This window comes from Prinia subflava, chromosome 2 (genome assembly GCF_021018805.1).
Source record: "Prinia subflava isolate CZ2003 ecotype Zambia chromosome 2, Cam_Psub_1.2, whole genome shotgun sequence".
In the NCBI taxonomy this organism is placed as follows: domain Eukaryota; kingdom Metazoa; phylum Chordata; class Aves; order Passeriformes; family Cisticolidae; genus Prinia; species Prinia subflava.
In genome coordinates this window covers 81,374,029-81,518,207 of record NC_086248.1, presented here as the reverse complement: position 1 = coordinate 81,518,207, position 144,179 = coordinate 81,374,029, and the positions used below count along the sequence as shown (strand labels likewise).

General features: G+C 39.6%; 3 long non-coding RNA genes across 7 annotated transcripts in view; 2 read left to right on the top strand and 1 right to left on the bottom strand.

Moving 5' to 3' along the window:
- The window catches only part of LOC134547150 (uncharacterized), a 281,043-nt gene extending 264,384 nt beyond the window's left edge, over nt 1–16,659 (top strand). For all 4 annotated transcript variants that reach the window (XR_010079395.1, XR_010079394.1, XR_010079397.1 and 1 more), the window contains 2 exons: nt 10,341–10,459; nt 13,494–16,659. This is a non-coding gene — a long non-coding RNA (uncharacterized LOC134547150). The remainder of the gene's footprint in view (nt 1–10,340; nt 10,460–13,493) is intronic.
- A 35,572-nt stretch (nt 16,660–52,231) lies between these two features.
- LOC134547146 (uncharacterized) lies at nt 52,232–112,535 on the top strand. The gene is made up of 3 exons (XR_010079391.1): nt 52,232–53,929; nt 62,763–62,876; nt 111,199–112,535. It is a non-coding gene; the product is annotated as an uncharacterized LOC134547146 (long non-coding RNA).
- On the bottom strand, nt 86,422–142,874 carry LOC134547145 (uncharacterized). Of its 2 annotated transcripts, none has more exons than XR_010079390.1 (5): nt 142,742–142,874; nt 139,742–139,869; nt 127,766–128,180; nt 127,136–127,266; nt 86,422–87,241 (listed from the first exon to the last, which is right to left on the bottom strand). It is a non-coding gene; the product is annotated as an uncharacterized LOC134547145 (long non-coding RNA). The 2 variants fall into 2 exon arrangements; XR_010079389.1 differs by lacking the exon at nt 86,422–87,241 and adding an exon at nt 121,612–123,304.
- Nucleotides 142,875–144,179: the final 1,305 nt, after the last annotated feature.

The window sequence follows — 144,179 nt, the reverse complement described above, 5'->3', positions numbered from 1 at the left end:
GGTTTTCTGAGTTAAGAAAGTTACAGAGTATCTGAGCAATGCTTTTGGCTTTGCCAGCACTTTAGCTCTAGAAAGGGCTGCTGTGTTTCTCTTGTCCCATTGCACATTCTTAATTGATACCTGTAGCTGCTGGGTCAGCTGCAGCAGCACTTTGGGAAGCACAGAGATCCTGGTCCCCACCTGTTTAAATAAACGGGAGCCTCAGGAAGAGGAGTGCATTGGAATTTCCTTAGGCTCAAACTGGGCATAACAGCAAAAGCCAGGCTGAGAGCTAGAAACCTGCCCAAGCACTGGGAGGAGGAGGTGAGGGTGGTGTGTGTGGGTTTTCTTCTTTGCTCTGCAGACCTCGAGGCGCTTTGCAGAGATAAGGTGCTTTGTGATATGATGGGGAAATATTCCCAGGGAACCCATAGTTTCACAACCCCTCTCTGGTGAAGAAACTGGAAATGGAATGAATGGAAAGAATAATTTTGGTGAAAGTGTATGTATTTCTGGAATACACAAATCACATATTTATTTTGCTGATGGCCTGGGATGCTCCTTTAAGGTAGACTTTGAAATGTGACACCATACAGTAGCTATTTTGTACCAAGAGAAAAGTGCCTCTTTTCCCCTCATTCCTCCAGTTTTGTTTGCAGACCAGCTAAAATCCTAACATTCTTCCCACCTGGACCCTAAAATATTTCTCACTCTTCCCATGCCTGCATCCATCCCACTGCACAGGCAAATGTTGAGGTTGATTTGCCCTCTAAGAGACCCTTTAGGGCCAAAAGTTGTGCAACTCACCTGTTCATTTGGGTGTTTAAAAACTCTTGTGCCATTCAACATACTTATTTTTTCTTGCTGAACCTGTTGCCTCTGGGCCTGCACAGTACCTCAGGATCTTTCCCAGAAAAACATTGGGGAGGCTGTGGAGAGGACCAATCTCACCTCAGATTCCTGAAAAGCAGGCACTGGGTTTCTCTGATGTCAGCTCTAAGCTTCTCTCCCTGCTCAGCTAAGAGAAGAAATGGATTTTGTCAATAAAATCTGTTCAGGTATCTTTACTGGAGTTTAAAGGAATATACTGAGATCAGAGTGTTGACAAACTGGTGAATTCAGTAGCTTAGATTAAGCAGATGATTATATTAGACCATCATAAGGATTCATACTAGGCATAAAAATGCAGGTCTATAAAACTAGAAAAAAAAAAAGAAAGCTGACTTGTATGGGACAAAATGAGTATGTAATACATAAATACATAAATATATTTTATATATAGACATACACAGTGGTAGTTGTAATGCCTGTAGTGCAATAGAAAGCCTTAATTATGTGTGTGGGGTGATTTAGCAGACAAACTTTTTTTTTCCCTGAGAAGTAACTTTTAAGCCACTTCACATGGCTCAAAGACTGGGAATCGGTATCAGTGGGAAAGAGAAGAAATGAGAAATGTTTAGAAATCCCAGTGTTTCCAAACATAAATATTTCAATTTCTGGTTTGTTAAACCTGTTTTAATCCTTTTGGGTTCCTGGGGAGGAGTAAAACAGCCTAAAGGTAGGACTTATGATGTAAAAGAGTGGCTTATGATGTAAAAGAGTGTTTGCTCTGACCTTGCCAAACCTATGAACTGAAGAGAGGTGATGGCTCCAGAGCGCACAGTGCATGTTTTGCTTTTCTGATGTCTAGAAGATTCAATACATCTGAAATACAGCAAGAAAATTTCCTGCAGGGCAGTGGAGATGTCCTACTGACAAGAGGGAGCTGTATTCTTTTCTCATCACCTCATAAACAGTGGGGTTCTGACTGAGGATGTTAGGTAACGCTTGCCACATACGGAACTCAAAGCGGGTATTACTTTCATTGTGTAACCCTTTGAGATCTGAGGCACTGTTGTTTAACAAAGCATATTGTTTTTCCCTCTTGCTTTTACTGAGCTTTGATGCTGATTTTAGAACTTGACAGCTGTGTTTAGACTTGTCTTACAGCTCTTGTACAGAGTGGGGGAAATGGAGATGTTTGGGGCAGCGGGCAATGTGAACTGCATGCAGGGAATAGAGTCCAGACTTGCCTTGGGAAACTGTGGGATTGGTCCCCAATGGTGAACTTGAGGCACCCTCCTTTTGGGAGACCCCTTAGAGGTGAATGGGGTGCTGGTCCCTGGTGCCCCACCCAGAGCTGTGTGCCGCAGGGAGGGAGTCCTGGCCACTTGTCACCACTGATGAAAGGTGTGAGCTCCAGCTTGGCACCATGCTTCAGAGGGGTCCTGCCTTTGCTTGAGATTGGCATCCACAAGATCTTAACAGACCCCCAGGACTGCTTGATTTTTCCCTGTAATGCTCTTCATTTTTGCAGTGTTTAGTTATGAGTATTTTGTGTGGCAAAATAATTAGAATGAAAGAATAATTATTAGGAATAGTCTCTGAAAAGAAAAAGAATTTGTTACAGCTATTGTCATAAATGAAGAGAAAACAAACTTTTTGTCTTTACTCTCAAATGTCTAACATCAATTCTTGTAGGATTGCGTAAGTTCATCCTTTGTGGGATAAAGAAAAGTGTATAGTTTGTTTCTATTCAGTAGCAGAGTTTATAGGCCCATCTTTGAATAATTACGGATATCTTGTTCAATACCTGAAAATTGTGATATTTTCACAATATTTCATCCCAGAGATTGGACTGAAATAGCAAAAAAGAAAGGACATTCAAAACTAATAAAATAGAAGTCCGCACAACTTATTCAAGTTCTGAATATCTCGTCTCTCCTCTTTCATCTCCTCTCCTTTCTAATGTTGTAGAAGACCCAAGAGTCTTGTTTCTTCTCAACTTTTGTAAGGTACCATGCAGACAAGGGCTCTTAATGAATTGAGTGTCACAATATGGTTTGGTTTTCTTTTGAGAGAATGACATTTCAGTGGTTTGCTTAAGTCATAGCACTGAGGAGAGGATTCCTGAGATTCAGTAAGATTGTGTTGAAAGGAAGGTGCAAAACCCCAGGTACCCTTAGATATTTGTTTCTGTGGTGTTTAGGTACATTCTTGTTTCCAGGATGGAGTGAATCTTACGAGCACAGAGCCTGGGGCATCTTCTACAGTTTCTCTGTGGAAACACCACCTCCCCAGACCACGAGCTTGTCTGTTCTGTAAAAACACTCCTCCCACTCTGATATGGGATGTCCTTGACTTTGTTTTCTCACCTTCTTTCCAGAATTTCTTTGCCTTTGGCAGTTGATGGATGTGGCATGATGAGCAATCCTTGCTACCTATTGCACACACTTGAACACCCTTTGAATTAATTTTTAACTGAGTATCAGAAACAAGGATAACTTAATGGCTACAACTTTTAACCATTTCACAACTGATCAGTTTAGCGGGAGTGTAGAACCACTATACTTCTAAGCCAATATGTTTGTTATGGGTCAGTATCATTTGTATCCTGTATAAATGAAAATTAGAAGTTCAGAGGCTTTATTTGGGCACTGAGTACACCTTGCATTTATTTTCCAGGAACAAAATGTACTACAGGATTTTCACTTCTAACATAAGATGCTAAACCATATCCCTATAACTTACCCCCAGGTTTCAGTCATTTTAGGGAGGAAAAATCTAAAAAATCATAAAGTATTTTTTATCAATTTAGAACCAGACCAAAATTTCATCGCTTGCACAATTTTTCATTTTCAAAACTCTATGTTTGGTAGAAATTTCTGGAATGTGGAGTATTGTATTTAAAAATAAAACAAAACAATTCTTAATGGCCACTCTATCATTTAGCTAAACAAAATCCCATACCCACACCATTCTGGAAGCAGGCAGTAGTGAGGATGGAAGAAGTAGTGGAAAGAAAAGAAAGAATTAGGAGTAAAACTGTATATACAGTTGCCAGAATGAATCACTCTGGGGTTTGGAACAAAGCTGAAAATATAAATTAAACAAAATTGCCTTTATTCCATAAAATACTTAAAATGCTAGTGCAATAATTCAGAGGGTGCAGTGTTGAGTTCCCAAGAAAACTGTATGAAAGGCCAGGAAGCCAATTCTGCTTGGTTAGCCTTATACCAAGGATCAAAGCAGAAAGGTATCTCATTTCCATATATAACTTTGAAGTATTTTATAAAGAAATTCAGAAAATGTGCCTTAGAGTAGTTCTTACCAGGCTGCCTTGCATCAGAAGAATAAATAAAAACTAGAATGTCTCTTCACTGGAAGATGTACCAGTACTGCATTGTTCAAAACTTCTTCATCTGTCTCTAGTGATTCTTGGTTTGTGAAGACCAAGAAAGAGTCAGACAGGTTTTTTTATTGCCTTGGGATAATTTTTTTTCCTCTGCTCTCATAAACCTTCCATATGCTTCTACATCCATGTCTTGTTTTCAATTTTAGTGAAGGTTTTTATTTGGAGTCTCATAAAGTTCTAATTTATTGCAGCTTCTTTTTATAAAATGCAGAGGGGAGGAGGAGAGCATTGAGATAGCATGTGCAAGGCAGTCCCAAGGAATGCAATCGAGAATTTATAATGTTGGGCAGTTTATCAACCCCTGCTTCAGTTACTGGCAACTACCTTTCCTGACTCTCTAACCTATGAGCCTGTGTTCTCATGGTGTGCATGGAGGAAATGTCATATCAGTCTATTTAAGTAAGAAATCTCTTTTCTTACTTATGCAAACTGTCTGCCTTTGCAGAGAGTGAAGGGAAATCAGGTGAAAGAGACTCCCCTGTACATGAAGTGCTCCTACAGCTGTCAGTTCTCACTGTCTTTTTGGGGACTCATTTCCATCAGTGTGCACTATTCATTGACTACTCATAAGAAATAGGATAGGAGTGATATGTTCCTCTGGGAGTCATGGATGACAGCTGACCCTTTCCTAGGTTAGGAGCAGAGCATTTGCCTTTGAGGGAGCAGGAATACATCCAGGTTTACCTACTTGTGCTCTGTTCAGAATTGACTCAGGGCCAAACTGAAAAAAAAAGGAACAAAGTGTATTTCCCACCAGCAGAGCTGTTTTTCTTTGCTCCTCTCTGGTGTTAAGTTGACCAGTCTAAATGAAAACCTCATACTTCAAATAGTGAAGAATTGTGGTGCTAATGTGTTACCATGGTTCAAAGTTACTGCGAAATTTCAAGTCGTCTCTGGCCTCAGTGGAATGAACACAACATTTTTTGAGCAAGGAACTACACCACTTTCACATTGTGCTGAAAATATCTGTGAAAACAGCTGGCCAGAGTTGAGGTTATTGTGCAAGAGCACAACTGTACATGAAAGGTGTCATCAGGCAATCCAGTAGTTTAAGAATTTTGTGCAAATTACATATATACCTTTGCATATGTTGTATGTTTGATATATATGTAAACATACATGTATACATGTACACACATGCAGGTATTTTCTAACATGTTCTTCTTTGGGAATGTGAACCCCTTCCCATTCTGTACCTGTTGGGATATATCAGTAATACAACACTTGTGATATTTAAAAGTTTGGGGAGAAGACCCTCCTGGAAAATGTTCATAGGGGAGGGTCAGCCTAAGTACTGAAAGAGAAATTCAAATCCTATAGCACATTTGAAACCTATTCTTGCAGGGGCTGTAAGGAAATATGAGAGCTGCTCTGCTGGAGAGAAACTGCTGGGCACTGGACCCTTTTTATTCTCCTTTAAATAAAACATAGAATAGGCTTTTAACTGCCCTTTCTCCATAATAGCTACTTAACCCTGTTCACTAACATGAAGGGAAAAAAAGGAAAATTCCAAGAAAAATTCCTATTCAGAGTAAAAAATATAAATTAAACCAAAGTGCGCAATGCACACTCTTTTCTTTCCTTCCTGTTTTGTTTGGTGTTTTCTAACTCTGCTTTTTGGACAGCTGAATGGGGGCTGGGAAAGTGTTTACAATATTTTCACATGATTGAGATGGCAGAGTTCTTGCACTCTGTGAAAGGCCTTCTGTTTTCAGATGGCATTGAAAGTTTACCGTCTTTCCAGACAAAAGGAAGAGAGCCCGTTGCCAGCGGATGAGTAATGGGCATGGCCTCCGCACAATACCTCCTATCCAGCCCTAAATCTACATGGTGTTCTTAGGCTTCCCAGCTTCTCCAAAGCAACCTTTGTCTCTGCTCTGGGAGACCAAAACTGCTCGTTGGGCAAGCGGGGATGCAGCCAAGAGGGGAAGGCTCAGTGACAGCAGTTGCTCAGTGCTCACTGCCCAGTATCTGCCTCCTCACCGTGCCACTATAATAGTTGGGGACCCATCAACAATTGAGCATCCTCTATACAAATATGTTGCAGACCATCTGTATAGTTTTCAGTTCCAGAAGATTCCAGTAACTCACTAAGTTTTAATACCTTTTTTTTTTCTTCTTGTTAATCGGATGGGCTGCCCTGAGATAAGTGATTGAAGCAAAAGCCTGACATAATTTCTTCGGAGCTAAAACTGCACAGAAATTGCCAATTCCTGTATTTATTTTCTTACAAGAAACTTGAAGCAGGCATTTTCCACTGCTAACAATTTTTAGGTTCTATCAAGTCATCTTTTTTTTTATTTTTTTGGTCAGAAAAAATTTGGCTGAAAAAGATTGCTAACATAATCTTAGAAAATGTTTGAACAGGCAATTCTAAAGTTTTTCCAGAGACTTGTTGGTGTTATAGAGACCAGTAGGTAATCTTTTTCTTCTTTCTCTTACTAAGCTTCCTAGAGCTTGTCTATTTGGAATTTATCTAAATGTGTATATGTGTATGTAGGCTGCCTATGCGTGGGGCATGTATGTGGGTGTAAGCATGTCTCTCTGTGTACCTATCTAAAAGAAGCTGCATTTCACTATGCTGTAAAGGGCAAGAAGAAGAGCTTTCTAAGAATTAACTAAGCATTCATTAACTGCACTTAATTTTTACTCTGTTCTTGGCTAAGAAATGTCAGTATTAAGTTCTTACTCTTTCATGCTAATTTGTGTTGCATAGCGACTCATGTATTGTTGTCAGGAAAACAGAAGCAAAGACGTAAGAGACACAGGATTTCTTAAGGGTTGGTTGTAGCTGGTATCAGCAATTTACTGACTAACCTGTAGTAACCTGTAGTACTGACAGTCCTGGGTGCACAAGCAATGCATTAAGGTTATTAGCAAAACAATTTTCTAAATTACCTGAATGGAGCTTTCAAGGTAACTAAGTCTATTCTTTGGACTTTTTTTTCCTTTCTCCCCTGCCGCCACACCCCCCTTCCCCCCACCGCCCGCTTTTGTTTTTTTTCCAGGAGTTAACCATCTAAAGCAGCATTAAAATAATCTCGCTCAATTTCCTCTACTGAAAGACCAAGTCATCTGAAATTTGGACATTTTGCTGAAAAGGAGGGAAAAACCAGGTAGTTTTTGTTTTAAAGAGCATGACCATACACATTCTGCTCTGGTGCCTTTAAAGGGAACTTCCCCGTTTAAATGCCCTTGAGCAGAGAAATACCAACACCTCTTAATTGTTTAATATATTACAGCCTAAAACATTTACAGAAGTGCTTTCCAAGTATTTCACTGTTCCAGGTGCTTGGTCCTGCACCTCCTAAAATAATAGGCTATTTCCCCTCAGTTTTCCTGTGCTTGGTGCCACAATGAAACATATGCTCTGTATCAAGGGAAGGGGAAGTGAGGGAAGTAAGTGGGATGCCTGACACTGGTGCTGGTGCTTGCGGCATACACAGACCTCTCTGTCTTGCGTCACAGAGCTGCTAAAGAAAAAAACAACATGGCTTGTACTTGGCCTGTGAGGCCCAAGGAGAAAAATAGCATGTTGTGGAGCATTTGAATGTCACTCTGCACAAAGACCCCTTATCACTGTGTTCTCTGAGAAGCATCACAAAAAGAATAATAATTCTACTAATCAGGAGGGCTGGGCATACACCGGTGCACAGTACAGCTGTCTTGCAGCTGCCTTAGGGCCATGCTCCAAAATGTATTTATTCTTGCATGGAGGTGTCATGAAGCCAAAGTCTGATGTCTGTCACATGTAACCATGCTCCAGACTGAGGAAAAAAAAAGACTATTAGGAAAAAAAAAAGACCTATGCCTTATTTTGATCTAGTAAGGATAAGGTAAGCCATAGTTTTCTTTGCCTTTGCTTAAACAATTTGTTTTTTCAAATTAGCCAAAATGGACTGAAGCTTTTCCCCACTCAAGAAATAAAACTCTCTGTAAAAAAGGTTCTGTGGGGCTCTGCCCTGGCACATCAGGATTGGAGCTGGTCTGTCACTCTTACCAGCACATGGTGCCTCTGCCCACGAGCTGTGCAGTGCAGCCATGCCACGAGCACGGATAACCCCGACACATTGTCACTCGTGGGCACTGAGTGAAACTGGGCAGGCAAAGGGACTTAGTCGGGAAATGCATCCTCAGAAAGTTCCTTCTCCTTCTCGAAAATCCCCCCTACTGTGCAAATGCAGGCTGACCAGAATGGTATAAAGAGCTGGGGTCTCAAACTGTTCCAATAGTTCTGTGTGAGGGAGCAGCAGCTGGATGGTTTCCAGCGAGGAGCTGGAGCGAGAGAGGCTCTGTCTGGCCCGAGGGAGGAGATAATGTGAAGTTAAACAATTCTGTGAGAGTGGAGGACTGAATCTTTCCGTGGCTGCTGTTTCCATCAAGCACTTCCCAGCACAGTTGCCTGCCATCCCTTTGAACCCACGTCTCCCATGTGACAGAGCAGTGATCTGGCTGCTGAGCCACTAGACTAATATTGTTCTTTTAATCTCACAAAAATGTGTTATAAAAGAGTTGGATTCACATGAGAAATTAAGTATAAGATCTGTCCTCATAAAGACATTATACCATGAATGCTCTCTTTCTGCTGGCTGCAAGAATAGGTGGCTCAAGGGTGAAAGGGTAGCATTTACATTTAAATACACCTATTGGAATTGCACAAACAGAAGGCTAAAGCTACTGCTCCCTCTCTGAATGCTTTTAGAGTTTGCTGCTTTTTTTACATAGTAGCTCTTTTTTTTTTTTTTTTTTTTTTTTTTTTTTTTTTTTTACATAATCAAAAAGGGGAATTGAGATGCTTAAGATCCCATAAAATAAAGTAAAGGAGGTCTTTGTGCCAGCAAGATAAATGGATGAACCTTTTCAAAGTAATTATTTCACATTTTTCATCTGTATGTGCCACTAAGGAGGTGAAATCCAGATTTCAACCAGACCTTTCTCTGCTGTTACACTAACTGGTAGTGCGGGCTGTGTGGATGCTATTTACATTTCCCAGAGAAAATTAAATGCAATTTTTTTTTTTTTTAATCTGCCAAGCCCAGATGATTTACCCTGTGATAAAACAGAAAGCTCCTTAACACCTGGAGAAAACAGAAACTGAAACAGAGTGCAAAGGACGTTTGGTGCAAAGGTAGCCTGGCAGCCATGGTGCAAGCTCAGTGAAACCCTTGAAACACATCTGCTTGACCCAGGCCAAGGCTTATTCCCTTTCCTCTCCAGAATCTTTCTCCCTTCTGTACAGTGACAGAAGCTTATGGGCTGGAGTTGCAAAAACTCTGGGCTTGCCTTTGCTCTTTAGGATCCCTGATTGAAGAAAAAAGAAAAAACAAACAAACAAAAAACCCACAAACAAACAAACAAACAAACCCCAAGTGTATTTTCTTTGATTTCTTTCTTCTAATTTTTGATGGCTCTTTTATAATGATTTTCCATTACCCACACAAGGGCCAAAACCAAAGTGCATTAAAATTACAGTGTAGCTGGAAATCAGAAATCAGGAGCTCCATGCTAAACAATTTTTGCACACACTCTCTGACATGTATTAAATTACTCCAAAACATATAGCTGATAACACAAATCATTACCACAAATCATCATGTTCCAGGTACCTCTGAATATTTAAGAACTTGAAATCCAGATCTGGATGTGCCAGTTTCTGAATATGTAGTTAATAATTTTTCCATTGAATATGTACATAAAACTGCTATCTTATATATAACTTGGACAGTGAGGAATACTAAGTAATAATAATAAAAAAAAAGATCCAATGAAAAGAAATTCGGAATCTCTGCAGAGTGAAATGATCCCATCATCAAAATACATGCAAAGAAAGGAAGAGTGAAGGAATCCATAGCTCTCTGGTCATTATCCCTTCATGGGTCCTTGTTTGTACAGTATATCTGACTATTTTGTTTAGGTATTTTTAGTTTTGGCCTTTACAACACTGAGTGGCCGTATAGAACAAAACAGTGTGTCCCTTAGTCTCCCTAGTTTAGCAAGTCCTAGTCCTCCTAGTAAGTCCTCCTAACTTTTATGGTCTAAGAAAAGCTGAATATTTTTTTCCTGTATATTTTCTTGATTTTTAAAATAATTTTATGTCAACTACTCATCAGTTATCTTTTTTTCCAAGCCAAGGAATTGTCACCTATGCCACACATGCCTTCTTCATGTAGAGAAGCTTTTCTACATGTCAGATGATCCTTGTTGCACCCTGCTTTAGCTCTCCTCCTTCTGCTGTGCCCTTTGGAGGTGAGTGGTCAGAGATGTGCTCAGTATTCACTCTGAACATCCTTGTTATTCTTTCCCTCAAAGGGATTCTTGAAATGCTGTGTGATGTCTGACTGCTGGAGAGAATTGGGATGACATTCCTATGGAGTTTAAAGGTCCATTTTAAGGAAGAATTATCCTCATGGGCCACATTACCTGAATTCAGAGGATTTTATCTCCTCTGCAGGGCAGTTTAGACAACCTAAATTTCATACCTATGTTTTGAACTTACAGTGCAATGAATGTGCCTCAGTGTTCCTGAAGGACAAATCCCTTCCAGCAGTCAACACTCAACATTATGCACCTCAGCCCATTGAAAATTTAGGCAAAAAATTATCTTCTGAGTAATAAAATAGAAAGCAAAACCTGTATTCAAAAAATAGAGGGGATGGTAGATGTTCTGAGGTTCTGGCTCCTGGCCTCAGTTTCCTGTTTTCAATAGAAGTGTAGCATAAAATGCAAAGTTTTTTCCAAGAAAAAGAACCAAAATCAAGATACTACCACTATTTGAGAGGTAATTTCTCTTGTTTCTGGAGAAACCTTGTTGGGTTTCTCTTCCAGATCAAAGAAGGAAGCTTGTAGTTGCTTTTGGGTTTTCATATCATTAGACTGTGGTCAGAAGATGGTGCAAGTTGTTGTTTGAGGTTAGAATCAGATACCTCCATTCAAATTCAGGCAATATTATTGGATATGGGCTGAGAAGTTAATGCAAAAAGTTTACTATCATGAAATTATATCGAGCATAGCTCAGCTACAATCAAATATTTATTTCCAAGTTTGAGGCTCTCGTTTTACGCTCTGAATGAATAAAATACAGCCTGACCAAACAACAGGTTGTGAGACAAGTGCAAGCTCTCCTTAGAGGTTAACAACCTGATTTCTCCCTCACACCAGTTTTACGGTCATTTAGCTCCATTGACTTGGGTGGAACGAGTCCTGATTTACAACATTGCTCCAGTGCAGGTTTAAAGCTGTGCTACACAATAGCAGTGCTGGTGTCAGGTCTTTGGGAGCAAAGTGTCTTTGCATTGTGCTTGCCACTGTAGTATTGGTTCTGAGGCCATAAAGAAAAATCTTTATTAAATCTAGATCCATAGAGAACACATTTTACAAAAATTATTTTGATTTCTCATTTGTGGCATTATCATTTAATTTTCTGTTTGTGTTTGTTTGTTTTCTGGGTTTTTTGGCTTTATTTTTCTCCAGTGATTTGTCACATACGGAGGTAATCCTCGGGTTTCAGATCAGAAATATAGGCCAGAGGTTTACAAAGTCCATATTTGTGTGTAATTTTGGTTGGAATAGATACCATCAAACTGAAATTAAATGTAAATAACTGCTTTTAAATTTAAAAACAAAAACTCAGCAGCTGAAAGGATAGGATTAGTAATTTTAGGCATGACATAGAAATTAGTTTACCTCCTGTCATCTCTCCTAAGTGTGATTGTAAGTTTGCACACAATGGACTACCATTTCTTCCATTTAATGTGTACCACCATAGGAGGTCTCCTATGCTTTTTATCTTATATTGACTTCCTAGTGCAGAGCAGGCAGGAAAAAACATCTGAGTGAATGAACCTGATCAAGCAATGACAATCTGTGCTCTTAGCTTGACGCATGTTGAGACAAAATACTGTGGGAAAGCTGAGCAAGCTGAACACAATAAACTTGCTTCTCTGCTAGGTAAATACAACCTCGCCTGCTGGAGTTCTCCTTTAGGATCTTTAGCTCATGTAGGCTGAGGATATGGAAGAGCACATGTGCTTTATGTCTCTCTAGCGTACTGCTTAAATTGCCAGAGTTCACTTTTCCCAGTCCTCTGTCACTGGGAAGCTGTAGAATGATCTTCCTTGTGAGCCAGCCCTTGCCCTCTTCTCCAGGGCAATGGCCATGTTTTTTGGAGAAGAAATCAGGTCTCTTCTCTTCCCCTTAACACAATCTGAAGTGTGGTAGGAACATCAGGAGGGCAGGGCAGCATTAAAAAGAAGGATTTATTTCCTGAGAGATGGCATTGTTTCTCAGTTCCCAGCAGCAGAAACTTTAAACTAATGACCTTTCCAGAACATGTAAGCCAGCTGAGCCCAAGAGTCATGTTCGTTTTGATGATTTGATATTTTGTTATGATCATTTCTAGCAGGGACAATGTTTTGCAACATCATATTAATGATAATAATAAATAAAACCATACTCCCTCTTCTCCCCCAAAATCAACATCCACCATGGTTATTTACCCACTAGGTCTTGGGGGGTTTCCAAGCTTTTACAGTTGTCAGGGTCAGTGCAAGGCAGACTCTGCTGAGAGAACCGGTTACCTGTAGTGCCACTTCTGTGCTTCTCTTCCTCCCCCTCACCCAAATCCTGACTTTAGGGAGGGAGCAGATATTTTTTCTTATGTGCCTGGCTTGCTGGGAGAGCCACATAGCTGTGGTCTGCTTGCTCAACATTAGCTGTGCTGCCCAAGTGTGAAAGCAAGCATGGAGTGTAGATTCTCTCCGACTTCTGTGGGATCTGGAGCAGATCCATGAGGAATGCTACTGTTTTCAGCACTTCCCTTGCTCTGCCTAAGACCAGGCATACTGAGATATGAATGTTGTTACAGCTGTCACATACTATATACAAGCTTCATGTTGATGATTATTGCTTTAAACTAGAAGGTCTGGGTTTAGAAATGTTTTCTTCCATCTAGAATCTACCAGGTTGTGTTATACTTAAAGTAATGCTTTCTATTTTTATTGTTGTTAACAGTGTACCTGGAATTTACATAATATTACAGGTTGTTCTAATAAAAAAAAATCTGTTTATTTATTTATTTATTTAATTATTTATTCTGCAGACAGCTTTATAATAGTGGAGAACTAGCCCCAAATTAATTGAAACAAATTGGCTTATTTATTTTTCAATTGTTTGTGTCACTTTCTGTTTTGGTTTCTTTATTACTTCTAGTGGATCTGTTTTGACCCACTCCCTCGATTATAGTGCTTTTCTTTAAAACCTGATGAACTCTGTTGCATTTCAGAGAGCTGCATGGTCAACTCATGTCACTGCTGTCACCCTGCTGAATGCCATGTCACACTGCCAATGCTTGGAAGCACTGACTGCTGGCTTCTGCAAGACTGGAAGGAAAGGAAGACCTGGACACACTGACTGCATCTAAACTATTAAACAAAATTAGTCAGAGGATTTTCCTGGAGGCCAACTGGCATGAAAGAGCTTGAATCCACACAGCTAAACTCTCTTGCCCTCCAAATCACGGTGGCCACATCCAAAACATCTATTGGAGATGGTGTCTGACCTGGGTCAATACCCAAGCTGTACTTAGCATTGTCTGGAAGAGCAATAACAGGCTCACACCAAAACCATGCCAGGGACCAGTTTAGTAGTATGGATGGTTTCAGGCCCATGCCTTGCTGGTCTTGTTCAGTTTATTTAGTGTCAGAGGGAAACCTCAGAAATTCTGCCAGGAGTCAACAGGAAACGCCTCAGTGACCAGAAGCTGCTGAGAAGTATAATCATTAGGTTGTTCACCTTCTTCACATTTGGATTCTTTTTCTCGTTTTATTTTTTTTACCAAATAAGCACTGCAAATTTTTGAAATCTCACAGAGTAATAAAATTGGGTTGTTGCCTGCACAAAACTTGTTCGTTTTGAACTACCAAAATATTTTTCACACAAGCTGAGCCTCTGGAAAAGCTCTCCCCTGCTGAAGGATCTCCTACGGCTTTGAGGAAGTTGCTAAGAGCTTGTGTGACCAGCACCCTGTTTGGATGTAGGGGTAAAAAGCAATGAGGTGTTGAGACACAAACACACCAGGTGCTTGAGGTCACAGAAGCATGCTGAACTGATGTGAACATAAAACTCCCCTTGATTTCTGTGGTAACTTATTTCACATGTCTGGGAAGGCAATTTATTTTAAACCTTGCAAAAAGGACATGAGCACTTTGTTATATCAGAATCTTTTCAAAGTCAGCTCTGGTGCTGGGTTTGGGTAAGCCCCATATGTTCTTCCTACAGTGTGAGGTAGTTTGAAGAGCTTGGGCTCTGTGTTTCTAGAGCTAACTCTGTGCAATGGTACCCCAGTTATCCCATGGAACACTGTACTTCACAGTACTGTGTAATACTTCTCCCTGCAGCAATATAAATCAGAATCAGACAATCCATGCCTGAATCCTTTTCTCTATTCTGAAGATAAATGGCAGTGAAGGCTGAGTAGTTTTAAAAAGCTCATAGTACAAAATTATTGTATTAGGCCATGCTGTATTACTGAGATTACAGAAAATTACCTACGTGTATTGAATTAAACCATGATTTTCCAATGATCTCAGCAGCAGTAGCAGAACTGGGACAATTTAATCATTGTGCTATCGGTTTGGTAGGTAACTACTATCCTGAATTGCTGTTCAGAATGAAAAAAATGGTATTGTTTTATCCAGAAACTAACCCTTATTTAACTTCCAGCACCAGCCCTTACTTTTCTTAGACTTCAGGCCTATGTTTGAATTTCTGAAGCTGTCAGGTACTGATTTCAGCAACATTTAAAGCAATGCATATTTCGCCTCAGGTTTGCTACAGGATGAGTGTGTTCTTAATTAATGTAGTCATTTGATGTACAGCACCTCGCTGAACTATTAGAACCTGATTGTGTGCTTTTACCCAGTGTTCCTTTTTGGGTAAAAAGTCTGTTTCATAACTGACCTATTCATGGATCAGTCTCATAAAGGAGGTTGTAGAGCCCTACACATGCTAGTCATACCTGGCCCAGGCTGTGCAAATCTTATTTAATGGAAATGTTATGAAGCAAAGAGTAAAGTTGTTGCCCAGAATTATATACTCAGAAATTGGTATTTTTTTCCCTGAGCTGGATTTTGAAAAGCAGGAGGTATGGTAAAGCAGAGGAGGAACATTTATACCTTATCTAATTTTGCCTCCCTTTTCCTTCCCTTTTCTGTCTTGCCCCTCAGTTTTCAAGCACTCGCCCATGGGTGCTTGCATATGGCAGTGGCTGTGCTCAGACCTACTGAGATCAGTGCATCAGTTAAGGTTTGTAAGGCCATAATGTGTTTATTTTTGCAGTCTGATCTTGTGAGAAACTGAGGAGGTCTTGCATCTCCCTCCTACTGATAACGGTGCTGTTGAAAGAGCTCAGTGGATTCCAGGGCAAAGCCTTGGAGGCTGTGGGTTAGAGAGCTGCTAACTCTCTTTTGGAAGTACATGTAGATTCCTTTGGCCTTCATGAGGGAAATCCTGGCTCCCCACTAAAGAACAAGAAAATAAAACAACAAAAACTTAAGATACAAACCCCCAACACAATAGTTATAGTGGTCCAAATAAAACATAAAAACCCTAGTCTCAGCCCAAGCACTCAGTCTGGGGAGGCTTTGGAATTAGGGGCTTGAAGCTCGACCCAGGGATGAGTCCATGTTCTCTTTGGGGACGAAGGATGCAGGCTCTGGCCATGCTGAAGTGGGCTTTGGTGTGCTAGGACGTAGCCCAGTGGCCTGTGCTGGTAGTCCCTGCCTGCTGGCTCAATGCCCATTCACCATGCACAGGCTGTGAGCTGTTCTCTGCAGCCATCACCCCAGCCTTCATCTCAGGCTCTTTTTGACCCTCTTTGGCTGTTTTAAAGCTGGATCCTTTCAGCTTATATTCTCTGTCAAATAATTTGCTCTCCCCCTCGCCCTGCCCCCCCCCAGCCCCTCCTCTACTTCCACAACTGAACTCACTTTTCCAAACTCCCCACTCCACCATCTATCCACTCCATATGTTTATATTTTCCTACTGCTGAGGCACAGCATGCTGACCTGCCTGGACAGAGCTCCTTTATCACAGAGATAAACATGATGTCCCCCTCACATAGAGTTTCTATCATGTGTGACCTTTCATCTTGAACTGCCGTGACCTTTTTTTTATTAATGCTGTACTGTGCTGCTTGCAGAAGCCAGGAAAGAAAATCTTTTGTTTCTAGATAGAATACTGCTAAAGGACATGATACGGTCTTGTTTTTAATCCAGCTAATTAAAATCTGCATGTGCAGTGTAACTGAGAATGCAGCCTTCGCCCACCACTTTCCCACAGGCAGGGAATAAAGGCCTTTAGTGCAGCAGCAGCTAGCCACCCTTGGATAACAGAGAACAGAGACCACAATTCATCCCAGCTTTCCTTATCATATTCGCAGAGGGCTTTCCCCTCCCTCCCTCCCTCCCTCTCTCCCTCCCTCCCTCTCTCCCTCCCCCTCTCTCTCCATGGAATCACTTACTGTAGCTATGTGCCTCTATATATCACTGCAGAATGTAATCAAGTTAAAAATATGTTAGCTCGCATTTATCTATGCTCCACTGAGCTTCAAACATAATTCATTTTTGTAAAAAGAAAAAAAGGAAAGAAAGAAAGAGGGAGGGAAAGAGGGAAAAAGAGAAAGAAAAACAAAAAAGATAGAGAAAAAGAAAGAAACAGAAAAAGTGTCTATTTCTAATCAAGTGTCAACCCTACTCATTTTAAAAAAGTTTTGCCAAGAACTAACTGAAGATCACAGTTTAGCAGTTCACACTTTTGTACGTTCATTATGTTGGCTTTTTTGGATTTACTGGATGGTTGTGGTTATTACTAAAGCTGCCCTTTGTGTGTATGTGTGTGTGTCAGGGAGAGGGTGCCATGGAATTTTTTTCTTATGAAACATTTCCTTGGTTAGTTTTTCACTTGTTGGTTTTTGTTGGGTAACTGAAGTGGGGAGGGAGGAGGAAAAGGAGGGCAGCCTGGTGGGAAGGAGCAGTGAGGGCAGAATGGGAAGCACAAAAATTGAGCCCCCACCTGCTTTCTCTTTCTTCAAGTCACGTTTTATATGATGATGATGAGGTCATCAGGAAGTATAAAAATGTGCCAGGAGATTCAAAACTTGGAAGGAGATTGCACGAGACGAGTAGAAAATACATTTTGGTGCATGTGCAGGAGCCCTTCCCCCCGAGAGGCGCACAAACAGGCTTTCTGTGGCCATCCCCTGGTAACCCGCACAAAGAGCTGCCCAAACAGCTGTGCCTTTGGCTCAGCACCATCCGTGGGGCTCCCGCGGAAAAGGCCGAGTTTGGGGCATTAACTTCCACAACACAAATCCAGAGAAATATACTTACAGTCACTAGTGGAAGGGATTGTGAATCCTGAATAAAAATGTGCTGTGTTGGGAAATGATTTCCTTTATTTATCGTAACAAAAGATTCATATGTGCGTTGTACTCAGGGGATGATTAAAGATATATGAAAAAGTGATGTTTTGAACTCCAATAAAGCTTATTAGGTGACACCAGTCTGACTAAAGTATCTGACATCACATTTTAAAAATATCTAAATATTTTGAAAGCAGAGAACAGTATGATTAAAAGATGTCAAAGGTACCATGCTGCCTATGTATTAAAATATGCCATGTTGATCAAGAATAAGAGTGCTTTTCATCAAAATTTGGTTATCTTAAGTTGAACTCCATAAACAGGAATAGAGAACTGTACACTTTAATGCATTTACTGCTTATGGAAGGACAATACTAAATAAGAAATAACTATTACTATACTTGTATAATTCTATATTATATTATATTTCTGTATTATATTTATGTACCCTGGCATAAGTTTTTATGTATTATGGAATTAGTGTCTAATCAGTAGAACAGTGGTAGACAAGAAGAGATTAATCTGTATTTTACCAAGTTAATTTACCTGTTTATCATGTTTTGAGGAATGTATTACATAATTGTTCTTTAATAGTGGCACCTACTTTGACACACTGAAAAGATTGTTAATGCCAAGTCACATATTTGATACAAAATTAGTGTTTGCATATTACATAAGCAATATAAGATTTATGGAGCTTCATGTATTCCCTTTAAGTGGGCTAATCCTAATAAATATGGCATTTTTTTTTGTTGCTTAGCAGTCTTCCTTAGACAAAGTTAATTTGTATTTTGGGAGACAATTACAATTTTTGTGGGCAGAGCCAATGCTAAATTATGTCCTGTAATTCCATGTGACTAATAACATAAATTAGGGTGCTGATTATTATTTTTGTCACTAATAGCTGTTGTTATAGAGCACTTTTTAAAGAGAGTGCACATAACAAGAACTGAAAATGAACCCATTGCTATGTTTGTCACACATGGCAAGGAGCATGGCATAAATTCCCTCTAAAGTTACTGAAGGGTGCTGAACATCAGGGCATGCTAAAGGTCAGGCTTAATAATGGGGCATAAATCTCAGATCCCCAGAGTGAATCTAATGTATTGAAAATCAGGATGTCTTTACTAAGTCCCTAAATCACTTTATGTACTCAAAGCTACATTCACAAAGCTTAGCTTGTGATGGGACCCAGAAGTGTTTAGGAGGTTCTTGTCAATACACTTAATGAAAAGAGAATCCAAATGACATTCTGTAATCTCAGAGGTGGGACCTGAACCTGCACTTGTGATATCTGTGTCATCAGCAACCATTTACAGGAATTCCTTGTTGGTGATACCATAGAAAATAAGACTGTGACAAGAGGCCACACCTGAAATCTTGTATCAATTTTTTGATAGTTTTCAGTAATTTGTTTCAAAGTTTTCAAATTTTCATCGTTTAAACATCTACTTTTTTGCCATCTTTTTATTAATCTTGAGCACAATGGGTATATACTGTTCCTCAAGAACTGAGAAGATATTCTCCACTAAGTGAAATTCAGAATACTGAAGAAGCTGACATGTCATTGATGGCAGGTATTTAAAATATTCAGCTATGGCTGCAGAAAGATCCTTTTAAAAATGACCGTTCTTCTTTCCTATACTAACCTCATATCAAAGCAAGTACTTAAACCAGTGCCAAAAGAAATGAAAAGAATAATTATGATTAAATTCCTTCTGTCACTGCAAAGTCGCCTCACAATCCAATTCCCAGATTTCACTGCATCCCTTCTTAACAAAAGCTGGCTGGCCCAATTGTGCAAGAATATTTTATAAAGCTATGAAACCGAGGGCTGGTTAATCAGGCCCTTTCTGCAAATGATAAAGACCAAGGCAGAAATGCTGCAACCAAACTGATGATTCAGGGGGACAGTAGGAGGGAGCTGCTGAACTGCAAACAGAATGTGAGTCATCCTCTCCCTAACTCTTCAATGAAATAACGCAAACCAAAACAATAATATGATTACAAATTACTTTCTCTACCCTCAGATTGAAGGAAGAGAGTGGCAGCTCATCAGTTCTTGCTTAAATTACTAGGTAAGTTTGGTGGTGGATGGAATGGTGTAGCCACATAGCTCTGGAAAGAGAAGAGTGATGCTGACCAAATACTCATGCCAAAGTCAGGTTTTACCTACTAAGAATAATTCTGTGTGACTAAAAACCAGTTTCAAAGCTGGGATTTAGCCTTCTGCAGCAATGTAGTCAAAACCATAATCTTAATAAGCAATGGGGACAGCGCTTGTTAGTTATAAATAATTAATTACCAGCAACGGGAAGCCTGTGGTAGCAGCAGGAGCCCAAGGCTGGTGCCCTGCAGGTACCTGCAAATGGAATGGGATAGGCACACACTGTGTGTCCTCCCCTCACCAGACTGGAATGGGAGCTATGAGCTACTGAAACAGAACAGGAGAACTACTTGAAGGCGTTGTAAAGACTTCTCTCTACTCATTTATCCCTTGTTTGTCAGTAAGGTCCCAGGTGTCTTTCTGGAACATGATTATGTCCAGAAGGAGAAAGGTGAGCGTCCATTCAGTTCAGCATTAACTTGAAAATAGATCCTTAGAAGCTCCTCTTCTCTACCTGTGGTAAGAAGCCTTGAACTCCTTTAAAGAAAGAACAACTGAAATCCATTTTTTCCAAATTCAAGCCTGATGCTGTTCCCATACATATTGTTAGATCAATGTGCCTACCTACTCCAACATCAGGTTTTCATCTTTCCTTGCAAGAAATAAAGTCCTGAACTGTACCTTCTACCTAAAATCAGGAAGAAATTTTTGATAGGTAGAGCATCCAAAGTTCAGTTTTCTGAAACTGTGCCCACTGACAACTAGCCAGAGGTTGGCTCTCAATTTTTTTCACTTCCTATGAGGATGGCAATATTATGACATTTAATATGAATGCAATAATCCAAAGAAAAACAAAACATGTTTTGCACATTTTCTGGTACCAAGGGATTACCATTTACTGCTGCTGTTATTTAGAAATACTTAGATACATATATATAGTCTTTCTAATTTTCTCAAAAGAAATCAGAACAGGATTATATCTGAGCAAGCTAGCTGAACATTTACTATTGTGACTAAAATAATTCCTGGTTCATCTCACTTTTATCTCTTTGTATACTAAACATTAAATAATTACTCTCTGACAGAAAAGTACTATGCATGTGATGGCCCAACACTTCTACCTTGCTTCCAGTCACTGCAGGAGCATTGGGATAATTTCTCTGTTTGTACCAGATCAGGTTGGACATTGGTAGCAGCAGACCTTCTATTACCACTACTGCAGTTTTTGGGTTCCAAATAGCTGAAATGCGCTGAGTGCATCCCTGACAGCTTTAACCTATTAAAAAAAAAATGGAACATCTCTGAAAGTTTCAGTTCCAAATTTAGCCAGCATCAAATATGGCATAATCTGTTTTTCAGAGGCAAAGATGTGAATGCTTAGAAGAAAATACTCAAAACAAGCAGTTGAAGTTTACCTCTGACAACATCTTTGGGAAACACACTGAAACTCCCCACAGGAAAGAGGGATGCATAAAGCCTACAAGCTCTGTACCAGGTGGAAAAGTCATTCTGTGACAGCTAAGAGATGAAATGAAATAAAAGAGACCCAGTTCAACACACATGAACTTTCTGAATGAAGGCAACTGAAATGTCAAGAGAATAATCTGAGTGATCAGCAAGGTGGTGAGGCACACACCAAAAGTCAACTTCAGGTGTGCTTCCAATCAGCTGCTTGTTTTGAGAAAACATCATTTCAACCTTTTTTTTTTTTTTTTTGCACCTGCAGGCTGGTTATCTGGATTAGCTTGATAGTTAACATGTGCCCTGAGAGTTTGCTCTCTTTTTTCTGAGACTGTGTTGATGCCTGGACTTGGTGCTATGGCTTAAGGTACTGCATGCTTTGCTTATACATTACAACATTATATTCCCTTTTCCTTGGCTTTGCTTCCCAGAAATCTATCAACAAACCTGTAAATTTTTTTTGTTTGTTTTTTATTGTCTACCATTTTTTCTTCTGTCAAACTATATCGCCCATGTCTTGAAGGTCAGTAAACGTCCTTTATGTAAACCTGAAAATGCTCATCAAGATGCTTTGATCTCTGTTTAATGTCTTTCTCCGAATTGCTTTCTTTTAATTTCTAGCTTTAGTATTTTCCTCATCTTTTGTTTCAAATGCTTTTCTTTAGCTTGCAAGATTTTTGATTTCTACATTCTAACATTGTTCTCTCTTATATGTCCAAGTCCTCTAGACATTCTGATTCTTTGTAAAAGTCCTTGCTTAGATATGCTTTGTCAGAGACTCAGCTGCTCAAACCGTGTTTTTTCTATGAGGTCTTTTGTTTTGGTGATTACTATCCTAACAGACAGAATTCTTGACTCTTGCATTTGAATCTGGTAAATAATCTAAAAAAAAGTTAGGGGGCCTTGGTGTCACTTATGAGGTTGGGATTTTGTTTCTTTCTTTATTTATAAAAAAACCTTCAAAACATTATTGGTTTCTATAGTGAAGATGGAAATATTGCCATTGTTTTAAGAGTAGTGACTTTAGGGGGCAAATGTAAACTTTCTTAGTGTGATGAAACATAATGCATTCCTTTGAAATATGTTTCAAAACTGAGAAGTTTTATTAATCATGCTTTGAGCTTAATAGATGAGTTGACTTTTCATGTCTGACTTTGACTCGATTAGTTGTCAAAATACTATTAATATTAAATACTGTTTTAAATTTTGGGGGAAATTCTTTGTACGTTGCCTTGAAGAAGATCATAACATAAATTTAGGCAATTATAAACCCCCTCCTTCCATTTCTAAGCATTTACTCTTGGGACAAATCCTGCTGAAGTTGCTAGGAGTAAGGGACAATCTGGCCCATGATCTGGGAGAGTTGCTAATCTTATTCTTATCATAGCTGTGTCTTGCCTGGTATCCTGCTTTGTGTCTGTCAGGGTCACAATGGAAATACATTATCCTTTGTCAGTGTCTTGTGGTAGATGTAAATAAGTCTTAGAAAATTAGTGAGACAGTTTTCTCTGTAGAAACTCTGCTCATTTGACTCTGTGGCATCCTGAACATCCAGTAATTTTATTATTTTGCTTTTAATGACTATATCAAAGTAATGCCTTGAATAACCAGTAGAGACACTTCTAAATAAAGGTATGACTGTTCCCGCCAATCTTCTGAAATAGATTTTTTTGTACAACAACCGTTGTTTTCATGTAGTCTGAAATTTTAGTTTCCTCACAACTTGCATGTCTTGTGGGTCCAGTAATTTTTTTAAAGTTTCATATACTGGCAAGTCAAAATTTTGCACAGCTGCTCCTCTTCATTAAAAAACCAAACAAATGCCTCCCCACCCCAAAAAAGCCAACTCCCAAAAAAATCCCAAACATAAAACAAAACAATGAAACCCAAGAAGTTTTGGGATTAGTAATTCCCTGATGTTCTGAGCAAAGAAAACTGATGCAGGAAAATAATATAGCTCTCCAACAAAATGCCACAGATTTTATAATTGCTTTCTTTAGGGCTTTCTAACCTAATGCCATCACTGAGAGTTGTATGATTTTTTTACTGGTGGTCTTATTTTTTTTCCACCACCTCTCAGCTTGTGATAGACGCTTTAATTCATGCCCCAGCTTCCTGTTCCTGATACCCAGAACACATGTCAGAACAACTGGCCTAACTGGAAATTAAAAACAACAAACCTACCTAAAAAGCCAAAAAAAAAGGCACCCTAGAGAGATAAACTATAAAATAAAAAATAGAGAACTACAAGCACCATCCCAATATGAGGTTTAGGGTGTTAAAAAAGATTTTGGAGATTCTAGAGATTCAATTGCTGTGTAAATGAATCTGAGATTTTTGTTGTTGTTGTTGCTAATATAAATTTCTTTGGCTTGTAAAAGATTCAACAAACCCATGGCTGTTTCTCATTAGTGGTGGCTGTCACTAAAAAATGAATATGTTGCTGAGTGTTCAGTTTCTGGGAAACGTGGTTGAAACACGAGCAGCTCTCCCGATGCAGAGCTCAGAGTCAGATGTTTTCAGAGGGGATGTTCCCCATTAAGTAATGACAGAGAACCATACGGAACACATTACAAATCGAAATACTGATTGATGAAGTGCCTGTGGTCAGCTTTCTACAGAAATGAGAATTTTGAACGTATTATCACGTCAGCATGGAATTGATCTCATGTACAATCACATTTTGTTTTCATTTCTTTTTTGCTTTACAGTCTCACACGTGCTGTTCCAGATCACGTTTATAGCGAGCAGAACCTCAGACTAAAGGAAATAAAGCATCAAGTTTGAGCTCTGATGTTTCATTGATTTAGCCAATTTCACAGAAGCCAAATGTGTCTGAGTTTGTTCACACAGCTGGTGAGCTATAAAGGCTTTCTCCTTATAGCAAACTTCTCCTCTCCTTCCAAGAGCTGGGTGAAAGGACTCAGATTTTGCTGGAGCATGCGAAAGCATTCCACCTTGGGGAGGTGGAAGAGGGGTGACCTGGTGAGGCAGAGCAGCTCTTGTGTGATATTGCATTTCTCAGACTAAAAGCTCCTCTTTTTCCTCCCCAAAGTAGCTGCTTTCCTTCTTACACTTAGTTCCTTTGCAGAGGTTTAGCGAGGAAAGTCAACTGGTTGATGCTGACTTTTGGGCAAGATTGCTTGATGTGTTTGCATTCATGTTACTTATCAGTCTCACTGTAAGTTCAGGTTTGTTTCAGATACAGTGACCTCTTCTGTTTTACACAGAGAGCAAACAGGGCTGAGCGTATGAAACCTGTGTACATAAATCACAGTGAATGCAAGTCTGAGTCACAGCGTGTCTAAAGAAAAATATATAGTCAAATGATAAATTTAGAATCTTAGGTCAAAGAATCTTTTCTTTTTTTTCGCCAAACAATTCTTAAATGGTGCTTCAGTAAAAGCCTGAGCTGGAATAGACTTAGACACATTTTTAGCCCAGTATTATGACCCCTTGAGTATTTCTGAGATCCCAACACGAGATTATTGAAGTGGTAAGGGAGATCAGGTATGAGAGCCAAGTCTTGCTTGTGCCTTTGCTAATGAAAACTCATTCAAGTGACTGGAGTTGCTTGGTTTACATTTGCACAGCTGAGACCATGGCTTGGTCTAGGACCTAAAAGTTTGAACATAAGGGAAAAATAACAATCAAATGTCTGCTAATGCCTAGAAATGTGAACAGTGGACTGAATCTAAAATTAAAAACAAGGAGAGAGAAATATCAGTCATTCATGTAAAGCATGGGTAAAATTTAGGGTCTATTTTTTCATAATCATTGATTTCAGACAATTGGACCTGCTTATCTGGAATTGTTAGGAATGCAGAATCCTTTGCTGAGTTCTCTGAAAATGCGATCTTTGAGGCTTACAGCAAAAATTAAGTCTCCTAGCCCTATTAAATATATGTGAATAGTTTTTTTTTCCTAAGAATTAGCCATGGTAAGCTGTCTTTCAGGGATATGATTTCTGCCCTTCAGACTTCTAAAGATGTTCTTCAAAATGCAGAACAAATGTACCTTCCTGATAAGCAATTTGTTACTTTTCACTTTGTGTTTATCCATGTCAGAAATGTGCATTGGTATGTAAGCAAACAATAGTGTTTTAGTGCTTAATTATTTCAAAGGATAAATAAATGTGGGATGAGGAAATATTTACAAGCAACTGTCCAGGGATATCAGATTTCAAGATATCTGTAGCCTTCATAATTATTTCAATGTTCTTGTGTGTTAAAAACATAATGCAGATATCATAGTAATAGTAATGATGCATAATTAGCTGAGATTCTACTACTTTTCAGATATTTAAGTCAGGAAAATACTGGAAGTCTTTTTGACAGTGATGGTTAATCTTTGGCAACAGATTCAGACTTTTGGTGGGGCTAAGGGTTTCCTGGCAGGAGGAAGGTTGGGAGAGCTGCAACCATCATTCAGGCTGCCCTCCCCATGTACAATTTTCTTACCAAACACAAAGACCCTGCAGTCTTCATGGCTCTTCAGCCCAGCACTATAAGCTCTGCTCTCAGAAGTGTTGCAATTGTGTTTTTGGTACTGTCCAGGAATTACAAGTTTGAGCTTAGATGGGGCACAGATTAAGAAAGACTCACTGAGCTTTTATTTGGCATGAGGTTCAGATCTCATGAATTCTGCTAGTCTTGGAGGATCAAATATTCCAAAGTCCTCACTGAGACTGCTCCCCCAGCCCAAGATGAGCAATAGTCACAGTCCTCATCTGAACAGGGGAGCATCTTGGGTGAGATGAGTGAAAGGTTGATGGTGTTTCCTCAGACCTCGTGTGTATCTCAGGAGGACTGTCAGTCCCATAGTATGGTTTGGCCTGGGACAGATGATGGAGGTTTTGGTGCCAGAAAGATGAATTAGTACCGGACTGGGTGCACACATGCACGTTTCTGGCAGTGTAACCAGTAGATAGGTTTTTGTGACTTCTAGGCTTGTTCTGCTATGACAGGAAGCAAGGGTGTGGTTCCTGGCTCCCAAAGCTGCTCCAAGCAAGGGCTGAGCAGGCTTGCCCTGCAAAACCCTGGCTATGTGCCTGAGCTGCTCTCATGAGCTAGAACTAGCACTGACAGGAATGTGTGGTGAATAAACTTGGAGCTGGAGATTGAGGTCAGTCGTTAAGGTTATCTGCAGGCTTGGGCTGCCTTTTTTTCTTTCTAGCACTAGGCACCCTAAAATTGATAGACTACCTCAATGAACTTGAGGTTTTCCTGCAGATCAGATAAAATAAGGAAATTCCTCCTCCTCCTTCCACTGAAAGTTTCTAAGCTTCTCCTGGGACCCGAATCAGGGAATTAGGAATCTAGATATTATTGAATTAATCTGCTCCAGAACTTGGGTTTTGCCTCTATACATGAAGATAACAGCACAATTTCGTCTCAGATAAAAAATATTCAGACAGCATTACATGAATTGCTATAGCTGTAGTTACCGCTTTCCACAAGTACGTGTTACAGACAGTAACTGAAGTAACTAAAGACTTTCTCTCTTTCTCAGATGTGACCTGGTGCTTATATGTGGGCCTGGAAATGCTATTACCTGCCAAAACACTAGTGAAACTGGTGTGATACAGACGTCTAAATCTTCTGAGACTCTTGGTTTTATATAGATCTGGCACTAGTACAACCATTTAGGTTACTGGTATGTGTTTTTATTGAAAAACATCCCAGTACAACAACAATTATAGATATAAAGGCATCCTATGTTGTCTCTTCCCTGTACTGCTGTTTCCTTTCTAGATTGAAATAGGTGATACTGCTAAGAGTACCATTATAACTGCACCAATACTAAATGTTGTATTAACTATATCTGACATATTGTTGAAAGTTGTGACAGGCTCCTAAGTGCTAGTCTGTTCTGAAACTGAGATTTAAGGTCTAATTCCACAAAACTTTGCTTTCTTTTTAGATTGGGGCTTTTTGTCTCTCTGGCTTTCTTGGAAGATTTTTCTGTGGTTATATTTATGTTGCCAAATCAGATTCGGATTCAGACTTCGAGTAGGATTTTGGGTGTTATTATTTTTGTCTCATGATAATGATAATACAAGTATTAGGAATGTGAATTGTGAATGAAGAGTAAGGCTTGAAGTTTTTGAAGCAGAACTGTCACTCATCAGAAACAAGTCCATGCCAATGCTGCACTTCTTTATGAGACTTATTTTGAGCTTCCCTAGAATTTTTGAGGCAGACATCTGAGATCTAAACAGCAAGGCTGCCTAAAAAGTAAACAAATCCTTTTAGATGTGGTGAGCAGATCAGATTGGATATGAGTTCCAAGAATGTACCAAATTAAATCTATTTAATTTAGCAACAGAAATGTTGCTGCACAGTGATAGCACACACGTGACTGATCTCCAGTGTCGCAACACCATTAACCAGAGAGATTGGACACAGAGATAAATGTTCTTGGCCTTGCTGGGAATACCAGTAACAAGCCTAACCCCTGCCAGTTGTGGTGTTTTCCAGCTCATGTGTTAGTCATATACAGAAAAATTTATTCCCATCCAAGTCACATCGAGTAGAACCAAAATAACCACTACAGTTGCTGGATTTCTGTGGCCGCTCCAGGACTCGTCCTGTTAGAATATCACAGCTGGGTGATCACATCTGGCAATCAGAGAGCAACTTAGATCTACTGTTTCAACAGAAAAACTGGTTTGGACCTGGTCAGGATCATGTATTGATCTGCAGTTTCAGTCCTATTAGGTTATTGATTATGTAACATTAATCATTACTATTTTCCAGAGTGATGTGAGGTTTCCACCACGTTTTGTTTTTGTGGAGTGATGTGGGACACTATCCTCACCCCTCAAAAAAAATCCCCAGGCCTCTTTTTTTTTTTTGACCATCTCACCTGTTTGGTGCAAAACTATCTTTGCTAGAAGAATCAGCAGGTACTGCAAAACCAATCATGCATTGTACAGTTTTGCTTCTTTTTGCCCCTCTCATTTTTTTTTCTGAATTGTCTGATTGCTGAAAAGCATCAAATACAAAAGGAGAGCATAAAGCAAAGGTAAGACTTTTCATTTGCTTGGGGCCACCCAGCTCCCAAGAGATCTGAAACAAGAGGGCCCTTCTAAATCCCAGAGAAAGAGCATGTTTTTCTGTAAATGCTCTCACATTCTCTCTTGCTCTCACTTGCTTGAAAGCATACATCTGACACAAATTAATCTGCAGGGTTTTTAGTCATTTCCCATCCGCTGCTGGGGCAAATTAGACTTGCTGATGTTGTTTTGGCCTAACCCTGAAGCAGCATGAAAGGAATGGCCCAGAGGGAGAGCGAGCATGTTCTCCTTGGCTCTTCTTCCATGTACTCTCCAGTCTGTTCAACAAAAAAAATAGTTCAATTGGCCTGAAAGGCACTGAAAACCCCTCTGTAGTACCTTAAAGAACCAAAATTACTTAATTAATGTGGAGACCATTATGTGAGGTTACCATATGAATGAGTAAGTGGACTGCCGAGTTACAGAGCAGGAAAGAGGAAAGGATATCTGAGGTCAGACTTGTCAGGGTAAAGGAATCCTGAACAATGAGGGCATTGGTTTAAGATTTGAGGAAGAATTTGAAAAAGAGCCCTGAGAGTGAAATTAAATGAAGCATGGGAGAGTATTAGTGGAGATTAGCAATGCAGTGAAGGAACCCAGAGCAGACTGCCAATCGCCCCTAAGCACAGGCAGCTTTAACTGGGCTGATGCAGACAGGAATTAGGCAGTACTGGAGCCCGGCTGAAAACTGTTTTCTTGAGCAATGAGTTTCTCTTCCACACCCCCTTTCTTTCACTGACTTCTGAAAGTGAACATGCCCCTGCCTCAGCTGCATGTGGGTTTTTCGCCAGGCAGACTTATGACAGAAGCAGATAAAGCAGAGTCAAGACTTGAAAAGCATTTGGGCACTCTCAGTGTAAATGTGAGATTCACTTAGCAGCACAGGATTGCCATTGCAAACGTGCTGCTTCAAACCAAGAGAGGACAAAGCCTAATGAAACTAACAAAATTAATGCCTGTGCTTATAGCTGTAGTCTGGGAGACATACTTGCTCACATATAGATACTGGTTTAGTGAAAACTACATTATTTTTCTGAAACATGAGTGCTTACAGTGTTTTTCACAGCTCTTGGAGGCCATTTCAAGATTTTTCTCCCTAGAGCTTTTCTTATTAGTTATAGTATCAGGAAAGTAGTATCTATGATAAAAAAGGTATCCAATAATGAGATGAAGGTGGCAATGTTTAGTAAGATGTTAACTGCAGCACCTATTTTATTGGCCTTGGTTTCATTTGATGTCTTTTTGAAACAGTACTTGCATATTCTGGAACAAAAATCCTGACTGCTGCGTATGAGTTAGTAGTGCTTTTCCTGTCAGCTGCAAGAAGAATTCTTGCTAAAAGCAAGGGGAAAGTGAATCATCTCTCTGAATATATTTTTATTGTTTGCTTTTACGGAAGACAATGGAGAAGATCTTGAGTAACATTTGCAAAACCATCCAGAGAATCCCAAAGTAATGCTGCCAGAGCTTGTAGGAAGCCAGGGATCATATTTAGAACATGTTTTTCAGGTATAACTAATGCCCCCAATTGACTGCATGGTTTGGAAGGACCTAAGAACTTTGGAGAACAGTAGTTCAGTGCTTTGGTGTTAAATCCTGTGGTACTGTGGTAACCAATATCTGCCTGAATAGCTGGAAGAAGTTCTATATTGTGGGGGTAGCAAGGCACTGAGCAGACTGCTCAGAGAAGCTGTGGGTGCCTCATCCCTGCAAATGTTCGGAGCCAGGCTGGATGGGGTTTTGAGAAACCTGGTCTAGAGGAAGCTGTCCCTGCCCATGGCAGGGGGGTTGGATCTGGATGGTCTTTAAGGTCCCTTCCAACCCAAACTGTGATCTTATGATTGTATGGATCATATTAATGCCCATCTTTAGAAAGCTGCACTGTATCTTTAGCAATAAGTACTCTAGGTAATCTTGTGTTTTGCAAGTCTTCAATGCTGGGGCTTAGACTTCCAGAGCAGCTCCTATATTCTCTTGGGGCATCAAGGGAACATGTGTGCCTAAAGTGCCTATGGATAATTGACTGAAATGCTTATGTTTCCTCCTGAAGAGTAATTTCTAAAACTTCAGTGGTTTGTGTCCCTAAAATATCTAGGTGCTTCTGGGAAAGGGGGTGAAGGGGGACTCTGATTGCCAGCAATCATAATAGTTTTCAAGTGACACTGAAACTGCTGTCTGGCTGATGTTCTAAACTGAACTGAATTAGTGGAATCCACACAAATGTTGCTTCATTGCATAAACAGCATTTCAGAAGCAGATTGGATGACATTTTCATGTTCCCCTTTGCAGCAATTGTTTTATTTCTTTGCAGAAGAATAATTTAAGTAATTGGAATTTTCCTGCAGGATAGGAAAAAATTACCCGCTTTCCATCCCTTTCTTTTTTATTTTCCCATCTATTATTTTAATTGAAACCAAAATTGTTTGAAATATTAAGTACCATTAGAGGCCTCCCATAACTAGAGCTGTGTGGGAAATACTTTTCTAACGTGCTCAGCTTCTATGTTTTCCTAAACATTCCTGTTCTGCTCTGAGACAAAACCAAGCCCCTTTAAAGGCAGGAGTACTCATGGTTGTGTTGCTACATGGGTGTTAGCATTATGAGAGTGGTATGTAACACCCCAGAAGTTTCAGCTTCAAAATACCTCATTTTCTTCCCAGCCAAAGAAAAGGTTGCTAATAAATAGTTCCACGATTTCATTCTCTCTCCAGATCTTGAACAGGCATACTAGCAGGGCACTGCTCTTCAGCTGAGTGCTCTGCAGGTCAATGTGCAGGCCATGAGAAGTCTGAAGTTGGTAGGAATCAATCCAGAGCGTCACCTCACACGTACTTAACCTGCCTGCCTTCAAAACACACCATGCAGCCTGGCTGAGCGAGGATGGAATTCCCCTTGGGAAGCAATTTGGGAGACTTGGGACTCATCTGCTCTAGAGCTGTGATGCAGGACTCCATGGGAGTTTTTCAGGCTCGGCCTGACTGGTATGACCCCCTGCTCCAGAGGAGTTGTGTGTGAGGTGCTGTGAGCTGTGAGCTCCGGCAGTCAGCTGCAGGTGCAGCTGCGAGGGAGAACTACCTGTGGAGCCACAGGGGAGGCCATCCATGGTGGCATGTGAATTTGGACACAGCAGAAAGCTGCCAGCAAGTCCTCCAGAAAAAAAAACAAACCCTGGCCAAATCTGTTGTGTGTGTCTGCATTGGGTTTGGGGGTTTTTTTGGTGGGCTTTTTTTGATTGGTTTTGCTGTTGTTTTTTTTTTTTGGTTGTGGTTGTTAGGAGTTTTCTTGGCTTTGGGTTTTTTTGATAAAAAAGAAAATCACACACATATAAATGAGAAACAAAGAAAAAGTTAAAGTGGTTTTGCTTAACTCTAGAGCTAAACAAGCTGGCAGAGGAATTGCACACCCTCTAAACAGTCTGCATTGCTTGTGCTAACAATAACATGTGTGATGCTCCTGCTAATTCTGACTGGACCATGGTGTTACTCAATATGTTGTCCTGTACTGTAGCACTGATGGCTCACTGTGCAGCCTATGCAGAGCTAAGAGCCAAGTGTGAGTTTCTGTGAACATAATGTATGCCAAATTTTGCCAGTTGTTAATCTAATCAGTACTGGAGGACATGTTTAGCTAAGAATACTTTTTCTATGAAATATGTTGCAGGCAATGTATTCCTTACCAATAAACTGCTGGTGTTTCTCCACTCCCTTCTGAATAACACGCAGTAACTTTTTATTGAAAGATTTTTGTGTTATTTCAAACAGACTTTAACCCTGAAATTGCTTCTTCATGAAATGTAATTAAAGCAATGTGATTTCATTTTAAGAGTTTTTTCTCTGTCCTGGCCAGTTCATAGAAATTATAAATCCTTTGCCTTAGAGTCCACATAGGAGAGACTTGGTTTGCTTAAACTTTCAAGTCTTTTTCATGTGTGAACCACATATATATAAACTTTCAGTAATTCATAAATGAAGCTGATAATAAGCTGAAAATAAAGGCAGGGAGGCTGGTAGTTTCATACACTCTAAGAGTTTTCAAAGGTTTGGAGGGTGGGTTTATTATTTTTAAAAAATGAAAACAGTCAAAATCAAGAAAAAAATGAGGGACACATGAGGAAAAAACCTACATAGTTTTAATTTAAAGCATTCTGAATTACTAATCCATCATTAAGATTCCTTTTAATGGCTGATGCTCCTTCTAATTGGCTAAATTACTTAAGGAAGTATTTCAGTGCAATCATTAACATAGAGAGCCTGATTGTTTATGCCTTTTGATCATTGATGGCTATCAGGGAAGCCACTGGATTTTAATATTCTGGAGAAGGATGTGTAGAGTTCTGCCTGCCATCCATGCTTCTTGCTTGTAATACTATATGTCTAGGATCCTTAAGTTGCATAGAGATATCATCTTATTTCCTCTCATCAAAAGTTTTCATAATAAATGCCCTTTTTGTACTATCTGTTACATGGTATCCAGTGAGCTCCTTGGGAATCAAGTAACTTAGAAGGAAAGGAGAGACAACATGTTCTTTTTGTAGGTTGTGGGGACTATATATGTTGTGCCTTGGAGATAAATACCGGCTTTGGGATTTTTTAATCATGTATCAGACTTCCTCTGGTTCAATGTGAATTGTTGTAGGGGCTAAACCATCTGCCATCTGGATTTCGTCTCTTCATATTTGACCCAGGTTAACAAGATCTACCAGAGTGGTGCTAGAGGTATTTACACAGAGAAATCTATGTGCTGGTTTGGGTCTGGCAATTTTATTGGCATGTTCTTGAAAATTGACAAGGAATCCTTTCAGGTGGAGCTTTCCTATAACATTTCTACTGTTTCTTGCCTTGAGATGTTGTGGCCTTACTGGGTTTTGCTTTGGGCTCTTTCAAATCAGCCCAGAGGCAAGATGCATGCTGTGAAGAATGAAAAATTATAAGCTGGTTAGTCTGATGACATACTTTCAGTACCCAAAATAGTCCATGGTATTTGTCACGGGCTAAATTCATTCTTAGCGTCAGTGGGTGCTCTGATAGTGCATGGTCCTCAGTGACACCTGGTAATAGAAATCAAAGGGTGAGGAGCTGTTGACTCCCTCAAAAGCAGGAAGGCCCTGCAGACAGATCAACAAATTAGAGGACTGGGCAATCACCAACCTTGTGAAGTTCAACAAGGGAAAGTGTTAGATTCTGCACCTGGGATGGGACAGCCCTGGATGTGCAGACTGGGGAATGTGATGCTGGAGAGCAGGACCATGGAAAGGGACCTGGGGCTCCTGGTTGACGACAAGTGGAATCTGAGCCAGCAGTGCCCTGGCAGCCAGGAGGACAGCTGTGTCCTGGGGGGCACCAGGCACAGCATGGCAGCCAGGCAAAGGAGGGGATTGTCCTGCCCTGCTCTGAGATGGGGGGCCTCACCTCTAGTGCTGGGGGTAATTCTGGGATCCACAATATAAGAAGGATATTAAACTATTAGGGAGTGTCCACAGGAGGGCAACCAAGATGATGAAGGGCCTTGAGTGGAAGCTATATGAGAAGTGGCTGAAGTCTGTTCAGCCTGGAGGAGACTGAGGACAGACCTCACTGCAGTTACAACTTCCTTGTGAGGGGAGGAGGAGGGGCAGGCACTGATCTCTTCCCTGTGTTCCCCAGTGACAGGACCCCAGGGAATGGCCTGAACTTGTGTCAGGGGAGTTTTGGGTTGGCTATCAGGAAAAGGTTCTGTCCTCAGAGGGTGTTTGGGCACTGGAAGAGGCTCCACAGGGAAGTGGTCACAGCACCAGCCTGGCAGCGTTCAAGTGTTTGGACAATGCACATGGTGTGAATCTTGGCCATGTGCAGTGCACGGCCAGGAGTCAAACTCCATGATCTTTGAGGGCCCTTTTCAACTCATCTTATACTATGATCCTGTGAAATTCCTTGGAAACCATAATTTTACTGTCAGGAATCTGTAACTGTATCTTTTCTGGACTGAAACCAGCAAGAACTCTATATTTAAGAGATGAAGCTGAATGAAGCAGAAATTTAGATCTAGAGAGGAACTGTACTGGTTGTAGAGTCCTGCGGCTGCCTTGGGCAGTAGCCAACAGTAAAGCTGATTTTTAAAGTCTGTCAAATCTAGTGTCAAAACCCTCTTTGTTGGGTAGGTAGATAGAGGTATTTTATGCTAATCTGCTTCAGAGTAAAGCTAGAAAGCAGTTTTTAAAACCATAGTTGTTTCTGAATTCAAAACTGTTTCATGAATTGTAGGCTCACACTGTGTGCACAGGTAGGCTCCATTATTTTGAACTTTCAAAATGTTGATGAGAGCACACCCACGGAAGTTGAGCTGAGTGAATAATGACACAGTGAATTATTACGATACATTTTGCTTAGGTTCAGGATCTTTTAAAGAAAATTTGTTTGGAAGGGGGACTATTTTACACTGATGAGTAACTTCCAAGCCCTGGAAATATGAGCTGTGCTGTCTAGCTGCTCTCTGCCTGTGTGCTCACACGCTGCTCCGGCATGCAGGCCAGAGGATGCAAATGAAACCTTTGGTTCCGGAAAGCCACATCTGCCACTCTCTCCCATGTCCTGCTTCCTGCTAGCATGTCTGCCAGTAAAACTCAACCCTGTGGGCATTTGCAAACACCAGTCATAAAAACAGGCCAGGCACAGCAACAGCTAAGGCTTAAGAAAAAAATAGCAAGAGTCACAGAAAATAGGTGGGCTTTGTTCCCCCCACACCTCCCTCTCAGCTGTTCTCTTAGGAGCATTTTGCTGTGAAGGAAAATAGTTATCATGAGTGCTGTTAAAGTTTGCTGAATGTTTGATTTAGACAAAGCTTGCATACTCAATTCCTGATTTTTACTCATGCAGATTCAACAGTGTCTTTTGGAAAACCCTTTCCTAAAGGTCTTTGAATCATTGTAACTTAGTTGCTTCAAAAAGTTCAGCTGCAGTCGCTCATTTCCAGTCATGGCCATTGCAACTTAGACTGTAAGGGAAAAGAAACCTGAGGAGGGTGGTTGTTTCAGAATGAAAGGTGTGATGGCTGCCCACATAGCTATTTAGTCAGAGGTCTTGTTTAACACCATCCTGAGTTACAGGAATTCTGCGTTTAGCACTCTGTTATGCTGTGTACCCCTTTCCTCCAGCATTTATTTGGAAAGCCTCTGTCAGCAATCACAGAGAGAAGAGACAGTTTCATGAGGTGAGTGGGAGGTTATCCCTAATTAGAGCTGTGTTTTACCAGCATTTTATTTCAAACCCTTCTGCTCATGTGCGTGATTCACTCAGTATGCTATGTGATTATCTACCTGACTTGTGAACTTCTGTGGTGAAGAGGAAATTCCTAGCTTGGGGAAGCAGCTATGGTAACAATTCATATAAATTTCTGATGTTCATCAGAACAAAAGATAATGTTTAACTTGCTGCCTGCTCAGGCCTCCAATTCTGTAATGTGCAGAAAAGTAGATACACTGCTCACTTATCAGAGAGGGATTAGAGTTGAGCATCTTAAGCATTTGACAATTCTCTCAAGACTCAGATGCATCAGTTACCATTAGTATAGGAAGTAAGAGGTTTTTTTCACATAGCTACAAATCTCTGCCGCACATTAAAAACATGTTTGTGGGCCTGAAAGTTTTCTTTTGAGTGTGCCACCTGGCCTAAAAGGTTTCTTTCTGACAGTACAAACCCTGCCTCAGAAATGTCAGGGGTTATCACTTATTTCCAAATTCTCCCTTCAGAGCAGACTGCATGTCTCTGTGTTTCAGCAGTGGAAAGCCACAGTTTTGAGTGGGATCCATAATTAACAGCTCTGCAGCTAAGTCTCAAACAGTTTTCTCTGCAAGGAGACCCAAAGTGTCATTAGTTCACTCTTGATGCCTGTGCTCGAATTAAAGGTTGCTATTAATTCAGATCCAGACCAAACATGGTTATCTCACCCTCAGCAATAAAGTTCAAACAGTTACAGCTCTCCATTACTTTACTGGGTAACCTCATCCATAAATTTCCTGTTTATCATTCGTCTGAAAACTCTTTGAGGAAGAAGTGAAACAGAGTTCTCCAGAGTAAACTCTGATCTTCTACGCAGTCTGAAGAATCACAGCTCCAAATGGTCAACATGGCTTGCCTTTTTGGTGGCCTGACTTAAAGAGCATATACCTGCCCACTTTATTTCTAAAAATAGGCTAGACTGCGAGTTATTTGAAAGAAACATTAATGTTCTGAAAACACAGAGAGTGTCCTTCCTATAAGGGGTTGTCCTAAAGCAGCAGACCTAGCATCTTAAAAGGCAATATGGGAATTTAATAGGTGTATTTATTTAATTAAAGGAAATTATTTGCCTAAATTGCAACTCTCTGGTGGATAGAGCTGTAGGCATTACACAGGATTTTCTGCCTGATGGCTGTTTTCAGTAGCTGTTGAACTACATTGTGTTCTCTTTTCAGTGTAGGAGTTTTCTATTTAAAAAAAAAATGGACAGAAGTTATATTCTGTCCTGTTATATTTATTTCCATTTTAAAACTTTATTGAATTTTCATAGTCTCATAGGAATTTTCATGGTGATTTACACTGCTCTATATTCTCTAAACAGTAGTTGGCATTGGTCCCCATCTTTCTTTTTTGCTCTGAGCACCTGATATGTGATGCCTTTTCAGCTGGCTTGGTACTGCCTTAGCAAATACTTCCTAAACATTTTCTGTCACTAGATTTAACACCATCAGTGTTGCACCTGGTGAGGATCACTTTTGAGGCTTTGAATACCTGGCTATTTTGCTCTCACTGTTTACTGGACCAGTTTTGTAACATTGGTCTCAGAAACTTTTTTGTAACCATCAGCTCCTTTTCAGACGTTTTTGAGTGCTCCCAGTGATGAGCTGGCACAAACAGTCATGCTGTGTGATGGAAAATCAGTCCAGAGGTGCATTTGACAAGCTGGTATTTTAAAATGCTCTCCTTTTCCCCTGTCCCACTGCCCGGTCACATCTGTTTGACCATATCCTTGTAATCCAATGAAACTGATAGAGTAAATGTTTGCAATGAATAATTCAAATCCCTCTGAGTTCCCAGCTCTTTACTTTCCCCACATGTGATTTAAAGAAATGAGTTTACCCCATGGTATTGTTTAGCCATCCAGATACACCAATCTTGAGCTGCAAAGGTTATGTTTTGGGAGGAAGGTAATTGTTGAAAGTACATATTAATCTTTTCAGTGGGCATCCTTATTTCCCTTGGTATGAAGACATTAAATTTGAGCTTGTATTTTGAGTTATGTAGGAGACTTAAAAATTACCAAAAATAAAATTCTGAGTCAGTCAGTATCAGGATCTTTTCAAACAATTCCCAGGTAAAATTTTTCTCATGCTCTGTGCTCCTCTGCTGTGGCTTTTCTATTGAGTGTAACAAGAATATTTTCCTTGAATGTAATAAGAATAGGTTGATAGTGGCATTTCATTTTGCACTGCATTTCCATATCTCAAAATCTGCTATTAGCTGCTGCCCCTAAAAGATATGCAGAATTCCCTGCCTCCTTTTCAGTCTATTTCCACACTCCTAGACATGCTTTATCACTAAAACCTTTCTGTTTACGGGTTCAAGACATACAACACAGTGCACAAATTGCTACCCACAGAATAAATTCAGGTATGAACATTGTTTGATTAACTCCAAGAGTTCCAAATTACATATTGTACTAATTGCATATAAAGAGGCTAATTGCATGGCCTGAGTTGCCTGCTGCTGCTTGTGCAAGTCTGCAAAGCACAGAACCTCCTTTATCTGTGCCATGATTCTCCAGCCTGCTGAGGTTTGATGATTCAGAAGCAACTTTTCCAAAGGTCAGTACAGGTCACTGAAGTATCCTTGGAGATTTGAGTTGCAGCTTTCTTACATCCTGACTCAGCCAGGTTTCTGATTCTTGGTTCAGACTCATGACCTTCCTTTGTTTTCCTGATTAGACCAAGGAAGTTGCAAAATACTGTTGGGAAGTATATGTCAGAGAAGCATGTTTTCCATACAATTTTATTGCAGTCAGTGAGATTCTCAGTGCTAGGACACTTCATTAGATGTCGGATAACAACTTTTAAGCCCTCATTTGTGACATTGTTACAAAAGTAATGTAGTGATATTAGGGAAAAAAAACATGAAAGTATTTCCAAGAGTGAAGCTGAAAAAATAATGTACCAGGCATTTCAGGTGATAGTTATCCCTTTCATTTTCTAACTAGGACTTAGGCAGATTGCTGTCTGAAATCTGAGAATCACATTTGGAGTGATACAACAAACAACAGCAGGAATGTCCAGATCAAAGTACAAAAGCAAAACTACATCTTTTTTGCATATCTTCTTGATCTTAACACCACTGAATCTAAACATCTTCATATTATCTAAAACAAACATGTTTTTCCAAAATTAACCCCCAAGATGAAAAGATTGTGGAGATGAATTGCAGAAAGTTCTTGCATGGTACTGTCATTCTAATCCTGTATTTTGCAGTCCTTGAGCATCTCATCTGTCTTGTAACTCATGGGGATATTGTACTAGACAGGGGAGATTTAAAGCAAGGATAATTACATGGACTAATGTGCATTTCCTTCAAAAGAGTAGTGGCACTTTCTGAAGAAACTAAGCAGCATTGAAAGAGGTAATAATTTGGAGAGTCACACACAAAGGAGGCAGGAGTATTCAGCTTTGAGTTAACCTTCCTAGGTTAACTCAAAATGCATGTACGTGTCATGGTGTGACTCTTGGGCCTGTCCTGTGCAGGGCTGAGAGCTGGACTTGGATGATCCTTCTGGGTCCCTTCCAGCTCAGGATATTCTATGATACTCTCAATTTTTCTGTGAGTATGGACTCACAATACAGCACATCAAGCACCCTTAGTGGTCATCCCCATTTTCTGGCAACAACTTATTGGGGACACCTTTAGAAGCGAAGGACCTGGGCCCTCAACCCTATGACCACTCAGGAGAAGACAGGATTACCTAAATTAAATTTGAGTAAATAGCAACTAAATGTGCTAGACCTGGGGCCTTCAATAATCCCACTCATTTCTCACAAGAAAAGCCAGCCTGATTGTGTTAGCAGTATAACATCCTTCTGTGATTGGAAACACTTGTAAGGAGATGCCAGCATGTTTCGGGTTGCATCCAAACAATAATCAAGATCTCACACAGTGATGATTTGTTGTCAGCTGCTTTTCCTGCACTAAACAAGTCTGACACTAGCAGCCTACGAGCTAATTAGCTCAAGTGTCTGGCATGGGAATCTACATTACAGCTATCAGCAGAATATCCACAGAGCTGAAATAACCAGCCAAGTGGACTGATGTTTGGGGAAGATGAAGAGTGTCTTCCTGAGGTAGCAAAAAGAAAGATAAATGCCGATAAATAGGATTTCCACTCTCCCATAAATATATCTCTTAAGGTTTTTATTAAACAAAACTTTGAAAGAAAACACTGCGCTGAATACTTTAGGCCGAATATTGGCAACTTGAACTTTTATTTCCTTATTAATTTCTATCTCCCTTTTCAAGGTTTCTGATTCACCTTTACCCTCTTCTTAACATGCAAAAATGAGTTCTGACATCTGTTTGCTTTTAATACCTGCCCAGGTTCCTTGATGAGACAAGATTGTGGGATGCCTTACTGTTCAACACCTTTTATTTCTCCCTTGGGGGACTGTTGGCATCAGGCACTCCTGAGGCAATCAGAATAGAGAAACAGCAAAACCTTTAGGAATTCAACACTGTGGGTAAAGCATTCCAGAATAGGCTGGAAGAGTTCTGCTGTCCAAGATGAAAAGGTAACAGGAAAAAATGGAATAAACAGGACATTAGTATTTTGACACCTTGTCAAGTTGCTCATATTTCAGGGGTTTTCTTCTGTATGTCTCACAGAGTTAAAAGAACCCTCATTGTTTTGCTATCACTCCCACTGTATTCAAGTAGAGCCATGGATTCTTTCCCTTTAAGAGTGGGGCCTGAATTTTCTAATCAGGAAAAAAATATTCTATTAATATCCTCTCATCACTGTAACATTGAAAGCGAACTTGCCTTTTTTAAAAAAGAAAGAGACATGATTTTATGCCTTGTGAGCAAGGAATAGGTATACATATGTATAACTAGGTCTATATAGAAAGTCTAGTTTAGTAGCTAAAGGCAGGTCCCAGGAGAGCTAATAGAGACATAGGGGTTTTTTTTAATTTAAAGCAAATTAGATCCCTTCTGAGCAGTCAGACAAGAGCTGTAGGGTCCATATCCTTTAAGGAATTTAAGCATTTGGCTCACAGGGTTATATTTACACACTAAAAATAAAGTACTTGTGAGCACTGTTTAGTAGTGAGTCACCTTCCTCAGTAAGAGACTCATGGGTACCACAGGCCAATCAGAAAATATGCAGAAGTGAGGGCTGTTTCTGAAAACTCTCTTTGCTGAGTGTCTCTGCAAAGGCAGGGGTTTCTCTTCAAAGTTGCAGTGCACTGATCTGTTCCCACCTGCCTTTAGTATGGCAGATATTGGCACAGATATAGTGTTCCAAAAGATATTTCTGACCTCCAGAGACAGGGGAGTTAGAAGTAAATCACTCTGTTTAAACTGGATTATTTGCATAGAAAGGGAATGCAAGCAAGATTCATTAACTCCCAAGATAATGTAAGGAGAGGGATGAATGACCCTTCAGAACTGCAGGGAACATGCATACACCTTTGGAGCACTGGAAGTCTGACTAGCTGTGTTTAAATCAGTAACAAGCATATCTCCAATTACAACTGTCTAGATCAAGAAGTCAGATTTGGGGCTGGGACCACTCCTCAATTTTTAAGGAGGGAGTCTACACTGTTATTCAAAAGCCCCATAACATCAAGCCTGTCCTGTTGTTGTCAGCTGATCTAACTCCAGTAACAAGAATGTCCCTGCAGCAGCATTGATCTCAAGATCTGAGCAATTGTGCTGATACCAGTGCTGTGCTGAGCTAAGAGGGGAGTTAGACACCCCTTTGCCTACTCTTGAACTGCACTGAGTTTGCTGGAGTTGGTAGCCCACAAAAATTTGGTTCTGAATTGTAGGTTTTGGGTCTGATCTGTTATGGTCAGTCCAGTTAAACTTCAGTGTAAGCTGAATGTAAATGGCTATGTCAATTTGCACCTTTTGAAAGTAGGCATGAGGCTGGCTTTACCACTTACCCTCTCCAGTTTTGAAATTATTTTAGCTTCTTGGCCAATTTCAAACAATGACTAAAGAAAGAAGGGGAAAAAAAACCCCAAACCCAAAACAAACCATCATAAACTTGAACTCTCTTCACCTTGCCGTTGTTTAATTGAGGGCTGACATGACAGTGTAGTTGTACATCTATGACAGTGTTAAATTACATTTATTGAGAAACAATTTTTGCAGCAATGCATACAATTTCTCTTGCTCACTTTTGTATTGGCTTATAAGATTTCACTACAGCATTCCTTTCCAGATTGCTGCTGTGCAATCTGAGTGTTAATCATCAAATTAATTTCTGCTTCTGTCGGGCCTTCCACAATACTTTCTTTTCTTTTTGTTTCCCACGTGTTGCTTTCATCCTGCCCTGGGTAATTTACTATTATTCAGCTAAATCCACTCTCGCAGAGTGGCAAATGAGACTGGCACTGAAGGTATGCCTGCTGCTGCTTCCCAGCAGCTTTTAATGTCATAGTTGCAGCAGAGGACATTGTGAAAATGAAGTTAATCCTTGTAACATAATATGTCTGTTAGCTGTATGAAAAGTGATCATGAGTAAGTCTGTATCAGGTATAGGTCATTAAATTAAACTCCCTTTCTTTAATTTAATCCTTTATATAGAGTCTGTGAGCTGCATGAATCAAACCTGAATTTAATATGTTCAATAAAACCAGGCACAGGGTTATATATTATAAAGACTTTTCTTTAGAGGAAAACTTCTGAAAACAACAACAAAAATAAGTGTTGTATGCAACAGCGATTTTAGAAGGTTCCATTGTTCCTATTTGCCCTTGCTTGCTCTCTGTCTCGTACGTGTTGTAGCTACACATTAAAAAAGTTCCTGGCTGTGTTCTGCAAGTCCCTACATAGAAGAGACAAAGGCCTCTCCCATAGGTTCAAGTTTCCTATAACTCAGGGGCACAAACTTGTCTGAAAAAGACACCACACATTTTCAGAGTAGGCTAGGTGTCCTGAAGCCTCCCAAGAGGTGTTGTCAGGAGCTGCACATCCTAATTGCTGTGTGGACACAGTGTGAGTCAGTCACGGGACATCCTGCGAGGGTTACGGAGCTGCACGAGGGCTCGGATCAGCACAAAGGGTTGGTGAGGGCAGGCATGCCCGGTGCATGTCTGTGCCTGGGGACGTGTTGGCAAGTGTCTGCATCAAGAAGACACCACCAATATTTTTGCAGCTTCTCTAACAGGCTGCTGAATGATTTGATAAAGTTTTTTTTAAGATGACATTCTGCGAACAAAGCGCCATGTATGTAATAGTTTAATACTAAGGAAGGCAAGATAAGGACATGTCAGTAAAGAAGACCTCGTTTTGTTATGGTTTAAAGTTGATTCCTGCCATAAAATGGATTTTGGTATTTTGATGAAAGCATAATTTTGTCAGATTCCACTCAGTTTCCAGGAAAAGATACCCTAGGATGTGTTGTTAACCCAGAGAGTGAGCAGCACAACTCTCCTCTGAACGAAGGTTATCTTTGTATTTATTGTGTTTCATTGAACGTATATGAATACTGCATTAGGGTAATCCCCAGGGTTAAGAGGTCAGGATCCAACAACAGCTGACATTTTTATATCTCTACACTCAGTTTTCTGGAAATGCAGGACTCCAGATAGATGATCTGAAGCAATTAATTCTTTCATTAATAATAAAAAAGGCAAATACTAATTCAAGAGCTCCTACACTGTGCTTACAGCACATGGACGAATGGAAACTGCCTGTCTTGATAATGTGATTGAGTCTAATGCTTTTAAGTATTTTAAGGGCTCCTCAAAAAGAAAGCACATAGTTCTCCATGCTGTCTGCTCCTGCAGGAATATGACCTTACTGAGTAGAAGTACCATTGGTATGACCCAAAGAGTGAGATGTGTTGCAGTCTCAGCAGCAGTTTTGTACACAGGAAAGTTGGTGGGAATGCAAGCTGTTTAAATAGAAGAAAATCTAATTGCTGGAAATCACATGATTACTTACAATTACTTAGAAAAGCTCTGAAATGAAAAATTAAAAATGTATCATGTTAAGGCACTGATATATAACCTTGACACAAGGATGTACTTTTGGCAGAAGTATACTGTAAACAAGAAGTAGATGGAAAGCCACTGCCTTAATGAGCTATCAGTCTTGGGCTTATGACAAGATGCAATCAGAGAAGGAAACAAATGGATAGGAGCTGAAACAGAGAAGGATGTGGGAAGCATAGTGCAAGCACACTTCTCCATGGACATGCTGTGTGCATAATATCACAGTGAGCAAGGGGCCCTGTGTGTCTTCTGATTGGTGTTGTGGCTTTTTTAGGCACAACTCCCACAGGCTTCTGAAAGGGTTTTGTCTTAAACAGAACCGTGGAGGGGAAGCTGGGGCTCGTCACAAAATGACGCTCAGGTATGTACAAATGAATCAATGTGCTTCCCACTATGCTGGCTTAGTGTTCAAAAAAAAAGAAAAAAAAGAAAAAAAAAGAAAAAAAAGCAAGCAAGCTTGGAAGAAACAAAAGCACAGGTTTTTGTAATTATAGATCTTTTTGAGTTAGGCTGAGCCCTCCCCTTTCCTTCCTTTACCTTCCGCTTCTCCTCCCAAAATAATAACACATTTTGCCAATAATTTTGAGGAAGTCTCAGTGGGCCAGATGGAATTCAAAGAGAGGGATCTAATAGAGTTTTGTTTCATTCTTTTTTTTTCTCCTGATTTTTTTTCCCACATGCCCTGATTTCCTACTTGTAATTTCTTTCTTTGGCTTATTGCATGACATGGAGGTGGTGATGCAAAAATAGAAGTTAATGGTACTACCACTGTTTGTTTCCATTAACGTTTACACGTGAAATGAAGGCATTTTGGAAGAGAACCAGACTGGCCAGTAAAACCTTTCACCCTCGTAAACTGTACATTTGGTTTGATTTTTGGCCTAGATCCCAGAACTTGTCACAAGCTTTATTATAAAGCTGTAGTTCACCTAGAGTTTTGTTAGCTTTATTGCAACAGCTCCCCTCCTCCTCCTCAAAAAAAGAAAAAAAAAGAAAAAAAAAGAAAAGCTTTTGTCCATTCTGAATCCTTTTCAAATTCTGGAGAAAATGTACTAGAAAATGCAATTATCCAGATAACTGTTCAGCATCAATCATCAGAATATAAATGAAGTTTATCTAAAATTTATAAAAAATATACATCACCTCCTTAAAATAGCCCAAGAGTGGCTAATCACATAAACAATAAGGCAGTCACCAACACTCAAGCGTGTTACAGCTTCTGAGAAAGCACAGGCCTAGAAATGCCAAAGAGGAGTCTACAGATTGACTGGAAATGATTTGGACATCTGGAGATATTTTTTTTTTTTTTTTTTTGTATGTACTTTCCCAAAGGGATAATTTAGCTCTGCATGAGTTCACTTGGGGAATATATGAGAAAAAAAACAAAAGGAGTAAAAAGAAATGTGTTATGATGTGTAATTATAAAACTATTGGTCTCATCCTGCTTTAATGCATCCTGTGTCTCTCATGCAATGAATCCCCTTGGTTCAGGACCAAGTACAAGTCAGAGCAGTATGGGATTACTGATAAAGCGATTTAAGGGAACTGCTTTATAGCATAAGCATTAATATTTTTTTTAATCTATTGCTGCAGACTGAATGGTTATAGAGAGGATATACAGCTCTGCTCTGAAAGATCAATTTGTTTGTAGCCCTTGGTTGGAATTTGAAACATGGTCATGTTAGCTGTGGGTCTAATTTGAGATGCAGAAGATCAAAGTTTGACTGTTGCTCCTGTCAGTCAATTCCCATGTGACCCTTGAGTAGGTAACTTATACTGCCTATATTTCAATTCCCTGTTGAAGAAATGGTAACCAGAAGATTTTTTTGAGGCTTGTTTAGATTAGTCTAAAAGGTTTAGATTGGTTCTTACAGTGTAAAAATTTTTAATCTTTTAAAACTTCTTCAGTCAGGAAATATTCATTGGCTGTGAGGCCTTTATTTTGATTGGAATTTATAGAAACCAGGTTCTTAAGGTATTTGACTCCCTTAAAATGCAATCAGGGACAACAACTCAATTTATTTCACAATATTTTGGTGCCTAATATCAATAGGAATAATTATAACACAGTGCATCACAATGGTGCTGATTCCTTGTTTTTGCTTTGAAAAATACAAAGTCACAAAATTCTGAAGTTCCTGGAGAACCTATTGGACTGAGTCCTATGTCTCCTTCGGTAGTTGTAGTAGGGCTGTCTGGAAACAAAGTATCCAGGGAGCAGGATTACTTGAAAATCTCTCTTCTTATGCAAAATGTTTGGTGTTTGGACGTGAACAGCATTTTTTGAAGGTGGAAGGACATGTTTTCTTACTACCACTCTTGAAAAGCAAGCAGTTTGGCTCAGCATTGTTGATATCTGGTTCCCATGCCCAGGCCGTGGTTGTGGGCAATGTCTGCATCATCCCTGTGGAGCTCTGCTGGGAGCTCCACCTGGCTGGGACCAGGTATGGGCCTGGTGGAATCACTGGCATTACTGGTGAGTAAATCACTCCCAGAATGTGTCCTCCACTCCCTCCCAGAGAACGACATTGTCCTGAGGTGCTTTGTTGTGGGTCGTGTAATGGAAACCTACTGAACTGCCAATGTGCACGGCAGGTGAAGGCTGTACACACATGACCATCAGCTTTTCCCTAGGAGGAGACTCAGGGAAGTATGAAGCACAGTGTAGGATGTTGCTATGGGATCTAAGTTCACAAGCAGAGCATGTGACTCTCAGGGAGTCCTTAGTAAACATTGATTTGCAAACTTTTGTCTGATAACCACAGACTTTCAAACTGTACTTGAAAGTTTGCTTGGATTACAAGGAAAGAAGGCAAAATTAAAATTATGAAGGACTTTCATCCATCAAGAAGAGGAAATCTAAATGCATGAGGAAACTGGGAGCCCACTGCTGCATGGCATAGCACATACTCTGCGTTGTGTTGAGAAAGTTTTAACGAGTCAGCAGGAGCCAGAGCCTCAATACCTCTAAAAATCTGTCTCTCTGCTTTACATTTTTATTGCTTTCTTTGAGGGGGAGGAAGGTTTGAAGGTCACAGGATTGGGCCATTTGTGTAACCAGAACCAGATGATTAATTACTTTTTTAAGGATTTTGTTTCTCTGAAAATTTTATCCCAGAAAAGCGTGAGGACACACAAAGTCTGTGGTTCAAATTAAATTATATTAAGATTACAGAAATATTGCACATCACAGTTCTATGGGAAGTGGCTTTTCATTGTTTAGCATAAGAAAAAGAAAGACTAACAAGTTAGCCTACGCAGCTGGGGTTTGTGCTGTGTAACTTGTTTTGTAACAAATCTTTAAATATTGTGTACAAGCTGAAAGAACATATATTAGAAAGACTCAGACTGAAAAGAAATAAGTTAGCACAATTTACATTCAAACTAGATTAACTGTCATTTTAGTTTAAAACCCTCATGCTCCATTCTTTCATGCTATTCCCTACAAAAAAATTTGGAACTCATCACTGGAAATATCACCTCAAAAATCCTTTTCTGCTTTCTGTTATTATAACCAGAGATGTATGTACTCATTGGAAAAAAAAAAAAAATCAGAAACAGATCCAGATGAGGATTTCAAAATTATGAGAACATTTTTTTATTTAGATTTCTGGTATGTTCTAGGAAAAATGCTGATTATTATCAAATGTGGAAGACTAGGTTGCAAAGCCCATTAAAACCTCTGGGAAAACTGAAAACAATTCTGATGTGCTTTGAATTAGGCTTTTTCTAGAACAGTCTCTGGACATAGTACATGGAATGGCCTGAAAATTATCTTGTTATGCTGCTCCAAAGGCTCAGTTTTTCATGGCAAACTGGTGGTTTTGAGCACTGTCAAACAATCTGTTTCCTTCTTTGCACTTTTTTGGCCCAGTTTTGGCTTGTGTTGTTCAGCTTCTCCCAGTTGGTGATCAAACATTTTTTGGGTGACTGTTGTGGAACTAAGGCTCTTCCTAAGAGGTAGCACTGATGCTGGTAACTGGATTTAAGGACAAAGAGGAGGGCTGATTATATGAGTCCAGACCATTCTATTGCCATTCATCCTCAGAGGTGGAGAATGGTTCTGGACACATTAATAGGCCAAAGGTTTAGCTGAAAGGAGGCCTCTGTCAACTCCTATCCAAAAATCACTTTTTTTCAATGAAATCTCTGTTTTCAGCTGGGTTTGCTCTGGAGCTCTATTGTAGTTTCTCATTTCCCCTTTCAGTTTCCCCTGCCCTTGTTCAGCATGTGAGTTGATCCCAGCAGCAAATGGCAATGGACAGAGCTAAGCAATACTGCAGTTACATTCAGAATAGACAGAATTATATAGATTTTGTGCTGTCTTCTGCAGGTCCTCTGCTCTGTGTCTAAAACCCCACACCATGACTATGTTTCCAGGAGCTGGCCACACTAATGCAGGATGAGGAAACACAAGGGGGCTGGTGCCATACCAGGCATTTGCTTTTCCAGTTCTTGGTTGGACACTGGCGGGCAGTGCACCATCCTGGCTGGGACAGGAGGTGAGCAGCAGAGCCATGTCCTCCAGGCTGAGCTGCTCCACAACTCCCTTAGAAGAAAGCAAATCCTCAGCTATTTTTCTTCTGGACTGTTTTCTGGTGGTACCCTGCCTCCGCATCAGGATCAGAGTGAGTCCAGTGCTTTTAAAAGCCCCATTCTTCATGAATGCCACTGAATGGACTTTTAAAAAGTTAAATTTAGACCTAAGACTTCTGATATTCTGAAAGGAATCCCTTTTGCAATGAGCAGCATTGCATGAAATGGACAATGTTGTTCTCTTAGTGGAGTGAGAGCAGAACTGAGATTTCTGCAATTTTTCTGTCTGCTGTAGCTTTGTTATAACAATCTCCCTGATGCTTCTGGTGATGATAAATAAATGTATTTATATGTTGTGCTCTTACATTCTCGGTACTGAGGAAATAGAACAATAACATGCTCTTGTCGATACAAGCACTGCCCTGGGAATTGACTAATTAACATAAAGCTCAGCCCTGCAGGGACATTTCCAGGTTCATTTCTTGCTGCCTCAGCAAACTACAGGGTTTGGCCTGTTAACTACTTTCAGATGCTCTTTGTCTTTCAAGAAAGAAATAAAGAACATCCACATTGCTTTAGGCAAGTTAATGATTCTAAGGAACACTTACCTTTTTACCATATGCTTCACGGCAGATTAAAATCCTGAAGGAGCTAAGGATTATATACCATGTACAGTCCTTTGACAGAAAAACATGCCTTCTGAGCTAAGAGTGGCTGAATGTGACATTTACTTTCATTGTTTTTCCAGGCCTGCATACTGAGAATGCTTGATTGTACTCAAAATAATAACAAAGCGGTGGTTTTGTAGGTGCTTTGATTTCTCAGAATCTCTTAAGGTTATGCTAAGCAGTTTACAGTGGCTACTGAGAAAATTGGAGAAACTTGTGTAACCACTTCTGTAAAATTCGAAGGAAATCTGGCCTAATTTGCAAAGAGATTTGCCTAAAATTCTGAGAAACTCATACTACTTGTCTCTGGTGTATGATCATATTTGTTTATGTGAAGTGTGTACTTTTCATTCACATTCTTTTCTTTGGACCACAAAGCAAAGGTTTTCTGCATACAGGAAAAATAAATAAGAAAAGGAAAAAAACCCAAATTTAATGAAATTTGAATTTTGTTCCTTTTCTCATATATTTTTCATGTGTACAGAAATTTGAATTTTACTGGTAAAAAAAACTTCATTGTTTTTATTCATTTTCCCTAGGTTGCTAAATTTGCTTTGCTCTGTGTACTGTTTGCTATTATTCTTAATCTATTATAAATGGATGTCTGCTTATTTCTGCAATTTGTGGATGAACAAAATCCCATTCTGCAGCTCATAGAAATCAGCTGTAGAAAGTAACAGTAGAAAAATTTTCTGGCAGAGGGTTGAAAACATTTTGATGGGTCTTCAAGGGTTGCAGCTAAAAGGACTCAGAAGTTATATGTGAGTGAGCACAGATACTTTCAAAGTGTTTTGTAAGAGCAGAAAAATAAGTGTATGTGCAAAGTGCACGTTGGAGAAGGCCAGCACCTGAGTGCATGCAGATACATGCAAGCCCCAGAGTTCTGTTTTGTACACACGTTTGCTTGTTGGTGCATGAAAAGGCTGATTCTGTGCGGGTACTTCAGGCATGACTATCAGAAGACTGGGTGTGTATATTCCTGTGTGTCCCTATCAGAAAAAGTCATTAAGGTTACCCAAGCACATCTGATTCTAGTATATAGGTTTCACAAACTTTATCCATTTGGTATGTGTGCCAGCCCTTTCATTTTTGCCACAATTTCAAACAAAATAGTGCAGTGTTTGCTGAAGACAGACAAAACCCTGAGAAAACATGCACTGTTTCACTCTTAATCAATTATCCTGGAGAGGTTTAATTTGGGTCACTGTGGCTTTTAAGTTTCAAAAGAGCAAAATGGATTGAAGGGAACTTTAAAACAGACTAGGAGAATGTACAGAAAGCAGGAAGGTGGGGGAAAGTGAAATCTGATATGGAGCCAGCGGGTAGCTGTGGCTATCTGGGCAGGGTGACACTTCAGAAAAGAGAGAGTGACTGTGAGAAATGAGTGACCACAGGATGAGGAGTCAGAGGCATAGAAAAGGAAAGATTGCTACAGCAGTGTTTTGAAGAGGATGAGGCACCAAGTGTCAGTCTTGGGGTGATCACAAAAATGCCAGACTTGTGCTCCTCTAGCACTTGGTACTTCACCATGTGTCTGTGAAACTCACTGAGGATCTTTGTTTCCCCTTATGAACATCTCCATGAGCACTGGCAATTTACTACTGTCACCATCTACTATTACAACTGCTGTGCTCATTGCAGAGATCTGTGCCATGGATTTCAGTATTTCCAGCACTGCTGATTCTGGGAGCCAGCAAATGCAAAGATGCCAAAAACATGCTAATGAAATCTTAGTATTCCTCTTTAGTTACATGTAATTAGATGCCACTCTCTTTATCAGTATAATAACTTTTGATTAGTTTAGTCTGTCTTTAGTACACTGAAGAGCTGGAGGAAAGCTAGGCATAGCCAGCTACGTTTTATTTAGCTTTTCCCTGGAGATTCTTCCCTACACGCAGAGACTGTGCCTGTCATACAACGGCAGCATGCTCAAACAGTGCTGGGGAGCAGTGCATTTTGCCTTTATTGTCAGGAAGTGTCAGAAGTATTAATAGCCTAAATTTTGCTAGCTAGCTAAAATTCTCACACTGCAATCTTGTGCATCAGCACTTTTTTTTTTTTTTTTTGTCACAGATGGTCATTTATGTAACATGGTTGGAAATTGTGTCTGTGTTCCACAGCAACAGGAAAATGGGATACGTCTGCACTGTGTGGGGAAAAACACAAATGAAGTAGAAGTATGGAAGCATTTAATTTACAGGGAAACCGGACTGCGATAAGCTCTGGCCTACATGAGCAGGAAGAGAGTGTCAGCCTCACCCATGCCCTGAAAAAATGGTCACATTCGTGGGCTACCCTATTGTACTGAGTGGAAGTTTGTTTATGCGGGACCTTCCTTCCCTCAGGACTTCCTCTGAGAGGAAATGTCGTCACTGTTCAGTAGGGGTCAATTGTTATGCATTCAAAACTCAGACATAAAATAGCATCACTGAATTCAACAAAGTGGAAAGGAATAAATAAGATTTGTCCACTTACATATTTAGAAACGTGCCACAGTTACTCTTGCTCACTAATGCTTTCAGAGACCTGGGAAAAATCATACAAGTCAAGTAGCTGGGATGATATTGTTTTACATTTATCCCACACACTCTACTCAGTATTTGTCAAATCTCACTTTTTTCAGCTCTGCTATCTGTCTGTGGCTGATGTGGGAATATGATTTAAATGGAAGGAGGCTAAAAAGACTGCAACTTTAAAACCAGAGTTGTACTCCTATGGGAGTACCCAACCAAGTTGGTTCTGTGTCTTGGACCAAACTGCTCGGAATCTTAGCTGCTCTGGATGAGCACTTTTCTGAGGACATATTTGCAGCTGAGATGTCCCTAGAGTTTTACTTTTTTTATTGTGATATAGCAGGAATATTGTTTGAGATAAAAGAAGCTAATCTTGGTGTTGTTTTGCCTTTGTCATTGTGTTGTCAGTCAAACAAAAGAACTCTTTAAGAGACTTATGGATGGGGAATAGGCTGAGCTCTTGGAATGACAGAATAGCAGAAGTTGGAAGAGTTCTCTGCAGATCACCTCATCTAACATGGTTTTGTCAGGGTCAACTAAAGCAACTTGCCCAAGACATTGTCCACTTAGGTTTTGTCTTCAAGTAGGGGAGACTCTACAACCTCTTTGAGCAACCTACTCCAGTCACCTTGATCACCTTCATGGTAAAAAAGAAAAAAAAGTTTTGCTCTTTGATTTAAATGGAATTTTCTGTATTTTGGTTTGGGCTTTTTCTTTGCCCAGGTGTTTTTGCCAAGCTCATGGTATCTGTGCTGTTTTGACACCAGCCATAGCAGAAAGCAAAGGCACACTCACAAGGGTGGCTGGTAAGCCCTGACCTGTTCCCCACTCACAAGATGTTGGTAGCAATCGTTCCCTCTTATGTGAGTAGATTTTTCTCCAGACAAATGTTGGTTCACACTCTTGTATCCATTTTGCGCTAGGGATAGCTGAAAACAAAGGAACACTGGGAAGCGAGGAGGATTCAGAGCAGTCTGAAGGGCACACATCTATTTGTCCAGAGAGGCACCATAACCATGACCAGTGTTGAAGTCTTTTGACAGCCTGTCTCTTGATGTGTCAGTGTGCATGAAGTCCTCTTCCCTATTGCACCACCTAGACTAAAAGTAAATTGCTAATCCTCTCGTACACGGATTTTCCTGAGGTTGCAGTAAAACAATCAGGGGGACAAGAAAATGTCGTTTAGTCTTTCCAGTGGAAAACTTAAGAATGCCCCTCTAAAGGAAATCTACAAAACAGAGCATATCACAAACTGGTGTCAACCTCTTAGATAAAGCACCATAATCTAGGAGTTGATTTTACCCCAGCTGGGGACCTGATCCAGCATATTTACACCAATTCCTCCCTCTTTCCCCCTGTTCTCTGCCTCTTCCTCTCTCTGCCCAAGACGCATGACGGAAATACCCAGGTTTTCAGGGCGGGAATAAGCGGAGGGGCTCTCCTTTCACACACCTCCTGGTAACCTTTCCTTCCAGCCGTGCCCGGGGCCGTCCCAGGCCACCAGCCCCTGCATCCCCTCCCGAAGAATGTCGCCTGTGAGGCAGAAATTCCCACCATGGGAATCGCGCCTCTGTGCCGCACAACAAAGGCGCCCGCATTGTGTCCCGCTAAGCGGGTGTTAAAATGCGCATATGTTGCCAGGGCCATTGCGGGCCAGGGCCCGCTCGGGAAGAGGAGGGAGGTTTTTCCCGAGCTGGCCGCTCTGAATCCCCCATATTAGCACATTAGCGCCCATGCGGCCGCTTTATCAGATTAGCCACACTTGTCACAGATTAGTTCACCCTGTGAAGGAGCCGCAAAGGTACCTTTGACCATTCATTCAAAAGAGCCAAAAAAGTTTTCTTTTCTTTTTCTTTTTTTTTTTTTTCCTTGTCTTCAACCATCAGAGTGCAAAGCGAATTAAAAAGAAAGTCTCTCTCCCTTTCTCTCTCTCTCTCCCCCCCTCATTTTGGTAACTAAAGGATAGGTACTACGGTGGACTACACAGAGAGAGATATTAATGGACATCTAATATTCATCTAGGAATGTTTATTTAACCCCTTAAAACATTGATGTGTTTTCTTTCCTCACCAATGTCAATAGTCCTTTCAGAAATGACCTTTCTGAAGCTCAGAGTGGATTTTTAAATGTTTTGCTTCTCTGTCTCCCCCTTCCCCCCCCTTTTTCATTCCAGTTAATTTGCAGCGTGGTTCGGTGGTCTCTATTCTGCAGATTAGGGGTGGGGGAGAGGAAAAGACTTGCTAATGGCTCGTTACATTATTTTTTTTAACCCATCTTTCTCCTTAAAAGGTTTTGATAGCTGGTAAAACAAACAGTGACTCAAAATACCTTTGGTTTGACTTGCAGTCTACACAGGCATTAAGCCTGAGCCTAGAGAAGACAATAACGCCTTGGAAGTGCAGTGACAGCAGTGACACTCCTCTGAATGAACTTGTGGTGAAGGAGGCCTAGAAAGCTACAGAAACATACAGCTGGAATTGCTGGTTAACATTCACACCTTTGGCACATAAAAAAAAAAAATTGTGGAAGGAAACTGTGGCGAGGAAGGAATGCAGCAATTCCTCACACCTCGGTGCTTTCTAGGGGAGGTGTTCCACATCCTTGTGCCAGCTGTAGCATTGCTGGGCTCAGCTGGAGCTTGTCCACCGCTGCAGACTGGCTGTGCTGCCAGCATGGGGCTGAGGGGACAAACCCACGACAAACGTGATCTCCTGGGACTGACGTTCCCTTTGTCATACAGGTAGGCTGGGAGAGTAGACCACTAGACCAAGGGTCTAGTGCAGAATATTTTATTAGCAAATGAAGAAGATCACAGACTGGAGTGTGACCAGTTTTTGATTTTTCTCTTTTAACTTTGACTGCAGGTAACCAGACTGCATTATCATTAGTAGAACTTTAACTGCTAATTCTTTTTTCACCTTTTTCCACAAATACTGGAGCACAATCAACGATATTGTTCACTAGTCTGTTTCTCCACACAGGCTGAATACTGGCTGGTTGCATGTGCTGTTTGTAAACAGTAGAAAGGACAATAGATTGCTTGTGAGGGCACTAGCATGTCACCAGAGGCTGGGGTTTCAGTGCTGCTGAGCAAACAGCCCTACAGCCCTGTGCCCTGAAGTGTATGCAGTCATAGTGTCCTGAGGCCACAACTTTAGGGTCAGAGCTCTTTTTGGTTCTGGGATCATTTTTTGACAGCTGAATCCTCACGGTGACTCAATTTGTAGATCCTGTTGAAATGCAGCAGTATTTCTCCAAGGGTGATTTTTTATTTTATTGTTTTCAAGTCATAGTGCCACACCAATTAGAGAGGGTTGTGAAGGATATGGGAAAACCATCCTTTGGAACCCTGTGCCAAGAAAACTTACAGCACTGATGATCTTTAAGCTATAAACAACTCCAATTTATGATCTCTAGAGAGTGAGGCAGCAGCAGTAAAAGCAAAGCAGGGAGAAATACGTGGGAGAAATCAAACAGCTGGACCCTGCTTTTGCTTACTTATTGAAAATGGTCTCTGTGTCAGAAAGTTACAGGAGAGTTCATTGGGACATCTGTTTCTTCTACTGTCAGGAAGGATGACAAAACCCTACATTATTAATTTCCTGTGTTGTTTTCAGATAAAAAGCATCAGTGTTTTTATTTTTATACCTCCACCAAGTTCAGTATAATAATTTCAAAATTCTCTTGTGTTATATATAAATATATATAATGTGTTGACTGATTTTTTCCAGTTTTTAATTTTTGTTTTGAAGTGGTGTGATATGAAAAGAAACATTGAAAGCAGAATTCTAGTTAAAAATTGATTATTTCCCTGTCAGTCTAGGAATTATTTCTATGTTTCTGTGTAAAGCAGTTTTTCAGTCTTCCCCTGACACCTTTCAAATACACCTACTGTGAATCTATCTAGTTTATGGACTGCCTCGAGTCATTAATCTGAATTTAGCAAAGCCATTTTGTGGGTGACCTTTCTGGTTTTATCCCAGAGCTAGAAAAACTGCAGAGCTAAAGGCCTAAATTAATCTCTTCTTCAAATAAGCACAAAGGAGTCTGGGCCAGAGTATGAATCTTCTGTTTCCATTAGTTGTTGTTACTGTGCCCTCCCAAGTGCCACCTGTTTTTCCAGTTTGAGTAAAGGGTCCCAGTTTGAGAGATCCTGTTGAATGTGAAAGTGCTGATTTTCACACAGTCCTTAATTGAGTGCTGTCTGCAACAATGTGTTTTGGTGCTGATTATGTAAATTTGACTATTTTCCAGTTCCTTAATTCAAATCCAAGCAGTAATCTTCCATGCCCTGAACCCACAATTTAACCTCAGTCTATTAAATGTTTGATTTTGAATCTAAATGATCAAACAGTCTGTCTTGCTTGCAACAGAGTCTAGGATCAAGGCCTGTGGAATTTTATGTTTCGATTCATGTAACTGGGACCATGGCACTTAATTTTCAGTAACTTTGTGCTTCTCCTCTCTCACAACGTCAGGCAGGGTGGCAGCCTGGTCTGTGAGTTACCAATGCAGCCATGACATACAGGATGGGGGGGTCAGAAAGCAATGCTGTTGGGGCTGGAGATGCAGACCTACTGCTGGCTCTCACACATATGGGGTGGACAGCACGTTTCCTGGCAGGAGCTGAGCATCACTGCTCCTCTCCCCAGCCCTGTCACCTACCCACTTGCTTTTGTCACCTCAAGTGGTCTGGCTCATGTGCAGAGAAAAAACTTAGCATGGCACACAGCTTTGAGCCTTCAGTTCCTTGACACAGCTCTTAGAAGAAACTTCTTGGCTTTGGTCATTTTATGACCTAGTCAAAAGCAACACACAATTTTATTTGAACTATCCGTGAACTTTTAAAAAACAATGTCTATCAAAATATCAACAACACATTATTGGATCTTATGAGTAGCCCTTACTTGTTTCAACAAGCATCTCCTTTATTTTAGCACACTGGATTAAACTCAGGCTTCATCAGGCATGAATAGTAAATCAATTATTTTAAAGACAGGAGAGCTGCTTCGCTTACAAGTCTTTCCCATGCTGATGAACTCCTGCAAGCTCCACGGCTGCTGACCTGGCCTGGGAGCCTTGTTCTCACTGATAATGTTGCTCATTGTGAGAACAGTGGCTGCGCAAATCCCGATGCTCGGGTGTGCGCGGATTTGCATTCCAATACTCTCTGCGCTCTGTAAGGGTGCAGGGCTGGTGTGCTGGCTCTCGAAGCACAATGGGAATTATGGATATGTGTCTCTGGGCCAACAATTATTTCCATGTGCTTGCTAAATGAGTGCAGGGAGAGAAGACTTTCCTCTTGTTTAGTCTCCATCGCTGTCTTTGGTGCTGTACTGCATTTCAATACAAACCTCCCCCACAACTGCCTCACCCCAGCCCTGTTAGATATTGGCCTGGCTTTCATTAAAACACTAGTGCATGAATAGCTGTAAGTTCAGGGCTGCAGGGCATCTTTGCTAAGGCTTGAACCTTTGGTAAATAACTTTCTGCACTTTTGGAAGTGTTAAAAGTAACTAAGCACCTAATGAAAGAGTAGCTGAATAACAGAGTTAGTCAAACTACTCCCACTAGTCTTTTTTGCTAGTAGGGGTAAATAGTAAATGTTTTTTCAGCCATTACATATTGTTGGCAGCTCACACTTCCTCTTATGTGTGTAGATTCACAGGGCTAAAGAGTATCATGCTAGTATATATTGCCCTGTCTAGCTGTCAAAAGAAATAGGTTTGTCGGATGAATTAGGCTTTGCCTTCAGTTCAAGCAGGCTGGGCTACAAAAATTACAATATCAGAGCAACAGCTGGCTTAGTCACGTTTATAGTCACTGCTATATAGTCAGCATTTCTTGTTTTCATTTCACTTTCCTTTGTTTTAGAGACAAAAAGAGAAGCCCTTGGGGGAAAAGTCTTCCAAGTTTAGTGCTTGACCAAAGCTGCCTGACTCTGGCCTTAGCAGCTTTTATTGACTGAACTTTAACATTTCTTTTTCTGAAGGTAACATTGACACTGCCACCTCTGTCCAGCCACAGAACCAGTACCAAACTGGTCTCAGTGCACTCAGGTCTCACACTGCCCGTCCAGCTGTTGAAGAGTCATCTGCCATGGGCTATCCCTAGGGCTGATAGATAAACCTCTCTGTACAGTGATTAACATACAGAGTCTGCCCTTAGACTGCCCAATTAGGTGTTACTCTGTGGCTTCTATTTTAGGAAATGGTTTGAGGTCACCAAATTGTTCTTCGTGTGGAAGCAAAAGCATTTGCCAGTGCCAAGCCTACAGTAATTTAAAATCTGTGGTCTGAACCAGGGATGGAGCTATGCTGTGGATGGCAGTGGGGATGGGATGGACTCAGGCAGGGGCAGCTCCTCTGTCAGGTGCCAAGTGTTTGTTCTTCCCCACTCCTGCTCCACTGGGCTGTGCTGGCTGAAGGCAGCCCAGCTCCTGAGCCAGCTGTACCAGCCATCTCATTTCAGTGCCCTCTTCTTATGGAGAAGAAACAGAGATATCTTGATCAGGCATACTAATACGTGAAGCAAAAAAAGTTGTAGTGAAGAAAATACTCCCTGCATTTACAGAGTAACTTAAAAATTAATGCTGCAAGGGACACTTTTCAGTTTAATATTACTGGTCCCAAATTAGACTGTATTGCTCTTGCTAAAAGGGCCATTTCTCTTTGCTTCAGTAGTTTGGTGGAGAATCACATAAAAAGGTCAGAAAAAAGAAGAAAGAAGTGAAGAATACACTAGATATTTTATCCAAGGTGCCTTGGTACTGGATATATATTAGTGATTCGTGACTAAATATTTTTAAGTCTTCATAGCACTGTGTAGTTCTGCAGTCCTGCAGAGTATGATACACTGCCTTCTTTCTTTTGCTCTTTATGCTGAGCTATAAGAACAGCTGTATGGTTCCTGAAGCAGCAAGTCAAATATTTTGCCTATAAGGTCACTTTTGTTATCACATATGGTGTCATAAGGAAACTTCCAACTTAGTTTCAAAATAGCTTTGGCAGGACATACAATTCAAGCTGAGAAAGCCTCCTCCTCCTTTTCCCAGCGTCTGTCACCACCAAGTCAAGGGTCGGCAACCTAAATCCAGCTCATATGCAGTTGGCTAGCTCATATTTTTATTTCTCCAGGGACAAAAACAGACTTCACCACCAAGATAATGGCCCTCCCTTCCTGCGGTGACTGAGGTCTAGACACCCTCTTCTCAGGTGCATTGCACAACCTAGACTTTTGCTTTCTGTACTTGGGTCAGATGTGCACTGTATATTTTAGTTAAAACTAACAATGCTCCCAACAGGTCTGGCTTGTTCTTTTGACACAGTTTCTTAACAGGATTTCACTTGTCAGCTAGAAAGGTCAGAGAAAAGATAAATCTTTATTGGGATAAACTGCACTGTGTTAAATACTTACAGTGTATCTCACCTTTTGAAATAACCAGTCTATGTTTTTCTCGGGCTACATCTAATATGTTTTGCTATAAATACATCCTTAAAGGCTTTTTGAATGTCTATGGCAAAAATAGAAATAGGGATACAAACTGTATTCTCTGTCCCGATTCCTGCCTTTGAAAAATCTCTGTGGACTGAGGGATCACTAGAATTCAGGAAGAGTTATACTCAGAACAGGTACCCATCATTGCCCCTGTGGATCTGACTAACTGCAAGTAAGTCTTCATGCAAGATGAGGCTCCTTTCCCCCATTCATCAGGCAGCTGAATTTGGATATGAGTACTGGATCCATGAGCCTTGAAGTTTCCATGCATCTGGTCAGGCTCAAACAGCTTCCTCTGGACTTTCAAAGAGTCCTTGAAGTTCTACATTGTTGGTGTTTTGGTTTTTTTTTTTTTTTTTCCCTCCCTAGACCTCAGTCATGCTACTGTTTCAGATGTTCTTACTTGGAGAGACAAGCTGTTCATTGATATGTAAGTTTGCTGTTTTCTTGTACCAACTGGCTGGTTACTTTTTCCCTGAGACCTTCAATAGTGCAGCAGTTTTGTCAGATATATGAGACTGAAACCATTCATACAGTGTCTGCTTTTCATTCACAACTGCTTGACTAGATGGTCATAGAGACAAAGCCTAGTTCTCAGAGAAAGGGAAAATCAAAGTGATCAAGAGGTGGTCTGAATTTTTTAATTTGACAAATTTCTGATATTGCAGGACAAAGAGCACCACCATGTTCTGTAAAAAATCAACTCTATAAAAACCGAACTGCAGCAGCCAAACACTGGAAAAAACAGCTGAAAGTGGGTGCAAAAGGAAGGAGGTTTAGGAAGAGAAAGGATAGAAGGTGTTGAGGAAAATAATAGTAGTGGCAGAGTTAATTTACAAAACACCGTCTTTTTAAAAGGAAAAAAAAAACAAAATCAGAAAGGAAGAAAAGGATTGTAGTGGAAGGGGTTGCTATAGTGAGAGTAATCTTACGACCTAATGTGTGAGTGTTCTCAAAAGACTGGATGTTCCAGTTCAGTGAAGCAAGATGGCCCCCTGCAGTATTGTTAGCCCCCTCACAAAGAAATTTTGCTTCATCTAGGAGCATCACTGTACAAAACACTAACACAACTGCTGTGGTTTACCATTAGTTTCACTCAAAACACGAGGTAAACATTCTTTGCATTAAATCATCAGTCAAAAATAGAAGTTCTCAGTTACCAACTTTGCTCCCACTGCTTCAGAATGCCTCCTGTCCAGTTCTGGTATGTGATTGAAAAAAAAAATTGGTTTAGAGTAATGTCTCTGAAGCCCCAGGAATCAAAACTTCTCTCTCAAACTCATGTGGTAAAGATTGTGATAGGGTAATAGTAAAGACTGAAAGAAAGTCTTGCTCGAGTTGTGAAGCCAGGAGAGAAGTAGAGCTTCATGAATCAGAAGATAAACTTCAGAAAAATAGCCCTGTGTTCTACATGCATTTGGAGCAAGAATATTGATGTGTATTTTGTGCATGAGAAGCTTTTTGTTTCTCCCATCCTATTACATTTCTCTGACAGTGAGAATGAGACAGCATGCTTTTTTGAAAATAAGTTTTTATAATATATTGGTATATTGGCAGCACTTGGGCTCTCAGGTTTTCACATTCTTTTCACTGACACAGCAAAACACCATAAATTCTGTGCTTTGTGACAGCACAACAATTCCATGCTTTAGCACTTGTACATGTTGTGGAGTTGTATTACTCAATAGTAATTGTGGCAGATAAAATACAGCAAAATGCAGAACTTAGTTTATTTAGCAGTCATGCAGGGATATGCAGTTAGCTTCCCTCTGAAATACATGAGACTTCTTGGACTGCCACCTGCAACCTAAAGCATCCATCCAGGTCACACATTGCAAAAGGTAGGAAAAGGAGGAGAACCAGATAAAAAGAGACTCAAATATTTTCTTAGCAGTTAAATACAGCAGTTCACAAGGTTCATGAAGTCAAACAAATTCCTTTCCTAGTCCTGTTTTCTCTTCCCCCTCCCCTGCTTTGTATACCTCCATGATTTCTATCACTATTATTTGCAAGGCAGTAACAATATGCCCAGTGCTTGACAGAGAACGTGCCAGAAAGTAAAAGTGTTAGAAGAGAAATCTGTCTTATAATAATTCTAATTCACACTTTAGCTGGTTCCAACCTAACTCAGAAAATTCAAAAACGGACTTGGGAAATCTGAATGATGGTAAAATTTAGTAGAAATTGATTTCTTTGCCTTTCAATGCTGAACTTAACACATCACTCACAAAAACCCACCCAAGCTCTAAAGAATCAGTGTTGTGAGGTCTGTGTGGCCTTCTACAGACTGCTTTGGTGTGAGAGCTTGGATTGTTTTTGACCCTGTGACACTGAATGGCCAAGAGCTTCCATGCAAGGACAATGGTGCTGTTAGTGCCCATTACTAAAAGCCTTCTTGTTTCTTTCAACTGCTCACAGGCCTCCTAAACAATGAAAGAAATCCATACATCATTAATAAGGAGATTTAATTTAAATTCTGCTCTAAGAGAATTCTCAGCTATTCCCCTCATTTTTTTTTTAAGTGAAAATTGCTGGAGTCTGATGTAAGGCAGAACCTTAATGTAGAGAAGTGCTGGGCCTCATTTAGAAATGCTTGGAAACTAGTGGGAATTGCAGTCTTGGAGCAAACTGGAAAGCAGTACTGGCACACCAGTGAGCAGCTCCCATGCAGTGAAATCTTGCTGAACATGGGGATATGTCAGCTAGTAAAAAAAAAAAAAGTTTCCTGTTAAGTAAACTTTTTTGAGCTGAGGCATTTTATTGCTTTTACTTTTCTAATGGTGGTAACTTTATTGTGACTGCATGTATTCAGTATTTCTAACAGCCATTTGTCACTCAAAATGGCCTAATTTTCATTAGAAAGGGGAATTGCTAAATTCCAACAGAAGCTGATGTGAAACAAAATGGAACAGGATATTCATCGCTCATATTCACTTTTGTAGTGAATTTGTTGTTAATTTGTTGTTAATATACACATCAATAATTTTTTTCTTTTAATTGTGAACACTCAACACAATTAAAAATCAGTCCGTACAAAACAATCAGGGCTATTTGTTGTATAAAAATAATTTGAATCAACTTTGCCTCAGCCCTATCTCTACTGTCAGTGGAACCTATCACATGAGGAATGAATCCTGATTAGGGATTTCAGAAGGTTTTATTCTCCTGTCACTTTGGATTTGAAACTATTCTTCATTTTGGTATTTTTAGGAATGTAAATAACAACACAGGATTTCACAGAAACTTCAAAGTTGGACTGTATTTCTTGAGAGATTGGTTTATATTGCTACATCAATCCATCTGCCAGAGCAAGGGCAGAAATTACTAATGATGCCTTCATTGTATATATATAATATCTTTAAATGTTTAAAACGTATTTTAGTGCATACGTAATCCAGAATGATCCAGCATACTAATGATTAGCTGAAAAACAACACTTGTGTCATGTTCATTCTTCACAGGTTTCAATATCATGGCCAGTTTCTCATTGGGTGTGTTTTGTTACCTATCAGATTATTTCTATCTGTCCACATATGGATCTGTCTATGCACACACACAAAAATATGTATAAATATGTTTAGAGAGGAAAAACTTGGAGGAGAAATTCTTCTGCTTATGCCATTAAATTTAATTGAATGTTTTGGAATTAAATATTCTGTAGTTAAGCTACGCTACCTCAGAGCAAAATTTGTATTTTGGCAGCTAGAAATTTTGTTATGTAAACCAGATTCTCAGTCTAAATGAAATCCTTGTACAGCTCATACAATGCTCTTTTTAAGTTGAGCAAATCAGACAAACTCATAAAAAAGTCATAGATATAAATATAGATACAGTTATAAATAAATAAATTGATGAAGAAAATAAGGAGAAAATTAAATATATTAAAAATAGCTCCTCAGGTCTGCTCTCTGTGTATTAGGGATTCTAAAGAAGGTAGCTGCAAAAAAAATTTCAGAGACTTCTTTAAGGCATATTCCATGATTCTTTTATCCCAGGCCCCCTGATCTCTGTAAAATTGAGCAAGGTCTTATCAAAGATGTTCTATTCACTTTAGACTTTCTTACATTCTTTTGCAGGTGGTCCTAACATGACACAACCTCAGGCATTTGTGGGAACTTCTGTTTCGAGGGAATTCTGGAAGTCATCTCTATGCCAAGTTTTCAAACTGTACCAAGTTTCAAACTGTACTGGTAAGTACATGATGACTTTACAGAGCAGTGAAACGTGATTTCTTTCCCATAAATGTTTAGGCAGCAATACCGAACATCAGTTTAAAACAGGAAATTAAAGATTGTTTTTGGGGGGATTAATTTGGTTTGAAAAATTAGGATAGGAAAAAGTAGATATGCTTTTGAGGATGAAATAATTCCTTGGAATTACATTAGCATTTCTGTATGGGTCAGTACGCTTCTAAGGAGTCCCTTGCTGGTCGCCAGCTACCATGTGCTGGTTCACATCAGAGGCACCACAAACTGGATTCTTTGAGGATGTCATTAGGCCAGGAGATGCAAATATAATACACTCCAAGCCACCAACTGGCAAATCAATTCACACTCAAATATTCCTTTGAATGCGTAAGTAAGTTCATGTTGAGCATGTACAAGTTCTTTCTATGTTTGTTTTTACAAATATTTGAACAACTGTGCCTCATTAGCTAGAACAGTACCAGAGCCTCCATCACAATCTCACTTGAATGAATATGCATGAAATCACCATTAGTCTTGCATTTAGAGTAATTATTCTGCACACATATTTAACCAGAAAATGGACAGCAAAAAACCCACTCATCTCATTTCCTTGAGCTCAAGTGAGAAAGGTATTTCAGGCCTGATTTTCTGCTGCTTTGCATCTTCTATGTTTCTGCAAAATGAGTGTGAAACATTATCCATTCTGTTTTGAAAACATTTCACAACAAGGAACAATGCTGTTTCAGTAAGTAGTTATGTTATTCATCTGTCTGTATCTAATTCTTGCTTATGCTTAGAATGTAAACTTTTGAGAGCAGGGACATACCATACTGGTACCATGCTGTGCAGAGTGGGATCTTGTTCAGCGTCTGGAACTCCTGTGCACTCTTGCAATATTACAGAGTAGTTTTGCAATGCTCAAGATGTGAGAGATTCAGTTATCTCACATTTAGAATGCTGAACATTATAGAGGATTTATGTAATCAAACTGTGTGTTCATATAAGGGTCAAGAAAATTCTGTCAGTTGAGCAAAGGTCAATCGGAGATCTTGATTCCATGAGCAGAAAGAAAGGCAAAGTATACTGAATAAGACAGGAGTTGGGAATTATTACCTATGCTCTTGTAAATACATATAAGGCACATAATGATCCTGTCATACCATGACCAAAAATGGAGATTTTAGTATGGGAAACATTATTTTCTGCTCTGTCCCTTCCTCCTCTCCTTCTCCAGCCGCACTCCTTTGTTCTTTGCCATTCAGTGTTTTGGTTCAAGTTAATTAAAGATTCCTGTTGCAGCCTCCTGGAGTGAAATTCTGGCAGTATGCCCAGCGCTGCCATAGTCATATGTAAGCAGCCCCTCAAGTGAGCTCCATAATGTCTCTAAGAAACTATACAAAGAGGAAGAAAGAAACTGAATCCAGATGGAATGGGAAATCAGATATTTCTTCCATTTGTGTTGAAATCTGTGAAGACTGCCCCATAGGTTGAAAGAGAAGACAATTCACATACTCTGCAGTCTCAGGGAAAAGCATGTTTTCTCCCCACCCCTCCACCCTCCATTGAAGAGGAATCTGTGAGAAAGCTTACAGTGAGACTGCAAACTCAGTAATGCAAAACATGTTTTCCCAACTCTACTTTACTCTGCTAGCTATAGAAAGGTGTAGGATAGACCTGTCAGGGGAACAAATAAAGTAAAACAAAGAAATCAAAAGAGCGACTCGGGCAGACAAAGACTCTTCCTAATGACAGGGTTACGAGAGAATTTGATATCCAAACCAACAATTTGACACATAATTCATAGAGAAAAGAGGACTTAAGACATTTTAAATGCCCAATAGGAGAATAAACATGTCTAATACACTGAGCAATAACCACATCCTGAACTGCTTGTTGTAAAAGGGGCATTAAAAAGATTACAAAAATGTATAGTATATAGCAATTTATTGGATCTTGCATGCATAACAAAAATCAGAAATATCCCTGGAGGAGCACAGACGTGGCATATTTTGTGTTTGCGAGTCTTTGTCCACTTCAGTGCTTGGTTCTTAAAACGTAGCACTACACTTGGTAGTTACTGAACTACTGGATTAACAACAGTATCATTAGAAATCGCTAGTGTGGATATTTGCAAGTATACTTTATACATAAATTACAGTTTGCTTCATGGCAGATTCGTGTTCACCAGGGATATTCTGGAATTTGGTGGGGCAAAGGAATAAAACCTGGATCTATCTGCAGTATTGCTTGGTTTCTCTCTGCATTTTATTTTACTATCAACAATGTTAATTTGTTGCTCTTTGATGGCCAGTTTAGTTTTTCAGGGTTTTTGTTACTCACGGGTGGGAGTTTACATGGAGATTAAACTTTGCCCAGGGCCATTATGGGAAAGAAGTGTTAACAGTTGATTTCTATGTCAAAGGACTAATTTTTAATTTTAAAATATCAGGGCAGAGTGACTGTTTGGCAGAGAGAACAACCTGTTGCAACTCAAGAGATACCCATTTGAGGTGCAGACTTTGGCCAGAGGTTATTATTCGATTTTTTAGCTGACAGTTTAGTGCAATACTTCAGGTGAAATGAACCTGATAATTGCAGTGCAGATTTCCCCAAATAGCAGGTTGACTGAAATAGCTCTGGTACCCTGTGACTAATTGGATGTTTTGTTGCCAATTATTTTTTTCCTTTAAAAAAAAATGGTCCAAAACATTGTCCAGGTGAAAGGGGTAGTAGATGTGTGCTGATATGTGTGTTTCTTGCCCTTTCAAACCCTTGAAGCCAGGCTGAGGTCAAATTACTCAAGCAGAACAGCTCTGTTGACAAACATGTGGTCTTCAAACAACAATCCCAGTATGAGAGGTGCTGCTAATTTAAAATAACAGAGGGGAAGGGATAAAAAAAAAGTAAAAAGAAAAAAAAATAGAGGGAAAACCAGCACCAGTCTACATGAAATCCAACCCAACTGCCACCTTCCCTGCTAGCCTCCCTTTGTGAGCCTGCCTTCCCCACCGCGTGAATCAGCTATGGTTGGGGTTAAATGGGTAGCTTTTGTCTCCTCACAATGGCCGAGACTGACAGGTTGAGCTAAATGATTTACTGGTGGAGATGATTTGAAGGACAGAGCCCGGCAGCCTTGGGAACACACGCACAAGAAAAGGACAGTAGCGAATCAGCCTCTCCTCCCCCTCCCGCTTTCATGGTTTTGACTGAAAGATCACAGAGTGAGACTCTGACAAACACAAGGACTATTGAGAAGCTATTTTTATTACTTATCCATGGCAGCCTTCCTTTGCTGAGAACAGACCTGAGGTTAATTAACCTTTTTTTTTTTTTTTTTTTTTTTTTTTTTTTTTTTTTTTTTTTAAGTTGTTGTTTTTTGTATTGGGGATGTGAGCCTGTAAGCTGGCAGGGTCACATGCCATGGGCAAAGGGAAAGTCTCTATGCGAGACTTGAGCACAAGCAAGCTCAACAAACTCGTCCCTAGCCAAAACAAAGCTTTCCCCAGAGCACGGCGATGCAGCGGGGCCGGGCGGCGGCAGCTGCTGGGAGCGGAGCTGTACCAGCTGTTGTCAATCGGAATGTGCTAGAAGCAGGGCTCCCCCGGCCCGCCACGCCGCTCTGGCGGCGGCGGCACCAGCGCTAATGTGGATCCCAGATTGTTTCCCGAGCACTGTTTGATCTGGCTGTGTGGGCAGGGACGGGCCTGCTTGTCAGGATGCGGAGTGCCGCACGCTGCCTTTGCCCGTCCTCGCCACGCCAGGCCGGGCACGCGGGGACGCGACGCGAGCGGGCCGTGGGCACTCAGCTCTGGCTCTGGGCATGGCAGCACCAGGACCCCGCTCTGCCTGAGGCGTGGGGAGCGGGGCCTTGAGAGACACGGCCGGGGCAGCCGAGGGCACAACAACAGCCCTGTGGCCACCGTGCCCCCCACCACCTCTCCAGGCACCTGTGGATCCTGCGTGTGGCCCAGCAGCCCCGAGCAGCATCACCAGGGAGCTCCCCCTGGCTCCAGGACTCTGCTGGCCCAGCAGAACTGCCAGGCAGCAGAGGTGGCCCCTGGAAAGGGCAGCAGAGGTGGCAGCACTCCAGCCTCACTCCAGCCTCCAGTTAGGGTGTGTGATGCTTCCTTCAGCAGTTTCGCTCGGAGGATTTGAGAGGAAAAGTGTACACTTTTCTTGATAAGAAAAGGAAATTTTCAGACAGATGTTGTGAATTAGTCTGAAAAGTGCCAGAAGGTAGTCCACAGACGATGTGAAGGTTGGGTTTATGGATAAATCAGAACTCATGTATTACTGGTGTATTATTCAAAAGAGGCAACGCTTTCTTTCTATTCCATACTTCATTTGGTGTATGATTTGTGAGCTATTCCTCAACTGCAGCGGAATGATACATCTTGTTGCAGGTTATAACCTGCAATTGTCATGTCAATATTCAGTTTTGAGAGACAGATTGAAACAGGAAAAATTTTACAAGTACTATCGCAAAAAGAAAAAGAAAAGTAATTTTACTAGTGCCTACCACCTAATGGCATCTCAGACCCTGTGAATCACATCTTGTGATTGTGCATCAAAGCTTTACTACAATATATTCAGCTATCTTAAAAGAGAAAAAAGACACTCAGCAAATATCTCAGACATCTTAACTAGTTAAGGAAGAGGTTTGAACAGTAAGACCCACTGTGTGTAGTAAGACATAGCTTTTCTGGCAGGCTAGCTTCAAATTGTGTTCTCATTTCCATAACAATTTTAATGAAAACTTGTAGTTATTCAAAAGAAACAATATGAATATGTGCGCATCATGGCAAAGCAGCATTTCATATCAGCAAGATTGCAAGATATGACTTAGTCAAAAAATGAAAGGATCTATAAAACGGGAAATTGGGAGACCAGAAGTGTTTGGTGTTAGCCTCTTGTACTTGTAGAGTTGCAGTACTGGGGAGTTGCAGTGTGCTGTCTCATGGTGTATTTCTAATGGCCTCTTTTATTATTGCAACTGAATGATCAGTTGCAAATAAACAATTCTGTTTTAAAATATAAAGAGCAAAACAAACTAAATCTAAAAATATAAGAAGGAACTATGGATTTTTTTTTTGATTCTGTGAAAGAGAGCAGTGTTTGCTGAAGATAAAACAACTTTAAAACCAGACAGGCTTCCTAATATGGATTTGCCACTGTAGGAATTATGGAAGGTGCAAATAGAAGAAGGAAACTTTCTCTTCCGTTTACTTCCAGCTGTAATCACTGTCACTGTCCCATTGTGCATGAAGAGTGTTGGGATTGCTTCCTTCCTGAAATCCCAGAGGAGTAAGTGTATTTTAGTACATGTTGAGTACTACAAGGAATAGGTTTAATAAGAGTTATTCTTGACTGGCTCTGTACTAACAGATCTTTCCATTAGAATTTGCATCTGTTTCTGCCATGGTTGATTTTCTGATTATTTTCCAAGCCCTTCTCTCTCTCCATTTCTGCGTCTACATCTAAAGCCCCAGTTAGGCTGCTGTAAACATCACCTCCTCCGGAGCTGTGTACAGAGGACTCTTGGAGGACATACAAAGAGCTACCATCCTTTCTATGTTGAGCCCTGTTTTAAAAAGTGCCTCCAATAAGTGGTGAAGTTTATAGAGTGCCTTAAAAAATAAAGAAAAATCCATTTTATATGTTGCATAGGATGAAAAAGTTGACTTAAGCTCAAGAGTGACCCTTCTAAAACCAGGGCTGCACAGTAACAGTGATGTTTGCTCGAGGCTGGAAGTGTCATTTACATTTAATTCTTTACTGTGCATGAAATTAGCATAAAATTCCCACTTTTTAAGCCTTTACTGTGGTTGATCAGCTCTGTCCCTTGTTGTTCTGTGATTTTTCTCCTTACCCTCACATTTATTTGTTTCCTGCTGTTCTTTCACCTGTCTTTTCTCTGACTCCTTTGTGTTTCCTTGTCTCGTAATCCTCATGAGCCACTCCAGCTGTAATAGTGTTTAGAATTTACAAGGTTTAAGATATTTGGCTTTGAAAGTAAAGAGAGGAAAACAATATCAGGGTGGGAAAGAATGCAGGGGCTCCATTTCATTCCTTGTTATCGTGCTCTGCCAGTAGCACCACAGTTTTGTTGTCTCTCTCCTGTTTCTCTGTGTCTGAAAATTCATGCTCTGGCTAAGCCAGCCTGAGTGACTAGATATCACCTACTGGCTAACAAAAGCGTGGAATAGGACGGTGTTGAGTTGCCCAAAGGGGGAGCAAGGTGGGATACCCACAGTTGGGGGCAGAGGACAGTGTGGGCTGCAGGGTCTGTGTACTGCAGCTACCCCCAAACAGTTGGGCAGCAGAGTCCCCGCACTTGGAACTCTCCAGAGGCATTGGGTGGCCTTCGATGCTGACATGGGATGTGTGGGTTGGTCTGCTCATTCCAGCAGGGCACAACCCTGCAGCACAGCTTGGAGCCAGCACTTAGTTCTTGGGTAACACCAGCCACTTCATTTTTTCCCATGCTCAACAATTAATTCCTTGCAGCAGACCTTTCAAAAGACTTTCTTTACATTACAATTCTTTCATTGCTTTGTAAGAGCTTACGTCACGTCACAAGACCAAAAAGCACAGTGAGGCTTAGTGTAACTTGACCCTGATCTGGCATTTCTTTGTGATGTGTCATGTCACAAATGTAAAGAAAACAACATTGTCCCCTTCCTATTAGTTTGGGCAGCAGTGGCCACCACAAGTTGCCTTTACCTTCTGCCTGGAAGATGTATGTAGTTTATGAGACCAAAAAGGATTCTGTACTGGAAGTAGGAGAAATCATGTTTATGAAGCTTTACATACATTTCGGAGAGCTGAATGTCAGTTTAACAGCAAGTGGGCTCTGAGTTAGTGCTGCTGGGGTGGTTGCAGAGAGACTGGCACTTGCAATTCCTGTGACTAGAAAGCAAGAAGTGATGAAGGATAATAAGATAAAGATAAAGTGTTTTGTAATTAGATTTTAATTTTTGGCCTATTTAATTTCAAGTCCTTTTAAATAAGCCTTTTCCAAAATGGACTTGAGACAGCTCGAGAAGGCTGGAATTACCCTTAAGAATGGGATGAGTAAGAAATTCTAGGGCATCCTAGGCCTTGTAATAAATTTCCTCCTTGTACTGAGCCTAAGCAAGAGTGGCAAACAGGACCTGTTACAGCCTAGACCCAGGCCTGATCACATTAAAAAGAATAACATCTGTATTAGTTTTTTCATGTCTATGCAGGAAATTATAATCCTGACTCCCATTGCAGAGAGTGCTGGCCTGTTGGTGTTTACTGTGAGTAGTCTGTCTCTTATGTCCTCAGAGCTACAGCCTGTTTGCTTTGACATATTGTACTCTCAAGAGCCTTGCTGCTCCCCCTGCAAGGATGAAGTGCTTCTTGTTTTTAAAAGAAGACATATAACTTTATCACCTTGGGGATGGTGAGCATGCAGCCCTGATTTAAAAGGCTTATGTGATAGTAGGAATTGAGGATAGTTTGCGGATAGAGGATTCTAGGGGGGTCTCAAGTGCTCAACTTCCAGTCCTGCTACTGAATTGCTGAAGGACCTTGAGCAACTCCCCATTGGTGCAGCTCCATTTTCCCTTTTATTTTTTAATTTGTTTAAGCCTTTCTGTAGTATCTTGTGGCATAAGTCCTGATCTCATCTTGGTTGTTAGATGCTGGTACAGTTTGTACAAAAGTGGGGATCCTGAGTTTCCATACTTCTGTGCAGGGATGAAATATTCTCATGCTGTATAGGGCTAGCACTTCTCCAGACAGAGTCCTTTTGCAGAAGAGATTATGCTCTCTATCACAGTCTTGTCTTCTCATCCAGACCTTCTCAGCAAATTCAGCTGAATCAAAGTACCCAAGTCAGATGCCAGCTTACAACAGAATTATTAATTGAAGTGTCTTGCTTCTACTGATGACTTGTTTTTCTCTATGGTGAAAAAGGTGGGACCCTTGTGAGGGTGATATATTACAAAAGACATTTGAATGAATGCGCTGTTGTCATTTTGAATCTAATGCCTAACTAAGACTAGGTGCTTTATTTTGTGGATCTTTTGTTCTATAAAAGGGGAAAAAAAACCACAAAACACCGCAGAGTTCCCTGCCCCCCATTCTTTATATATATATATATATATAAAATATTAGAAAATAAAAAATTCCAAAGGCATCTGCAAGATTTCTTGTGAATACAGTGCAGATAAAAAAGAGGTTATTTTAATTTAATTTACATTATTTCAATTTTGCTTCATTCATTTAAGAATGTTTTCCTCAAAATTTTGCTTAAATTAATTAAGTCATTAAGTGTAAGAGCCATCTCAAATATTTAAAATGTCTTCCTCTGTAGGCAAGGTTATGTGTGTCTGGCTTTTGACTTTGGAGAAGACAGGCACCTTGTGGCTAAACTTATTTAACAGGATGTTCACCGAACTTATTAGAGATCTACTTTAACAGGAGGTGAGAAGTGCTATTTCTGTCGATGCAGAATATCTAGTTAATCCAAATTTAGACAGTACCATTGCTGATGGCTGTGTTTGATCAGCTGTATTGATCAAACTACTTGTACAGGAGCTTCAGAAGATAAATGCAAGAGATGTTGCAAAGTTAAATGGAGGTTTGGTTCAAAAGCCCATTAGTGTCTAGTCACCCTCTATTATCTCTGAAAATGTCTATCCTCCTTAAGTCAGTCAAAGTAGAAATGTAGATTTGTTAATGTTGTTTTCTACCTGATTTCCTCTTGTGAGCCTTTTTCTCCCTTGTGCACTGAGCCCTGTTGGTGCTTGACTCCCTTGTGAGAGTTTGTGCGTGGGCACGTGCATGTGTGCATGTATGCAGGGGCAGTACTGCCTCAAAACCTCCTCAGGACTGGGGAGAGAATTGATTTCTTATGCTCCATGGATGGGGCAGCAAGAAGGTTTAGAGGTCAGGAGGGGATCTGGTGACAAGTAGGAAGGGCAGGGGTTCCCTTTCTGTTATCAAGTGTAAGTAAAGGTGCAGCCTCATGGACTCCTCAGTGCCAGCAATAGCCCTTCCATGGGCTCTGTGAGTGTGGCCATAGAGGTATTTATGGCCACTCTGTTACCCTTGGAATTAGTGAGGATATGATACATTTGTTTTTCTTTTTATACTGAATGATTTTGACATTCAGGTTTTTCCTGTATCAGGAGATTTAATATTAAAAATCAGCCTGTCCACTGAGATGCCTGCGATGACGACCATAAACACACATGTCTAAATGGCTAATGGGGCTGTGCAATTCTGCACTGGCTGTATATTATTCTGGCTCACCTGGTCATTTAAGACTCCTTTTTAACTGCAGAATTCCCAGGATCTCCCAGACTGCCTGCAGTGGAAGCTGCTGAAAAGTAGCAACCTTTTACATTATTCTGGCTTTCAGTTTTATGTGTAATGAAATCTTTTCTGAGTGAATGTGCTATGAAGTCCCATTATCTATTTTAGCCATGTTACCAGAGGCAATTTTTTAAAAACTGCATTGCCTACCATGAAAGTCCCTCTCGAGTTACATCAAGAGTATCAACAGCATATGAATGTGCACCTTTCAGTTTACAGTACTAGAACTAATATGTAAACAAAACCAGCAGGTTGCATTATTCTTAATGGGCTTAGATTATCTTTCAGTTATTAAATGTAGGGCAGAAGGCTTTTTTACAATTATTCAACAATTCCTTTTTATGAAACTTGCCCCCCAGGTAGAAGTAAAATGCTTTTTCTGTATTTTTTAAATGTTAAAGAATGAGGGTGACAAAAGCAGGCTGCAGAACTCCAGGCTGTGCCCTTCCCTGCACAGCTTGAACTCTCCCTGTATTTATCTGAAGCAGATGTTCCAGGCAGGATGCATGTTGCAGCCAGAGGTGAGGAGGGAGGTGTACAGGACTTGAATACATTTCACTACAGCTCCCGCATCCTGTTTACACATAGCTGCTGGCCTGAGAACAACACAGGGAATAAAAAAAGGAAGGTGGAGAGGGGTTTGCTAGGAAGGAATGGTTGATGGGAGTCGTGATACCAACACTGCTGCTGGGTGTGCGTATCGAGAGCGCCAGAGATTTGTGGTTCTCTTTGCACCGTCCTTTGCCAGCAACATTTTCTCCACGACTTTGGCAGGCATTGATAGACAGAGCTGTCTTAAGTCATAGAGGAGTGAAAAGGAAGAGAGGGAGCAATTAGTTGGGAAAAAAAATAAAAGGCAGCTTACCTGCAGAGAACCTATGCTTGCTCTCATATTCAGCAATGCCGCCCAGACGCTAGAGAAAACACAGCTGGAATTCACTGAACCAACTTTTCTGTCTCATTACAATCTTGGACTGATTTTTAATAGTAGAAAGGCACTTACTGAATCACTGGTGAGCAATGAGAAATGCTAAGAAATCTAAAAAGCTAAGGCCCATTTAAGCAGTCAGCCTGCTGAAGGATGGATTTTTTCAGGCTGGATACTTACTGGCAATTTAATTTCTACACACACAGAGCAGAGAAGGGCCCACTTTCCTGTGCACTGGAAATGCACTTTCATTTTATGTCTCCCTTTCAACTCATTGAACTTATTCCAAATCATCCACACATATTGCTGTCTAATGCTAGGGAGATAAGGAAAAGGTGTACATACATAATCTGGGTTTTTTTGTTTGTGTGGGGTTTTTTTAAGTATTACTTAAACTGGATCATTAAGGGACCAGCTTTTCAGAACTAAAGATTCATAAAGCTGCTAATGACAAAATGCACAGGAGGCAAAAATGGAAGAAGCAGTTTTTCTAGGTTGTTTTCCAGGAGGTTCATAGTATGGTTTGGGAATGCTATGTATCTGTTAGGTGTCCCTGTAATATCATATTCTGCAGAGGCTGGCTACTGACTTTACATCTACGTGGTCATGCACACCTAGAGATAGGGTATTCTGAAGGCCATGTACTTTCCTATGCTTAAATGGTAGGAATTTAAACATTAAACATCACAGATCAACTGATGTCTCATCAGTCAATACAAACCAACATATAATGCAAGGCAATATAAAAGAAGCTCCACATTTTTAAAAATATGAAAATTTATATTTTAATAGGTGATTATAATCTATTTATTTTATCTCCTGCCCATTAGAATGTTTAAAACTAAAATCACAGCATAAAAGTTCCTGTTCCCTCAATCCAGAAGTATTAACTTCTTTACTATTACCTTTTCATTTTTTTAATAAAACAACCATCTTAGTACTCAGGACTCCTCATTTTTATACATCATGCTCCAGCAGGAGACAGAAACTTCTAAAGTTTCTGGTAAGATAAGCTACATTTCCCCAGATGCCTTGTTTTTCTTTTATATTTGGATTATGTTGTTATCCAAGAAACTACAATGGTATAAGGTTTTGATTTTCTTATTTCAAATCATCTAAAAGACCAGAAATTTGGGATCAACTTGGAAGACAGAAAGAAAATTTGAATTCTGATTATTCTCAAGCCGTTTCTCTAAGCTTCAATCTATTTAGCACTTGAAACTCAATCTTCAGATAAGGAACACCAGTCAATCTCTTTGTTGCTTCCTATTTGTTTTTGTATAAGACAGCCTATCGAGTTCCTTTTTCCATGAAATAGCTATAACCAAAAAAGACAAATTAAGATCTTACTGTACTATTACTTGTAATCCCAGCTCACATTTACACAGCTTGGTAATTGCAATGTTTTTTAAAAGCTTTGCAAGCTGTATATGTAAAAGGTATTACATCCGTACTAAAAAAAGCATCCATCTTAGGGTCAGGCAGAGGCTGCATGAAAAGTGTTTAATTTTGTGTTGCAAAAAGGGTTAGAACAGGGTGAAGCACTTAATTGGAAACACAGACAATGTTTGAGGAAGAAAGCTATTTTATCTATCTCAGTATTTTCCATTTCCCTATCCTTTTTAGTATTTCATTAGAGAATCTGGTCTTTTGCACCAGTTTTGCAGCGGTGTCTTCCACCTTCCAACATTAAACTTATTGCTATAGCAAACTAAAATTAAAAAGCTATCAAGGAAAAAATATTACTGGAGCTACTGGTAGACAAACAGCAATATGCCATTTTCTGGCTTAAGCTTTTGACCTCCAGTCCTAGCATGTGTTTGCAGCTTTGTGGGTTCCTACTGCCACTTGGGAGTATTTAAGGATTGAGGTGCCTACAACAAAGACCTTGTGAACGACAGCATAATACCAAATATGTGTAGTAAATGGAGAATGAATATTGTATTAAGGGTATGATGCTAAGAGACCATGTAACAGCACAAGTCTGAGTTTTAGACCAGGCTCCACTTCTATTCATCTTTTACTGGCATTTCTAAACAGACTAGAGGTCATTTAAGACAACATAGTCAAAGACATGACAGACAGCACTCTACTAGTAAGAAAAACCTAGCTACTCAGCATGAATATCAGATATGGACATCTTCTAATTGTTTCCAGCAACTGAATAGCCAAAGCAATATTCCTTATTTGGAATAAAATAATGAACCATTGCAAGACCAGAATATAGCATGGTTGGTATGCATACAGAAATTATTTCTGTATAATTATATATGATACATAGAGAAGAAAATGATGGCAAGATACCAATATTTCTTGCTTTTTCCCACTTCTGCATTGCATGTCCAGAGGTCCTAGTTTACAAAGTAGAAGTGGAAAGAATTTCAGAACTGGCTGCTAACAATTGCTGTTACCATTTTTATCCTTATCTATTCATACTTTAATCATTCGCAGTGGTCAGGAGTGGTACCTGACTGTGCTGACAGTTTTATGATATATGAGATGACACACTTTTTGTTCCAAGAACCCTGTTGTCCCGTGGTCAGAATAGGCACTGAAAAATTTCTATAATCACTCTACCTTTTTAATTTTGTAAAAGATTTTTGATCCTCAGTAAACTTTGTTGTGTTTTGAATGATAGTAAAGAACCTTAATATTCATATATATATATTCATAGATTATAGCTATAGCTATAGATATATGAGGATATATTTTTAATTTGTGTATTAATTATCTTGCTTCACCTAAGCGTTGCCCAAACAGTTTTCTGACCTGTTGGACTGAGTCCAACAGAGGACCAGGAAGATGACCAGAGGTCTGGAGCACCTCTCCTGTGCAGACAGGCTGAGATAGTTTGTGTTGTTCAGCCTGGAGAAGTGAAGGCTTTGGGGAGCCCTTGGAGCACCTTCCTGTACCTCAAGGGGTCCAGCTCAGTAAAGGGAGAGGGACTTTTCACAAGGACATCAAGTGATAGGACAAGAGGTAATGGCTTCACACTGAAAGATGGTAGATTGACACTGGGCTGCACAGCTTGCCCAGAGAAGCTGTGGATGCCCCATTCCTGGAAATATTGGCCAGGTTGGATGAGGCCTTGTGCACTCTGCTTTCATGGAAGGTGTCCCTGCCCTTGAATGAGGTGATCTGCAAGGTCCCTTCCAACCCAAACCATTCTGTTATTCTGTGATTCTGACCCCTTGTCATTGGCACCTATTTTGTGGGTCGGCTGAGGAATTATTTTGTTCTTTCTTCATTTGCTGAGATGATGAGGTTGAACAGAGAAAGTCATCACTTTGTTGGAGGTTTAGTTACAAATTATGTAGGAAACTTTAAAAGCATTTGGCATTCATACCAGTCTGCTATACTATTGAATAATAATACTATTCATTCTCATGAAGAGGATAAATGCTTCAATAATGCTTAATGTTCAGTTTACAGTCATTATTCTGGAATGGGAATAACTCAGAAATACAATTATGAATCTACTATGTCTGATGACAGTTTTAATTCCATTAGTAGTGAACTTGGCCACTGTAAGAATTTCTTATTCTTACTTCTTTTTCTGCAGTCATATCTATAGACAGTGCACTTGACTCAATTTAAGTTATGAGCAATACATTATTCATATTGCTAACACTCTCTGCTCCGGAACTTGACTTGCAGACTTAATTTCATGGTTAGTGATTTCATTGTGAGAACAGAGAGGATAGATAGAAAAAAGACAGAATGCTTTCAGTTTGTTTGGATTTGAAGAGCATTGTAAAATATAGAGCAATGAAACTTAGCAAACACAGAGCTGCAAGCAGATTACAAGCTCTGTCACTGCCTGCAAAGTTTTCATGTTCGATCACCTTGTGATTCTAGTGCAGAAAAGACAGGTTATACTATCAAACTAAAGAGATGCCACTAAGTTGTTATTAATTTTAATGAGTGCTCAGTATTTGCACTTCATAAAACCCATAAACTTCATAAAATAGAGGGTATGATCTCAAAAGATCGTGTATTAATACCTCATCTTCTGTCATTCAATCCCAAACCTCTGTCCCAAGCACAAAATAACTAAATTTAGCCAACTACTAACTTCAGTTAATGACACTTTTGATCTAACTGCCAGGAGGTGTCTTCTCTTCTTGCCTGATAAGCACAGCCTTTGAAATATTTTAAGGTAAAACTGTTAATAGACCAAACTGTACTCATTGTGCCAAGTCTTGCACACAAATCTATCATTAGCCAACCAGAACCAACTACAAGTGCTGGACAAAGAAGTAAATGCATAAATTTTAAATGCACAGTGAAATGTAAAGCAAAGGATATAGACCAATTAGATACAGTTATCTCACGATAATGACATTTTATTAATGTATTTGAGTAGATTTTTTTAGGAAGCTGCAATAATTACAATGCTTCAATACATTTCTAACAATGCACGTCTTAGTCATAGTTTAAAACATGGAAAAATTGTTATAACTAATGACACTGGATTGTGTAGCTATTTAATAAAGAAAGAAAAAGCTGTCAACAGCCTTTGTGGACTTTGTGTGGTAGGGAGGAGGAAATAATGAAAAAGCATCTGGAATAGAAAACTGATATATCATGAAGAGGTCTGGTTTACATTTATGATTTAAAAGATTTCTCTGTGTCACATCAAACTATCTAATGGGAATTTATTTAAGGCTGTGTAGAGATTAGGATTATTCAAAAACCATCTGCTAATTGGGAAATTGTATAAGATGGTATCAGCCTCCTCTTACATGATTTGCACTGTGGTTTTCCAGTTACTTCCCTCAGCAAATTTCAGAATATCTGCACATTCAGAGGGTTCTCAGCTGCATTTGCCTTTGACATGTGTCTTCAGAATGTGTTAATTCACCATTCTACGGTCTAACATCCATACCTCTCTGTGTATCTGCATCTAATCTCTTTTTCTTAGCTTTCCTTCTCCACCATGCTCAGTTTTACAGATAAGATGACACACTAGGGTGGTATCAGGGTGATGTGTACAAGGCAGACCTTAGGAGTGAGGAAAAAAGGGAAAAGAAGGCCCATCTCCAGGCCATGTACAGAAATACCCACTGCCAACGAAAAAGGCAGGAGGAACTAGAGCTCTGCTTGTGGTCACCAGACTGCATCACCCCTGGGGTTGTTGTGGTGGGACAGCTCACATTGCTGAAAGGTTGTTGTGGAGGGATGCACAACATTCAAAACAAAGAGGATTGTGTCACAGGCTGTCTCCCTAGGATGAGGCAGTAGGTGAAGCTTTGTTTAAATAGCTCAGAAGTCTCTCTACCCAAACCCTAGTTCTTTTGGAGAACTTTCTTTTCTCTTATATCTGCTGGAAGGGCAACAATATACATGGTCTGTACAGGTACTGTACCAAAGCTATACACATAGCTGCATCTGCTATTCACTTAACAAGACAGGACTAACTGGTTTGTAATAATCATTAATACCCTTGGTTATAGGCAGGAAATAGGAGCTCAAGATCCTGAGGAAGGAGAGCAGATTTAAGTTAATTCTGGAAAATGGTAGATGGGACACCTGGAGAGGGAGGTTCAAAGAGGAAAGGAGCTCAGGATAAGTTTGCAGATCCTCAATGACAGTATCCTGCAAGTACAGGAATGATCCATCCCCATATACAGAAAAACAAGGACATGTAGCAGGACATCAGCTTGTCCAAGCAGAAAACTCATTAAGGAACTACAAAGCAAAAAGGAGACAAACCTCAAATGGAAACAAGAATAGTCTTTACCATTACATTAATAATAAAAGGCTGAACAGGGAAAGTGTTCATAAGATGGGTTAAAAAAGGGTAAACTAATGAGGCTGTGAGGGAAGTGGCCCAAGCTGGCTGTAAGCTGATGATGAGTACATCAGGTCTGCCCTGCCCTGACCCATTTAGCATTTTTACCAAGGCCTTGCCAGAGGGAATGGAGTGTGTGGTCCCTGAGTGTGCAAGTGACACCAGACTGAGTGGCCCAGTCAATGAAACCTAGGGCAGAGCTGTGATCCAGAAAGACTGAGACAAATGGAGCAATGAGCCAACAGGAACCTCCTGAAACTCAGAAGAGACAAATGCCGAGTCCTGCACCTGGAAACAAATGAACTCCTGCAGCAGTACAGGCCATTGACTGACTTGCTGAGGAGTATCTCTGCAGGAGAGGACTTGAGGGGCTGGCTGGACATGAGCTGGTAGTGTGCTCTGGCAGCAAGGGACACAAATAACATTCTGGGCTGCATCATCAGGAACATTGAGAATAGATCAAGGAAAGGGAAAGAAGTCCTTTACTTGGCCTTGTGAGCCTTTATCTAAGTACTGCGTGCAGTATGGAAAAGATTAAATCTCTGTCCTTGGAGGTTTTGAATTCCTTTCTGAGTAAAGCAGCAAATAACCTGAATTGATCTTAAAACTGAGCCTCTGAGTAGGAGCTTGGACTAGAGACCTCCTGAGGTCCCTTGCAGCTTAATTATTCTCTAGTTCTATGGTTAAGAGGGACAGAAAAACCAGAGTTGGAAAGACAAAGGAGTGGATTCAGATCAGAAGAAATATGCCCTCATTTCATGATTCTGTCTCAACCTCTGCATCTTAAAAGAAAAAGTGCAGAAGGTTTTCCCCAGCTAGGTGAGCACACAGGACAATCTCCTTGCAAAACAGCTTCCAACATGAAACACCTCAGTATTGGTGAGGTCCCAGGAGCACAGGGAAATTCTGCCACAATCCCCACACTACCAGAAGGGAAAGGGGTAGAAGATTTCCACTCAAGGAAAGTGTGAACAGTCATTGGAAAGTATTTTTTTCCTAAGAAATTTGCATATTAACACCTTGATGACACTAAAACTGCCCTAGAAAGGCAATTTGAAAGATGACAAAATGCAATTTATTTTTAACACACTGTTTTATTTTGATCTTAAGGCTGTCCCTGGGATTCTACTGTCTAACAGTTTTCTCTTAATTTGTCTCTTTGAATTTTGCTGAATAACTAACATGAACCCAGAGGCATCTGGCAGAATTCTTCCAAATATAGTCTACTGATGGGGTGGGAGAAAGAGATGCAGCCTGTTATTATATCTCAGACATTCAGGAGACAAATTTTCATGTTTATTTAGCCCTTGAAAATAAACAGTGAGAGGAATGAGTGACATCTCAAATTTTTACAGAGGTGAATTTTACCTAAGATTAGCAGCTCTGTCGTTACCTCAGCCATATATCAGAGGATGATAAAAACTCGGAGGTCTCTAGTCCTTGTTTAAAAATGTATTTTCTAGAGCCTTAGGTTCAAGGGCATAAAATGAAAGAGAAAAAGAATATCAGAAGGCAATGCTTGGCCAGCCATTTGACGTTATGAACAATATAGTTCCTTTTAAGTCAGCTGGGTATTTATAGCAATTTCCCCAGTGAAAAGGGCTATTGATAAATGCTACTATTAAAACCTTACCATAACTGTAATAATATCTTTCATTTTTAACTGTGTCTTTGATCCTAAAGGGGCAGCTCGTTTACTCTCTGTTTTCCAGTTAAGAAGGGCATTCATGTTTTATGGTCTTCATCCTATTCATCCTGGTTACTGGAGAAGGAATTAACCTGTAGCTCTGGAAAACCTTAAACTATTTTCCATTTCTATATTCCCTCTTCAGTGCAAGGTCTCCGCAGGCTCTCCACACAGAAGAGTGCTGTAGGCTGACTCTGTTTATCTCCTGTCATTGATATGATATGACATGGTATTATGTCTCCTAATGTTTGTATTATATTAGATCCTTTTATATTAAGATCTCCAGACAAGTAATCATATTCCATTGTACTCTGTGCTGTGTGGAGATTTATCAGAAAAGGCAGTCCACAGCCCAGGGAGTCTGCAGTCCAAACCAGACAGGGCAAAGGGAAACAGACATTTGATCCAGTGAGGGCCTCAGACATGGAGTAGACTGTAAACAATTTACCAAATTTGTTTGGGAAGACTGTGGAAGAATAGGGAACAAACAATTTCTGGGCTTAATTCTGCTTTTATACGGAATTAATTTGGAAAACTTCATTTCTGTACTAGGGTCATAAACAATGGAAAGTAAAGCATTGGGCTAGACTCCTTGACTGTCAGGATCATCTGAAGTTTATAAATGTTTATCTTTAAGGAAGATTATTTTAGATTATAGCACTCAATTTAGTAAAATAATTTTGGTAATCCAAAGATTTTAGCCTGATTTGAATTCTCTCTCTAGATAGTATTTTCTTTCCAGGCTGAAATCTATCTAGAAAATATAACATTTTTTGGGAATAGCTCTTCAAATCAAGTGGTATTTTAACCTTTTTTAGATTGTTCAGTAAGAGTTTTTGAAAAGTATGAACAAGGATTTACATGTCAAGCTTTACGGCATCCCTCACACAGAGGAGAAGCTCCTTGTGGAAATGTCTCAGCTTCCCTTCCTGCAGTACCAGGGAGGTGTGAAAGGTTACAGAGGGATGGAAACAGGGACACCTCTTCAGACTTCACTGCACTACAAGAAAAGCCTCAAAGTTTTTTCTTGAATCAACCTTATGACCTTCAAAGCCTGAAAAAAGGCCAAAAATATTTGTATTGTATAGGCTAGGATCAGATCCCTATATGGATTAAATGTTCAGAAGCTTGATTGCTTGCCCACATACAGCCCACAGTACTTCAGCTTCTCCTTTGAAATCATTTAGAGAAACTTGGACTTTTTGCAGCAGTCTGGTGTTGGACTGGAAGAGGAATATGAAAAAGGAAGAGACTTAAACTGAAACGAACAGGTTTTTAAGTCAATTTCAAATTTTAATGAATTTCTGATACTGAACTTCAACACAGCTATTGCTATTAATTCAAAACTCTTCCAAGTAGTCCATGTCAAGGTGAGACGCCTCTCAGTTGTGTTCAGAAAAAAAAAAGTTTATGCTGGCCAGTGTTTTTTCTGTTATCTTGGCCTTTCAGATAACAAGTTATAGCTTCTCAAATATTCATGAGAAATATGTGCATGTCCATATGTGTATATTGACACTGCAGTGGATTTTCTTTTAATACTTGCCCCATCCAAATGAAAACACCCTTAAGCCTCAAGAATTATTTAATTCTTTGAAAGTGGAGGGATTTATAAATCCACAGTTGGAACAAGAATTGAAAACCTTTAAAGACAGATTATGTTTTCAAAACATGAGGACAAGTATGACCTTCGTGTAAAAGTATGTGTTTTAGCCTATGGGTAAAAGTGGTACATGAGGGGATTATTTATGTTTAGGTGTGTAAATAAATAGTAAGCCTTTGGACACCCCACTTAAATTTCCAGCAGAGCCTGCCAGCAGTCTTTTATTTCTGTTATGGTTTCAGGATGTTAAGACCACAGGACCATAGCTAAATTAGATGCTGAAAATGCAGAAGTGTCTGTAGCACCTCTCACCATCACATCCAAGAGCTCTGATTTGAAAATGTGCTTGACCTAAATAGTAATAGTTCCATGACACTCTGGTTTGTTCCTCCAGACCAAACCACTGCTCTATACAAAGGTAGAGGAACTGGGTCCTTGGTATTTAATCTATCTGACCATGAGACAACTTTAATTCTGTACTGATCATGACAAAAGATTGGAAATAATTCTAGGGAAATTGACTGCATTTGTACAAATACTTTTCTTTGTTTTATTTGGCTGCAGAAGGAGTAGAACTGTGCCCGTTGTACAATAATACACTTGGTAAATTTTGTAGATGGAAAATATTTCTGAAATAATTGAAGGTGAGATGTAAAGAAAATAAATAATCAGAAAGCTGTGATCATTAAATATTTGGTTTGTACAAAACCTTCACTTTCTGAAGTATTGTTCCATTACTTCAAAAATGGAATAACAACAAAAAGTCTCAGGTTATTAATTCCCCTGAAATAACTATTACCAATCACAGGCCATCAATATTTTTGTATCTTCTGTGATGAGTATTCTTTTATATGTGGAATAAATGAACCCAGTCTGATATATATATATATATATGTGTGTATATATATAAATTTTGTGTTTTGCCTGGCAGCTGCCTGCGTGTTTGAAAGAGCTGTTCTTTTGGCAGGAGCTTCAGTCCTGTGCTATATCCTGCACAGGACTCTCTCGTAGTTCAAGTTTAGGCAGAGTGCCATAAAAATTACCCCTTCTTCTTCTATGCAGTTATATATTATAACATACAAGCAGTCACATCCTTTGGTTTCCATCTTTTGCATAATACTCCACTAATTCATCCAGCAATTAGGAGTTTTGTGCATTCTTCAAACAAGGAATGCTTGAACCTGTATCTGTCACATTAGTGAAGTGCTCAGGCCATGAGGTGTTCTGGTTAACTTGTTCTCCACCCTTTCTCTTGAAGTGCATCCAAAAACTCTACCTTCATTGGCCAGAAGGAGTACAGCCAAGAAAAAAACCTGACTATAGCTTCAGGTTCAGACATTTGGTTAGAAAAGGAAGAAAACCAGGGATGCCAGACACTCCTCCCTAATATGTATGCATGTTATATAACTGTTAAAAGAGCCTTGGGAGCAGAGTGAAGAAGCATAATGTCTACCATTATTAAACAACCTCCTGAGAAGATGGCTAAAAATGGATTGTCTTTTTCTGCTTGTAGTAGCCCTCAGAAATACAGATTCAACGAATCTCCATCTGTGTCTTCTCAAGTCAATGGGTAAAATCATTGCAGCATTCATTGCTCACCTCGTTCTTTTTGAATTAGCACTTGATTCCTGTTTAAGGGTTTTTGAACATGTTCCCATGCACTTTATTGCAAGGCAGACCATCACCTTGCAGCAACTGCACATTTCTACAGCAGTTCTCTTGGGCTTTTTATTAAAGAAATATAAGAACACTCATGTTTTATCCTGACAACACTAAATATGGTGGAATGCCAAAGGTTAAAATAAGAGGTAGAAACAAGTGTGTAAGAATTTTGCAGTTATCAGAGTGCTCCCAGGTATTCACTGGGACAGAAGTGCTGCATACTCTTCAAACAAGAAATTAAATGTAATCTTTATGCTGAAAAAAAGACATCCTAAGTAAACAAGAAAGAATAAAACTTAGTTATTAAATCAAGGTACAGATGACCTACCTCAAATTAAAAAAGCCCCCAAAACCAGAAATAGAATCAGCAAGACACTCTCATACTTCTGGCACCCAGCTCATGCTCAGCATGACATGCATATCATATTTCTGCACCTGGGTATATCTTCTGTTTGAGATACTAAAATTCCTGAAAGCTCTGCTTAGACAAAGTCTATCCTTCCATGAAGTTCGGGATTACTCTATTAATGTTGTGCCTTGAGAACAGTGCTTCATAGCCCTTTCCATGAGAAACACAAGCACTATTAAACCTAAAAAGAAGTTAGAGAGTTTAAACATAAAAATTAACAAAAATTTCTGCTCATGGGAGAATTTTGAGTAGCTGGCAGTAAACAAAATAACTGGTGGTTTCAATTTGTGACATCCTTAGATCTTTAGAATGGACTTTCATAGGGATTATATATATATATTTAGAATATAGGCTATATACATACATACACATACAGATGTGTATATATTATATGGATGTGTATTTACACATTGACACATTCTGTTGTTTACAACTCAACAATATTCCCACTGAACAGCTTAGAATTTGGCTCTAAGAATACCATTCTGTATGGAAGAAGTTAAATCCTGTCTGAAGTACAGAAGATCTTGGACCTCCTTCAGCTTTACTGTATAAGCAATTAAGAATTCAAGATTCAGAAAATAGAAACAAAGAAGAGGAAGTGCACCAAACATGTCTTTTCTTGAGAAACACAGAGTTTGTTTCCCTAATGTATTCCTAACACTGAAAGATGATGGAAATTATTGACCTTTCAGCGGTCAGGATTGTGGTTAGACTATATTGTATATGATATGATCTCTTAGTGGGACATCTTTTTAAGGGTCAGCTGTTCAAAGGAAAGGTTAATGTTTGCTGTCGTGCTCAAAAGAGCTCTGCAAAAACTCAGCCAACTGGAAACTCTTGTCAGCTGGAAGTTTAATTAGATTAATTTGGCTTAATTATGTATAGTACTTAATAGCAGTTAAGCAGAGGCTAACTAATATACTTTAAATCCATATTCTCAAAATTATTCTCAGCCTAAAGTATTCTATGCTATATGAATATTTGAGTATTGCCATAGAATGTATTAATATTACTACGGTTTCTGTAGAATATATTAATATTACTATATTATGCCAAAAGTTGTCTCTTCCAGCGTGAAATATGATGTGTCAACAGTTGATTTCAGGTTTTGAACCAAAATGAATAGTTGCTACAGCAGTTGTTACATCACAGCTCATTTGACATATTCTGATTTAAACAACTTTGTCACCTGTGTAGCAAAAGGAGGGGAGGACATATTCCTGAAAACTTGAAAATTAGAGCCTTCCTGCTGACACATGGTTTGGAATTGAATTGTGGAATGACAAGATTTTCTGTACTAGTCTCAAACTACACTGAAAAAAAAAATCAGACATAAAGAAAGATTCTAAGGCACTTAAGGCATATAATTAACTTTTCTAAGCTGTTCATTACAGCTATGTGAAAATACAGCTCTTCTCAATTCCACAGTACATGTATGATCTCTTCCTAGATGATTGCTACATATAGATCATGACTTTGAAGTCGTGCAAACAAAAGTACTGCAAACTTTTGAAATGCTCTTTATTTTGCTCTGCACCTTTGACTGGTGTCAGTTTTCTCTCTGGATGAGGCTTAGGTAGAACTTACTGGGAAAATTATGCATTTTGCCAAAAGATAGTTTAGGACCAGAATCTTTACTAACACATGAATAAACTAACTAGCTGCTTTATCAAACTAGTGAGGGGATCTGGACCATAATATAAAATACAGTACTGTACTCCTGTCAGAAGTTTTGCACTCTTTGTCTTCACTTTTCCCATGGTTATTAAATCTAAGTTTTATTGGTAGAAACCTGACATTAACAACTTTAAATTTACACAGGCAACTATTCACAAAAGCGGCTCTGCTGCCTGTGTGGGGACAGACAACGTTTGACAGAGCTTTCTGTCAAGTATTTCCAAGGATTTTGGCATAAGTGAGGGAGATGAGGCTCTAAGTTGTAGTTCTGACGTACTTATGGCCATCAAGGATTTTAGGGACACTGTAGGACAAAACAAGACTTTGCAGTCTTCACACAGTCGAGGGGTAGTTGTTCAATCCAAGCACTGTCAAAAACTCACATCTTCAACTGTTTTTATTTCTATAACATATTCGATTGACCAAATTAAAGTAAGAAGACCTTTCCCATTTTCTTTTATTTCCATTTAAAATTAAATTAAAATTTATCTGTTCTCTGGAAAAATGCATGATAATATAAATAAAATGCAGAATAGAGTGCAAGAAGTGAACATATCATGAGTAGATGAAAATCCTTGTTTTTTACCCTTTCAAGTTCTTATTTGGTTGATTCATTCCTGTTCCTCGAAAAAATTTCTTACAACATGACTATGAAACAGATCAGTGTACTCAGGTCACAGGAAATAACAGAAAGAAAAAGACTGAATGTGATTTGCTGACTGAAAGAACTATTTCTCTACCACCCCTCCCTAGATATCCTGCCTTCAGCCCATCCTAATTGAATTAGGAGTAGTACTAGAAATGTCTCAGGTTACTGCAATTGCTGCAGCAAAAGGGGAGGAAGATGATAGAAAAGTACATACTCCTGACCTGTGTGGGACTGCTCCAAAATAACTCAATTACCTGTTATAAAAATAACTGTTACCTACACTACTCTGCAGTGGTGATAGCTACGTGGGAATAGATGCCATCATTTATAAAGTGCCTTTGACCTATTCACCTGGACCCAGATCAGTAATCCATCTGGCCTGGGACAATTTCTAACACTCCCAATCTGTCAACAGTTCCAAACAGCTGCCATTTCCAAAATAAAGCCAGCCTTTCAGGCAAATGTCATCTCCTTTCCCTCAAGTTGTGGCATTATTCTTCTCTTTGCTCCTCCTCTCATAAATTTCACGGATGTGATGGGGGATCTGTAACTGGTCCTTGAAAAGGTGACTGAAGAAGTGGCAGATCCAGTAGCTGATAAACCATCTTAACCTGAAATGATAAAAGATTATTCACACTCATGCTCTGGGACTTGTGATTCTAAAGAAATATGGGCTGCATTTCTGCCTGAAAAAAAAATAGAGTGAAACATTTTACTGAAAAGGGCAAAATGATACATAAAATCTACTTTTGACTTTTTTTTTACTGGATATTTTTGTTTTCATCTTTCTGGCAATTCTGTGGGATGATGTTCTATCTTTATTGCAACACCGCAGTCAGTGGAAATGAAATTAAATTTATATGTTAAGAAAAGTGATGACAGGGGACTGTTTGAATGAGGAAGGGACAAAGAGTCCATTGGTCCCATTTGCCCTAAATTCTCACCCACAATGCAAAATTTCCATATTTCTTAACACAGCCAGCAGTCTTTGGGAGACATCTGTTTGTAAACCAAGCTCATCCATAGGTGTGGTGTAAAAGGAGGCTGTGTGAAGGTGCACTTCGTTCCCAGAGCAGATTTATACCTATGAAACAGTGTTTCCATCTGGTTGAATTCCTCCAGTACATCTGCCTTGAAATGGGAGAGAGCTCTTGCAGCTTTTAGAATGCTATAAGTAGCTTTAGTACAGCTCTCTGCTGTCACTGCCAAACTGTTTTTCCATGTGGAACCAGCGAGTTCAAATCCTTCTGTGTCACGGTCCCCTGTGCAGCTCAGATGTGCATCACAATGTCCACAACAAAGGTGGAGATCTTATGATTTTAGAACTGCCTGTAACATGCAATAACAGAGGATAAATATATGTACATTCAGTAGAGGAGCTTAAACTCCTACAAAGACTCAACAGCAAAAGTAAAAATTAGATTTTTTTTCACTAAGCAGATTGTCTGGCATTTTCAACTTGAGGTAAACTTGTTAACCAGTTGCAGAGAGACAAAGTAGCACTACTAAGAAAAGTGTTTAAGATATGATAAAAAGTGTTAAAAATAATTTTCTCTGCCTTTGTGAGAAACACGGTGCTAGCAACTGAGGGATGGTTGGAAGTGTGGTTTTACTCGTATTTATGTTTCTGTTACTTGAATCATAATGGGTTCCAAATGAGCTCCAGTGATATTTTTATGTAACAAAAGAAACACAGCTAGTTACAAAGGCAAATGCAGCAATAGCATATTAACTACCATGAACTTAATCAGGTGTGTTTAAATGGTGGATTTTGCATCTGTGCCTCACAAGGCATCCTACATGGAACTCTTGTTGGAGCCAATTCTACTCCTCCAATTAATTCAGAAAAATCTGCAAGTACTCAGCACTACTGGGCCTGTTTAATAAGAGCAAAAGCCTACAGCCTTTAGAAGTGAAAAGAATTTATTTAAAAAGGGAATTATATAGAACTGGCCTATCTATATAGAATCATCTAGATTTATGATGCAAATCAACAACATTGATGGCAAAGCACTCAATGGAAAATACAGAAGTTTTGAACAATCCTTCAGAATTTAACAGATAAGGCTGTGTTTGGTGGACAGCATGCAGGAACCTTTGAAAAGAAACTATACAAAACATCTTTTATATCAAGTCTCCAAATATTTTATACTACTTTGACAGATACTGTATTAGGTTTTATTATAAATAGGAAAGTTTAATTAATTTTATCAGGTGTTTCCATACTCAGGAAATACTAGCTAGTGTTTTTATTTTTTAAATAAACTTTCCACTGAAGCAAACAACAAAGACTTCAAGACTTCCTGGGAAACAATCCTTTCTCTTAAAGAGAAATTGGTGATATAATTTATTCCTGATCAAACCCTTTTCTAACTTGCAAAGTTTTTTAATAGAGCTGTTTAGAAAACCCACTCTATACAATGCAGTTATTTTGTAAATATGCACTTTATCTCATTGTATTCATCTAACTAGCTGTGGATAAGAAAACATGGGGGTGTTTTATCATTTCTCTGAGCACCAGTGAATGGACTTTTTCCATTACAAATCCTATTTTACTGTACTAAAAACAGAATTCATTATCAGTCAGATACTTTAGTCCTGAGATGTCCCAGTTTCAGAAAGGTTTTATTTATGCTTAAAGCTTTGGCAACTGGATAATCTGTCACTGAGTGGGAAATACATTAATTTATATGGAAGAGTGAAACCAGAAATAGTGAAAGTTTGTTACCGATTCTTTATACAACTGCTATGACAAATTAAAACCTTTTGATAGAATCCTTTGATGTTAAATTTGATACTGTATCAGCCACAGGAGAATCAGGCAAATTCCTTCTGGCTAAAGTATCCCAAGGCTTCAAAAAAAATGGAAGCTAATATTGTTGCTTATATGATTTGATAAAGTGGATAGGAATAGTTTTTTTCAAGCAACTGCATCAAAATTTCAGGAGCAGTGATGGTTGTTTAAAATTTGAAAAGAGATGATGTCCAAGTGTTCAATGAGTCATACTAATATGAGACTGAATTTTCAGAATTCAATGGCACCCAAGAATCCTCCTGATACTTTATTCTACTTTTAATTACAGAGCTGAGACTATGGGAGTTTCTAAGGAACTGGCCACTGGAATTTCTAATGTGTATTAATCCTACATTCCCCCTTAGAAAAGCAAGGATGTAAAATAAGTAAACAGTAAGGTATGGCAGCAGTAGCCCAAATGATCTGCAAAACGATTAGGGTCAAAATGGAAATGACTTTACCATGGAAGTTTCTTAGGTGACAAGAATAAAGAGCTGAAAGAAACAGTAACCTGACACAATTTTAACACCTCTCTAAAAATATGACCACAGTCACTGCAGATTCTTGGTGAAAACTTTGTAATACCACAAAACCAAGACCGCCTACCTGGCCACCCATTTTAACCTCTGGATACAACTGATGACTGATAGACACTAAGTGTGGAAATATTTCACAGGGGGCAGAAAAGTAAGGTTTTCCATGGTACTTATTGTTTTCACAAGGTATATTGGCTCCGTAAATAGTTGTGGTTTAAGCAAAGGCTGGGGATGCTCTGCAGCTGTTTATCCCTGCCCTGTAACCAGCAGGCTGCTGGCTGGCCTGACAGGGCTCCCACGTGTGCCACACACAAGAAAGCCTCAAGGTGCACAGTACCTCAGAAACACAGTCCCCGTGCAAGGAAAGGGGGAGAGGCAGCTCCTTGAGCTCCCCACTCACACTTTGGCCTCTGGAGTTGAGATTGGAACACTGGACAAAGGTAGTTTGGGCTTTGGTGATGCTGCCCACAGGTAGGTTAAGAGGATGCCAGCACCTTGGAAGTGAGCAAACCCAAATCTGCAGTCAGCCAGAACCTGTACCTGGAAGATTTTGACATGGGGCCCCCTTTACTTGAAGCATGGATAGGATTATGAAGAGGACATGTTAATGTCACAACAGAACTGCCCTGTTCGACACCACACAAAGTGATGATAGTGTAAAAAAAATTTGGGTCTTTATGGAAAATAATGGAAAAATTCTTTTAATTCTGTTCTATGATTAGTTACTGCTTCTTTTTTTTTTTTTTTTTTTTTACATCCTCAGGAGACACCCACTCACAATTCTATGCAGTTTGTAAACCACAGTTTATATTCTGTTAGCACAGCAGTACCTCAGTGCTGTGTGAGAACTCAAGGCTTTATGCATTAGTGGTGCAAACAGAAAGCCTATTTAGAATTTACCACGGCTCACATTGTCTAATCTTTTTCTCCCTAGCGTTAGATCTACTGAGGCATCTGAAAGTCTGCCCTGCTAAATAAAAGCGCCTGACTTTTAGAATGAAAGCAGCTCTTGTAGATTCTGTGTTTGCAACATGTCATATGGTACAGCTTGGTCAGGATATTTTTGAAGTTAAATAGTGTTTAGAGAAGTTCCAAAACAAAAATCAATCCAAGAAAAAAATTCCAAATAGAAGATCTCTGGTTTGCAAAATGTTGAAATGTTGTCAGCCCTGCTTCTTTTTGAGTATGACTGATCTATAAAAATGGCTTTGTCTGTATCATTCTAACAAATGGGATTGATTTAATTTTCTTTTTCAGATGAAATAATTACTTTTGTATAGACATGGAGGTATGGTGTTGCCTTATTTAGAGAACAATCAGTCCAATTTGGGAAGCATAAGTGTTTGCGTGGTAACTTATAGGTGCACAAGGGCTCAGACCCCAAGCCCCTTGTGCATGGATTACACACTGAAATACCTCTAGTTCCAAGCAGGCTACTTGAACATGTAACTACAACCTTGTTCCAGGTGTGCCACATGTCAGCACAGGCTTTAGAAAGCCAAAAATCTTCAGAGAAAGTACTTTGATCTTTCCACTCCTCAAGTACAGCACCAGGCTAAACTAAAAGCAAACATCCTCGTTTAGCATGTTTAATCTGCTCGGGAATGTGGTATTCCCTGAAAGCAGATGTACAGCCTTCTGATCAACCTCTCGTATAAGTATAGGACAAACTATTTGTGTCCAAATTCCCCAGTCAGACCACAACTCACACAGACTTCTCGTCTCTCCTCTGGTGGAGATCTTGGGAGTTTCCACTTGTCTGAGGAAGGGTTGTTTATCACGCATGTGACTCTGGTTCTGTTTCACCTGAGTCTCATGGCTCTTTTTAGGCTGTAATCATCAAGATCTCATTTTTCCTTAAAATGGGAAAGCAAATGTCTAGATTCCATGATTGTAGAAAAAAACTTGAAACTGTGGAATGTGCCCTTAAAAAGCAGAATCCAGAAGTCAAATAAAATATTTTCCTCCTCTTTTTGTTTCAGGTTCTTATCTTTTTAGTCAGTTTTGTTCTTTGGTATTGTTTTATTCTGCAGAGAAGGTGGAGGCATGGGAATTAACTCACACTTTTAGTAATCTATTTTGTGTTCTTTGAGGTGGACATTGAGCTTTTGCTGGCTTTCTGACTATAAGGATTATGCTGATCTCATTATAACTGAATTGGCAACTGGACTCCAAATAGCACCAACTACCAACTCCTCCACAAAAGCAATTTAAGATCCATATGCCATGATCTATCTGACCCAAAGAGAGATCCAAGAGATCTCTTTGCTTGTAGTGTTTATGGCAGTCCTAAAAAAAAGGTTGGGATAAGACCCTAAGAGGAGACTCAGGCTGACTGACAGTCTGGGCATTCGGAGGATCAGAGGAATTTACAGTGCACGTGTCAAACCAACCATTTGTCTGTCAGCATTCTGAGAGGGGTGCAGAAGGCTTCCTTTTTACCCCTTATAAGTGTCCTGCAGCCTGAAGGTAAGGGTTCAATGATGGAAAACCAGGACATTTCTTGTTTAATTGTTAGTTCCTTGCTGGTATAATTTTAGATGTGAGTAATTGTTTTTTCCCCCCTCTTATTTTTTTTTTCTTTCTTGCATCAGTGGAAACAAAATATCAGAAGTATGGGAATATTGGAGCAAGTGGAAAGAGTGAAAACAACTGTTTTCCTGGAATATAATATTATGCCATGGGGGTCAGAAACAGATGAAGCTAAACAATGACAGAAGAGAGTGCCTTTAAACATTTTTTCTTGTTCCATTTTGAGCCATAAAATATTCAAAGCTACTAATTTTGCCATAAAAATAATTATTTTTCTTCTGAACAACTAGATTAAGATTCAAGCTACTGGTGTATGTCTAGTTTCTTTTTATACTTCCATTTCTTTTTTTTAATTTTTGTGCTGTCAGTATATTCAGTGCCCATTTTAGTATGGCTCGTGTTGCTCAAGAGTGGTTGCAAAAGACTTCGTGTTTTGTAGAAACAAAGAAATGCCTGCTTGAAGCTATCAGGAACAATGTGAAGAAGTGAGAAGGGAACTTGCTGATCTGTATTTAACCATACTATTTTGAAAAACACGTTTCAGGAAAGAATAATTTACACAGTTTACTAAGAACAAGAAATTCTACAATTAAAAAGCCTTCAAATAATAGAAATCCTTCTCAGAGAACCCACTGGAAATTTTCATTTGAGTTCACCCAAGAAAAATCACTTTAAAATTATTGAAATACCAGATTCTTGAATTTCCAGTTCAAGATATTTCTTTAGCAAAGGGCTTTTGTTTCTTTTTAAAACAAGGTTCAATTTTTTAAGTCACAGATTTTTTTACTGAAGAGAAGAATTCCTTATAAGTATCACAAAGAAGTTACATTTTTTTAATGGAGAAAAAAGGCAATAATATCTCTGAAATGCAGATCCACTAGTTTAGTTTTGTATGAAGTGTTAGCTTTATGAATTACTTCTGATTAATTGCAAGGACTAATAAAATAAGTAGGCTTTCTCACATATTTCAAGTTAAATATATGATCAAGACTTCTGCTGGATCTGACAGGCTGTACTCCTCAGCAGATACAGAAAAGCATTTTTAACTTTTTTTTTTCCCCTTAGAATAAAAGTAAAGCATAGTGAACCGAAGCATTTCACAAATCCATTTATGTTTTATCTTATTGTTAATACAAAACTCTTGAATGTTGAGCAGATTAAAGGTGTGATGGGGCTTTGGGTTGGTTTTTTGGGATTTGGTTCCTTTTTGTAGGTGTTTTTTTTTGTTTTTTTGAGTGAGGAGGATGGAGGAAACAGTTTTTCATTCAGAAATCTTCATTTGTAATTATCACATACAAAAATGCAATACTTGAAGATTTAGCACTTTGAACGACAGGAACTTTTTGTCTAACTTTGTCAGACATGAAATGAAATTTTCCAGACTATTTGATTCCTACAATTGTTTAGGCAACCCAAAATGGCTTTCATGCATCAATTTTACAGAGCAGAAAGGAAATTTGTTGTTTTCCTTTTTCCAACATTCCTCTGTATCTGGAAAGCCTCTGCTTTTGAATATTAGGAACTTGATGCTATTTAACGGTGTTAATAATTTAACATTCTTGGATCTTTTTCAGGTAGTTCAAACCTTGAGAACACACAGTTTTTCACTCTTACAAATAAACTTTGGTTGACTCACCTTCTCCAACTTCAGTATGTCATTGAAATAAAACTTACACAAAAGCATTACATTTTATGTGTGCTACCACTCTATCAATAAAGTGAAGACAATTGGTGCTGCTCTGAACTGCAGAGCAGTAACTAAATTTAACATGAACAACTTTTTTTCCTTCAAAACATGAGCCCATGAACAACAATAATGCTTTTTACATTATGCTTTTTACAGACAATGTTTTTTCCTTTCAAGCTGTTTGTACCTGCAAGTTACCCCAGTCGCCAGCCCATGAAAGTCACAGTCATGCTGTGACAGAGCAGATGTTTTATTTTGGCTGAGAAGAGCAAATTTCCAGCTGGACAACAGCCTGTAGCCCTTTACATATACTGGAAAACATCACATAACCACTTAAAAAAAAGTGATCTAAACTTTGTCTTGGTACCCACAAATTACTGCAGCTCCTTTTGTTGGCTGTAGTACTCAGCGGACTGAGACAAGAATACATGAGGTAACTCCCCTCATATTTTTGAGATCTGAATAAGAAGTTACCTGGGATGAAAATGGTTCATGCAAAAACACTGTCACATGTGCTGTCACACAGCAGCATCTTTGCTGATCATCAATAACAATAAAGGCACCACCAGACCACCTAAACTGAAATCCAGTGATCTTTAAGTTCTCCTTTATACAAATCAAACACTCTAGAAATGCCTTTCCTTTCAACTTCTGCATTAGATTTGTGTCTTTCATTTTATACAGGGCTTGGTACAACATGCTGAAACCTACAATACTTCTTTATCTCTTTTCAGTCTCCTGTGGTTTGTGAGACCTCTTAAGCCCTTTCCATCTTTTCCACACACTTTCTTTGTGCCATTTACTTTGTGTAATCTACTAATCTTATATTTTTTACATTTACAAAGCTGCCAATTCTCAGTCTCATTTGTCTTTCCATAAACTTGCTGCTGCTGATCCTTTCTGGTCTCAGGAGAGCATCCTGCTCCCAGAAAATCTTTTTTTGCACTAAACCCAACAGAGATTCTTTGAGAACTTCCCTTCCCTCTCTACCCAGTGGTGAGGCCGGGGCAAACTTCCCCTCTGCACTAAGAGGAACTGACTGTGTACTTCTCCTTCCAGCCTCCCCCTCTTCCTGGTGTATTGGGTCCCTGCTGTAATGCCAGAAGATAAGTGGTGGTAAGGTTAAACAGTGGTTAGCAAAGTGACAGAATTATTGTGATGTTATAAGCCATATGGAGATTACAGCTAAAGTCCATTTGTCTTCACTATGCTTCTCCAGTGCCCAATTAAAAACAAAGCAAACAAACAAAAAAATGCCCTTTCCTTCTTTCATCCCTTATCGTTTTGCTGAGAATTCTTAAATTGGCTCTTCCTCAAAATACACATTTTTTTTGACACTCCCATCAAACCACAAGAGAACTCCTGAAAAGGGCCAGAAAGAAGGAACCAGCCCCACCATGAGGCCCTGACAAAAGCCAGAAACTGGAGAGAGAAATCAGAGGAATGAACGCACTGATTGCCAAACCCTCCAAACCCTCAGTTCACCTGCTTGCCACTTGTTGCTTGTATAAGGGGTTTTTCCATATGTAGCCTATAGCAGCTTTTTTGGTGCAGGAACCTCATTTACAGCTGGGATTTGAAAACCAGTAATTCTGTAAAACCACTTTCTTGCTGAGGGAGCCTAAAACAAACCCTGTGATTTTTATAGAAGCCTGAATATGTATCTTCTGGAAATCACATTCTAAGAATCCATATTTTTTAGTCTCTCTGTTACTTAGGCAAGCTTCTGGACAGGTTGTGGACTGTCTTTCAGGAGAAATTTTAAAAACACAGTTGAAGCAAAGACTTGCTAGGAATGGTTTGGATATAAACAATTCCACTGGTGGTTTTCACAGCAAGGCTTCTGTCTTTTTCTGTAAGAGGATTGCAAGAACTCCCTCACAAATCCCTTCCTAATTTTTTTTACTATTTTTCACGTTTCATAGAATGTCTCCAAGCTGTAAAAATTTCATAAATAACAACTCAAAACCTAAACAACATTGTTACAGGAGGCTAAAAGGAATTATGGAAACTATGGCATCACTCACAAATCTGATGCTAATTATGTGCAGTAACAAATGAAGATGTGAGAAGAAAACAGTCATGGATAAGAGTCTAATAACTGATACAAACATAAATGTTTTAACAGTAACAACAAACCAAAAAAAAACAAAACCCAAACCCTCCTGCCTCCCTCAAAAAAGAGGAAGCAGACCTAAAACAATCTCTTTTCAAAATTCTGTTCCACAACAAGTCTCAGTAGAGCCTTTGGGGCTGTGGTCCCCATGTTTCAGTCAGCTACATGCTCATGAAAAATTTAGATCTGAAGATTCATGGAGTTCTTGAGTGTTTTCAGCACACTGGCTTTTGTTCTTGCATTTGTGTTTCTGCGCAGCACCTCAGCAGTTGGATCATCCCTTTGAGACTTGGAAAACCTGGAGTTTTTTTCCTTCCTTTGTCCAACAGAATTCTGGCTTAAAAATCTCTCTCCAGAAGTTTCTGGAGAGAAATCTGGAGATTTCCTTGAGGAAATCTGGGATCAGAGGAGCCTCTGAATATTTCTGTGGAAACTGTTCCATTTTGAATGAAATAATTAAATATTTGCTAAGCTGTTGGCCTTGAGGTTAGAGAACTTGTCTGGAAGGGAAGAAATGAATATTTCACACTGCTCTAATTCATAGTTCAGTATTTTATGTTAAACCAAGCAGCAAAAAGACCTCTAGCATTTTCCATCCAAGTGAGCCTTACTTTAAAGTCCTATTCACACTTTTTTTTTGCTTGCTTTTTATGTGTCATCCAAACTTAGGTGAGGGGTATGAATGTAATCTTACTCTAGGGCAACCTGCAATTTTGTGTTCAGCATTTTCTGTTGCCTGGCCTTGGTGTCTCTCTAGGCACGATGTCAAACTTTGCAAAGCTTATTCTTATGGGCCCAACTCTCCCCACTCAGCCTTGGCACCTAATTAGAGTCCAGTGAATTGGGATATTTGGAAGTTAGTTCTGTGCATTTAATTTCTAATTATTTTCTTATTCTTGATCAAATTCCTATTCCATTAAAAATAAATCCTTCTGCTAATTGTAGCAAGATAGGGAAGGCATTCTGCTCTAACACTGGTATATCTATGCATTGGAATTGGTGTGATACCTTCTGCAGGACCCTTAGCTGCACATAATTCTTTCCCCTGTCAATGTTTGTCAGTCACACTGTTTATGGTGATTCAAATTCAGAATGTAGAAAATCCATTTACATTTTTTTGCTTGGGTTTCCTGATTACTGAAATAACCTCTATACTATCATCTACAAGATTTTTTCCAGAGGCAAAGAATTTGGGTGGACTTCTTCTAGTAAAATTACAGTTAAGTTTTTCTTTTTTTCCTCCAAAGGCAGAGAACCATTTATACTCTAAATGAGTTCACTGTAAAAAGCCACTGAAGATTGTTTTCATGTCTTTTTTTTATCCTCAAAGGCCTATAAGATGATGGGTTAATCTTTGATACTTAAAAAAAAAAAAGTTACATTGCAGTGGATGGCACTGCTAATATTAACACTGTTGTTTTAGGTGCAGGTGTCATAATATGCAAAATCACTGAGCACTAGATATCCTAAGTATCCAAAAGATATGTTGGCTACAAGAAGCCTCTACAAGTCTTCCTTTAAAAATCATTATTGTGGGCAGGAAAAAGGACCCTAGATGTTTGCAAAATGTTAAATTTGTACCCATCTGATGCTGAAATGTCTCTGTAGAGTGATTTTAAACTTACTGCAAAAAACAAAGAGGATATGAGTATGAATTAACATGTTACTTCATTTAACACCTCATGGGAATTTGATATTGAAGGACATTAGTTATCTGGCCTGAGAATAATATTTTAATCTTTTTCATCCAGCACTACCTAGTTTATAGAGCTGCTTCCAAGTTGAGATGTTGAATTTAATTACAATGCAGTAAGAAAGTACCTGTCATACAGTAATTTTAATTGTCTTTCCCTGAAGATGATCTTCCTTGCAGCTGTGTAGAGCTAAAGAGCTTGGGCAATTTGACTCTTGCCCTTGGATATCTGGAAAGTTTCTGCTTACCAAGAGTTTTGGTTCCCCCTCAAGAAGGGTGATAAATTTCTTGGGTGAAAACAACAATTATTATATCACTGGTGTGGTTCCCATGGGGGGTACATCTAGAATGCCACGAAGCTGAAAAATAAAGAACTTTGACTGACAATGAAAGTGATGACTCTCAACATATTCTGTTCTGTTGCCTGTGTTACCCTTCGTACAAAACATTTTTCAAAATTTCCAAAAGCAAACCAAATGTTTAAAGGGTGTTCATACTGTGAAAACCAGTGAGCCCAATTACTTCCCGTCTTGAGAGCAGAGAAACAAAGAAAAATCCAAAGGAGCAGGTCTAAGGACTCTAATATTCAAACCCTCTTTTTCCTTCTTTCCTGCTTCTCCGGTGATTCTTCCAGTCACCACTAACTTGTGCTTTGCAGAGCTGTGGTCTTAGAACTGGACATTGCTAGCACTTAAAGGCTGATTTCCAGAGAAAGGGCTGGTCTTCATTCCACCTGGGAAAAAATGCAGTAACAGCTAGGATTTTAAAAACTCTTCTGGCTGAATAATAACTTTGTGACTCTGCTATGAGCTGCTAATTACATGGGAAAATTACACCAAAGAAGAAAGAGGTGGTTGATGAGGACCCAGAAGAGGGTTATTCTGTATGTAGTTCCTAAAAAGCTAAAGCCAGCTATATCTTAACCTATATTCAATGGCATTATAAAATTATCCTTTCTAAAGGGGAAATGTTCACAAAATGCCCCAAGAAAAACAGAGTCTCTTATTAGGTTAAAGTATCTTTAAATTTCTAGCTGCTGCAGAAGAAATGGCATGGCAGGTTTGGAAGTGCAAGTTCAACGCATTGAACTAAACAGTCACAGAACAAAGCACTGTCCAAAACTAGAAAAAAGCTGAAGCATGTGACAAGAATATTCAGCCACATCGCTTTTTTTCACATCATGTGTAAGTGAACACTGAATATTGGCACAAACCCAGCCAGATGAGGGGAAAGGCTTTCACAGCTCTGTTCTCACCAGCAATCTTTTTTTTTTTTGGTTTGGGGCATTTCTGTCTGCAAGCTGACCCGTTCCTTAAGCATATATACATGTCACTTGAGGATTTAAGACTCAGAGACATCGAGAGACTGTCCAGATCCCTCTTTTACAGACCAAGAGACAACTCCAAGAGGCTGAAATACTACTGGGATTTGAAACTGTGTGTGCAAAAGTTTCTATTTTTTCAGCTAGTTAAAGTGCTTTGTTTCTATAATTTCATATGCATTAAAAATAAATGTGTAGCAAGTAACATTTTAAACTAACTTTCTGTTATACTCTTGGCATCATCTCCAAACAGTCGTATGTCTTAATGACATTCCATTTATTTAACTGCTTTCCTCATTAAAAACACTGCCCTGGTGGTACTGATTGCTCAAAGTTTGACTCTAGATTATACAGGTCTGCATGAAGAGATGAAAACCTGGGGCAGAGCAGCAGCCCCAGAGAAGAGAACTGCCCTGTTATGAGTTTAACAGGTTGAGAAAAAACATGCATTGCCTGATGTGCTTATTATCCAGGAAATTACTCATCGCTGTTAGTGATTCCCACTGAAAATACCAAAATAATCCAAGAAACTGGGTCTTTCAACTAACAGTGGGTCCAGTGCTATTAAAATGATCATACATGATTCTGCAAATTGAAGCATTTTTAAAATTAAATTAAAGACAAAAAGTGATGAAGTATTTTTCATTTTATTGATTTATCAGGAAAGTAGATTTTACCAGTGCTCTGGGTTTGTTACAACACGTTACAGATCTATACACTTTGAGAACCTAAGTCCTTGGGTCTTTTTCTCTTCACAAACCTGGCTTGACCAAGGCTTTGCACTCTGAGGGCAGGCCCTTGAGCTAAGAAAGGGTGGGGAAAAAAGTGTTACAGGGATTTCTCATACACCCAGTATGAGAAAGTCATTCATGTTTTACGCTCTCCCCTGGTTAAAATTTGGGCTTTACCCTCGCAATGAAGATTTGGGAAGCAATTAAAATCAGTACCCTGGAGTGTAAAAAGCCTTTCCAGGAACTCTTCCCCACCTGTGCTAAAGGGTGATGAGAATGAGAAGGCCCTGTAGTGCTCAGGAGTTCTCTGAAAGCCTGCAGAGATAGCACTGATGGAGAGCTCCAAGCTGCACTGCTCTCAGAAGGAGGGCCCCTAGGAGTGATTTTGGAGCACAATACAGACCCAGCCAAAATGCTCCAAGGATGGCTGCCAGTTGGAAGGGCCCCTCCAGGATGTGATCAGTGAAAAGTCACATGTAATCCTTATTTCCAATCAGTACATAGTGGCACTGAGGCTCAGTGGGAGAAGAGGTGCTGCCAGCCTCCCAGGGCACTCTGAGAATGTCAAAATGGCACCTCCACTCTGTGGCTCTCTGCTGCATTTTGCAGGATGCACATCCCAAGGATGGTGTGGTATTCTCAGCAGAGCATTTCTATCCCACACAACTGTGTGTCCTGTTCCTTGTTTCTGTGCCTCAGGAGGCTCTGCTGTGTTGCAAAAGATGAGCTGTTAGGTGACACAAAGTCATGACTTCATGTATGCCCTGTGAAATCAATTGACACTAATACAAGGAAATGCAAGGGGTTGCTCAAGGAATGGCGATTACAGGTTATTGCCTCATTTTCTGACTGTTCTGTTGATGGACCACTCTGTGCAAAGATCAGAGTTAAAATAGCAGGTTGTCATTTGGTCTCAGTGACCTGCAGACCAGGAAGACATGAATAACACGCTGAGATTGGAACTGTTTAATAATCCAAACACTCCAGTGATGTACCAGGTGCTGCCTGAAGGCATCAGCTTTCAGATGAGACCCTCAGCTCTTTATCTAAGCTCTAGCATTTTGTAGATAAATGATCACACTGCACTTTTGGGAAGAGCACAGGGACAACCCCAGGTTTCTAGCTAACATTCACTTTCTTAACACATCATATAACATGCAGGGCTGTTACTGACTGAAGCTTGGCTGTTAATGTTTGCCTACACAGTCACTGTACTCACCAGCACCTAATTCATCTGAAAGTGGTCTTTAGGATTTTGAGAGAGATATTAAATAAAACTAAATTACATTTTTCCATTTTGTCTCACATATAAATCTCTATAAACATAAACCAGACCTATGCATGCAGTTCGAGCAGAAGCTTTGCTTCTCATTTGTTTTACATTAGTGTTTTTCACATCCTTAGAAGCAGTATCATTTCTGCTTTGAATGTTAATAACATATTCAAGGGGACTGAAAGATTTGCAAAAAATCAGCAGCTCAAGTCACAGGGGCATTTCTCTTGCAGCACTTTTCTGAAGGAGTGTGTTTGTGTGTAAAGCAAGGGCCATGTTAGCAGCAGAGCTTCCCACGCCAGCATTTTCACCTCTATTTGTTATCACCAGATGCAAAAGTTATTTGTGCAAGCAGCAGTTAACTAGCAGTGGTTTAATTTTTCTGAGGCCTGTAGGCTGTTCTCTGTGGAATCTCTGCAATCTCACCTTAGAACTTAATTAAGAGTTTGGAGAAATAAAAGACCTTGACAGCAAGTTAAGTATGAGCTCAGGAACCAGGGGTCCCTGTGCAAGTCACTTTCCTTTGCTGACTGATTATGGATTTGTCAAAAATCAGATTTAGTTTTTATATATTATGTGCATTATCCCTGCAATAGCTGACAGAATCATTGAATACAAAGGCAAATGAAGAAGCTTCTGTACGAAGTTCATAATTTGTTGGGAAAATTAATATACATTATTAAGGCCACCAAACATCTGTGCAAAATGGCAGTGATGTACAGCAAGGAACAAGAGATCTGAGAATTTTAGAAAAGATGAGTTTTCCATATACCTAATCATTTATCACAGGGAGGAACTCATTTTGTTATGCTGTGTTCCCTAACCCAGCCTTTCATTCTTCTGAACAAAAGTGTAAGTCATGTAAATCACACATATAATGTACGGAATAGACATTAACTGAAAATATAACTTATACAAAATTTTGTGTAAAGATGGAATTTAATATTTTTTAAATGTTGTATACATTTTTTTTTCCTAATAGAAATAACATCCTCCCAAAACCCCAATGAAGTTAATTAGGTACACTCAGTACTAATACTCAGTATTCAGATAGAACATCAAACTATCTCAGTTTTCAGTGTGAAAATCTATTGGTATGAGAGTGTCACTGCTTACTCATTACTTGCTTAAAAAATTTGCAAGTGGCAAAGCTGGTCAGAAAATAATGACAACTATCCCTGTAGTCTGTCTCAGGTTATTTTTGGGAGACATAAAATTTTGGAACCTAAAAAAAATATTAACAAGAACAAAAACTTGTTGAAAATTTATTGCTATTCCTGGTAAACTGGATATGTGTTTATGTTATAAAATTTAAAAAAAAATCAATATGTTATTGGATATAATATTGTAATTCTGTGTACAAATAGGTAGAAAACCTGAGAAGCTACTTATAAATGTTGCAAACTTTTCAAGATAATGACTTGTTTTGTGAGAAATGTTCAAAGTAACAAAATTCTTTAAGAGATCAGAAAAGAACAAAGAGATTCTGCAGAAACAATGGACCAAATATATCTCAAGGATAACCCCACTGAGATCAGTGGAATTGCACTAGGGATATACTTGGCCCAGTGACTCCAGAGATGATGTTAATGAGAAACCTTAACACTACAGCTGGAGAAATCTCTATTTAAACCATGCTGGGGCAGTTCATGTGAAAAAGTAAATGGGACCTTCACACGAACTGCACAGCATGTGAGTGTGAATCAACAGGCTATAATAAATTGGTTTGGTTTCCTTCTCCCAGACTTAAGCAAATGTATTATATTGTAGAATTTGAGAAGTTACAGTGAAGGTATGTATTATTCCATTGCATTCCAAAAAGCCTGACTGGATTCAAAAAGGCCTCATGTTGAAAAATAGATCATAATTCCTACAAGAAAGAGAAACTGTATTTCAGATTTAACGAGTGATAAATCCCTATTAAAAATTCCCTTTTTGTCTAAAACTTGATCTGGTAGATATCAGTAAGCTCTGGATGAAGAAATATTTTCTAAGATAAAAGCCTCATATTTTTCAAAGGGAAGTAAACCTGAATGGGCTTCTAACAAAGTTTTAATTTCTCATAGAAAGAAGCAATGATTTAAAAAGTGCAGAGGAATGTAGCATCTGACATCCTATGACATGATAAATCCTGAAAATACTTAAACCACAGAACTTGACCTAGCAGAGAAGAGAGTGACCCTTTCAACTTAAACTGGTGATTGTAAAAAAAAGTAAGACAAGATCAAGATTATTTTTAATTTACGGTAAAGTATTCACAAATAACAGAAGCTGAAAATGCCTGGATTGCTCTGGCCTGCCTCAGACTGAATGCAACTCTTACATAAAGCTGTTCACCAGTAGATTTGTAGGCATTCCACATTTGTTGTTCCTAGGGATAAGTGGGGAAACTGAAATACAGCAAGATAAGGTGGTCAGCATCCCTGAGATGAGGAGTAATAATGGAGTCAGGATCTCACCACACTCACGGATGTGAGAGACAGAATCCAGCAACAATATCCCACACCAGATCACCTACATAAAATATGACTGATCCCTCAAGCCCTTTTCTGTTTGAGGATGCTGGCTTCAGTCTCCAGCAAAGAGCAATAACTTGTTTCCTCACCTAGTGTCTGCTTGCAGTGAAGTGATCAAACTTTTCAAAAACAAAACAACCCAAAAGACTCTCAGCAGTCTGTGGGTATGTGAGAGAGATCATAAATGTGATGCCTGTGTGCTGGACTGAACTCTCTGCACTGCGTTTGGTGACCCTGGACGTCACTTCCAGTCCTCTAGCCCTACAAACTGTGATTTCATTCCAGAGGTCACTGGAAAAGAAATGCAGCACTTCACAGATTTTATCTAGCACATGCAAAATGATCGTGTCCTGACATTTCATCTGTTGAAAAGAACCAGTATTTACTACCTCCCTGAAACTCATGAAAAAGAGCAGAAGGCTAAAATGCGTAACAAAGTAAAGCTATGATATGAGACAGATGAACTCATTTAGATAAAATAAGACAAGACTCAACCTTCATCTGAACTTCAAATTCAAGCAGTTAAAGCTGCAATGGAAGATTAGAAGTTAGTAAATTTATTTATCTTCCAGTTCTCCATTTTATTTGAGACTCCTGTTGAAGAGCTGGCTAAGATTTAGGAGAGAGCAGCTCCTGCTGCTGCTACAGCTTTCTGAGCCATACTGAGCCAGGTACTCAGCCTCTCACACCTCACTTTCCAGTCACACCCTGGTGTTCCTGCTCCCTCCCCTTGCTGTCTGATGTACGGACTTTAAACACAAACCTTAGAACAAGAATACTTTCTATTATGTGATTACACAGTGCCCGAGGTCCCTCTTCCAGCCATTGCACCCAGTGTGTTTGCAGTACAAATATGATGTTGATGAAAATATTTTTCTGTTTCCCAATGTCACCTAGATGAATAAATATTTTTACACAGATATATTCTTCATGTTCTATCTCTCAGGTTGAGCATTCTGGCTATAATTCATGTGAATTTAAAAAGAAGCAAGAAAAGAGACAGAAATATTGGACACAGTTTTGCCTGCACTGTATAAGCCCCGTAGTATTTACCATGCCTTCATTCAAAAGTTAGAATCAAGCAATGTCATTAACTACATTTTAATCCATACTTTTTATCAAGCAATTATCATTCTGCTATGTCCCAATTCCCTCAACATTGTTGCAACAATGCTCTGGATCTTTGCAGGAATTCTTTGGATTAAAAATGTCCCATGAAATATAATGGAAAATATTTTATAGAAGAAAATGGTATACAATTCAGCATGGTCCCACTCATAATTTGTTCTAAAATTATTCAGCAATGTTAATTTCTCTATCTAGACTACATAAATAGCTCAAACACCCCCAACTGAGCATAAAAATAACTAATGTTTGATGGAAAGTGTCTTTTGGGTCCTTTAACTGCTGCCTCTAAACTGGCCATTTTCATCCTGTTTTGGGTTGCCAAGCATGGCACAGAGAGGAGCTGGCAAAACACCTCAGTGACTCCTACAAGTATTTGTTTGTGAAACGGTCTTAAACCAAAACCAATAATCCTTGCTATAGCTCAGGAAATTGGGAAAAGTGAGGTTTAGAACACTCATCAGTGGATTTCTTCAAAGGAAGAAAATACTGGTTCAAACTTCTTGGTATTTCTGTTGGGGCCTGAGGGATGTGTAGATCTTTCCACTGCCAGTGCCCCATTTTGTCTTCCACCTTCAAGGCACCTAAAGAAATCCTTGCTTTCACTCATTCTCATCTTATTCAATAGATAATAATCTGGTCAAAAGACATAATAATGTTGTGAGGAATTCCAGATTGGAAGAGGCCTCTAATATTGAGCCCAGCCATTAACCATACATAACTCGGTCTGTCTGGAAATCAGCCTGGATACCACTATAAAAAATTCAGTGCTTGGGGCATTGTTGAAAATGGGCAGATAAGGCACAGAAGAGCCATTCTACTTAGAATTTGGGATGAGCAAAAAGATGATCTAATAAGATTCATTACATGCTCACATGATATAAATATACCAGAGAGTTGTATTTTTCAGAGTACTACAAGGAAAAAAAACCCAAACAAAGCAGCAAGAAATACCTGTGCAGGCCAACTGGAACAAATAGTTAAAAAACTGATATTAAAGAGGAGAAAAAGGAGAAATTGAGCGAGAAAAAGGAGAAATTGAGCAAGAAAAAAAATTGGTATCTGATTCAAAGGTCTTCTATAGCTACCATGTGCAATGTGACACTGTGCTGTCTCTGCTTGCCTGTGAAGTATTTATAGCTTTTGAGAAGGTTTTTTTGCAGCTGCATTGAACAATCTTTGAATGTTACCACAATCCCAATAAAGGTAACTATTACAATAACAAAACATTGTGAATCATTCTCTCATTTTCTTCCAGCCTGTGTAATAGTAACTGTGTTACTCATTTAAATGGTTTGCTGTATTTCCATCCTTTATCTGGCAATACTTAGGAGTGTTCCCACCACTCTGAGTTTATGTCATGCCAGTCATTATATGGTCAAATACTAATTTGAAAACTTAACAAAAATAAATATTAAGTGAATAGGTCAGTCACAATCATTCATGGAAAGCCAGGAAATATGTTAAGGCAACAGAGTATAGTTTGCCCATACCTTTAGGAAGAGAAGCATATAAATCACTGTCATAGCATTCAAGACTGTCTTGGCTGTAACAACAGGCTGCAGGGCAATATTCAGTGATAATTCTAATTATTGTTTTTATAGTATTCAACTTTGGTATTTCCATTTCCTTAATATCACTTCCACAAAAAATTTAAATTACAAATTTCTGTTCTTATACAATAATTTTACCCTACCACTATTAAGATGTCAGTTCTCATTCTTGGTCAGTTCTTCAGTTTATAGGCAGTTATGGGCAAATCAGTCCTTACCAATTACAAGTGTTTTCCTTATTCAGTTGAAAAGTACATTGAAATAAATTCAGTTTCTGTAGTGACAACAGGGAAAATATTTTCATTTCAGTTTCTGCTACAATCCATGCCTATTTTTAATGTTTTCAGTTTGTCAGTGGGGCACTCAGTAATGTTCTGAAACTTCACACACAAAAGAATAAAGGTTTTAACCTCAGGAGACCTGGAAGAAGATTGCAATAACCTCTAAAATTAGAGAGCAGCATCCTCAAAATGAAAAAAATAAAGTTTATAAAGTAGAAAAAAAAAAGCAGAAACCACAACCCAAAACAGAAGGCAACTAAATTTATTCTATCAATTCTGCAAAGAAAGTGAATAAAGAAATGAAAAAAAAAAAATCCTCACTTATCACAGAGTGGATGAGTTTGGACAGCACCTCTGGAGATTATCTAGTCCAACCTCCTGCTAAGAGAAGAGTCAATGGGAACAGGTTGCTTAAGACTGTGTCCAGTTGAATTTTGAATATCTCTGGGAATATCTCCACAATCTCACCAGGCAACTTGGTCCAGTGTTGGATCACACTTGTAGTAAAACTGTCTTTTACTTAAATTTTCGTAATGGAATTTCCTGTGTTTCAGCTTGTGCCTTTTGCCTCTTTTCCTTTCAATGGATAGCACCAAGAAGAGTTTGTCTTCTCTACACCCTCGCTTTGTACACATTGATGAGATTCCCACCATGATCCTCCTCCAGGCTCAGCATTCCCAGCTCTCTCAGCCTCGCCTTCCATGTCAGATGCATCAGTTCCTTGATCATCTCCCTTTCCCCTTACTGGACTACCTATGAAGATTTTTTACTCAAATACACATTGTCTATGCACATTTATTATACTTATATTGAACATATTTTAAAAAGTACCACACACCTGCTTTAGGGGTAATTCTGTAGGGAATGCTAGAACGAGATAGGCCTACACAACATTAATGCAGTTCATGTGGTGTACCTAACACTATTTTTAACCTATTTTGGGAGGTAAGGGCATGATCTATTATCCATTCAGTCTACATATTTGTTTCCTCTTTGCTCTTCAGTCTGTGGCTTGAGGCCCTTTTTTAACACTTATAATCAAATCCTGATCTGAAAAAAGAAATGCAATTTTATAGGACTTTTCAATGTTAACTTCCTATTAGTGTAAGTAGCTGTGCCAGAAACGTTCACAGCACCCCTGTGAGGCAAGGCAGCATCTCTACTCCCATTTCACAGACAGCCTCTGGCCCGAATTTTTAAATAACTCTGCATTATTTGCACTTTAAATGTCCCCACTGACTTTGGTTGCAGCTGCCAGTACTCAGCACATTTGAAAATCCAGGCTTCTAGGGCTACAGACTGGCTTGTCCAACACAATCAGCTTAATCATAAAGCACAATGTTTTTATCTATTGAGATAACAGTTTGGAACAAGGGAAAATCTTATTCAATGGAATCTTTATGGTTACAGCTCCCCCGAATAACTGTCCTCTCCACACTCCTTCATTTCTCCAGCACTGTATGAGACACACAGCATGTGGTAATGAAATATGAAATGCATGCATTTTACTGAGCAAATCTCTCACTTGAAATGTGAGGTCTTTGGTTTGAAAATGAACATGATTCAAAGCTCAGTTGGGAAGTGTGCTGCTCTGACAGCCAGGTCCCACTCTCCTTACTCTGTCAGCCTTTTGCATAGCCTGATCTTACATTTTCCCTGTGACAAGCTCCCAGAAGTAAATGTGAAAAGGAAGATCACTTTCCACTACCCACAGGAAATGAAATGACCCTTCTGCTGTCAGCTGGATGATACGTGAGCTGTATGCCCCGCAGAAGCCAAGGCTAGAATTGACTTGTTCTCTTTAAACAAAGCTAAATATTGGAAGGACATTTAAACTGCAGTGTAGGAGCTCCACAGGCTCCATCTGAGCTTCTAGAGTTACTTCTGTTAGGTTTAAGATATTCAGCCTTAAGACTGAGTTGCTGGATGATGCCACTGCAGGTTTGACCTCTGGCTGATAAAAATGGGGGGAGTGTCTGTATGTGTGTGTGAGGCTGTCATGAACTATAGTGCTGCCTAACCTTGGGGCATCTCAGGGTCCAGTGGCCCAGTACCACAGCTCTGCAGAGCAGTTTGCATTGTGGCAGCCCTAACACAGCTGTTTGCTGCTCAGAGCACCCACCCAACATACTCCTTCCACTACGCCAGCAAACTGCAGAGCTCTGGCCACCTTGAGTTGTAGTCTGTTTGTCCAGCCCCATCTCTCAGTAAGTTTAGGAGGCAGAAGTCCACCCCATGAAGCACAGGAACTGTTGTGTGAGACTGCCTCTGTTCTCACAGTCACAGCTGAAATCCACACCAAAGTAATGCTTCCAACAAACCACCCTGGCGATGGGGCAAGAGGAAAGGGGTTTTCACATTGCACCATGGATGTGCTGCCTCAGACAGTATTTCTCTTGCTTCCTAGGCACATGGCAAAAGCCATCTCTGTCCTCATCTGTGCATTCCCTGTGCTGCTGTGCTCAAGTTATGCCTAGGGATGGCATATTAATAGGTTGTCCTTCTGTGTGTGTTTAATTTCTGAGGCTGATGACCTGAACATGATATGAGCACTGACAGCCATTGTAATTGTATAAACTTGGGGAGAGGGGGAAATTAAATAATCATAACAAAACCAATTGTCAAGAATAATAAGATTTTCCTTTTAGTGCAATAATTGTGTCATTAATTATTAAAAGAAAAAAAAAATACAAGGAATCATCAAGGCAAAAAGTAAATGAGCCTGGAAACTGCAGTTCCTTCTTATATAGGAGTGCCCTCTGCAGTCTAGTTCCAGGGGAAAGATGCTGTGCCCACTCACATGATGCTGTACCAGAGGACATCAGAAATAAGCTGGTCAAATCCAGTGCAGAAAGTTGGCATGTGGAGCCATAAATGAACCCTTGAAGCATAGGGTCCACAATATTAAAAGACCATTTCCTAGGCAAAGTGCTGGGACACATGTCTGATGGACAAGCTGAAAGACACACTTTAGGGGTGGGTTTTCAGATGTGAACATTGCAGCTAAGAAGGCACAACTTTAATCATTGCTGCTTAGACATAAAGCAGTTTGCTCTTTGTTTTAATGCTCAGCAGAAACTGTAAAGTGATCTTCAGGAATGTTCTTCAAAGGGGACATTGTCTCTGTCCTTTCAGGATTTTAAGCTCTAAATCTGGTCACATGCTGCCATAATATTTTAATGTCATTCCTAGCTGGCAGGTAGCAACTTGCTTTTCATCAGTGCATTATGGAAGTAACCCAAGCGTTAAGATGTGACCTCATTCCTAAACACATATTTCTCCATCAACTGCAAACTTCACAGGAGCATCATTTCTTCTTTTATGATGCTTTATTAAAAAAATTAATTAAAAAAATTGAGTGGAAAAGAATATTTAATTTAAGAGAGAAAAAGTCCTAAGCCTCTAAAAGTTTATACTGCCTCCAATTACTTTTCATGCGTGACTATGTGGCAGGGAATACTTCATTATACCAGGTCACCAACTTTGACATCTCTAACCTCACAATAATGGTCCTTTTTGTAATGTACCAGAATTGAAAATCAGTTTAGTTTATGTTCTCACTAGGTTCATGGCTCTGGTGCCTAATATATTGCTGACTTATAGGTCAGCATTACTCCCTAGTGAGGAATATTAAATAGCCACAGCTTATATTAGAAGGGGTGAAAAGGTCCAGCTCCAGTCTGCTGTAACAGTTCACATTCGTTAGTGCTTTAAAAACTCAGTAAGTTGCATAATGTTTCCACTTATCCATGAAATTGAGGCATGATTCATATCACAGGCATCTTTAAATGATTTGTAGTCCACTATTTAAGTATGTATTCCACATAAATAAATACTTCCTGAGTTTGTATACAAGATTTGTGCTAGTCAGTATCATAAAAGAGGCACAATAGTGCCTGACCTTTATTACTGTGACAAGAAGTTCCTACATCTAATGGAAAACCCCCAAACAGCCAACAGCAATGGTGTAATACAAAGCACCTCTGTTTGGAAAAGGCATTTTTGGAGCTTATCAAAATGTGAATGCTATTTCCCTCCATCAAAAACTTCTGTTCTTTCCACTCCCAGTACTCTTTGTGCCTTCTAAAAATTTCATTTTAGGGCTGTGTTGTTAAAATTAACATTAGCGTGGGGGATACAGTGTTTGACTGCTGATAGCTGGGGTGCTCCTTGAACCTGCTCGTTCCTGAGCTCTGTTTGTGAAACAAATTGGACTGGAGCTGCAGGCCTTGCTTTGCCAGTGAGCACACCTGCCTTCAGTAACAAAACTGCTGTGGGGGCTTTCACTTAACAGAGTAATGTTGGAAAAGAGAACATATTTATAGCTGTCTGGAAGATGATAGTTCAGAAAAAAACCATGTTCTTTCTCTCACCATGATACATCTCCAATGTCTGCTAAATTATTTGCAGGAAAACCAAAGATGCTAAGATTACAAACTGCACGCTCCACACACTGCACAGTTCTCTGTGCAACAGCCTCTGAGGATCCCCTGAGAGCTGTCTACAGGCAGACTGAGGGCTGCAGAAGGGCGTGAAGCAAAGAACCAGGTCTTCACCTTCAAGACCCTCCCTCCAGCACAAAAACCTCGTGGATTCCTTACTCAGAAGGTGTGACAGCAGTAGGATCATCACGCTTTTGGTATCATTACACTTTAAGATTAATGTGGTATTTTAATCTCTAATGTGGGTGTGATTAGTTCTTTTAAAGTCATTGGAAATCACATAAGTGAAAACACTATCAGATCACAACCTTTTAATTAGCAGTATGTTTTTATAAGCTTGGTAAAGGCATTACTGAGTGAAATGATACAAGCTGATTTATTTGAGTCAGATGAGACAGTGATCACAACAGACTGTTGGCCAATGTGCATGAATCTGTAGGAGTTCCAACTAAAGAAGAGAATAAGATATTTTTTTAGTTTTAATTTCTCTGATGTCTTTTGAAAAGAAAAATACCTACACTCAAAGAAAGGGTACTTTCTGCAGAAAAAAAACCCCAAACTAACAACCAAACAAATTCTTGCATACTACGTGTTTTTCTCTTCGAATAGAAAAATTTCTTCATTGTCCCTTAAATGCTTTTCTCTTGTTTCCATAAGGTAAAAACAGAAGCAAAAGACAATCCACTTAGATAACTATTTTGTTTTACCATAATGATGTCAGGCATTTTCAGCTTCTCTCAAAATACTGGAGTATTTGTTTGAGCTTATTATTTAAAAAAAAAAAAAAGAAGTGTTGCTTCACTGAAAAAAACAGCTGAATTTGTCATGTGGATATTTATCATACTGATATGCACTACATTATGTTCTTGAATTTTGATTCAATAAATATACTGTTTTGCTTTACTGTCAATTCCTCTTTCTCCCCCTTTTCTTTTTCTGCTTTAAATCTGTTCTCCCTTTCCTCTGTTACCATGCAAAATTGCCTAAAGGACATCCAAGCTATTAATGCGCACGTGGGGCTCAACTGAGCAAAACAAGCTGTCTGGTGGGCAGACAGACTTTTCAGCTCAAACATCTCAACTAAATCTCCTCTGTGACATTGTGTAGGCCAATCCTGAAGTCTTGGAGCACATTCCCCATGCAGCATCCTGCACAATGACCTTGTTCACCACAGCTGGGCCCAACTGCACTTCCCTTAGAGTCCAATTGCCTCCCAGCTTCTGGGTTGATGACACACAGCTCTGGACTCACCTCTTTCATGGGAAAGTATTTTAACTTTTCCCATGGAAAAAAATTGCCACTTGGCCCAAGTGTCCTGACTTCCCTACACATCTGTCAGAATAATTTCCTTGAAAACTTATTTGCTTGGTCAGCAAGGTGAGAACATGGTCCTTTTTCTCTCTTTTCTTTCCACAAACTTATATCTAACACATGTGAACAGTCAGAAACAAGACAGAACAATGAACTCTACATGGGCACAGCAGTTGCCTATAAATGACACTTATGCTGGTTCAGAATATATGACATGGCAGGCAGAAATGTTCAGATAAAACTATAAACAAACAATCAAAATCATTACTGCAATTTGAGAACCAGCTAGAGACTTTTTGGACATAAATCACTTTGAGCAGAAACACAAAGGAAATATTTCCGAAATGTTGGCTAGCAGCCATCTTAGGAAAGGTTTTTTTTTTTGGTGGACCATATGGAAAAACACAACACTTCTGGCTAACATCTTTTTTTTCCCTGAAGATCACAATATTTTCATTCAGTGCAGTGGTTTTTTTCTGCACATTAGAATGTGTATTTATGAGAAAAATAACAGCTCAAATCCTCATTACTCTTCATGATTTCACAATTATAGCTGCTGTACATGACCTTCCCAGCCACAATGCTGCACTAATCTGCCAGTGCAGGAGGCCCCCACCATGACAGAGCCTGCTGAGCATTCCTGCAAGGGTGTTTTGGGGAGGACACGGGCCTGGAGAAGGGGCAGAACCAACTCCCAGAGGCCTTGGGCTTTGGGGACTCTGAGAAGGAGATTTAAATGAAAGGCAACCTATTGAATTGGAGGCCAGATTCCCTATCTGGCTTCAGTTTTGAGGCCAAACTGTCCTGCACTGTGTGCACCAGGCCCCTCACATGGCTGGACTCAGACATGATCTGCTTCAAGGGCTGCAGAAGTGCTGTCATCCAACAAAATGCTCTATGAAGCTCACTGTGATATTTTCTTCTGTAAGCCTCAGGCACAACACAGGTTTATGTAAAGAAGAAGCCTGCGTCTTCCACCGTGGTGGTCACTGAGGGTCACCCCAGGAAGCTCCAGGGGAAGAGAAGGGCAAGCAGGGATTCGGGAGAAGCAGAAGAGGGCAATGTGTGGGTCACCCATGGCATGAGGGCATTGGACCTAAACTGTTCACATCATAGAGCAATTAGAAATGCTATTCAGTAGCTGCAAGGAGACTTCTCTGTGATTGTCACACTTTCCTCTGCTCCCTGATACTTCAGAGGAAGAGAGGGCAAAGGTACCTCCTCCCATCCACCCACCCTTCTCCTGGTATTCCTGTGCAGGCAGGGACCTCGGATGGGGCTGTGCCCACTGCGGGGAGAAGATGGGCCCCAGCACCCTTTGTCATGCAGGATGGCAGAGTTTCCTCTGACTTTCAGCCGTGCCTAATATGGATAGGCGTGCTCTGTCACCAGCTTGCAGAAGGTGGAACTTCTGCCTTCTCGTGTTCCTGTAACACTCTCAGAACCCTGCAGCACAATGACGCAAAGCCCAGCAAAGGGCAGCATTCGTGCATTTGATTAAATGAATGCTACACTACAGAAAAGTCCCCACTCTAAGGTTGTGGGTACTCTTGACCTTTCTTTAAAGTGAACTGCAATGCACGCTGAACAATGTTCAGCGTCCTGCTGTGGCTTCAGTAACTTAATTATGCTTTATTCTTTCTAACCCACCCACACACATGCTTTACCAATTTAAACTTTTTATAGATCCTCCTAAAGTATTTTCTGCTGTGCTTTGCTCTTAACATCACACTTGTTTTTTCACTCCAGTCCTTTCTCAAGTATGGGGTGCCTTATGTCTGTGTAATGTTGTCCAAGATGGTTTCCATACCTTCTTGTGGAGCAGAGCTAAAAGGAAGAAGGAAGGAGAAACAGAAGGACTTTACCTTGTGCCACACCTCTGTCTGGCTCTTCTGTATAAAATACACAACACCGATTTAGGAGCTTTGCTACTTGCATGCCAATAAATTACTGGAAGCAGACATAAAAAATGCAAATAGACTCCTACTTTAATGAAAACTGAAGTGCTTATAACTTAAGGAAAGTGTTACAAAACAAAACCAACGCTAATTGTACAATCAGGTCCAGGCATACACTCCTGCAAGTGTAAAGACAGGGTCTTGCTTACAGATCAAGTTCATATTCTCTGTGTTGGGCACTGTAATTAAATACATATATTAATCTAATTAAACAATATCCAAGCATATTTCAAATGAAGCATCAAAAAAGCCATACCAACTTACCTTTCAAATCAGGAATAATTAGAACCATTTTGAGCCCTATTATTTTCAGCTGTTAGACAAACAGCTGATTCCAATGGGATCTGTATCACTGAAAGCTTGTGCAGTGTTTTCCAAGACAAAGTTCAGATCCATACTAAGCTAATACACCCACTCATCTTGGAGAGCTTCTTCCCCAGCTAAAATTCTCTGTTGTATTTAAGTAGGATCACAAATCCCTCATCAACTCAAAAACATATTCCCTAGAATAGCTCTTAATTTCAGGACTAACAGCAAAACTTGGGGACTTGAAAATAAAATTATTGACTTGCATAGTTGATAGTTGCCACCATATTCCATAAGATTCTTGTGCTGATTATAAAATAAAAGGAATGGATTTCCTAGAAAAATGGAAAAGTTTTCTTAAAGAAAGATGCTGTTCAGATCTAAAATACAAGAGTTGAATTCCATTTTCAAATCAAAATCAACAGCTAATCAGATTACATAACAAAGATAAACATGCAAAATGCATGAAGTTTTTCTATTAAGGAAAATTATTTCTGGCAATTGCACCACTTGAGATAGGGGCAATGGAGACATGAGCAAATGTCTTGGCACGACTTGGTGTGAGCTTGGAGCTCTGCCTAGCCACATTTCTAAGAGAATCAGAGCTGGCACCCTGTTTAATCTTTAGCTAATGCATACATTGGAGCTCAGGCTTCCCCTCTGTATTATGATGTTACCAACACTAATGACTGTTCCACTTCACTGTGGCATAGAAAGTGGGGAATATTTGGGAAGTTATATCCACAGGCAGAGTAATGAACATATCTTCACTGGAAGTCATAGCAAGATGCTTATTTAGGCTGATCATAATCATGCAGTAGGAAATCAGAGTCTGTGAACAGCTTGAGCACAATAAATAAAGCACAGTCCATGTTCTCTCCACCTGCAGGCTTAAACCCATTTTCATGGTACAGCTCCATTTTCAGCACTGTACAAACCCATTTTCATTAGAGTTTACTGTATGCTGAGCTGAAGAACATGACAGTAGATTCTGTTGGAGGTAGGCATTGAATGGAAGAAGTGAATGTCCATTTCTGGTTATGTGCAGGTTTATGGAATTCTGAAATCCACCCGCATCTGCACTGGGATGTGAGGAAGTCAAGCCTCAGAATTAGCTGTATGATACTGAATGGAATAATTTTTTCAGACAGAGAGAAGGAAGATTGTTTTAGAAATGACATTAGTTTATTCACTACAAAACAGAAAAGACTTGCCTTAGGCAACTGAATGAAGCAGCAATTGCCATTTTTATTCTTTCCTTCTTTCTTTTCCCCGAGGGGATATAAGGCAATGAGTCAACTTTGATTCTTCCCTCAGTCCCACTGTCAGAGAGGCTGCCAAGTATATATTGGGTTCCCAAGGGCAAAAGGCCTTCAAGCAGATATTTGTGATACTTATCCCTGTGGCTAGTGCTGAAAATTAAAGACACATGATGTTCAAACCCAAAACAACAAGCATAGCTTTCCAAAGACAACCAGCTGCTTCACTGGGAACTGCCAGAGCAAACAATTAGAAATACAGCAAGGATATTCACACGACCTGCTTTCTCCAGGACAGTTTGGAATCCTCTGCCATGAGGAGAGACTACTTTGATATTTCAGAAAAGTGATAAGAGTGATTATTTATCACTGGCTTTGTCCAGCTGGAGAGGTAAGGAAGGCTAAGTATCTTTTTGGAAGAAAAAACAGCTGAAGCTTCCTCAGTCAGCAGGGCAGTTCATGAAACATTGCCTGAGTACCAAATATGAATCTGACTCTAAACAGGAAATTATCATAAAAAGCCAAGCTGTTCAGAAGGTTAAGCATCACTATCAAAACTGAGGGGATCTTAGTTTTTATCAAATGGTTTTATAAACAAAAGTGAGAAGGATGGACACAAGTTGCCAAAGTCAGCCTCTTTCTGCTAAGCTTCTTGTGGGTGCAGAGACTGCTGGGGTGCTCTAGCATGCATAACACTCCCATCACTGTCCTCAAGGGAGGCAGATGGAGTCAGCTGTGCTCAGGGGGATCACTCCTGAGGTAACACTGGGCACTGAACCTGTTACACAAAGCAAACCATCTCCTATGCTAGCTTGTGAAAGAACTCCAAAATTGACATTACTAGAATTCCCAAGAGTGTAGTATTTCTGCAGATCAGCTTTTCATTTTCCAATGCACTTGACTATACTGTTTTTCTTCTAGGGAATATCACTTTATCTCAGTGCTTGATGGTTATTTACTAAATCCTACAAAATTGAAATAACCATAGAGGTAAAAAAAAAAATGCACGGTTCTTCACATATGTCAATGCCTTGGCAGAAATAGCAGAAAATGTTACAGGAACAAGAACAAAACTATTTGTTGGTCACAGCTCCAAAATCCCATAAAAAAGTGTTGCCAGAGAAATACCACTCAGTCTGAAAAATACGAGATTTCTAAAATGCAGTACTTAAAAAGACTAACAACAAATTCATTGAGTACCAGCTGCATAGTCAGATGCTCAAATCCATATCAAGTTTTTCCCTATGGATGGCAAAGCATCAGGACATGAACCTTGTCTAAACCTCATCTAACTCTTGACCTAGACAGTGACCAAATCTTGTGAGGGCATGACTTTCTACACAATTTCTAAACTCCCTGGTTCTATCTGGGTTGAACACTTTCATGGAAATAATCTTTTCTGCAAAGCTGTTAAATTCTCCTTGCTATTTCACTGAGTGCCACCATATCACCCAAATTGTACTGAGTTCCACTGTTGGTTTTAGAAACCTGTCTAGTCCTTGGAAATGAAAAATCTATCTCAGATCTTACCAGAATATTATCACAGGGACCTAAATGCAAACAAGAAAAGTGTAAATCACCTGAGGTTCAGCAAAAACAGGTTTTTAACTTATAGTCATTCAGATGTGGTTGGCTTGAAAAATTATCCAAGAAGTGAGTGCAACCGTATTTCCATTTCTTCAACAGAGCTAAAATACTAATCAAATAAGTTATGGGAGAGAAAGAACAAAAATATAAAGGACAGAGGAAAAAATCATGAAATTATTGTATCTGCATTCATCTATTACTAATTATTAATTGTATAGATACAGCTAGATGAATTAAGATGAAAAGAAGGCAAGGAGAAAAACACATTCTTGCACAAGGCAAAACCAGACATCACTGAGAAGCTGATCTTCAGAGCTTTTCCCAGATCATTTTAAATGATCTCACATGAGCTGCTCAAAAGTGAAACTGCCAACTTCACCTCCTTTCAGTGCATATTTGAGCCAGGCTTTTACTGAAGCAGTTCTGATTTCTGATCAGAAACTTTTTTTGCTTTGCCCATCTGCTAATAACATTTGGCACACTGCTGAGCTGTTCTGTGATAAATACAGATAATAAATTACTAATGGGAGAGGAATGAACAATTCAACTGAACAACATAGATACTTGAAAACCAAAAATTCTTCACAGAGGTTAGTGAGAAGGTATTATTTCTTAATTTAGTGTTTTCAAGATAGCATTTCTTAAGATGAACTTTCTTAAACAGATTTTTTGGTAATTTTTAAAACTCAGCATAATACTAAACTGGTTATCTTTTCTGTTCTAAAGCAACACTTTCTGAGAAAGGGTGGAAAAACATGTAATGTTTTGTAAGGGATCTTTCCTGAGTTGTGCAGGTAGAGCTATAGACAAGTGCTGTATTTGTGAGCAGACAGAGAATGAAGTTTTCCAGTAAAGATTTCAAAAGCATTGAATCCACTTTATGAAAACTTCAGAAATTAAGACTTTTCCTGTGAAAATATGGTACACATGTCAAAAACATAAACCTAAAGAACTCAATCTAAAGCACAAAACCAACAATAAAAAGCCATTCAGCAGGAGGAAAACTGTTACTAGGATCTGTTTCTAGAAAATGAAAACCAGCTTTGCACTCTTTCTCTGCATGCTGAAGCATGCACTTTGGGTGCCTCTGTCTGAATACACTGCATTCTGGCAACATGGCAAGAAGCCAGTAAGATAAAACATCCCATGAGATCACATTTTGTAAATCAGAACTTTCCCAAAGATTACTGGTAATGCAACAGATATAGAAATTAGTAAAAAATATCAGCAGTTTCCATCTTTAAAAGTTCAGCTTCTCTTTAAACCTATCTACCATCATCTAATGTTATATGAAATTCATAAAAGTTATAAGTACAACGGTTAAAACAGCACTGAAGAAATGGACTGGATAATTAACCTGTTTAGGGACCTGGATGACTAATGCATTAGCTCTGAATGCAAATATAAAGGGATAGAATTCTGCTGGTATTATACAAACATAAATCTGGAACAACCCTTCTGAGGCCCCTGGAAATTCTGAAATGTTATAGGAATATAGCAGAGCTCAAAATCCATCCAAAATCACTGTAGTGTCATAATTCCTTCCTAAATTACATGAGAATATATGTATTTAAAGGCACAGGAATGGCAAGATTACAGGGAGAAATTCATAAAAAGAAGAAATTCTTTCAAAGAACAAAAAAACCCCACAGACATTCCAGCTTGAACTCTTTGGAGTTTTAAATAATAACAACCAACCAATTTTTCATTTCATTTCAAGTTGACAAGCAGGTTGTGCTCTTAAATTATCTCTGGATGCTATACTCAAAGGCTGTAAACAATGAAACCTAATTAAATTGGTTTGAAAAATGCCTGGTGAAATACTTATGATTAAATTATTTCATCTGTAGACTGGGGCAGCAAATTTCCCAGGGTTGTAAAAGTACCTACATTATAACATGGATCAAAGTATTTGCCATGTAAAATGAGAAACAGGCCAGCACAAAACTGACAGAATTAATTCATGGTATACACTTTTCCATCATAATAAATGCTGCTTCTGTGCACTGAGCCATCAGTAATCTCAATTCTTTTTCCTGTAAGTACCACATCGCTGCTTAGATCACTTTGTCCTTTCAGGGTTATTGTACTTTAATTTGCCTTGTGTTTTACACTTCCTCCACAAGCTGCAGTTTAACAGATTTTCATGAAGATGCAGCTACATTAAAGGAAAAGTATTTTTATGTCTTCATAGTAAAAGCTCTTGAGCCAAAGATCTTTAATCTCTTGTTGGCTATATATATTAAAATCCACAGTTTCTGTACCTCTTCAGAACAGTGCTATGATATTTCAGTGTCACCATAAATAAACGTTCCTTTGTGGAAAATACTTAGTCAAGCTAACAATTTCTTATTTTTTTTTTTTAATCATCACTGTCACTGCAGAGCCTGAAATACATGATAAGGAGGTAGTGAAAATAACAACAGCAGTGTCTATCCATAGTGCACTGAAAACAGCCCTTCAGCTCCTGTGCAAAGAGCTTGTGCAGTGAAGCAAAAAAAAAACCACACAAAACTTTGTGGCCTATCCTGGCAAGGGGCTTTGAGAAACCTGGTCTAGTGGAAGGTGTCCCTGCACACGGCAGGGGCATTGGAACAAAATGATCTTCAAGGTCCCTTCCAACAGAAATCATTCTGTGATTAATGAAACGTAGCTTTGACATACACTACCTGCACAAGCCTGCACACAGGCTCCCAAACCTCACTTTGAAGATAACAACAGGCTGTGAGATACCACATCTCAATTACCTGTTGCTTTCAAAGCTTGGCAACTATTTGGTATGACCACTTGTTCAAGCTCCTGCTGATTCTCAGACTTGCCAAAAAGTTCCCCTATTCTGGATGTGAAATACTGTCCTGTTTAACACACCTTTAAAAGGTTGTGATTTACACCAGTTTTTGCCACTGTACAAGCGTTAAATGTGCTTAAGTCTGTATGTGCTTGCACCCAGCCTGGGGACCCAGAGATAGCAGAGCAACATTAATTCACCTTCATGGTTCCTAACTTGGCATATGGAAAGGGCTGTCTGTAAAGCAGGATTTATCTAGGAAATCTAGGAAACAACCTAGATTTCACTATACCTTTCACTATTAATCAGACACCTCTTTCTCTCCCTATTTGTATGAACTGTGTACAGCAAACTTGTTTTCTTCAAAGAAAACTCAAAGACCTCACTTCCCTGTTCATGCAGCAAACTACCCGGCTAGCCTTGAGCCTCCTCCACATTTTTGTTATTGGCTTGCAGTTGGATCCTTATTGGGGTCCAAATGTTCACTAAAGATGGCAAACTTCTTCTTGAAACTGGCAGAGCTGTCCCAATTTCTCCACTGGTTATGAAGAAAAAAGTCTTCTGAGTATTGCACAGAAGTTCAGTTGCTCTGAAAAGAACTGCTTCTCTTTTCTTGGTCATTTGCTTTAACTTTATGGAGCAGCACTCAATGAGTGAATGAAAGAGATGCAGGAAAACAGTTTGAAATGAATTAAGGCTTAAAGCCTAAAATTGCCTTAGAGATGATTTTCTGGATATGGATTCTGTTCTGTCCCTCTCCAGACAGGATCCTTTCTCCTGACAGAGGTCCAGCAGCCACTGACATGGCTCCAGTGATATTCTCCCAGCTAACTCCTGCCAGGCCAGCTGCAGAGAAGAGTTAAACTCTGTGAGAATGTGAGCATTTTTGCAAAGGTCCGAAGATCCTCACAGACTGGGTGAAGCCAGACTCCTCTCCTGCAATGGCAATGGATTCTGAAATTACTCAGAGAAGGAAAGGATCAAAAGTATTAATCTAGGCTACCCAGGGAAGAAAGAGACTAGACTGAGAAGATGCCAGTCCCTCCAAAATTTTAGGTCAGATTGACTTTTGCAAACAATATATATTGAAAGTTCTCTCCCTTGATGAAGCTTGAAAGATGTGAGGGTAGGTACTTAAAAACACAACACGTAAATGTCAAAGCAACCAGATCAAACCTAAAATAAGAAAGAAAAGAACAAGCAATGTGAGTTTCTTTGAACCTGGTCAAAGCTGTAGGCTGCTTTACTGTTATCTGAATGGGATCAGATATTGTTGGTATAGCAATATGCAAAAATCAGGTTGTTATACATGCACACAGTCTCTTTTACCAGTTACAATACTACAAGTCACCATTTCCCCTCTATGACCTTTCTTAAACAGTCAGCAATCTAAAAGAGGAACACAAGGAATTTTACACTAGATGAAGAAATAAAGAGGATTCATGCAAATGTTTGTTCCCATGTTAAATAGAAGGGCACATGAGATGATGCAGATGAAACTCTCCTTTGGTACTGCGACCTTTCTTGAGGGATTCAATTATTTATTTTACAAAAATAAATCCAACTGTAAGTGTCCTGAAATATCCCGAAGTGAAGCAAATTAGACCTTCTGACTTGAAAAGGTTAGCAATGAAAATCTGTCAATCAGTGCTATAATCTAACAATATTAGAGCTGCTCTCTTATTTTTTTTCTCTCTAATAAACTACTGGAGGACCAGGTATAAGAGCTATGAAGAAGGCGCTTATAACCAACAGTGAAACCTAAAGTTAGGTGTAATCTTCTGGACAAGGCCTCCCTCTGTGCAGGGACACTCCATGTCACAGGACAGAAACAGTGTGCCACAGTGAAAGGTGCCAGCAGTGGGAGGAAACACATAAAACAAATTAGCCCTCTCCCCTTTCCAACAGTAAATCCATCTGGTAACAGCTGTTACCTATCCAGTTTATACAATCTCTACTCCAAAATCTTTGATGTCCAGAAGACTGGAAAATCTAATCGTGTCTTGGGAAAGAGGATAGCAAAAATATTGAGAAAGTAATAAAAACACAAACAATTTTCTTACTGCAATACTTGTTGGGAGAGAAAGTTCTTCAGATCTGGTTAGTCAGCAAACTCTTTTTAAACCAGTCATGAATGAGGGAAATTTACTATTCATGGCTGTAGAAATAAAATTTTTAAAAAAGACTTGCTTCTTTCAGCAATCTTGAGAACAATGATATATTTTCATTTGCTTTCCCATGGACAAATACAAAATGAGAGCATTGAGGCTTCCTCTGTAAGCCTGCAGTTTACAGCCAAGGCACAGTTCAGCCCATTAGCCCAAGGACTTGGTTGGCCATTACATCAGCCATAATGGAATTACTCTTGTGCAATGGAGGTGGTAATGAGCTAAAAAAGTAAATTATGATATCTCTGGTTCTACTATTCCTACTGGCTCCAAACCAGCCAGGAACACCACAGTCTGGGAGGTCTGTGGTCAGGTACCAAAAGTGGAGCAGCTTGGCTGCTACCTGCCATGCCAGGACTTCCCAACTGGAGAGGGGACATCCCAAGGGAGGCACACCAAGCCCAACCCCTGCTGGCAATGACATAACCGTTCTCTTTGGTGGCTGAAAGCATCTCTTTGGGATGTGCTACCCATGACATATGTCCCACAGTAGTTAAACTAGGAATGAGAGTCCTCTTGTGTCCCTTTTGCCCCAGACAAGAAGTTGCAGTGTTGCGCAAACCCAGCAGGACGTGGAGCGCTGCCGCTGCTCCCACTGGGCCCAGTTGGCTGTGCTCAACCAGGGCTTGGCCAGAGGAGCATGGAAACAAATGGCAGCACCTTCTGGGAAACAGGGAGGGGGGCAGTCTCCAGGCACCTGTTGAAACAAGATTATAAGATTTAAGTTGGGAATGCCGATGTGCTTTTCCCGCACGGATCCTGCCGGCACAGCTGCGGTACCTAGCAGAGATTGCAAAACTTCACACAGAGTGGACCACTCTGGCTGCTGTAAAATCAGAACAGTGCTCATACCAGATCAGATGTGCAAAGTGAGAGAATATGAATTTTGAATATGAATTTTAAAGCTCTCCCTGTAGCACAATCTCATTCACCTACAGCTCCTGTGCACACAAATCTCCCCAAAAGGCACCTTAGTTACACATCAGATAATACTTCAGAATCTATTTGTTTTTGTTTGGAGATTGCTCAGTGCAAACTCTCACTAGCTTATTTCTGTTTTAAATAACTGCAAAATATCTCTCTGTTTTTGAGGGGGAGGAAAGTAGAACGAGGTGAGGGAGAGGCCAATATATTTTAGATTTTAAGGGAAAGAGCCCCTCCAAAGTGCAAAATCTTTCAAAAGACAGACTTACACAGTTTCTGAAACTTGGTTTTGACTGCTCTCTATAACTTGTACCACACTCTGCCTCCTTCACCCTCTGACACATAACAAGAAAACTGGATTCAAAATGAGATTGCACCACGGTGAATTCATTCCTTGAATTGCATCGTAAGTTTCAGCAATACACAGCGTGGGAACACGTCGATTAGCTCTCGCTTTGAAGAAATTGGATTTGCAAAGGTCAGCAGTGGCTCGGCCCATTTCTCAGCAGATCTTTGGCTTGCTTTTCATCCTGGGACTAGCAGGGAGGAGGTCAGAGAGGAATGACAAAAAGAGCGAGCTTTTTGAAGAGAGCCCAAAGAATCTGACTGTGCTCCCAGCAGTGTGGAGGTTTCTTTTGCTCAAAGTTAATAAAAAGGCAGATTTTAAACCAAATTTATGGGAATAGCTTTCTGGTTTCCTTTACATATTAAACAATTAATTGTTTTGGTATAAACTAAGAAATGCTTTCCAATGTAACTTTTGGTCTGGCAAGAGCTGCCTGAAGCTAATCTGCAGAAAAGCCTGCTCACCCTCCCCCATCCCTCCCACTTTTTGTGCAAAAGGGTTCAGGCAGCCTGGAAAAGAGGTAGAAAGAGGCAAAGCTCAGCCTCCAGTGGAAGTGTGAAATCCAGGGAGTTTGTGCTCTGTATTTCTCATCTGAAACATGTTTCCCAGTTGTTTAGTTTGCTCCTGTGCCAGTGCACTGAGACAGAGGTAGCTTCATTACCCTTTTGAGCCAGAAAATTCACAAAATATTTTGGCCGCTCTCTGCACCTTATTAACATAAACTAGACTTTCCTCCTGCTGCTGGCAGGGCAGGGTGCTGGGAGTGTGTGATCAAGGCGTTTCAGTGGCTGTCACCAATGTTCTCCTTAGGCTGGCAGTGAAGGATTCCTCCTGGATCCTGAACAGGGGTTTGCTGTGGCCACTTACAGTGGAAAGCCACAAAAAAGGGAAGGAGGTGGGGAGAAAAAGAAAGAGAGCAGGTTAGAAAGGAATTCAAAAATACCAGCAAGCCTGAGCTCCCTCACCTCTACATATTAAACATTCCTTGCAGAAATACAGAACACACAGACTGAAACATACCTCCTAGAAAACTGGGAATAATGGACTCATCTGCTTTGTTAGTGTGTTTTTATTGGCAGCTCACTTTCTCTGGCTTTAAAGCTTTGTGAAGGCTTGCAGTGTGGGGAAAGAGTAGACAGAATAGCTCCAGCTGCTCTTGCAACTCTCCTCTAACTGTAAAAATTTGCTTTTCCCTAGTCTTCCAACAAGCAACATGACAGACTTCTGACATAAAAATATAATTTAGAAAGTATCCAAATCATAGAAGTCCAAATCTTGATGCTCTGTTGGTTCTTGTTAAGTAGCCAGTACTAATCCAGGTGAATTTTTCTTGTCATTAACTGAGCAATACTGGCCTTTGCCCTTACTAATTTGACTCAGAAAATTCCCTTCTGAGTCTGTCCCAGTTACCCAGAGGCCTGGCTGCTGCAGAGGGTGCCAGCAGGAACACAGCAGAAATACTGCTGGAGGAGGGGCATTTACAGCATGTGCAAAAGAGATGTAGGACAGAGGGTTTTAGGCAGATGAAGATGAAAAGGGAGTGGTTATTGTCAAACTGACAGACAAGTAATGTTTCTGTGACCTAAGAGGAAGTAATAAATGCTGGGTTTAGGCTTTTAGTGAAGAAATGGCTTGTTCACCTTCTGCTTCATAGCTCCATCAGACTTCCACCAAAATCTGATCACCACTAAGGAGTGAGTCTATGCAAGGAGATTGTGCCAGCTCCTCTCACAAGTGCTGTCACCACAGATCCTGCCAGACCCTGGAATTTCTCATTACTTCACCTACCAGCAACTCTTTAGAAGTGCCTTCAGTTTCCAATTACAGAGGTAGAAGCAAGCAGAGGATCTGAGTAAGGTCTGCAGCCAAGGGGATATCTCTTAAGAAACAGCACTTTGTGCTAAATATGACATCCCGTCTAGAGGTTTTGTTAAAGCATCCTTTCTAGGAATATAATTTTTAATTTGACAGATTTCCACAACATTTGACCTGAAGAAGATTTTGATTTATGGACACATACCTCATTTGCAAATTTTTATCTGAGAAGTGCAAGTGAATAAACACCTAACCTGCAGAGTTTAGGCATTAGGACATGTATCTGTGTTACATGTGCACAGCTGTTCATGGTCAGCTATCAAATCTCAAATCCACTTCTTTTCTCTATTTAGCATCCTCTTGTCTCTGTTCTCATTTTAACATTCTTTGATGTCTGATGTTTTTATCAACACTTCAGCATCCTTCACTAGAGAAAGGCATCCTTATCACATCTTTCACAAATGAATAAGCTTCGTAACTGAAAACACAACTACTAGGTTCAGCTTTTTTTTTTTCAGAAACAAAGCAAAGAAAATCAGGAGGTTAAACAGCTACAGTTGAGGGTACCTTGCTGAGCTGCAATAAAAAAATAAAAGATTGGTCTGAACACATACTTTTTTTTATTAAAAGAGAATGAACATAAATTACAGCTGCTGACCATGTAGTCATTCTTTTTATGAGGTGTTTCTCTATACCCATATATGATTTCCACATATAAATTCCCTGTTGGACTGAAAACTCCCCACAAGAAATGGGCGCTTTTCTTAATAAATTGTCCACAGAATCAGTATTTCATCTCAGATGTAACAAGTTCATTAGGAAAAAAAAGCATCGCCATGTCCTGGTGGAAAGCAATACCAGACACTATTCTAGCTAAAAAAAATCTGCCTGCAGATTGTGTAGCATTTTTCCTCTGCTTTTCTACTTCATTATTTTCCATAATTTAATAAAATCCAATGTAACATAGCTTACTATAACGGTGCCTGCAGTAACAACCACTTAGTCCAGAGCAGAAAAAGGAAATCTGTTCCACTGAGGATTTCAGCATTTTGAGTTTTGTTTCCTTTAAAACTTTCTTGAAGAAGAGAACCCAGCTCTGAAACAGTGTGAGCACAGAAACCCTGAAGTCCTCTGCTCTAAAAGAGCTTGTTTTATGGAACGCCCTCAAATCATGCATCATGGAAGCCCGGAAACTGCTCCAGGTCTGCCTACTGAGGTCTTCTCACCAGAGAAAATCACTTCAACCAAAATCAGATGTTCCATATGGAGTGCTTGGTTTTAAATCTGAGAAAGCACTAAAAAAGCAAAATTGTAAAAACATGTCCCTACAGCACACGTGCAAATCCACACTGTTGATTACCTTTGTTACTCCAAGCAGAAAAGAGGCAATGCTGAACTAAACCGGATGGCCACGTATTCAGGGTCATCTGCTGCTGCTCTTACCTGGAAGCGCAGCGGTCTCCTCGTGAAACCAGTGAGTCCTGCAGAGACCGGGGGAACGAATGTGCTCCTGGGAGACTCCCCCTTCCCAAGAAAAACGCTTGGTTTGACAAACTGCTGGATGTGATCAGAATCTGAGAGAGAGGGGACATTTTTAACAACATTGCGCTGAACCAGTGTGGCAGAGTGTGGTCCCCAAAAGCACAGTTGCTTTCATTCCCATAATTTATTTTGATCTGTCTTTTTCAAAACCTTCCCTAATTAAGCTTAATTGCCATGCAGTCACACATTAGTGCAACATTCTGTCCACTTATGGACCACCCATTAAATCCTTCATAGCATTAATCCTGGAAAGTGATAGACCGCTTGTTTTGTTTTGTTTTCTAATCTTCATAAATTCCTATAATGCACAGCAATGGCTTTTTGGAACTGATACTTGACTGTGACTATCATGAAAAGATCTTTGTTTATGACAGAAAATCAGAGAGGTCAGAAGGGTGTTTATGTTTTTGGAAAAACAAGAATTTATGATGATTTGGAATCTAAGAACTCAGGCATGGAAATTCCCACCTCTTTGTTATACTTAACTCCTTCTTAGGACAGTTATGGGTTAGACCATAACAATTTGCATACCTTTAGCGTTTGTGAGTTATCCAGGCTCTCTTCCTCACTTAAGTCTTCTGTGAGTCTTCATCCCAAAAAGCAGCAGTCCCATGAATCATGCAGCCCAAGCAAACTATCTTTTTTAAAGATGGACAAAGGTCTGGAGGATGCCTCTAAATAGTTTGTAGGAGCTGAAACCTAACAGAATATTTTGAAATAGTAAAACAAAATAACAACACAGAATCACAGGGACGTCAGCCAAAATATTCTTGCAAGCAGCTGATTATTCTTTAGAATTGCAGCTTATCTGAGTGCAATAACTCCCATAAAGTAGAAGTCAAGAAGACTCTGGAACTTCTAGGATGCTGAAGCAAAAGCAGCAAAAACCAGGTACCTCAAAGGAGTTTTGGTTGGGCAGAAAAGTCACATGACTAGGACAACAAACCTAAAAGACAAGAAGGAATGTGTTAGAGAATAAAAATGTGTTAGTGTTAGAGAATAAAAATCAAAACTTCTGAAGCAAAGAGACACCACTATAACTTATAGCAGAGAGTATAACATGAGGGAATTTCAGCCTCACTGAAACTGGTGAGTGACTCAGGGAGTTGGAGATCACACTATATGACTAAACTTAATTTACCATTTGCAGTGACATGGTTTCTGGGCACTGGGGGACAGTGCCAGTATTTTTGCCACTGCTAGAAATACTTTTCTTCATCCAGAAATGACAAAAAGAAAGAGAAAGGGAAGAACCTTTAGGACCAAGTAAACATTTCTAAATTTTTGATAAATAATTTAGTCCTTTCCAAAGCTTTCATGCTTTGTAGGATGTATATATTGGAAAGGGAACAATGAAAAGAGAAATATCAAGAACTTTCTAACCAGCAAGGACTTGTTGCCCTTGTAACTTATTAGCTAAATTCGACCAACATACATACTACTGGAGATGCACATTTTGTGAGTAAAGTAGGACTCGTACATTATGCTTGTGAGACAAAAGTAAAACAGAGAACAGGAGATACATAAATTATTGTCTGTGAGTCCAGAGGCAAGTTCTAATGATGATTTAATATTTTACTGTCTGGGAAAATCATTCATTTCTGTCACACCTTTATGAATTTCAAAACTGAGCAAAAAATCCCCTCTACTTATACCTGAATAGATTTCTATAAAAATGAAAATATATAATTTTTATTGTTGAATAAAAGCTAGAAAATTTCAAGTGATGCAAAATTTCTTCAAAGTTTCTTTCTTAAAAGCCACACACACAAACCCTCATTGTTATCTAAATTGATACTATCTTTGTCCCTTATTTACTGCCCAGCCCTTGCATTCTTTCTGAGTGGCAACGGCACAAGGCAAACACTCACAGGCAAACTGAAGTGACAAGCAAGCAAGCAAAACAGAGGAAAGAAAATGAAAAGTGTGAACTTGCTCTGACAATTCTGCTGCGGGGTACTGAGGGTATCATAGCTGCATTGAATTAGTCCTACAATTAATTGGTCATCACAGGAAAAATCTGACAATTATTAAAGAGAACCACTCAACTTAGAAATGCTGGGATAAATTAACATGTTGCAATCCTATTGACACCACCAGCATCACTCTCAAGGAGATACTGGTGTTGTTCTTTTGTTCTGTGAGTAGGAGTAATTTGTTAAATTTCTAATTCTCTTCCAAATATTAACATGTCTAGATGACATAGATGTAGCAATCCTGGAGACTACCAAACAAGGGGAGCAGGCTGGTTTGATACAGGGCTTCTGCACTTCAGGTCCTCAGTGTCTGGGGTGCAGCTTAATCCAAGGGGCATAAGCAGCAGGGTTAGGATATGTGTGTTGTGGAATATGGTATCCTGGAACGTCTTTGTGGGTATTTACTGAGAGAAAACATGGTGCCACCTCAGTGATTGTTTCTACTTGCTTTCCAAAATAAGCAAAATATCCAATCTCTAAAAATACTGACAACTAAAAAGTACAGAGTTCCTTAGGGAAACGAGGTTTCAACATAATTGTGTCATATGAATGTTTGCCTGTCATCTGTTTGCTCTTTCCCCCCAGTTTTAGTTCCATTTTACAGAAGGGCAGAGGTCTCAGTGAGTCAAGTTCTGACAAGTCCCGTGCAAATTGGGGACAGCTGATGGCTGCACACACAGCAGTGCTGCCCTGGCCACGGACACAGTGCTCCCTGCCAGCCGCTGCAGGCACGAAGGACGGGCAGGGCTGATGATGGACGAGAGCTGGGAAGCAGATGGTGAGGCAGGACAGACAGAAATCCATAGGAAATGAGTCCTCTTCAGCTTGGCAGCCTGTGGGCCAACTTGTTACTGATTTATACAGTGTTTTTCCTCTCAGTTCTTGAGTTCTACTGAAAATTATTTTTCTCGCCAGTGATGCTTTCCAGGAACAGGCTGCAGTGCTTGCCTCAAAACTCCCGACAGTATCATTTATTTGCTGAACAAGGGGGCACAGCAAACTAGCTTTTTCTTATGTTTTGCTTTAACCTTGCTGATGCCTTTTCAGTGAACTATGAACCAAATCCCTCATTTCACTGCTTTAACAAGTATGTAGATACTGACATCTCCAATCCCACTTTCCCAGGTCAAGGTCATGTTTCATTAGAGACTAACTGAGCCTGCTGAACTCTATTTTCACATAAATGCTGGCCTCACTGATCTTAGTGGGAGAGCATGTGTGGGTTGGGGTCTTGGTACCCACCTGTGTATGTACATACTTTATTTGATTCAAAGATGTAGCTACCCTGATGGTTATAATTATGTCCAATAGAATGCAACAGTAAATACAGAGCCTGTTCCTATGGACTCAGTTTGAATGTGGCTAATCAAATGAAGTCAGTACTCCTGAGAGTAACAAAAATCCAGAGACACCAACAAATCATGATTAAAAGTGCAGGAAGCCTCATTAGGGAATGGTTGCAGCTTTACTATTTTGTTTTGCCTAATAAATATTTAATTTCTGCTACAGGCAGAAATAAGAATAAGTTGAGGCTTAAAGAAAGCATTTCTTCTAATGAAAGTATTTTGCTTGGTAATAGTACTACCACCCAGTGAATAACAAAACAACTGTGAACTCAGTTGATTTAAAGAAAATCCAGAACTACTCAGAAAACCAAATATATATTTAGGGCTCTAGGCAACAAACATCAGAGACACCCTAGGATAGAAACATACATTCATGATCATATACAGTGATACCATTTCATGGCTTGTCTGGATGAAATTAATTAATTAAGTTCAGATCACATTCGGTCCCTCTAATCTAAATACAGACAAACCTCAGAAATCTAGTTCAGACAAAAAGCAGCACCTTTTCACCTGGGAGGAAATAATTAATTCTCTCATCACTCAGCCAGTGAGTGCATGGGGTAGTTTGGATATCCCTGGTGCAGACATTAGGCAGGAGAAGGCTTCTCATCTCATACCCCTGCACCCTCCTCACCTGTGGTGGAAGCCCAGAGCTCACCTCTGCACTCTGCCACTGAAGGCACCTAGGTAAGGGAAAAATTACTGATATGATTCAATTAACTGTCAATGTTTCTCACAACATCTTTCAATTTATGCTGTGGCTGTGATGCAAATCTTTGATTTAGAGTAATGGTGCCTCATGTTCAGTAACTGACATCCTGCATTAAAACTAAAATTTGAGTTAGCTGCAACAGCAGAGAGAGGATTTCTGCCATTTCTTGTGTTCAAGCAGCCAGAGTTATACTCACTAAAGGCAAACCCTAGCTGATGCAGTTTCTGACACAACTGTAAGTCTATTTGTTTCCTCTGTGTTTCCTAAAAACCTGAGATCAATAAATAATTCCTATCTTTTAATAATAAGAAAAAAAAGTTGATGTGCTGTTGCAGTTTGGGAAAACATAAACTTTGGTGACCTACTTCTGATTCTGTTTCAGAATTGCTGTAATGGTTTGCCTGCTGTCCTCATTTGTAATGGTTTGTAACACTGCCCAGGAAAAATCGAGTGCAGCAGTACTTTTTCATGACAAAAATTCCACACAAGTAACAGTCGGGAATATTAGAACCAGCCTGTATGCACATGCCCTTAGACTACAAATTTCAAAAACAAAAATAATAAAAAAACACCCCAATAACTCTCTCTTGACCTTAATAAGCTGAGGAGTGTCACCAGTCTAGAAGTGTATAACTTTCATATCTAAATATATATGTATCTCTGTATAAATATTCATCTGAAGAATTTCATCTGCCTCGAGAATGTAAAAAAAAAAGAAAATTTGAACAGCAGTTTTTGGCCTTTAGGTAGACTTCAACAGTTAAAAATAGCCCAGAATCCAGAACACCAGCACAAGAACAAGAGCCATTCTTTGTGCTGAAGCCATTGCCCAACTTGCCAGCACTAATCCCGAGCTGTGCTCCTTGCCGTGCTCTAAGTGCGGCAAAGGGCAGCCGGAGCCGCAGCAGCTCAGCTCTGAGCTGGAGCAGAGCCGGGCTGTGCCAGGGGCTGCCCGGCCGGACCTCGCTTCCCGGGCAGCTCCGGGGAGAGCTGGCAGAGAGCTGGGACAGAGCTCGGCTGCGCTTTGTGCGCCCGGGCACAGCCGAGGGCAGCGCTGCCCCGGCCGCTCCTGCAGGCAAAGCTCAGCAGTGGCTGTGTGACCGCACTCAGGGGAAAGCCAGACTTCCAGAAACAGCGGGCTCTGTTTTGGGAAGGGACAGACCCTCCGGACCTACAGAGCACTGTGGGAACAGCTCTGGCGCTTTTCTTCCCACTGAGCAGGCCTGTTCCCCCAAACACTTACATGAACTCTGTATAAATAAGGTTATAAAGCTACTAATGTTCTTTAACGATGAAGAGATAATACTGGCCATGAAACCTGAGCGGCTTTTTCTTGTCTCCTGCACATATGAAAGATGGCATTAAAAGAGATTAGTTTAAACCACTTGCAATTTCCTTTATGCAATAAAAGATTTTCTTTGCTTGGAATTTTCCTATTTATGGTGTGTATTTGGACTCAGTATAGCATAATACTTTCTTCAGTATTCCTGCTTTTAATGATGCTCGCAGCATTTGAGCCATTCATCAAATTTGACAACTGAAACAGCTAGGAGTTAATGGGAGCATGAGCAGTTTGACAAACACAGTCTATTTGACAAGGCTGGGGTCAGGACTAAAAGAACTGCTCTTGGTTAAATAAATAGAAAAGCAACAAAGTAAAGCAAAATCTCTGCAGCCATTTATCAACTTTAAAAGCCTTTTGTTATAAGAAACACTAAGTGAAGCTGCACACAGAGATGGGAATTAAAAGGGGTTGGAAGAATTCATCTGGCTTCTTTTTTAGGTGAAATTAAAAAGCTCAGTTAAAACCGAGGGATTATGTCCATAAAACTGACACACAGCTCTATAACACCTAAACCTACACTTTAGAGGTGCCTGCTTCTGAACTGACTTACTATGTTAAAGAGCCCAGGCTTTTCCTAGATAACAGATTGACTCAGGTGGCACTGAAAGAAGAAGAGTATCACAAGAGACGACTTTGTTGACATCTACAGAGCAGGAGAGCTCTGTATAGGCACGTTCAAGAGCACAGCTGAGACTCCATCCATCCACTGCAGCTTCCATAACAAATTTACCTGATAGCAACCTGTGCAAGGGGCCTTCCAGAGAGTCTGCAAAGTAACAGAGCTTTGACTTTAGACACAATATCGCCTGTAGGAAATTCCTGGATGTCAAGTGACTCCTGGAAGCTAATAATTAGTGCAGCTACCAACTTCCTGGCTTTGCTTGGTTCATGGACTTTTTAAATTTTTTTTTTCTTTTTTTACTTGCGGGGATTGTTTTGGGCTCATCTGGTTTTTCCTCTGTCCAAGACCCTGGAGGTTCTAGGAAAGATAGAAGTACTGAATTTATATACATATATATATTTAATGACATGCACATTGGCAAGCAAATTCAAATCCTTACTGTTCTGGGTTTGGTCTTCCATTCTATATATCAAAGATAGTCTCCAGGCATTATAATGTTGACTTCAATGACAATTGGACTGACTGTGATTCAGCTTTCCTGCTCTTTAAATTTGAGAGTGATATTATTCCCATGAACAGATAAGACAATACAAATTTAAGCACTGAGAAATTCTTGCATATTATAGCTGTGCAGAATATTTTCTGATCATTTGCCTACCATTACTTTATGTAATCATTTCTATCATTGTCCAAAAACCAACAGTACTATTATGGAATTTCCATCAGAAGTAAGTAATCCAGCAAAATTCAGTATGCTTTACTAATTCTAAAAGTTTCAGGAAAGGTCTTTATGGCTTTGGGGCCAGACTTGTTACCAGATGAAAAAAATTCCTTTTCTTCAGAGACTTCTCCACCTTTTCTATTGCTTCCATGCTTTTATGAGTATTGGCACTTGAGAGATAATAAATAAGAAAGGTATGTATTGAGGCACAAAGACAGCAGAGTAACTATGAACAGTTATAAAATTTACAGATTAATTTTGTGCATCTTGTTTCTCTAATAACTTTTCATTTTTTCTTTCATAAAGCAATTTGTACATCAAAATAATATACTTAACAACTCCTATTGCTGCCGGAAAATAATGAAAGACTTCTTTTCCTGGAAGTGATTGATTATCGTTTGGATAAATGAAATAATTTTCCCTCTTCTCATTATGCTTTGAGCAAAACACGCATTACAGGAGTACTGTGCAGCAATTTGGAGCTAGAAAATGTATTCCCTCTATTCTGTCAAACACAGTTTAATTCCTCTTTTAACTCTGCCTCTTTTCCAAACCTCCTTTTCAAGACTACATGAATATAACCTAATTTTGACAGAGCATTCTGGACTCTGGGCAGCTCTGACTCTTGAGGTCTTTTCCATCTGGAATGGGTTTTTCATTTACTTAATACCAGAGCTTTCTGGTCTGTTTGGTTTAGTTGTTTTGCAATATACAAGCTACAGTCGTCTTATAAAATAATTTATAGCACTCATTTGGCCTCCTTTTTGGAACTTTCTATTTGGGAAAGAAAATCAAAAAATAATCAAAGAAAGTTCAATCCTACTTTTTCTTTTAATATGAATGTTTTTACCCAAAATACTGGAGTGGGTGTCTGAAGATTGCACTCTCCTTTCCAATGCCAACAACACAAATGTCTTTTCTAATGGAAATAATCATTACTTTGTGTCCTGGCTACATTGTATTTGGGGGTTTTTCTACGTTGAAAACCATAAAAATATGATAAAAAAAGTTCAGTGTGACAAAAATTAAGTGATAAGATTGTATCTAATCTTTAATAAAGTGGGATACTGGAATGGAGCACAAGAATAGTAACCCTAATTCTAAGATGAAATTTCATGGGTTCATGTAGAATATATAGAAATTGCATTATTAACATATTTTTTACTCATGGAATAACATAATGGTGATGTCTGGATTCAAAGATTCAACAGATCTTTTACAGTCTCATATCTCTTGTAAATGCTTTATGGATGGAACTATTTCTCATTGCTATAGAAAGAAAATACCATTTCACAAAGGCGGGTTTGTTATGTACTTGAATATTGGTGACCTTTTTTTGTTTTTGTGATCTGCCATCAGGATTGTGGCAAACTGCTTAAGGAAATCAACCCCATTCATGTTTCCCCCCTCTTTTCTTAACCAAATGGAGTTGGTACTGAGAGATTTTCACTGCAACAATAAAAGCCTTCTCTTTAGACTAGTCCCAGGGAAGTGGAAGCTGAGTGGATCAAGAATCTACTTTCACTTTACAGTATTACTGCAAGCAAATAATAATAATAATGAAAATAATATTAGCAAAGCCATCTTTAGAGATGGTGGTGGTTCTCCATAACTTTCTCTGTATGGGAAAGATCCCTGAATAAAAAGCAGACTGCACGAGACACGAATAAAGGACAGAGCAGTTTAGGAGAGTCTTGCTCTTACTAACCCTGGGGTAAGACTGTCAGACCCTTAATTTGTGCCCCAATCAAGAACTAAGAAAATGTTACGAGATATGAAATATGAAGTGCATCTTGCTGGTTCTCAGGAAGCACTATTCCAATTTTTGTTGTATTTTACTTTAAGAATAGTAATTCAGGACACATCAAACACACAGTTTGCTACCTCTATAATTTAGTGCATTAGTAGAAAATACTACTTTTGTGCCAGATCAGGTTATGCTGAGTAATAAATCTTTTTTTTAAGCTATGTGTCTATAAGCACACTTTTTCAGTGAGAGAAACCATAAAGTAAATTTCCTGCACTGTTACTGATCTCCTAACAACTACTCAAACTGCTACATTAGAAGCTTTTACAGTCCCTGCTGCACAGGCCACAGAGCTATGTTCACGTCAGGCACCTATCCTGTCAATCTTGCTACTATTTATTATTATTAAAGTCCCAGCAATGTGCTAGATCTTGTCACACTGCCAACAATGGCAGCCCTTCCTCACATATAAGAAACCTTCTGAGTTTCAATTTTACTAAAATTTCCAAGTCACACAGAGCAGATAATAATAGACACACCACCACTTTAATGACACCATTTTTACATTTTGGGTAAACGTTTTTAAACTTGGGGTGCGAAAGCCAAGTGAGGATATAAAAAGACACAATTTAATGGAGGAAAAAAGAGCAAACCCTTTGTTTCTGGATTTTATTTTGCCTTTTTTTTTTTGTTTATTTGTTTTTTTCCTTTGGGTTTTTGGGTATTATTTCCTGCAGGACAGGCCACAGAGAAGGATTTTGTTCAATAGGAACAGAATAATATCCACTGCTTGTTATTGCTCCTCACTGTCTCTAGGCTTCATGGATGGACTGAGTCTTCAAATGGGATGTGAATATGTTACATATAAGTGAGAGGGACTGCATACATATGGTTTCTCTGAAATTGTCACAGAAATGAAATTCTTCTGAGTAGGGAAGGATATATGATTACAGATACCTTGAAAGCTGCAAGCAAATGAGTAGAAAGCTTTCCTGATCAAATTTTCAGCCCAGTTTACCTGGTTTCTATGGCAAGTCATACTACGATCTCTTCTTTCTCATCAAAACATGATTGGATGGGGCTATCATTATTTGACTCAGCTAAGTATTGACAATATTTCAGTATTGTCCACAGAAAATTATACTATTATTAAAGATTTAAATGATGGGATGACATTTAAAGTGCAGTGACTCTGCTGTTTTTATGACAGCGGGCAGAGAGAGTTTTTTATCAGAATTGCTACATAGTCACAAGAAATTGTTTGCTTTAACCTCAAAATATTTTGTAGCTAGACATTTTCAGTTAGATGTCTATAATTTTATAACTTAATTACAGTTGCCTTCTTAGAATAAGAAACATTTATTAAATGAGTTAGACATTGATCTAGATTCATTTAATGTAAAAATTTACATAGAAATTAGTGATTTGAGATGGTAATCACTTCCCCCTTCTTAATCTATTCTGTTGGGTCAATTAATGCGGCCATTAGAGACTATTTGACCTTTAGGCCAGCTCTGAGAAAGACCAGAGCAAAACCAGGCTGCAGTAAAAGACATTCTGCAAGGATGCTGGCACTTGGGTCATGTGTTAGAGCTCTGAAACATTTCTTAATTTCTTTAGCTATGTTTTCATTGACTGTTTAGGTGGTCACAGTGTTACAGTGTTGCCAAGAGAGCTTTTGGATCAGCTTAATATAAGAATTAATTATATTAATTCTTTCAGAAGTAATTGAAAAGACTTAAAGAGTCAAAATATCAACTGAAGGCATTCTATCCTGAATTCACTAGCTAAACCAACAGACAGGACACCGTTCATCCACCTTAGCAAACAGTTTTTATTTATGTGCCAAAATTGTCACTGCTGGTTAACCCACTGAAGTGTTTGGCTGGAAGAAAACTGTTACAACTGGAATCTCCAGAGTCAGTCATAAAACACATGTTCCAGAGAGACTTAAAAACAGTATCTTTAAGTAAAGACCCATAAAAGCTTCCTTTTCCTTGTACCCAAGCCTTCCCAGCCAGAGAAAACTGTGCTTACTGTATTTCTACTGATACTTCCATTTTTAAAATTCAGTTCTCAGCCTTCACAGCTGCTGTCTTTAGGAAGAGTAGGGAACTGAATCCTTTTGTGCATTAAAGACAAAAAAAACAGGACAAAGATTTTACCAAACACTGCATCTTCTTTGAGCGTTAGATGGAAGTGTGACTGCATTTTGCCTATAGCTGCAAACACAGCCAAGAAATCTTATATTGAGTTCAATGGAACCTTTTCCTTCTTTTTACACACCAGGGCACTGCTGATGTTCAAACTACTGTCACTGTTCTTTTGTGCTGCCTAGCAGTCCCCAGAGGTTTTGGCTACTATTGCCTAAATCAGACTCATTTGAGAGGAATTAATTCAAACACCAATAAACTGAGCAAACACTGAAGGAAGCTGAGGAAGCTTTAGAAAAAACTAGGAAAACAAAAGAAAAAAACTGCTGAAAATTTATTCCCTAGTTCTGTTAATAAAATAGAGCTCATTCTTCTGATTATTTTTCTTACAAGGGAGAGGAGTGGATGGAAGGAGAAAGTGACTCTAATCCAGAGGAATATCCTAGTGAACACCTCCAAAGCATCTGGCTATTAGTATTAATAAGGATATTCTTCACAGAATGACACAGATGTAAGTCTTGGGGCCTGCTGCACCAGAAACTCTGTCTTTAACTTCATCCAATTAAAATAGTGACATTTTACCTACAACCCAACTCTGGTTTTGTGTAAAGGACTTTGTGTACAAGCTGCAAAGAAAGGAGGAAATTAAGTAGTGATATTGTCAACAGAAGCACAGTACACTTCAAATGAACAACAAATGCAAAATCAATCTTAAATATTTGCCCCTTCAATAAGAAATTCAAAAATGAATCTGTATTTATAAAGAAATTAGCTACAATCCAAATGTACATGTGTATTAATATGAGAGAGACTTTATGTATCATGCACACAGGCTATAAAAATATTCTACAAATCATTTGCAATCGAGCCCTCAATGTCCTGCCACATATGAAAGTTAGATCAGTATTAACTCAATGGTCAAAACTGTTCTGGGAGAGCAAAAATCAGTTTTTCTTATAACATTTATCTGCCTTGGTCATGTAAGATCTCCCCAGTACTAGACCTGAAAGAAATACTAGTCCAAGAATGTTTTATGCCAAACCTTAAACCACTAGTACAAAAGAGTGTAATTTATCAGATCCAAAGGAAAACACTATCTGACAGTGCTACAAAAGTACTACTATTCATTACATATCTAAAGGCTACTGATCAATAGAGAGCACTATGCTCAATAGGTTCAAGCTTAACTGATTTTCATGGCTTCTGGAGTGCTTTTATGACTAACAAGGCATGATCCACATAGTGCTTTGTCACCGATTTGCAAATAATCTAATAAAGCGACAGTAATAAATCACAAGTATCATTAATAAACCACCATCAAACAAAGCAGAACACTGAAAACAAAGTGGAAAATGCACAGATAATTGTTCAACTACTTTGGGGTGTAAACAGGCTAAACACACAGTACTATTTAAGAACTGTGAGTTCAGTTCATAGTAAACATATACATGTGAGCTGTTAGAGATTTGCAGTTGGTAAATACTGCTTCTATGTTTCTTCAGAACAGGTTCGTACAGAAAAAAAAAAGAAGAGAAAAGGAAAAAAAGAGAAGAGATGAGAGAAAACAGAAAACAAACTGAGTAAACCAGTGCTTGGAATACAAGAATATAATTAGCTTGATGATGCTTGTATGTTGTTAAAATAACATTTTATGCCTGTTTACTTTATAATTTTGTACCTCATAAATACCTACAGTAGCTAAAACTGTCAGTGGTGCCACTTCAAAGGGCAGTGGCCCTCGGAACAAGATCTTTGAGGTTTGGCCTAGCCACAGTGTGGTTAAAGTTATGACAATGTTTCTTTAAATCTAAAACCTAGCTGGCATAAATCCATGAAAAGCACACATACCTTGAAATGCAAAATTCAGGATTCATTTACTTACCCTTCAGGTGTGGATTTAATGAAAGCTGGGCATTTAACATGGTAACAAGCTTCCACAGACTTCATAGAAAAATCCAGCTCCAAGATACATACAGCAGAAGCAGAGCAGTTATTTTGACTCCATCATCTCTACAAAAAATAAATTAAAAAATCGTACAAATAGCAAATATTTACTCAAGGTGGAATCCTAGAAACACAAACTTGCAGCTGCCACACAAGTTGTGGTTGGGGTCAACTCCAGACCCTGACAGCACTTTCTTCAATAGTGAATAGAAAGTCAAATTACTTAACTTTGGACCATTTTGAATTAAAAACTAAATTTCTTTTTCTTTTCTTTTTAGTTCCCAAATTTAGCAAAGAAGTGGTACAATTACAAGGAGAAGTCAGCTTCCCTGGAGTTTCTGCCTTGACCAAAATTTTCTGTAAATACCACAAGAAAGCTTTTTGCCTACGTTATTTTCAATTCAGTATTTTAAGGCTTTCCTTCTTCTGATAAAAGGATCATCTGAATTCTTGAACATCAATGTGAATCAAATGCCAATTAAAATCTTTAGGTGCTTTTCAACCACTTCTCTGGTGATCCTTGAGCAAATAAATGTTTGTGTTGGTGGCTTGAGGTAAAATACATGATTAGAGCCAATACTAAAACCATCTTTCCTCTCAACCTCAGAAACAAACTTTGATTCAACACTAACAGCCATGGAAAAGAAATAAATTAGGTGGTGGCTAATAGCAGAGTGAATAAGGGTTTTCTCTCTGAAGACCAGAGGACTAGACCTTGGTTTATGACAGCAAAGGGGACAGGTATTACAGATGGTTATTGCAAACTCCCAGACTCCAAGGTAAACCATTCCCTTTTCATCTATTTCAGAAAAATACACATCCTAAATAAATACTTCTCTTATAGTTCTTCTCTTTTAAGGTGGTAAGGAAAACTGGAGAGGCAGAACCGAGGAGGAGCTGAGAGTGGTAAGGAAAGCACTGAGCTGGCGGCAGGAGAGAGGGAGGTGAGATCCCAGCAACCCCTTTTGGCACCTTGGGACGCCCAGCTCTGCTCTGTAGCAGCCTGAAGCAGCAACTGACGTCCCCAGCAGCTACCACACCCCAGTGTTCACATCTGGGAATTTTAAATGGGTATTTGTGGAGTTCTCTTTAGGATACCAACACATTGAGGCAGCAGTGGGAGAGGGGCTTACGCCTCCCAGGAAAATGCTGTGGTATATGGGCCCCCAGCAGCACTTCCCACAGCCATGAACTGGACCTCAGTATCTCTGAGTGCATTTAAGGAAGGCTAACCACTTTTGTCAAATTTATTGTTGCTTCTAGATACTTTGAATTTTACCAAAAGAAATTATTGGTCAAAATTCTTGAGAGAGAATTTATTGATAGGAAAAGAAGAAAGAAAACTCATTAAAAAAATGGAAAGAAAGAAAAGAAAAGAAAAAAAGGATGTCCTAAGGAACTTAGTGTTAAAACAAACCTGAAGTTTAAAGTCAGTGTCACCATCACACCTCTTATCGGCATGTGTCTTTGTTATTTTTTATTCAGAGGTCACTGCTCACTTTATATGTGACTTTAGCTTTTGGGCAGCTGAACTACAGACAGATGCACATGGAAACATGGAAATGGGTATTTATAAAACTGCTAAAATGTCTAAAAACATTTAGGGTAGAGATAGGTTGCCTGCTGACATTGGACCTGCATGTACTTCCTACACAATCATTTGTTTTGAAAGAGTGTCCTTCTTTAGTTTAGTTATTCACTTAAATCATGGAATTACTGTTTTTTTTAATGTTTATTCTTATATCTGTAAATGAGTGAAGAGCCCCAAAACCTTAGGTCTTTCCTTCTCAGGATGAAACCCTTGGCAAATACTTTTGATTGCAGTTACAGTCATCTCTCCTTTTTCCTACTTTCTAACAATTGTCCCTCTCCCTTCAATAGAAGTTTAAAAGAGACGATGTCTTTGTGCTTCCCGCTCCAAGACAACCCTTCCCAACATCTACCAGCCAGGCCTAGAGTATAAAAAGAAACTAGCTTGTTCCTCCTGTGCAGAAGACAACACGGGAAGCAGAGCTAACTTAAGCAACCCCGTCTCCTTTCTCTGCCTGAGTTTCAGCACGGGGCTTTGCTGTTTGGGCCCCGCGTTCCTGCTCACAGCACCCCGCATGCCCCGAGCGGCGGTGGCGGTGCTGCGGCCGCCCGGGGAGGAGGCCCGGGCCCAGGGACGCGCTGCTGCTGCAGCACCGCGCCCTTGCCCTCTCTGATCCCTCGCCGCAGGGCCCGCCGTGCTGCCAGCTCTGCCCGGGGTGACGCTCGCCCTTCCGAGGCCCACACGAGGCTCCCGGTGCTGTGCGACCCCGCGGCTCTGGCAGCAGGGCGGCGATGCCCCTCGGAGACGCGGCGGGCGGCTGAGGCCCGACCCTGCCGCGCCGACACCGCAGCGCCCGGCGGTGCTCTGCCTCCAGCTTCGCCGGCGAGGAGCGGGATCTGAGGGGAGCTACGGGGAGCATCGCTGGACCCACGCTCCTGTGGCTGTGCGGGAAATTAATTCCCACATATGCGCTGCAGATGGGCCACAGCCCCTTCTCCAGGCTGCAGCCTGCAAATAAACTTAGTAGCTGCTGGGGAGGGGAACCAGCAGAGCCTCATGTGCTTTAATGGGTTCTGTGTTTCTGCATATGGGAGCATTCCCTCTCCTCCCCTCTCTAACCCATACAAAGCCTTCTGTAAAGTCCCATAAACAAAGCTGTGGATATAATTTTGAATGAGAAACTTGCCACCAGGGAAAACGGTGGTCAGGAAAACACAACATACCTTTTTCTCCAAGAGGGTGTTTTGGTGTGTTTTCATAGATTAAAACCAGATTTGGCTGGTTTGAGCAAACAGGCAAACTTCTGACCTTTTTTCACATAATAAACCATCCCTCTCCTCCTAGCTCTGGTACCTGACCTGTCCTAAAATAGCCAAGTGGGGCATGGAGCCTGGGAGGGAAGCCCACCTCATCGCCAGGTGCGGATGTTTGTCACCACAGCACGGACGTGTCCATCTCCGAGCCCTCGTGCCCTGGTCTCCAGCCAATAAAGCAGTCCAGTGTGTGATGAGCTTTGTGTTCTCAGGAACTGGTCCTCAACAAGACCTGAAATCAGACATCTGCAGGAATGCTTCTCTGGATCAGCCCCACAGTGTTCAGTACTCGCTGGTCTGAGATGCCAGTGTGCACCAGAGAGGGTTGTGGCTGAGAGACAAGGGAACTTTCAAAGCAAAGCAAGGTTTTACAGCTCCACATGGAGTTCAAAGTTAGGGTAATCTGCATGATTCCCTTTAGTTCAGCCAAGAAAAATAAAGTTGAAGAAAACTTCATATTTCCAAACCTGCACCCAAATGCAATCTGGTGCCCTTTTTGTTAGTTAAATGAATGTAATGAGATAAATATGATGACTTCTTTTCAGAGGCTTCTGTGCTCAGCAACCTTTGAACTTGGAGTTAAATAGATAATACAAAAAATGAGGTATCTGAGTTATTTGAAAAGTTATTTTTAGACAAAGTGGCTGCCCTGCAGCAGGGGCTCTAACACAATGAGAACAGCCAGGTATGTCTACGCAGATGTGGGCAGGTAGGGGGAGAAGACAGGTCTGGGGTGTTTGCACTGCCAGCCCTTCTGTGAGAGACCACTTTTTTCTCCTTAATGCATTCAGTTCTTGGCAACAGAGTGTACATGGGTAGATTTTGGGCGATGTGTGCCTGGTTCCTAAGCAGACCACACTTCAGTTCCTTATTTAAGAGAGTAGACAAATTCAAAAGCATCATCTCTCTACTGTTCTAGATTAATGTAACAAGCTTAACTTCAACTTCTTTCTTTTTTTTTTTTTCAAGATGTAAATGTAGCAAAGAGGTTACTGATGGAAATGTTGAAAGAGAAGAAGAGTAGTAAAGACAGGATTCATTTGTTGTCTAGATTTTCTCAGAAAAATCACTGTAAATTTGAGGTATTTAATCAAGCATCAGTAATAGTCTCCCTGATGATTATGAGATTGCTGGAAAAATCACATCATTGCCCACATTAATTCTGGGTATTTTCTCTTTAAGCATTAAATTAAGAAGACAAAAAATTTATTTGATTTCTCTCAGTGGTTTATAAAATAAAAGTAGAACAAAATTGAATATCTGACTTTTTGTTTGCTATTTTGGAAAAGTTGAGACAAAAGAACAGGAAAGATTGAAACAAACAAAAAAAGCCTCTTAAATTAAACAAACACAGATAAAAGCAACAAGAAAAACAAAACATGTTAAGGTACTAGAGAATCTAGGGCCAGGAAGTCATCTCTGACCACAAATTTTTTGTTTGTTTGTTTTTTCCTCTTTTCCTAATTTTCAAACACATTTGGGTTTTCTAAGTATGTAGGCCAGTGTCTGTGAGGATGCCAGTGAAACAAACA